This window comes from Megalops cyprinoides, chromosome 11 (genome assembly GCF_013368585.1).
Source record: "Megalops cyprinoides isolate fMegCyp1 chromosome 11, fMegCyp1.pri, whole genome shotgun sequence".
Taxonomy (NCBI): Eukaryota; Metazoa; Chordata; class Actinopteri; order Elopiformes; family Megalopidae; genus Megalops; species Megalops cyprinoides.
In genome coordinates, this window is record NC_050593.1 from 14,627,826 (window position 1) to 14,771,565 (window position 143,740).

Here is a 143,740-nt window from a genome sequence, read left to right on the forward strand (position 1 = left end):
TCAACATTAAGATCATTTATATCTAAGGATTATTTGTCAGTCAAGAGGCCTTCAGGAAAATATCTAAGGCAAAAAAAAAACATTTTAAGTAAGCTACATTTGAATAAATAAACCATACGTAATCTATTAATTACAGCCAATGCTCTGGATAAAATAACAAGGCACTCAGGAAAACAGGAAGATTGTTATCATGGCACCTTTTCACCTCCAATTAAAAACAATTGTCAATTAACTGATCCTCAGCAGAATGTTTACACTAATCAAATGCTTTTAATTAACTCCAAATGGTACCGAATGCATAATTTACAAAACAAATTAGTTGCTGTAGCTCTTTTAAAGATGAAGACTTAATGACCAGAATGATAACAACTAGTACAGTTCTACAGAACCCTTCTCCTTATTTATTATGTTAACCATGAAATTATGAGGCTTCTCTGTTATTTGTTGCAAAACCATGATAACACATGGCTAAAGAAGAATAATATGATTTATAATTAGGTTCACGGTTGTAAAAGTATTCTCTATCTCTCTCTCTCTGTCTCTCCCTCCCCCTCTTGGTATGGTGTGTGTATGTAAGCCTATATATATTTGCATGTGCATATGCAGTTTAGCGATCCTACAAGTCATGCACAGAGAGACATAATGTAGAGCTTCTTTGAAATGTCACACAAAAATGTTGGTCAGAAACTTACTAAAAATCAATAACAGAACCAGAGGAAATGTGTCCAGAAGTTTGTTCACTGCTGTACCTCTCATAGAGATTGTGTGGAACTAATACAGTTTTAATTGCATAAAAAAGGTCTTGATTTAGGCAGTATGTCACTGATTAAGCATATTTCTCCTTTCTCTTTGGTGACCTTTCGCTTTCAGTATCCTGTCCAAATCACCCCCTGCCAAATGGCCATCCAACCAGCTAATCTTTGGAAACCCCTGGTCCTGAGACACTACATACAGGAAGAAGGAACCATTACTTGCCATCACCTGGCCTCAGGGGAAAACATTATGAACTGGTGCATGGATCACTGACATGCTTCCTTTGTGCTTAAGTACTAGCTTTAGTGGTAAAAAGTTATTACTTGTTTAAATCTTTTCCCTTTGATGCAGGCAGCAAAAAGAGAGGCAGACATACAGACACACTGAGCCAACTGCAATACCCTCAGGGCAAGTGTTAGGGTAAGGGTAATGATATTTTCAGTCTTTGGTATGTAGCGTATGTAGAACCTATGATGGAATTCAGTGCTTGTCATACAACCCTCAGTCACTAAACATGTCAGATGAGGATTATTGATAACTAAATTTGCATTTTACAGTTGTATGTTTCCCTATTTAAAAACACAGTATTGCCAGTTGAAGTCATTGGTCTCTGAGTTATGGTGATGGGGTCTAGATTTCTCTGACAGCAGCTCTTTGCTGTTCGTGAGTTACCCCAATATGCTGTTTGGGCCCATAAGTGTGTCTCTAGCTCCCTTATGTCTCTGCCTTATTATGTGTTTCTCTAACAGGGTGCTGGTAGTGCCCAGGCTAATATCCAGCAGCTCACTGATCCAAGACAACTGACTGTCCTATCCTGACAGGGTTGCTCCTCTCAGACATGATCCCTGTCTGTAGTGGACAGTGGTGGAACAAACTCCCCACAGTGGTCCAACAGAGAGAGAAGAGCCACCTCTTCAGACTGGTTCCACCTCAATCCCCACCCCCTAACACATGCTACTTGTATTACTTGCTGTTTATTTTACATGTAGTATCTCAATGTGTTTTGGATTCTGTGTTCACAGAATCACACTTCCTGGGCTGGAAGTGTTGTTAGCGTGGTCTGACACTGTTGCTCATTCACCTTGAATGGATACACTTCTGTTCGTTTGTGCTGGAAGTCATTCTCAATAAGAGTGTCTGCTAAATGAATGTAATGTAACGAATTGTAATATTCAAGGAAAATGGAAGTCATTCTCAATAAGAGTGTCTGCTAAATGAATGTAATGTAACTAAATGTAATATTCAAGGAAGATGCATCGCAACGGAGAGGGAAAAGGTCATGCAAATACGCTTGAAGTTTTATTTTGAAATAATTTTATCACAATGTTTTTATGACTTAAATAATATTCATTTGCTCCATACCAACAATTATTATGACCAGCCTCTTTTAATATGCATTTCATTCCAGCCAATAAATATAGGTCTCACATGCAAATTACTTAAGTTTACATAAGTCAAAATAAGGCAAATTTTGATTTCTTATAATTCCCTCACTAAGATAAATATCCTAAATTTTGTCTGTAGTCCAAATATATTGAATCTAGTTGAATGTACATACAGTTTTTAGCATGTAAAAATTAAAAATAAATTTTGTCATGAAGCAGCATGTTGCATAAAATTACCACTAGGTGGTATTAACTCTTTTCTGCACAAAAAGACTATTTTCAAGGTCTTCCATTTTAATCCAAAATATGAACAAATATACAGTTTTAAAGGAGTAGAGAGTTCATCACAATTAGGAGTGGGATAAGCTTTGGGGAAAATGAACAACAACGTAGTCCCTGAAACACAATTTGTTTTCTTTCAGAAAAAAAAAAAATCAAATCCATCAAAATGAGCAAGTTGAAAAGTGATTGCTTTGGTATGATTAAAATATTTAAACACATAACTGCGTATTTACAAGTCATGTTTGGTTTCTTTTGTAAAAATTTAATATGGCTTTTTGTCATGTTTTCAAAAACGAACTGGCCACTAGAGGGCATGACCTGACAATACATGAAAAATGTTATTATAGTCTCAAAATGTCTTAAAAAAAAAAAAAAAAAACTTTGGAATAATGACAGACTGCCAAAACAATTCATACGTGAAGCTAGCCTTTTTACGTATTTCACATCTTTAGTTTTGATACTGATGAAAAAATAATAAATGAATGAATGATGTTCATATACAGTCGTTGTTTTGATTAAAATGCATATTTTTGCTGCTAAATCAAGGCAGTCTTGGTTGTTGTTGTGGCTGCTCTTGCTTCCTTGTTGTTACTTCATATTACCAACATGCATGTACCAGCTTCTGTGTTTGTGAAGCAAGATTTAATATCAAAAAACAAAACTCTATACGGGAACAAAATACAGTGTGCATGGTCTGAAAGGCAGAGATTGTGACAGTGACCAGATTCTCTTGGGAGGTGAGAAAATCATCACAGGAACATGGAGAAAAAGGAAGGGAAGTGCTGGTGGGAAAGGATTTGTCGGAAAGTATGCTGCCAGTCATACCTTTTCTGAAGACCTGAGAAGCATCTGTTACTACAGTATTTCAACACAGAAGAACAGGAGTTCATAAAAATTATTTCCCATTGGCTACATGCCTGCGAAAGGCTGTCTGATCATTCACTCTGTAAATGTGGAAACACCTTAGAATAGGGGGGGGGGGGGGGGGGGGGGGGGGGGGGGGGAGTTAGTAGCCAGTTAAAATTCAAATTATTTGTTTTTGTCTTTCTTTTTGTAAGACACCAGTCACCTCAGCTCTCTGAAGAAAGCTTGGTTTAACTGCCACTGTACAGTAGGTGGCCTCACTCCTTCAAGAAGCAGGTAATTTAGGTGGCATTAACTCTGGATTGGTAACTGGGTTGGTAGCTGTCTTGGACCAAAGTTGGAGACCACTACTGTAGATTATATAAATAGCTCAACTCTCTCTCATACAGTGTCTTAATTACATCTTGAAGGGGAATGGCTGGAGAATACTTTCACTGACTATAAGATAGATGCAAGATTTTTAGTCCAAAGAATGAGAGGTCAAGCCTGTTCTGTAGATATTGGAAGCTACTTCAAAACAAAACCTGTGTTAAGGAAGTGTGATATTGTTTCTGAAAAACTTCGTTTTTGTTTTGTTTGTTTTCATTTTTTTAGCAGGCCTTAATTTCCATTTTGGTGTCTATAAACATATTTTCTGTAGTTTTCTGTAGCGTGATTCATTCCTCGCTGTGTAGGGGGGAAAGTGTTGTGGGGGGGACACTTTTGAACCCTGCCCCATTTTCTCTGGGCTTTTTAATGCTTTTCATCCACATATAGAACTGGAGGTACGCAGTGTACCCAGCTCCATGAGATGAAAGGCACTGTCTCTCCTGGAATGGCCTTTCATATTGTGAAAGGTGTTCCTGTTTCAGATAGCGCTGACATTAAGCTGAGAGGGAACATAAATGGACGGGCCTTCTCGACTTTTACATCAAAAGCCCACAATCCATCTCTCCAGCTTAATCTCTCTTGTCTGCAGAGACCCCCGTATACCTATTCAGCTCCTAGGATTAACACCTCTCTTTCAAAAGTATGTACAAAGACAATGCCTTCAGCTATACTTGTATAATAATTCAGCTCTTTTTCATCCTCATTTTATCCTTTCTACACAGGATTTAAAATCGTATTCTTTTGTCGCCTGGCGTAAGTATTCCCTGAGAGGTAAATGTGTAGACTGTATTAAGATGAGAGTTGTTTTACAAAGAGGAATCAGTAAAGGAAGGGTGTTCTTTGGTATAGCAATAACAGGCTTCATAGCTAAGGAGACTAGGTTTGCAAATCATTGCTTTAAATTTTGCGACTGCCTGAAGCAATGTTTTATAATGAAATGCACAGGTTCATTACAGTGAGGTTGGAAAGTTCAGAAAAAGCCCATAAAGAACTAAGCTTTTTTGGGGATCTACCCAAAGAGTGAGTGAATCAAAGGTCATGTATTTTTCTATCTACCAAGCTACGACATGCACATACATCCCTCAGCTCAGGAAGGATTCTTTCCAATATAAAGCCCCACAATCGATTTGTAAAACACAGGCAAACGCCCTTTGCATCTGCCTGTCTATTTTGAGCCTGTTTAAGAATCATCCCTGTATATCCGTACATTTCAAAAGAGCACATTGTTCTTAGTCGTAGGATTAAAGTGTCAAGAAATTCCCAAGCACATGTCGATGGGTCCTATTTTTACATGCGAATGGCATGCCATATTCCAAGGAACGTTATGTTTGGGCTGACACGACTTGCGGGGTCGCGTTTCACAGAGGAATGTAAAATAGCGATAAGAGCACCAGGTCACCGCTGCCTAGGGGGCTGTTGTTTCAGTTGCGCAGGGATAGAGCCATCTGCCGTGACACGCTGTCCGCTGCTGGGAGAGACGGCACCTTCTGACACGTGTGTGCAGTCATCCAACTCCTCTCTTTCCATACCGACGCCCAAACTCCTTGGGTCTCACTCTCACAGTTATATCTAAAATAAAATGTATAGACAATTCCATGTCATTCTATTCCCTGCATACAACATCAATATCACAGGCAGGTTGCTAGAATATGCACAGTATCAGATTAATACTATACTGCATATACTGTAAATAGATGGATAAATAGATCTTTTATTCACCGCTAAAAGATAATTTGTTTTGCACCGGAGTAATGCACAAGTAAAACATAGGTAATCAAAGTTACTACAGGACTCTTCACATGACACAGCAATACAGTACATATTACAGAGTAAAGGATAGTCGCTAATGTCACAGTCAGGAGTGTATGTCAGGGCATTTGGGTTGGAGTGGGTATACATTAATTAACATTATACATGTAAAACACAGGTACAGAGACATCTGACATTTAAAAAGAACACTTCAAACAATACACTCCATATGAAAATTCTGAATGAAATTGGGAAAGGGAAATTAAAGTTGCAAGTTAAAAGTTAAAGTTAGAAAAATACAGTTCGTTATTTAATACTTCACGATTTAATTATCAGACCTCTGCTTGGACGAACATGGTCATCCCTGATCTTCGATAGTTAATTAACAAGCCTGTAATTAATCAGGACTAAGAGGCGGGAACACATGTCACCCTGTTGTGTGGAAAGGAAATGCTGTGTGCCGATGTCCTGATGGAAAGCGTACCCACAGTACCAGCGCAACGAAAGGATGATCTGTTTGTTTCACCTGGAGCGTCAATGAGCTTTTGCTGCCATCTGTGAACCCCTCTGTGTGGCGTGACATTTTACCATTTTGCAAATTTAACACCACCTTAGGGAGATATTTGTACCCTTCTTTTGGATGCTGTTTCAGAGAATATAGTTATATCCAGGTATCCAGAAAAGGAATAGAGGACATGTAATGGGTAGATAGATAGGTGGGCACATAGGTAGATCGAGACAGAAGTTTTGTTTATGAAACTCTAATTCACTCATACAGTTTCATGACACAGTTAATAATAAAGTTTATTAAAAACTTAATTGATGTAACTTTATGACAAATAAAAGGCAGTGGTGTGATTATTAACAATTAAAGTAGAATTCAGTTGCAAATAGATAAATGTTAAAAGTTTTTCCTGACCTTTACTGAAGTAGGAATCCACACTGAAGACCTTTGTATGAAGTGCTTTTTATTCATAATTATTTCCTATGTCTATAACAAATTTCATAGCAATGGAAGTTTCATACACAACCTAAAATGCACGTTCTATCTCTCTCCATGTGTATTGAACAGCATCATGGTGCATGTTGGGAACTACATATAGCACTATTTGAAAGGGTCACTGTTCATTTTAAGTGAATGTTTATGATATATTTGCATCCACCCAAAAATATAAAAGGCTGGATTAGTCCAGGACGGTCATCACAAACTTTGATGTCTTATCATGAGATGTAACAATACTGACATGCTGCAAGGATTCTTCAAGTGGAGATGGGCAATGTAACATATAACATTCAGTTGTGAGAGCATGAAAAGAAAAGTAGTGAAAGGTAGATATCTTTGCCTTAATATGTTTTGTCTATTTCATTTTTACATCCTTCTTTGAACTACACGGACAGGATTGAGCTAAAAATACATTTTTGCGGTTTGGTGTTGCTTAAGACAGGCAGTAGTCTAAGTGTGTACTCTGCTAGCATCTGGGGAATGGAAACCTGAAAGGCAGTTAGAAAACAATTTGTGCAAAACTTGCAACTTCCATAGTGATGGTCAAATCTTGCTTATTTGGCACAGGCCTCATGGTGTAATTTTGCAAGTGATTGTCTCTGTAACTAAACACACTGTTGAGAGAAGACTGATGCTCAGTCTACACCAGTGACTTGACTGTCCCTCACGCACCAAGCACTGCCAAGTTCCTTTCAGTCCTCTCAGACAGAGGAGTGTCCACCCACTGTCAGATGCCCCCCCAACCCCAACCATCCTGATCATCTTACACATGGAGCTCATCTCACACCATTTCTGCGTGAAACCTGATTGAATGAGTTTTTACTACGAAGGGACAAGAGTGGGGACAATGAATGGGAGTGGTTATTTTGAGGGGGGCTGTAGATGTGTGCCGGCTGACAATCAGCTGGCTGCCAGACAAGTTATTTTATCTGTTTCTCCAAGATAGCTACCGACCAAGATATTCATTCTAAGAATGTTGCACAGGTCGTCTGGTGTTCGCAAAAGGATTAAGCATTTGCAGGTGCAGCCCTGACCTGTGTCCTAACTTCACCAGCGCAGATGAAGTACATGAACAAAGCGTATGCTGAAAATCCACAGAGGAGAGCCACAGCCTTAGCCCACCTCCTCTGCCTCAGCTGCTGCACCTCTACTGCTCCTTTATGATATAATAGCAGGGATGAACAGCAGCAATGCATATGAACCTTGCTGTAATCTCTTTACAAGAGATAGGAGAGAGAGAGAGAGAGAGCGAACGAGAGAGAGAGAGAGAGAGAGAGAGAGAGAGAGAGCGAGCGAGAGAGAGAGAGAGAGAGAGAGTGAGCGAGAGAGAGAGAGAGAGAGAGAGCTCTAATTCAGTATTTAGCAGGAGTCTTCCTTTCAGAAACACGAGCACTGTGGCTCCTGATGAAATGAATCAGAGGGATCCGAAAGCCCTGCCAAGGGGTGATGATCTCATCCGTTTGTGGTGGTGGTTTTGTGTGTGTGTGTGTGGGGGGGGGTGCGCATTCTGTATAATTCATCAGGTGTATTACATCACTGCCAACCAATCCATTGCTCTCACCAGAGCTCAGCCATGTGTCCTGTCATCCCGATGTCCCGAAAGCAGTAAACCTAGCCAGTGCCGCAGAAGAGAGAGATGCGCGCATGAATCAAAGCCTTTCTTTCTTTTAAAAAACTCCAACACACCGCCGCCGGTGCATTACACTGCTCTCAGGGATTATTCCCCCTTTGTCGTATGGATTTGGCATATTTTTTTGTCAGCTGCATTTCACTACACTGTTGCATTCAGACATTAGCATAAAGTGAAAGAATGCATTCTCATAGGCACACATTGTCAACCTCGATATTCATGCAAGTGGAGCTGAAGGCATTCTAACACCTCTCTTTTGAGTTACTTGCTCCAGTTAATTAAAAGTGTGAAGCCCCCCTCTCGGAATTTTGCATGGTCAAACAGTATATTTAATATCGTACAAGACAGACAATGAAGAAAATAAGAAAAATATACTTCGAGTAACTTTATGAACTCAGCCAGTCTTCAAACCGTGTTGGCTTTGTAACGGGTACAGTTAAGCTGAGAATGAGCTCTAGGCACAATTCAAGTTGCGAGCTTTGAAGAAGCCACAGGGGAGACTCAGAGAGGGGTCAACCCAATTTGAATCAACCCAGACCTGAATCCTGCTTAATGCCCATCAAACACAGTGGCTCAGCACCCTGGGTCTGCCCACAGGAGCTGGATGGAGCCAAGACACCAGGAGCATTAAGCTTTGGTGGAAAAAAAAACTTTCTGAATAGGTGCCAGCAGCTGTCCTGCAACACAGTATTGACCTGTCTCCAGACAGGATAGCCATCCGCAAGTCTCCTAACACATCTTCACATCGGATCAACACTCTCTTCTGCTGACAGTAATCCTGTTAACCACTGAATATGCGAATGCTGTCTATCTATCCATCCCTGAGCAAGCTGGCTAGGCCACATGAAAACCTGATGCCACACTGTGTGCACAGCAGCTGTAATAATAACACAGGCTGCTGCGCTACACCACTCCTAACTGTCACTGCTTTAGCATGCTAACTGGCTACCTAGCTAGCCAGCCTCAACAATCGGCACCCACGGCGTCTGATTTCCCAAGGGGCCAAACTCAAGGTTTATCAGTGAGCCACAGGTCATCATGCAAAGTAGGAAGCGGGAAGCTGGAAGATCTCCTCGTATCTGAGCAAGCAGAGGACACCTGTTTGTTTTGTCCTGGCAAAAATGTACACTTTAACAAGGCTTATAAATTGGACTCTGTCAAGGTCACATGCATCCCAAGGAGATTCTTTGATCAGTGTAGGAAGTGACAGACAAAAAGCACATGGCTTCCTAACCTTGGCCTTGCTGCATGTGTATGTATGTGTGCGCACGCGTGTGTGTGTGTGTGTGTGTGTGTGTGCGTGTGCAGGTGATTGTGTGCATGCGTGTGTGTGCATGTGTGTATGCATGTTAATGTGAGCAAGTGTGTGTGCGCGTGTGCATGTGCGTGCTCTTGTGTGTGTGTGCGCGCGTGTGTGTGTGATTGTGTTTGTGTATGTGTGTGTGTGTGTGTGTGTGTGTGTGCTTAAGTGAGTGTGGATATGAAATTCTGGGACGCTCCCCGGAGTAATGTGCCCAGCTGTGATAATCACACGCACAGAATACGCCAAGACGCACTGCAGGCACGCAGCGGTTAATGTAGCAGTGCCGGCGATATGCTGGAATCAGTACACACACGCGCGCGGCGTGTGAGAGTGCTTAACGAGATCAAGCGAAAAAGATGGGAGTGAACCCATCGACTCCAGCACGGGCATGGTTAATGAAATCACGCAGGAGAGAGCTCCATGAATCACTTGAGTGGAGAGAGCGAATGACTAATGTCTCAGTGGCAGAAGGAGTGGTGAAATGAGTTCTTCTGGAATGAGACGTGAATGAGGTGAGGCAGGGCAGAGTGGTGCTGTATGTTACGTATGTATAATGCATAGGCTTAAACAAGGGCCTGTACAGACTGACAAGGCTTTGACCCAACTATATATAACCAACACTTTTATCTATGAGTTTTAAATGTCTAGTTTTAGTATTGGTGATGCAAATATGAAACTTACGTGGTTATCACTTTGTTATTGATGACAAACATTATTTGTTTGTCATCAATACCACAGTGATAACATTATTTAAACATAATTTTATTCCTCTGTTTTATTATTAGTAGCATGTATAATATGAGTAGTGTCCTACATAATATATGTGCATAAGAAAGTCTTTGAAACTTTTCCCATGGTTGAGTCAATAAAACATATTTATTTACACTTTATTTGTCTAGTATTAAATACATATCCTTCATAAGGCATGGACAAGTATAGGGGCAGTATTAAAAAAACAGAAATAGTACCTTCAGCCTGTCAACAGATGCCTTTTTCATAATTCATTGACATAATTTACAGCTGCATGTTTCTGATTCTAAAGAGAAGGCTGAAACATACACAGACCCTAAAATAAATTACTGTAGAGTCCGAAATGTCGTCACCTGCAAAAACAGCCCGTTACATATTGAACACAGGATCTTAAAATGAACTGCCAGTCACCCCCAGTATTCTCTGATAGCAATGTAATAAATGACGGCCGCGGGCTGTCTTCATTACTGCAGTAATTCCAGCCCTCCGAACCCAAGGTTACCCGAGGTCACCTCCCTCCCCCCATCTCCTGTACCTCCTGCATGATCAGAATTCTCTGCCCTTTAAGAAAGAACATTGTGTACATTGCATCTTGAAATAGAGCTCACTCTGCATAATACACACACCAGGGGCGCCCCAGACAGCCACATTCATTAGGAGAAAAAATGTATTTGCACCCGTATGTGGCGACCACAATTCATAAACCTGGCTGGTCCCACAGGGCCCGTGGCAGTGGTGACAGACCAGGCAGGCCAGTGTCAGAGAGACAGACAGAGGGCAGAGGGAATAGCTGCCATGCAGTGATGTAAGCTGGCAGGGGCCCAACCAAGATACTTCTGATGATGTGTGGCGCCTGCCTGACTTCTGGCTGGGGGAGAGGGGGGGGGGGGCTGGGGGGTGCAGCACAAGGGGCAATGGGGGGTGGGGGGGGTTGGGCCGTTGCCTGTTGAAAATAGCCCCTGTCCCGCGGAGGTCGCTTACTCCAGGGTAGCTCATCAGTATCTGTGATCCCGATGGTAATCTCTCCGGCCAGCAGGAGGAATGCTGGGGCTATTTCTGTGTCCAGCTACAAGCGCAGGGCGAGGGGGGAAGGGGGTGAAGAACAGAAAGATAAGCCTGTCCTTGACCGCCCCCAACTCCCCAACACACACTGTCTTTATGAATAACTGGCTTTTTCCATTATCTTGAACATATTATTATCGATGGTCCATGGCATTTGAAAAGGACATGTAAAAAGTGTAAATAAAGGAGGATGGTTTGTGGGGTCTGAATGCATCAGTGTTGTTTTACTCCTGTGAGTCACATTGTTTTTACCGTCAGTGACCGATTGCATTTCCTCCGATGAAGTCTGATTAAATCCTTTATGGCAGTGTTGGAGAAACTTGGCCTGAGACACACAAACAATTGTCAGAGCCTCTGAATTTACTCTAAGGTCACACTCTGTCTCCTCCAGCACATTCGTGGTGGCTTTGAGCCTCCTTTGGCAAAACTGTCACTGCATCTCAGTCCTTTACCTCTGAACAGAAATTTATTTTACCCACAATGCTGTGCAGCTACTGTTGATGACAAACAGACATTGGAATGCTAAAATTAATCATTGTACACTTCCTGTTCAGATTCTAATACAGTGCAACAAACAGTTCTACTTCCTTAAGTGTCCCCTGTGGTTATGCAGCCTCAGGGCAGATTGCCTCTGTTAGGGACCCTCGCAACAGAATTAATGAGTGGTAGGCCTATCACATGACTTCAAGTGTACTACACTACTGAATATTTGTCCCAACTCACAGAAAGTAAGACTGGATACAAATTAAGACTGAGCTGAAGGTCACATGCTGACCTTTAAATCGTTCTGGCATTATTAAATGAAGTCTAGGGGTTCTCAAAACTGTTCACTTGCCTAATTAGTGGAAATGTCAACACGACCAACATTCAGAGCAAACTTACTGACTGTATAATATAGACTGGATATGTGATACATTTCACAAGAAAGGAACCATATACATGCCTTACGGCTCAGAAAGAGTGGGTAAAAATGTAAAAACACGGCAACAAGTAGTAATTATCAGTAACAAGAAAGATAATTTCCTTCTGATTACTGGGTAAGGTGGACTGTAGTTACTGTGAATTTACTTCAAATAAAGTCTAATCAGCAGATTTTTACCACATAGCTTGTGTTGTCCATTATTTCGTTCCAGTGTTATTACGAGGTAAGATGTTGTGTTGTTATCCATCTACACCAAACAACCATGACTGCAGTTTGTTTCCCAGGCAAGTGGTTACACACTCCATCTCATCTGGTGATAAGACTGGAATGACCCAGTGGACAGTACAAGCTATGTCATAAAAAGTTTATGAGACAGTTATCTGAAGTATTCAAAACCTACAAGTAAATTTAATGATAATGTTTTAATTCTATGATGAATTAAATACATATGGTTGACAAAGACAAATCACAGCAGAAAATTTAAATTAAAAGCAGGGTTTAATTAAAAATCATTTTGAAACAAATAAAGCATTGACACATTTCAAAAATTCAAGAATTACATACATATGGAAAAAAAGAAAAAAAGAAATCATCCCCATACAATACTGTATGACAGATGCTATTTTTGCACTTAAATACATTAGTGAAGAATGCAATGTTTGAACTCACCCAACTTTAGTACTTGTCATTTATGCATTTTAGCTTGTGACCTCTGCAATTACATCCGCTGAACCAATGTAGGAGCACAGCACATTGGTCTTGGATGTTTTTCTTTTTATTGGTAATATAACTGAAATATGAACTGATTAATTTCCACATCTATCTCTCTATCCACATCATCTCTCTGACTTTCCTAAAGCTTGTGTGAGGGAATGCACTCTCTCTGACTCTCCTACAGCTTGTGTGAGGGAATGCACTCTCTCTGACTCTCCTAAAGTTTGTGTGAGGGAATGCACTCTCTCTGACTCTCCTACAGCTTGTGTGAGTGAATGCACTCTCTCTGACTCTCCTACAGCTTGTGTGAGGGAATGCACTCTCTCTGACTCTCCTAAAGTTTGTGTGAGGGAATGCACTCTCTCTGACTCTCCTACAGCTTGTGTGAGGGAATGCACTCTCTCTGACTCTCCTAAAGTTTGTGTGAGGGAATGTACTTTCTCTGACTCTCCTACAGCTTGTGCAAGGAAATGCAGTTTCTAATAATCTCCTACAGCTTGTGTAGGGAAGCGTGCTCTCTCAGACTCTTTGACAGCTTGTGGTCAGTTGACCTCTCTCATGGCTGTGTCCCACGGTGGCTGTCCTGTGTGGGTGCAGAGATAGCCGCGCCCCCCCGCTGCGAGTGTCACAGTTGTCAGCCCCTCCCCAGGGGGGAATGCTGCGCTGCCAGCAGGGGAGGGACCCTGACCGGCTGTCCTGCTGGGCACCGCAGGGGGAGCTCTTTCAGAAGCCTCCCTGGGCTCACAGGATCACCAGGATACCGCTGGGCATGTCCTGCATCCTGCACCTGTGTGTCAGGCACAGTAAGGACCCAGGGATATGGTATATGCTTATCATTGGCTGAAGGGAAAGGTGTAGACTGGCATCAGCAAAGTACATTACATTATTGGCTTTTAGCAGACACCCTTTTCCAGAGCAACTTATATAGGATATAATTTTTTTTTACATTTTACCCATTTGTACAACTGGATATTTACTGAGACGATTCTGGGTAAAGTACCTTGCTCAAGGGTACAACAGCAGTGCCCCAGGCAGCAGGGAATCAAACTGGCAACCTTTCGGTTATGATTTCTACATCTTACCAATATGCTACACAGTTGCCAATTAATGATTTCCAATTGATTTTAGTAACCTGAATATCAGAATCCATATCTATGATCAGTAAGACATTTTTCACACCAGCTTCATCCTGGTCACTCAACCCAGAAACTCTGCCCAAAAGCAGTATTTGTTATGAAGTGTTTATAACACTATCCAAGCTTCCAAAACAAGCTCAAACTAGGTCAGCTTTGATTGAGCGATGAAAGATTTAGACCTTAATTTATTTAGGCATTTATGGACGGCATTGTGGTTGAAAAAGGCCATATCATATCTTTCACAAAGTTCCCCAGCTATTCAAAGCATTCCTTTCGATATGATGATGATGATATAAAATTACAGCCTTTTGAAAATGACTCCTCTGCCCTCAGGTGCCATGTGTGATTGCTGAATCTATCAGACAGTTTTGAACCGCTTGCCTTTCATGTGCACGGTGACATTAAGCCTAAAAATGGGGGCATGCTCACACAATCATTTTAATGAATGCTGCAGACCTGCCCACATTTCAAGATGTGCCCTCCTTGGAGGTGGAGGTGTTCCTAAGACGCTTAACGTTCATAGAAATCTCTGTTTCACGGTGTTAACATTCCTAAATTGAATGAAATGAGAAAAGAGGTGGCAGGAGCAAAGCTAACACTATGCTTCCACAGTTTTTAAACACATTGAAGGCTGTCAGAATAGCAGGTTCCTCTAAAACAGAAAGGCCAGACTCGGCACTCAGAAATGAAAGGTCGTAATGCTTTGTCAGATGCCGTGCCAAGAGTTTTGATTAAAGTGGATCAGCTGATGACATCCAGTAGCACTCCTGAAAGCACACATCATGCACACTTTGTATGTGTAAATACAAAGTGCATAACTGTATTTTAAAACATCATACTGGTACTGGAGCAGCAACCTCTTCTTAGCTTTGTGCTACAGAGCAGTAGGAGAACTTCCCATTTAACACTGTGGGACACTTATGATGTTAAACACTGCTCCACGCTCTACCCTGGCTCCACCCAGCACTTACACACCCTGTACTATAGGACCCTATTGGAAGTTCAGCTATCTTTTGGGATGCGGTCTTAGAACAGGCAGTGCTGGTTGATGCACTGGTATGACTTTGATGTTAACCTGGTGTATCATCTCTTTGATACACATGCCTCCCAAGAGGGCGGAATGTTTACAATACACAGCAAATAAATTGACTAATTTGGCTAATTAAATTGAGCATTGCGTTTTCACCGTTTCTCCAGTTAATTAGCCGACCTTCACTCTGTTGTTGCTGGAGTGTCTTAATGTGCTGTCTTATTATGCTAATTACAATTTAATGTTAATTGTAACATACATCTGGCAGTAGTTTTATGTAATAAGTGCTTTAAATACCCAAACTTTATTAAGACATTTCTTAAATTGCATTTGTTTAGCAAGCACCCTTATCCAGAGTGACTCCGGGAATCAAGACACACCAGGCAATCAAACCAGCAATCCTTTACAAGCTGTTTCTTAGCATAACCATAATTTCTTACAACTGTACCATATTGCCTCCTAAACATGCTGATTCAAACAGCCTTAGGCACTGATGTGGAAGCCGAGCTCACGGATGACTTAAAGTGACACATGTTGTCAAGAATTGTGTTTTTAAGGCGCAAGGAGCCCACATGTACGTTCTTCATGGAACATCTGGCTAGCATGCTCTTCATTAACGTATCAGGTAAAGCACTCTCAGGGGATAGCAACAGAAAGCTTGAGTGAGGGGTTGTCATTTGCGCCCGCCATTAACTGTGATCCATCGCCACAGTACTATTAACTTTTTAAGATCTTACGAAATGTCAGACTGAAAAGTTATTATTCTCTGTATGATTGTAAAGTGTCTCAGAATGCTAATGAGGATTAAACAAAGGTGCATTACCATGAAAGCACTTTTATATCCCAAGTCCTTATGTGTAGATAAACACCTGTGGATTGGTCAAAAGGCATCTCAAAACTGCATTTTGAGATCAGAGACAAGAAAAGAGCATGTGACATGATACTATAGTCAAATCAGCAGACAAGGGGGGCAGTGGACATACAGAGCAGAGATATAAATACAGAGAAGAAGACTGTAAACTACTGTGAAATCATTTTTATAAACAAACTGTCCAGTGATCTGAAGAGGAATTTAGGAACACCCTTCAGAATTACACGAATCTTTGGGGCAGAGAGGACAAAAATGTTAAAAAATATATATTGGAAAAGGAATTGTTTTGCATACAAATATTAAATACAGTAGTACTCTGGGGAATGAATGAAAAATGTACCCTTTCCCCCCTAGGGTCTTAGTGAAAACTGAACCTTCCACACCCCCCATGCCAGTGTGACCACAGTCTGCATGTAATATTCAAAAGAAAATAGTATTCTTCATAGCAAACTTGACAAGAGCAAGTTATGTTCCAAATAGAGAAGTATCATATCAAACAACAAAGCCTCAAGTATTCTGTCAATGTCAAAAATATCAACATCTCCAAAGAGGTTTATCAAATCACTATTTCTTTCGCTAGCTTTCAAGCAAATTTACTGTATGTAAATGTTTTGTGTCAATTTTTAACTCCCCCCCCCCCCCCCCACACACACACACACACACACACACACACACACACACAATCCACCAGATCCTCTCCCTCTAGATCAAGAGACACCACAGCTATAGGCATTGGTAGCTGGTTATGCATCACATGCAGGTACTGTCAGGGTTAGATTTGCGTTCGTGAGTGAGGGCAGGAAGAAGTAGGTGTGCCTCAAGGTCAGTCTTGGGACGCTCCATATTTCAACTGGCAAATCATTTAGTTTTAATTGAATTACATTTCTTCTTTAATAGAATTACACACAGTGCTTGGAAAGAAATAAGTCTATGACAACAAGGTCAGTCCAGTGCATATGGTGTAGACAGGGTCAATGATATGAGAGGATTACACTTGATTGTTTGGATTAAAATGATCCGTTCACTTCTTCTGGTCACATCACATCGATTTTAACATTCTATGAACCTCCTTTAGTTCAAGTAAACTTTTCCTCTACATTAGGAATCTTACAAAGGATTTACAAGGATTTTAATAAAAACAGTTCATTCCTTCAGAGAAAGGAATAGATAAAGAACAGAAAAGATAAAGTAATATATAGATACCTTCCGCTAAGCAAAATTCCATGCAGTGGTCCCAAAGCAGATGGGGTCTCTCACAGAATGATAAATCACAACTCAGCCTCTAGTTAGTGCTGAGGCCGCTAATCTCATTGCTGGAAAAGTAAGAGCTGTACAACATCCGTGGGATCACTTTATATCTCAGGAAAAGCCATTAAATTCATGTGTTTATATATTACAATACTTATTCCTATCTTAGATAATATCAGGTTATCAGAGGTCAAAAAGTGGCTGGTAACTTGTGTCTGTATGGTCAGCAATGCAGCATATGTCAGATATGGCATCTGGCATATAGCACAGGTATTTAAGACCACATATGAGAATATATACAACAGAATACTATATTTGTGTTTGTGAGGAATTTATTTAAATGTAAGGTCCTTTTCTAAATGCCTGTAATTGCTCATGCTTATATTTACTTATGTCTTCGGTGAGTTTCTCAAGGAGCGCTGATTTTGATCTGCAGCGCAAGAAATGCGAAAAGCTGAAAACAATGTTTGAAGCTGCTTCAGTGACACGGCTCTATGCGATTTGGCACGAGCGCGCGGGCTGTTATTGATTTGAGCGTTGCCAGCACAACAACTGCAAATGGACTTGATTGAAAGCACAGGTCTTCTGGAATGATTATTTTGCTGTCAAAATGTAGCGCCTATTCATCAGTAACGAGATCCCTTTTTCCATGGAAACTGGGCTCTTGGCCAGGGGCTGACCTGTAGCTCTTATTTTAGTTTTATCGGAGGCTTCGAGCGCTGATTTTAATGCCTTCCCCTATTTCAAGCAATACATTTTGAAACAATAACTTTTTAAAAGCAATTAAGCAAGAAGGCTTTTGAATACAACCAGTTGTAGGATGAATCTATGCAGACTCTTATACAAAACATCGTTATTGTCCAAAAGTAAAAGTCAAAAATAATGAAAATATATTCACCATAAAAAATCCACGAAATATCCCAGAAACACACATGGAAAATAACATACAGTGGCAGATATGAGTTGGTGGCTCGTACTGTACATCTTGTTTGCTAATACATGCTGATGCATTATCCATGAGACCAGAAGTTGTGTTGTGATTGCATAGCACTTGGTGCTTGATTTCCATTTCTCCTTTCGTTCCCAGTGAATCATAGCTGAAATGTAAAATAGTCTTGCCATGAAGACGCATGGAGGCTGTTTGTTTGTGGGTAGCAGAGCAAGCAGTGTGACACACATTCTGAAGTCAGGAAACCTGTCAGGCCTTGAATAAGCCCCAAATACCCCCCCCCCCACACACACACACACACACACACACACACACACTCCAACCACAGACACACACACAGCACAGGAATATTAAACGAGCTGAATACAGCTGACTATTTGCATTTTCGCCAACAAGCTGCCTTTGTGGTCACCACAAATAATGGTGGTTTATCACCATGCCATTCCAGGTTGATTCAATGCCGCTTCCAACACCTTAAATGAATGTGTGGACTAGCTGTTATGTGTATGATAAAGCGATTGTAAATAAAAAATTAAATGTATCAGGTCAGCATTACTGGTTTATCAGCGGTTCTGTTCGGTCTACTCATTAAATGCTGCATTTTACAAATGCCAACAAAATAACATGAGCAGTGAGGCTGTCTTTCAAACAGCCATGGGATGGGAGAAAGAAATCTTCAGTGGGATTTAATGTTGTGGTATTATAACACCAGCAGAGGGCGCAAGGAATGGCAGGACGGAGGCGTTTTCAGTACAAAAGGAACCTTTGCAGACTCTGCTGCTCGAACATATGACCCTGACACTAAGAGAAAATAGCATGCTCTGACTGGATGGGATTACATTACAGAGCAGATGAACTCACTTAATACCCCGCAGCTACTCAAAACTTGCAGTTTACACAAAAAAATTCAGTGTTTTAACTGTGGAAAAAAGTACATCATTAAACAACACACAAACCACAGCGCAGGGCTAGATGTTTCTGTTGACCACGTAGAAGTATAAGACTCTATATTGTATCATGCTGCTTGCATAAAATATTTGTTTTGCTGAGCAACTGAAGGGGTTTGATAGGTGGCAAACGGGTGACTTCATGTTTTATTTAAGCTCCTCCCACAACTGCTAGGGTTACAATAGATCGCCCTTCTGGCCTCAGAGGGCCAGCTGGAATCGATAACGTCCATGAGTGCCGCTGTACTGCAGATCCAGGACGCTGCTGGAAAAAGTGACCTTGTCGGCCACAGCCAATGAGCTCCAGATTGCTAGGAAAAAGTTCAAATCCCAACACATATGGCCATGCACACTCAGTGCTGCTACGTCTCCAGGGCAAAAAATATTAAGAATATTCGGTCAAGAGAGCCAAATGCTGTCATAGTCTACATCATTCCCTGTGTGGGGCAGCATTAGCACATATTGACATGTTTTGCCTTTAGGTTACGAGACCTTGAACTTCGTAGGACTGATAGTGTGGATCTTCACTCCTGCACGCCCACCTAAAACAGCAGGAGTGTTATAATCCAGAACGTGATTAGTCTGTGTTGTGGGATTCACACTGGTCAGGAACAAGAGTCACACCCCATCTTACAAAGCTGCCAAATCCATTCATTTCCTCCCAGTTCTAGATTCCCAGAGAAAAGGCCGTCAGAATGAAAGGCGTGTTTTGCCGCTTGCTCTTGGCTCGGCGCACGGTGCGCTCAGCTTGCTCCACATTTAGTAAGTGCTAATATACCCCCCACAGTTTTTGGGAAATATGACTGGAGCCAAGCCTTGCTTCGCTGCCTGCACTCTCAGCAGCGTTTTGGACTCCTGCCCTGTAGGTTCTACACATGGCATTAGTCAGCAGCGTCCATTCAAGTACGGGGCCAGATCAGACCTGTTAGAGTGCAAAAAAACACTGCGCTGACAGGGAAAGGGGGCCATCCGAAATTGCAGGGCTTTCTGCTCACTGTAAGCAGGCATCCCTAAAAACACATTCTGAAAATGACCTGCCACATACATGAACTACAGATTAAATGTAGAGAATAATAATCATATAGAAGGAAATTATAATTAAAAGGCAAAATTTGAAAAATAGGTGCAGTTAACTATATATCTGAAAGCATGCTCTGTTCATAAGTCAGCAATATCATCTTCAGCACTGAATATGACTCCTCAGGAGGTCTACAGCACAGTGTCACATGTTATCTTAAGGGCTTGTTTATACTGTTATGAAACATGTGCAACTGCAACTATCAATCTATCAGTTAAGAATGACTTTAAAAATAAGTTCATAAACAATTTGCAGACAGTAAACAGATAATAAGATTTTCACTTTGATTGTTATGCCACTTTCGTAAGGAAGTGACTGAATTGTATTTGACTACAAATATCTAAACATCACATTTAGACCCTGAAATTAAATGACAGGAAATGCAAACACCCAAGACATAGACATTTAACATAATGTTATCTAAATAGTTTTACATCCTAACATATGAAGTTCATTATCCTTTTACCTCCCATTGATCTATTTGCCAATCACTAATAAAGAGTAACAGTTAATAGGCTGAAATGTATCAACCATTTTCCAACAGAATTAACAGGACCTTGAAATAAAGCATGACTCATTGCTGTAAATATGTATATACAATTTAAATGAAAAGCTCTTTCCACATGAACTGCAGAGTACTCCAAATGAGCAAGGGAATATTTAAGATTAGAGCTGACATGGACACCCAAAAAGCCTCCATCTAGCATCAAAGGCCCAAACTATCAAAAAAAGACTCACTTTTAAGGAGAAGGAGGAGTGGGAGGGGCTAGCATTGTGGGAGGAGCTCTGTGCTGGTGGCAGGCTGGCAGGGTGGATGGCCCGGTCTATCTGCACCAGCTCTGTGGCTGGCTGTCACCCTGTATTGATACAGGCACAGAGCAGATTATGAGATTACGCAGGGTCCACTGCACATGGGCTCCTTCCCATTGCCCACAGGGCTGATGCCACATGTGGAGGGTTAATGTTCTGCCAACAAGACCCGGTGCCAGGGGCTTTGGAGTGCAAACAGATTACACTCTTATCTTTTATAGCTGGGTTTGCATGTGCCAGGGAGTTCAACTTTTGCCAAGTAGTTTCCGTCAAATTAACAAATTATGAATAGCATCTTGCAAGCAGCAAAGTACACAGTAAAACCAGCCAGTGAATATATGTTTTTACATTTTTTTATTTAGATTGTGGGTTTTATTGTTGCCATACATGCTTATCTGCAAAGCAGACTCCTGGATTCCTAAAGTGCATATACGAAACAGTATTGAATTTGTGTGTAGAAACGTATATCAGTGTTACTCTCATACGTGACAGGAAGGCACAAGATAATGGCTTATATGGGGCAGACTGACCTGTCACAGGCAGCCCTGGGTGTGTCAGGAAGTGTACCTGTGTCCTCTGCCCTGATAGCTGACTATATACCTTAAACAGAGCACATATATGATAGCACAGGAGAGATTAGTGAGTGAGATGGCTTGCTCACTCCTAACAGCCATGTAGTGAATGTCGAAGAACACTCTGTTGTATATTTTATGCATATATCAGTGATTGGGGATCAGCTGAATCCTACAGGCCAAGCAGTGACAGAGTCAAGGGGGAGAAAGCATTTGTGTGTATGTGTGTGTGTGTTTGCATGTGTGTGCTTGTGTGTGTGTGCGTGTGTGGGTGTGTGTGTGTGTGTGTGTGTCAGGGTTTTTCCATTATCCAGTAATCCAACCGGTTTTTGCCTGGTAAAATTTATTAAAAAAAACGATAAATTAAAAACTTGCCAGTCAAAATGTCCGGTAATAATGCTTATACAAAACGTAGCTATAACGAAGGCTATCCCTAAACAGGACATTTGTGTTTTAAGTGCTTATTTATGAGTTCAGCGAGCTGTACCCCAACTGGGCTACAGTGCTTAAAATTGCCTGTGTTCTGCCCGTGTCAAGCATGCCGGCAGAGAGGGCCTTCTCTCTGCAGAATCAAATTAAGACGGCGCTGCGAAGTCGTCTGGAGGAGGAGAGAGTGACGCAGCTTATGCGCATTGCAAGCTGCAAAGACACATCGGACACGTTTGATTTCAAGTCGGCAGCAGAGGACTTTGCCGAAGTAAAAAAAAAGGAGAAAATAAAATGTTACCTGGTAGCCTACAGGCTACATTTGATGTCATGTAGGCCTAGCCATTTTTTTTAAACAGGCTACAGATGGTACAGGTTACAGATGTTTCGTAATACCCTACATTTTAGTGGCTAATATTTAAGGTTTTGCTCAATCATAACTGTTTGTTTTGCTTAATCGTTACTGTTCATCAAATAGTCAAACTATTGAGGTTGATTTGAGGTCAACCTAGGTGTACATTATATTTCCATAACATAGACTGTTATTGAAACGTGACCGGTAAGTTTCAAATTCATCCAGTAAAATAAATTCTTTCTGGACACCAGACCGGCAAGAAAAAATCCTAGCGGAAACCCTGGTGTGTATGTGTGTGTGTGTGCAAGGGTCAGTTAGTGTACATATGCAAGCATAATGTGTGTGAGTCTTGCAGTGCAGGTAAAAGGCCAGGTTAGAGCTGTGGAATGGAAGAAATAAGGGTTAGGTAATGGGAAAGGTTTGGGCATCATGATAGCTGTGCTGCTTTGCTTTGAAATATATATTAAGTTCCTTTATAGCTATCTGATCTCATGGTAATGTACGCTTTTTACACATTTTAACAATGAAAAGGAAAAAATTGCAGCAAACTTAAAAGGGGAATATAGAATACATTTGTATATTAAATAAAGTATGTTGGTTTTTTTTTTTACCATGTAATTTCCAAATTGTCAAAAGGCCGAGGAGCCCTTTAATGGTGGCTCACCTTATATGATCTCTGCATCTGTTTCATGTGTATATCGGATTAGAGGGGCATTATTCACTTGATAGAAATGGATTGAATGACAAGCACAAAAGGCTTGTTTTACTTTGATGTCATTGCAGGAGTCACGCTTCAAAAGAAGAGTTAAAACGAGAGGCAGATTGAAAAGGCAGCACATGGAAACCTCAGACAAGCCACCCACATGAGTCCTTGCAGGACAAACCCAAGAAATCGATCACAGGAGGCCTTGTCACCATGGAGAGAAAATGTCACAACGACAGCCAGGTAGCTCCCCAAATATTTATAAAACAGAAAATAAGCTGGTCTGCATTTTCAAACTCCACTCACAGTCAACTGCAATGTCTACCACGTTGGTGATTAAACCACTCTGCCCGGCCCAGCATTTCTGAGCTGACCACTGTGAGACTTGACCAATGAGAGGTCCTTCAGGATCTTTGGTCAAGCTACAGCCTCAAAAAAGCTTACAGAAACCAACAGAAAAATAAAATTCACCCATTTCAGTGAAACAGCTATATACCAAAATGAACAGCTTCATACCAAATACACAGTGAGGATTATATCTAGAAATAGTGCAATGGTTATCATACGATCCACATGTTTCTATTTAAGCATTAAATGAGTAATAATCATGTAATAAATATGTTTGCATCTTTACAAAAAGGATGCTAAAATTTAAAATGTAAGCTTTATTGGTAACATAACAAAATAAAGTAGTATAAGCAAAAATTGCCTTTTAGTTCATGCCACCCTTTCAGCTCAGAGAAATAGGGGAGGATCCCTTAGAATCAGATGAAAGCTATCCAGTCTTATTTGGAAAGCAAATCACATACTGAAGCCCCTACAGTGATTAATGCCGGCCATTACCTGCAGGTAAAACAAGCAGGGAGGACCTTTTCAAAAAGGAGAGTCAAACAGTTTACAAGACACAAGAAATGTAAGACTCATGTCACATAATAGAGTATAACAGAATAACAATATAAATGTTATAATTTATAATATAAAATATTAACTACAACAATGGACATTTGATGTTTGAAAAGTAATCTCTAATGCATTACAGGTACTAAATGCACATTTTTATCAGATTCAATACATGAATTCAGTTAATTCCATGAAAAAAGTACAAAGGAATGAAAATTATTGACAAATGTCAAGATCAAATATAATAAAAACAAGGATTGTGCATCTCAGGCTAAATGAATAATGTTTTAATGACATAAAACTTGTTCTAAAACAACATTTGCCTTATTCGCAACACGCAGGCTCCAACAGAGCAGACCGATAAGAAAGAATTCAAACTGCAAAGAGACAGAAAGCAACAGCTTGCTCTGTGTAATTGCCACTTGGTGCGATTAACAGCTCTGGGAAAAAAAAAACACTGCAAACTCACAAGTCCATTTCCTGATTATTTTCATGATCATAAGCAATACTCATGCTTTTGTGTTTTCAGACACTGTGCAATGGACTATATATTGTATAACTGTAAAATTTAAGGTGTTCGTAAGCTGTGCCCTGTTTGTGTTACATTTAATATCACATTCAACATAGTGCAATGAAATTGTGATGCGATAAAGAAACCTCTATGTTTAATGCTATCATCTATGGCTGCAAAGATTTCAGTAGAGATTTCTTCCCTCTTGTCCTTCAGCTTTTAATAAACATCAGGATAATGGATTGCTTATCAAAGTGAATTTCTTATGACGTGGACTATGATGCGGGCATGTAGTAAATGCTGATCCAATGAAGCAAATGGTGACTCAGTTCATTTCCATTTCAAGAACACCAAAGAAAGGGTACAGCTGAACAGTATACCAGGCCCAAGATTCCAACATCACTCATTTCCTTTCAGAATCTGAGAATTCCAGATATTATTCATTAGACAATTCTCTTATATTCTGCAGTAATTTAGTTTGTCCCCTTGAGCGTACTATAATCATAGCCCCGATGTGTCTCTTCCATATAAAACTGTCTAAATTGATTCTTTTGTATGAATGGTTCATGGTCTCCGTGTTCCTTCTGTCCCTTAAATCCAGAAGACCTCACAGTTGACACAGAAGAGATTTAGAGAAGGTCGGCTGTACTTTAAACCTTAGAGTGTTTCAGTTATATTGTGGCTCCATCTTCTAATAACAACTTCATGGAAATAACTTGATTCCCTGGGTTCCCTTGGACTCAAGGTTAAAGAATCCCTGAGGCCATACATATTGCTTCTATTTCCACTCCAAGAATTTAAGCGTCACCATTACTCTAACAGCAGTTACAAGTTAACAGCTTATTGTCTTAACCAAATTCACGCACAGGCCTCAACAGCAGAATGTTTGAAATCTTAAATGGCATTTAAAAGGTTTGACACTTGACATTTAAATTGATAGCTCTCCTACTAGATCATTGAATCTCTGATTTGGTACTAAAAATGTACCTCTGCGCTTTCACCTCAGACCGATAGATTGAAATGAGCTGTTGAATTGAATATTAAAGCCATTTAAAAGTATATTTCTACTGTTTAAAGTGTAGATGGAAAGAAAGACCTAAATAATTCATGGAATTCATGGTACATCCAGACCTATTTACTTATCACATTCCCTGACCTTATTCTCAGTAGTTTTCACAGTGCTGTGGTTCTACAAGATATCTCTCTCTCTCTCTCTCTCTCTCTCTCCCCCTGCCAGTAACAGTGCGTGTCCTTGCCTGGGGGGAGTGGCAGTAAATTCCTAGCGCTGCTCTTCAGGTCATTTACATTATATAATGCTCTTCCCTGGGACGACACTTGAAGAGAACGGTGTTTGAGAGCGATGGTTTATTTTTTGCTTTACTGACGGCCGCTGTAAAATTATGCTGAGACTATTGATGTTCATGCACTCGGCTATGAAACTCGATACCCACCGTGTGAAATTCCCCTAAAAAAGTGTCCAGACAGGAAAGGGGCCCTTTGCGATCATCTGATCCTGTCTAATTCTTCACCCCAGAAAAAGATCCTGCCCTGGCGGTCTGCCCTGTAACCCAGGAGCTATGTGTGATTTTCTCCGCCGTTGCATGCGCTCACCACAGTAATATGTCTGCCGCGCTCAGAATAGTTTTATTGCGACGTCCACTCGCTTCCACATTTAACACCTGGTTCCTATTCTGAGAGCAAACGGGAATGTTCCCTGGCTACCGGTTTCGATTAAGTATAGTGCGGACCACTGTGCAAACCAAACCGGATTTTGTTTACTGACTGCTGAGGTCTTCCTTATTGAAGTTTGCGGGGGGACTTGTCTGGCCAGAGATTGTCTGTGCGCATTTGTTTGGAGCCCACACCCATGCTGTGCGCAACAACAAATGTTATGTGCCATTTCTGCCTGATTCTCAGATTCTCTGAACAGATGCACAGCATATGCATGTGAACATCTCTCTTTATTTTAAAAATTCAATTAGTCTTGAAACAGTTATTCTTTAACGTCAGATATTTTCAAGTGTATTATCCAGCATTTTTATTTCACTAACCCATGGAAGTTTCCTAAAAGGCCATCATGATTGCATTTTAAAAGAACAAAAAAAAAAAATCAATAATTGTAATTCAGCTCTAGTGATACATGGACATATGATCGTTCAGTCAACCAAACAAGGTGCAACAATTATAAAAGAAAACCATACAGTCAGCATACTGTTGTCCTTTAGTGGGTAATGTTCCTCCAGCATTAAAGACATCTTTAGCATTTATGAACATTTACTTAATTTGATTTTGAATGCATTTGGATATCTAAAGACCTTCTGTGGGTACCGGGGGTTTGAATTTAATTTGCAATGACAGTAGCATGTACAGTAGGAGAGATGTAATGAATGCTTACATAAAGCTCTTTCTGCAAATACTGTGTAACCCTGATACTCTTGACCAGTTGGCTTCCCTGTGCATTAGAACCTTTTTATGTTTCCAAAGTTACCCTGTGATTCATGCCTGGGGGCTCCATTACATTCTCTCAGCAGTATATGTTGTGGATTTATTCCACGCTGAAATTACAGATGCAGGTGTTTCTACTGATCATCATTAAGCCTGGTAACAAACTGCGTGTCTTCTGCCCTTACTTAGATTACAACGAGAGTTATGGGGCACAAGAGCTTCCTTTTTGGGAGTAAAATAACAATGCATCCTGGTAAATAAATAGCGAAGGTAGCGGACGTTCAGGATGTCTGGGGTCTGGGGAAGCCATTTCCTGAACACATTAGCGGGCTGAAGGATTCCTTCTCAACATTTCCTGAGTGGATGCTTAGCAGCAGCATACATCATCCTGCGTCGCCTCTCTCTGTCCATCACTGTCAGGGCCAGGTCCTGTGGGGGCTGTTTGAAACGACATGAAAGCGATGTGCCGCAGTTCACAAACATATAAACGGCTTTGCAAAATGCATCAATTACAATAATACTGTGCTGTATTTGCACGTTGACTTACTCATGAGTGATTCTGTAGGAAATGCATATATCATTTGCAAATACTTTAAACAGAAGCTAGATATACTACTGCTACTAATAGTAATAATAATCTTGTTGAGTTTTTTGTAAGCCTTTTTCAAGAAAATTAACCCTTTTTGAGATAAATGAATACACAATTGAATAAAAAAATGCAACTAAGTAAGAGACATACAGCACAGTACACTTTACTGACAGAATGGGGGTTGGGGGTTGTTATTCCATGCTTCTGCTCTCTCCAGGTGATAAATATGCTAATTCGTCAGGCATCTACAAGGCACCTTTAGTGACTCTCTGGGAAAACAAATTGCATGGAAAGGAATTGTTTGGAAGAGCCAAGTGCTTATAAATTGGCTCTCTCAGGGACATCTAATTACACTCTATCCATAGGGTTTTGTTTCAAATACCTATTCACTTGTTGAAGGAAACTTACATTTAAGTTGAAACTCCAGCAAAGCCCATATGTTATGATAATTGTTGGTAAAGGACGGATGACGGATTGTATTTCAGAGGCTGTTACGTTCATCTTTTTACAGTTTTAAACCTATACCTGTAATAACAGAAGGAGTGATGGAGCTGTCTGTAGCGAGACAGGGAGTTTGTTCCACCACTGGGGAGCAATGGAGAAGAACCGTTGCCTTGCAAAGAGAGAACCCCCTGCTCTGTCTGTGCGAGGAGTAAGACGTCCAGTTGCTGCTGAGCATAGGGGCCGGACAGGTGTGTAGGGCTGGATGAGGTCTTGGAGATAGGTAGGGGCTGTCCTGTTGACTGCAGAGAAGGCGAGGGTCAGCGTTTTGAATCTGATCCTGGCTGCAACAGGAAGCCAGTGGAGGGATGAGGTGTGGGTCCGGTCACAAACACAGTCTACCAATTGGACCTGGCACCGCACTGCTAAAGCAGGGAGCATTTGGGACCCCCCAGCTCCCCGAGGGAAGTAGCAGGGGCAGACTCTCTGCCTCAGCACATCCCGGTCACATGCGAAGCCTCCCACCAGAAACCCGAAGAGGTTGTTTATGGGAGAGCTGTGCCAGAGGCGCTCACGAGAGGATCTCTTTAGGAGGAAATTTCACCCTTCGGGAGAGGGAAGCAGGACTGCAGCGAAGACTGCGCTTGTTGAGAATAACCGTGTTACATTCTGCGACAGCATCTCAGATGTAGCCCATTATCGAATGACTTTGATTTATCTGCTTACCAGATGGCATTGTTTTGGGATTGACGTGCACTGCTTTCTGAAATGATTTACAGAGAGGAGTATGAGTATAATTTGCCACAAAACAACATGATAAACGTAGCTTAAGGAAAATGTATGGGAAATAAACTGCTTTGTTTACTAAAGAACATTAAATATTGAACTGAATCAGGAGAGTATGTTTCACACAGTCAGACCTAATAACTTTAAGGATCTGTATCTGATGTTAGGTAGAACATATCACATACCAGACACAGGCCAACATACAACACATTCTTTCGACTTGCTCAGTCTTCTTACAGGTAGTTCTAGGTAGCAGACCTAATTTAGTGGTTCTGATCTGTACATTCCAGGGGTTCTATAATACATTTTTGTGAAGGAGGTTCAGTATGGGCCCGTGTCCTCAGCTGAAAATTGTTATAAATGGTTGCATTCCACTCATTGTTAGTGTAATAAAAGATGTGATCAATTTGTCTCAAAGTATACAGATAAGTAATTCCAGAAACAGTCATGGTGTCTCCTGGGACAATGGTAATGGGTCATGTTTATTTTACTAGCAGGCACAATTGTTTGTCTGAATGAATTCTCACTCAGTCAAAGCTTATACTTGAACTCAGCTGATGTGAGAAAGTGTTTTCAGCAGCTATCCTTTGTGAAATGTGTCGTCTCATGTTGCTTTCCAATTCATTGGATTATTCTGGGTAAGTATTGACAGCTTTTTTCCAGAAGCTCTGACCCACCTGCACATTAACAAGTGAGCTGACATCAGAGGGCAAGATAAATAGATGAAAGGCAAGGCAATTCCAGAATAGGAAAAAACTCACTTTGTTATTTAAAACGAGAGACACCAAACTCTGTAAACGGGACACAATGTCAAAATTTGCAAGGACAGGCAATTTATTCACTCTTGACCATTCCTGCAAAAATAAATAAACGGAACCTCCTCACAGTACACTCTGTGACCTCATACTGCAATATTTATGATTATCAGTACACACATGCTGAGTGGGAGTCCATTGAACAAGACCCCTATTCATCAATAGGGAATGTCTTTGATCAGATGCTCAAAGACATCTTGTATTTCACTCTCAGAATGGCACAAGTGTCAAGAATAAGTGAATTCTTGAGATACTCTACAGCAGGCCTTGGATTCCCACTATTTTAGGGGAAAAAAGGAGTGCTCTGTTGTCTGCTCCTCATCTGAAAGATAGCATGGTGGACAGTACACTACCAATGTTTTTTCATGAACATTGAGCTTTAAAAAACTTTTTACCTGGGCTTTAAAGATGAATCTTACCAATGTTTAAGACAATCTCCGGGTTTAAGAGTCAAACATGCCACCGAGGCATACTATTACATTTTTAAAAATAAATAAATCGTATATACACTTCACAAGCCAATGACAGAAGACCTGATTAAATTCTCGTTCAGTTGTTCGGAATTCAGGTTACAACATTACAGGCGCAACTTCAAATTTCTCTCAGATTTAAAAATACAGTCAATATCAAGTTCTATGATTTTTCTTCTGATAGCTTGTAACTTCAAAAGAATATTCCCATGCTGCAGGCCACCTCAACTAATATCATATAATATCACTAATATCAATATTTTGACTTATGAATGTCAAATTAGACTGCTGGAAGTGAAAGCCATGACATCCCATGGTGTGCAGGCAAAACAAAGCTCTGTATGTTGCGACAAAAAAATAATCACACGCAATGTAAAATATCTCACGCAAACAGTATCTTGTTCAAAGTCAGTCGTCACAACACACAAGATGTATGTACCACACATGACAGTTCTTCAGATGCTGCTGTTGAGCCAGCGCAGTTATGCGGCACACAGCTAGAGTGAGCCGGCTGTACATGTCAGGGCAGACGCAAAAGTTGTGCTGTACCCTGTGAAGATTTGTTGTATTTTCAAGGGCATTGTTGCATGAGCAAGCAACACTGTCCTTGACAACCAGGAACACCTATAAATCTAATAGAAGGCCTATTAACACAATATGTAACCTTTCTGAAGCTATACAATGTTGTTTTTTTTAGGCCAACTGTATTTCCTTGAAGCAACTGGGAGCCTGGCTGGCCATTTTAATAATTTGATGATGTGTTGAACAGATTCATAGTCAGCTAAAGATAAATCTCAGATAAATCTAGAGAAGGCATGTAACTCAACATAACACAATGTCTGTAATAAGCTGTTGCCAATGGGCCATCAGGAGTATGAAGCACAATGCACGAGTGGCTGTGTTTGAACTGATATAAATATCATTAACCCAAGAGACTGCAGTCATCCATCACCATGCTGGAGACAGTATTAATCATCAGATGTTTCTTTAATAATTCTCCCTCTGTTTAATATTGTAAGCTAATGTAATATTTCACTGCCTTTCATTTTTATGCTTCATTTTAAGCTTCATTATTGTAACAATTTAGCACTGTCTAAAAAAACTCAATTAATGGACTTAGGAGCTGAAAGGACAATCATTTGATTTTAGCTGATAAAATGTCCTTGCTTGTGCCTTTTAAAGAATTTCTTTAAAGGAAATTGGGTTCCATGGCACTGACAAGTAGTTTGACTACAATAACAGAATATCTGATCATCTTCTGTGCAGTTAAAGACACTTCATTAGCTCTGAAAAATAAAGACGTAAGATATAAAAAACCCTATGACATTACTTGCAAGGCTTGTGTTTCTTTTAGACCCAGTCCCACAATCAGATATAAATTTTTAGCTGGATTAAACATTATGTTATGGATACAGCACTGCTTACCACAATACAGTTAGAGTCTAGTTAAGGTCATAAGACAGTCAACTCAGACATATAAATTCCCTTTATTTTTGTACTGCCTTCAAAATGGCCTCTCTTGATTAATTCTGAGGTAGCTTTTTACCCAAAAGATTTAAATGTCCTAAAAATTTGTTCAGCAAAGCCCTTTCTTGTCTCTCTCTTTGTTGTGGAAATACTACTTGTGAGTATCCCTCCTTTACCATAATTTGTAAACATTAATATGTTTAGATATTGGTACATGGCACAATGTGTTGCATTGCAGATGCTATTGATAAGTCATGCAGTAGAATTTTCAGTCAAGCATCAAAGAAGAAGAAGACGAAGAATAGTTATAAATAGCTCCAGTTAATAGCGAGACATTAACTGTAAGATGTTGAACATGAGACAAATTTACTTTAGAGATGTTTCATTTACTGTACTATCAGGATATGTGTACAAACTGTTGTATGAGAAGGTAGCATTAAGTGAACCTTTGTTAGGAACTTTAATGCCACAGCTATAATAGGGCAATTAAAATAGGTGCAGGTGGGAGATATGTTAAATTGTTTTGTGTTAATTGGAAAAACTCCCAACAAACAATAGTAATCTATCCATTAAACACAGCCTTTCATAGGTCACTGAACTACCCATGTATGATGGTATGATTACCCTGACTATAGTATCATGACTATACTTCTCATTACATGTACAATCTGTCTTCCCTAGCTGGTGCTATGGGGTCCTGTGAGTGTTACCCTTTCTTCTGTTTATTGTTTTCATTCCTCTTAGCTGTGTGAAGACCCAGGTAAATGCAGTTCATGATCCCCTGGGGGGGGGGATGAAAACTAAAACCACATGAACTCCCTGACACTGAGGTGAAGGGATGGCCAGTATGTTTCAAAACAGGGCCAATATCTCCACACATAACCAACTGAAACCATAAAGGTCATCAAGTTTCCGGCTTCCACACTAAAGCTCCACATCCTTTTAGTAGTTTAGTATGTGCGTTCTCACTTTCATCTTGCGTATGAAGTTTTCTGCGCTGTTCAGCTGAACCAAAAATAACTATTTGGGTTATGAGAAGAGATTCTTTTACTTTTGAAATATGTGCCAAATACATAACAGTATGGGTAGATTTGATTGCAGCTAAGCAGCTCTTGACACAGCGGTGCTGCTCACTCGCCGAGTGGGAGAGTGGAAGGCTCCCCCAGTGAAACAGTGCCTTTGTTTTACCTCTAAATGGTGAAAAAGCAGCAGTAAGGGGAAAGAGCAAAGCAGCCCCAGCCTCTGAACAGCGCTCGTTCTCTTGTTATTTAACCAGTAAAATGCATACGCTGTATGATTTAAGTGCAGCGCTGAAAGAAAGCTGGTTATTTTGACTGTCCGTGGACAAAAGCCAGATATCGACGTGGGTCCGTATTTCCTTGATACATTTTCAAAATTGTGTGTGTGTCTGCTATTCGTGTCCAGCGATGCTTGGACTCACAGGTGTCACAAGGACATCAAATTTATATGTGAGGAGTCGTGTTCCACTCTTCCTGACAAGCCGTGCTCAGGTGAGAAGAACGCCATGGACGTAGCTGCTTTCTCGTGAGATCAGGCTGCTCAGTTCAGCATGTGTCATACGTGCAGTCTCTGTCTGACACGCATGCTGATCTGGAATATTTCAGCAGAGTTCAGCTGGGTTCACGGATAAAACATATTAAAAATTTACATGGAAATTTTAACTTGTGTACCTCTACAAGAACTACATCAGTGTCAGTCAGTTGTCAGTGATCACATGACAAAGGAAGGGTCCCATGTCTGTGCTGTGAATATCTAAGACTGTCCGTTTATGCTCAAAAATTGAAGTTGCCTTTAAAAATAGATAGATTAGATAGAAAACTATATTCACAAAAAGTTTTTGTCAAGCATCACCACATACTGTTTACACACAATACATTCAATGGACTATTCACTGTGTCCTAAGAATATGAGAACATCCTGATGGGGGTTTTCTTGCATGTCTAACTCAGAGACACATGTCATGTGTTTCTGTGTGTGCTTGTGCGGATGTGTATGTGCTCTCAGCCTGGCTAAGTGCTCAATGTCAGGATTAATTCAGGTTTCCATTTGTTCAAACTGTGTGTTCTAATCCAGTGTCGTAATGTTAAAATACTCAAGCTAGTCAGATATCTGTCCCACTGAATCGAAGGAGGATACATTTGTCCGCCATACTGTGCATTTTAGTGAAGTATGTAGCAATTCTTCCTCAATCCAATTCGTCCATCCCTCTTTGAGGGCGGCAGTGCGCAAGACCAGTTAGACCATTAGACACCCCACTTAGTGACTCTTGGTGGTCTACAGCCAAGGTGTTGGATTTCAAAGGCTGGAAGGCGGCGAGAAGATTTGTGGTTCCCTAAAAAACGCTGGCTGCCTGGCGCCTCTCAGCCGATCAAAAGACAGCCGAGCGCTGGCATCCTCACCAATTACAGTAAAAGTGACGGGGCGATTCAAAAAAGATGAATTAGAGCACGCCCTGATGAGCGTGCCACATATTTCCTCCCTTTGAGCAGCGCAGTAATTTACAGTGTGTCTCAGCCCACCATCTAATGAATATTTTAGATGTAATCTATGAATATAATTTGTGCATTCATTTTTTTTTTTTTTTTGGTCTTGCAGGATTTAATGACACCGAGCTGAAAGAGCGTGCGGCCCTTTGTTATATTCCTTCTTTGGGCGTGCGAATGAATGCAGGGTGTAATCATTCCTCGCTGGCTGGGGTGATGTGAGGTACCGGCGTTACACGAGGGCTCTCAATTCTGACTGGCGCAACGAGTGACAATTGTTCTCCAATTGCACAAGCACCTTAAATGAATGCATTCTGGATCTGGGAAAATCAGAGCAGCGGCACATCATTTCCAGACTCTGCAGGGAACTGTGAATGGGTTCAGGTGCCTTAGAAGTTGAGAGGTTTGAGATTAGACCAGTGCGGTGTGTCATTTGATGTGTCCAGCAGGGAACACTGAAAGGCTGACATTTACTTGATTGGATACTCGTGATATATATCTGTAATGCAACCTACTAATCACAAACCTTTAAAAAAAAAACAATAATGAGAATAAACATGCAATTCACAGGAACACAGATTCTCTTGATCTGGAAACTAGGTCACCCCACCCCAACAATGCGCGTTCAAGCTCTGCACGTCAACAGCAGCGTTACAAAACTGATTCCATTATATCTGCATGGGTACCCCTGGGATTCCGTGATGTATGCATGCAGGATGCTGCCAGAGAGGTTGTGCGTTTGTCATGGCTCGCTGTGCGTGAGTCGAGCCGGCGGTTCCCTTACCGCTTGCCAGGTTCCCAGCTACGCTGGGCCCTCTTGTACCTCGTACTCTCCCCGCTTTTGAATGAGCGGTGCGTGCGACCTGTTTCATAAGATGCATCTCATCATACGCACAGAATGTTTGGCCCTTCTGAAAGGCGGTTGTCTTAAAAAAAAAAAAAAATCAATTGCCGCCAAGATGCATTCATCAGCACAAAGGCATGTTTGCTAAATGGATCTGCCTTCTGCTCCATCATTCAGCGCAATGGCACGGGTCCTTGGGTAGAAACATTTGATCATCACTTCGATCAATACGATGTCCAACCGAATGCTTCTGTTCCACTGAGCGCACGCCTCAGAGGTGTCTCTGGGCAGCCAAACTGACCTGACTACTTTTCAGAGGAGATTTATGCGCTTTGTATCCATGAGAAAACAAGAAGACGTTTGTACCAGTTTGTCATTTGTGTGAAATCTTTGGAAAAATGGGAGAGAAACAATACACTGTTTGGTACATGAAATTTCCTAAAAATAGCCTGCATGTCCCCATGATGTTTCCCAAAGACAGAATGCATGCATTTCCTTTGTTGTGTTGATATTGAGGATCAAATGCATGCCATTGATTTCATGAGCATATAAAATTACAGTGGGCCATAAAAAGGATGCCCTTCAATGTTTTGTACTGTTCTGTTCCTGTGGATCCATAAACACAGTCCTTTGCACACAACAGCATCATTGCCCACATGTATATGTTTTCAGAGTAAAACTGAAGTTTCCAGAACCATTATGCCGTATTTTCTAGGAAGTGAGCAGATTAAAGCATTAAAACTTTTTCTTACAATCGGGGCAAGGGTCAGTATTATGACCCACTACTGCATGCTTGAGTTTAACTTTTTTGGCCTCTTCATTACATTTTTCCCTACACAAAGGAGGTTGAGGAAATATAAATTCAGCTTTTCTGGACATGAACAGTTGCGTTTCACCTGCACGTACAGCGGTGTATCTGCTTACACTACATGATGAAGTGTAAAGTGTAAACCAACGCATCACATAAACATGTAAAATACAATACAATACCACATGTAAAACCAGTAACTGACTAAAATTTGCTGTAATCAGTCCAGTTTTAAGAAGACAGCTAGCCATATTGCAAGTTGTGGAAAAACATATGTAATTATGCAACTTCTCATTTGCTGTCCCCCGACACACTCCACTCTTCTTTTACGCTAACATGTTGGAGAGCTTTGTGTTTTTCATACATTTTGCTCTTCAATTCCAATACAATAAAACAGGACATACTTACTGAGGTTTACTTCTAAAGCACTACACCAACTGTGTTGTTCTCCAGAACAGACAGGGGTGCATGCCAATGGCTGAATAATGGACAAATTCAGTTTTTCCAAAAAAGTGGACTGTGTCGGCCACATCAGCTAAAGACATTGCTCATTTACCTAAACCAGTACAACACTCTTCACGTGGCAGCACAATTATTGCAAGACAAATCCAAAAACCCCAAATGGTCAGGGATGTTACATCATTGAAAGAATGTAATTTTTGAATGATTAATCACAGCCTAAAATGGCTGCCGTGAGTCAGACGTATAATCGATGGAGACTGTACTCCCATGCAAGGCAATATGTTGCTCCCACATGCTGTGACTGAAAGATTTCATTTGTAGAAGTGTCTTTCAGCTCTGATAGGAACACATGATCCATTCGCACTCAGTAGGAGCATTAGATTATACACCCACTCCTTATTCCTCGACCTTAAACAGAGTAAGCGGCCTTTTGCATGGTCTCCTTTGCCAGTTCCTCCAAGGGACATTCCGATTCCACAGATTGTGCCGTTTCCCAGAAAAAGCGGGTGCCAGTGGCTGACGTAACTGACTGTGAAACGTAAGCTGAGCCAACAACAAATGCACTTCTTTGTATGATTCTGTGGCGCAATTCTAAAGAGAAATCAAACCAGAGGTGTCTTTTTTGGTGCTCTTCTTACTGGGGTGGGGGAGGGGGTTGTATCAGATTAATCTTTTGCGGCCCTTTTTAATTGTCTGACCTTGCCTTAGTTTTGGAGTAATTTTCTACACGCTAGGTCTGTTTGCTATTTTGGGAGCGCGCCCGCTCTCGGGGGGCTCTCTCCCCTTGCCATGTTTGGTTTTGACATTGTTGGACACTAATGTGATCACTCCTCAAGCTGAGGCTCAGAGCTAGATTTCTGCATTCCTCCCTTGGTGCTCACTTGTGGGTCATTAATGACATCATTAGCTTTCGACAAACTGAATCCACAGCATGCCATTCACATCCAGAGCTGACCAAGTGAAGCTCTTTTTGAATTCTTGTGATGCTCTTTTCGAAAGACTTTGAGTTTAAGGTAACCAGACGTTAAAGAATGATGTCATGGATAATGGACAGAAATAGTAAAATTCTAATTGTTGGCAGAATGGTATGCACTTGCTGCTTGTCTTACCAGACACAATTCCATATGCCACTCCCTTGAAGCCACCAGTCATATACTGTATATTGTATGCAAGCCTCAATACAGTAAGTGAAAACATGCAAAATTACCCAACAGGTAAGGGTTAGAACAATTTTGATAATTTTGTAACTTAAACAAATGTGCAGGTTTAAGAAACAAAAGCTTTAAGAATTCATCTCAGGTGACCAAAATGATGAAAAACAATGTGTGACAGGTTCCTCAACATTAAAAGTTACTGTGAACTATGGTCAGGAAGGATGTCAGTGATGACTCTGTTTCTTGGCCAAGGAGCATCTGCATTCTTCTGTTTCATAGAGCTGGCTTGGAGAGCACGAAGATTCAGTACAGTTTCTGCCCTAGGCAGAGCCTTCAGGTCGCGGCCTGTCTACAGCCAACATAGGAAAAACCCATCTCTCCGGCCCATATTTGTGCTCCTGATGCTGGGTCAGGACTTGCTGGGATCCACAGTGGTATTGACTGAGAGGCAGATCCCAGTGATAGTCGGGGCGAATGCCAAAGAGATATAAAAAAAAGTGAATAGACACCCCTGCTCCTGCATGCGGTAGCTAATTGAAAAATGTCTGTTGGACTGACTCTCTTTACTGAGAGATTTTTTGATTATGTTGTTTAGAGGAAATGGAAATCTTTTAAAAAATTTGGGCAATTGAAAATAAATGGAAATTTAGGAATGCGTTTGATTCCATGTTGGCAAATTAGGTTACCCCCACTAACTGCGCATAATGGCTGCATCTTTTTACCAGATACCTCCACAGCGTACAGCAGAGCAGGAGAGCCAGGGCAAGCTTTTTCTCCCTCGCTGTAAAGCACACTCACACACTGCTTAACCATGGAGACGGCAGAGAGAAAGAGAGAGAGGGAGGGAGTGACATTGGCGAGGACCCCAACTGGCAAGCGGAGAGCAGCAGAACGGAGCGACGATAAAGGAGCGAAAGGAGAAGTGAGAAAGCTGTAGGACGGGCCATCCTTCGTGGGAGGCGAGTCTCTCAAAGAGCCGTCTCTTCAGAAAGCGCGCCAGGCGGCGGAGAAAGTGTACCCAGCCGTCCTGGCTGGAGTGGCAGTGTACATCTGCAGGGCTTCAGCCGCAGACAAAACAACCCTGTCAGCCCCGGGAACAGATGGCAGACTCCGCTGCCACACTTTGCAGCACAGGGGCCCGGGACAGGGGCTAAACGGCAGTGACCCCTCACTCCCACATTGTTTGTTGGTTTGTCCAGTTTATAGGAATGGTTGCCTTTTCCTCAGCTGGCCCCCGTGACTGCGGAGGCCGGCGAGGGAAGGTCAGATGAAATGAGCCGAATCCAGAGATGGGGAGATCGCCAGGCTGGCGCCACTTATCAGGCCAGGATCGCTGACTGCCCAGGAGTTTCCTGAACAAGCCCACATAGCAGGGCTTGGAAAACACACAGGAACTGCTCTAGAGGAGATAGGGGGTGGATTTGGAGGTGGAGGTGGGGAGGGGGGGCTGTTCTGGAATGCCTTTCCTTACTGCACACCACTAAATCACAAGGTTGAGAGGGTGTGTAAGGACCCTTTTTCTCATGCATGATTTCATCAGCCAGGCTGCCTCATTAAAATGCACTGAGAATGGTTTCTGTTGCCCTGAATGGACACAGTAATCTTGTAATGACTCAGATGGTTAGATGCTCACATGGGGTATGGATCATAAAATTTCACATGCTTTATAGCGGCTTTGCCCAACATTTGTCACTGAGCTCATGTATAAATGATCTGACGACCATGTTCGGGTTCAAGATTGATGCACAGCTTGTTAAAGCTGCGGTTTATACTACCCAAATGAAAATCATATGTTGTGGCTATGAATATTGTGAATTATGTACTGTAATGTCAGATGACATTAGTTATTGGGCCCAGTGACCCCAACACTCTCTCAGTGTTCAGTGGTCAAGGGTAAGTCAAAACAGGGCTGGCACAACTAAAAACACAAAAAACTAGCATAGGTGGCACTGCAAAGTAACAGTGGGCTGGAGGTGACCATGCCGGCCAATCAGCAGCAGTATTTCATGAGCTGGAAGTGCTACTGTGTGCAGGCCAATCAGAATGAAGCCACATTATCTTTACAAGTGTGTTTTCCCTCACATGGTGGAACAAAAGGCATTCTACCTGCAAAGGATACCAGCAACAGTGAGATCAGTGATATACAAAAGAGAAGAAAGAATAAGCCATTTAAAGTGTTGGCATGTACAAGCAGATCCTTTCCTACATTTGTTTGTACTTTACATTTATTTTTTGGTTGGACGCCCCCTGTCAAATTTTTGGGGTACATACTGAGCCAGGCTTTCAGCCAGGTCTCAGCTGGCAGAAGCCCATGCACAAATCCACCTACTGTGCCATGTCCAAAATGTGCCACTGTGCCCTGAATATTCACAACTACGCCCAAAATTGTTTGACCACCACTCCTCACCCGCCCACACTGGGCAAATGGTAAGCACGAACCAGATGAGAACTGCAAAGTTGGCCCTGTTACCATTTTTGCAACTATTTTTCAAACAAAACCAACTGCTCTGGATATGTTTGATAACTGGACTGCATTTTTATGCTCTTAAAATCAGGTCCATCTTATTTTGCCATCTTTGTTATTATTTCACCCATGTGTTTAAATTTACTTTCTGTGTGCTCTTTCATAAAATGTTAGCTCCCATATATGTGGCTGTTCATGAAATAGTTATATATATAATAGAAATATAATATATAATAGAAATTTTAGGAGAGGCAAATCCTATAGGATAGGAAGTTTCAATTCGGCTGAAAAAACGAATCACTGTAACAAGCATTTTGGTTATTAATGACAGGATTTTGATGAAACAGCACTCTTTCGGGACTCTTCAGTTGCTTGTTCTTGATCCATTAAATGAAACGAAAGAGAGAAATCTGTGTAATTGTGTTCCATGCTGAATGGGGCAGTGGAAATTTGTCACTAATGAGTAGAATAAAAAGAAAATGTGCCTCAGATCCAAGCTTTTAAAAAGGAGGTGTCCACCATTCACTGATGTTCTTGCTTTCAAAAGTAAAAAAAAAAAACATACTTTAGTACATTTGTGTATTAAACTGTCTCACTTGTATTTTTCTCCATCCATTACTAGAGCTTTTGGTAACTGTGATATAGGCATTCACCACTGTTCATCTCATTTTTGTTATTGTTGAAACTAGTAATGGTTTGGAGCCTTTCCAATCACTGCTGTTTTTTCCATTCAAACACCTGGCAGGAGTAAAGTTAAGAAGTAAAACCCTTGATTTAAAATGTGCATTCCATTTTGACTCATCTGCATGGTTGAGCTAAATGTGGATCTCTCTGCACCACTTGGAGCTAAAAACAAGATGCATGTTTTACTTCTTCCGAAAGTTTCGGAGACATCAATTCACTTCGTGGCACCGCTGTTTTGGAGACAGCAATCCGATAACTTTCGCATCCCATTGTGTTTTAAGGTCAGTCGTATTAGCATGTATTGCAGCATCGGGCTGCTCCCTCCTGGGTTTCCATTAAACTATGTGACAAAAATTGAATTTCCCCCCACGGTCCTCGAGGCTTTATGGAGTGAAAGGATGTCTTTTTCCACCCTGCCATGCCTGCCGTGCGTTCTGCTGGTCGAGACCAGGTCATTTCAGTGCGCCACACCGCTGATCTCACAGTTACACATCCTCATTCCACCGCTGTCATTCAAATCAAATGTGGCTCCCTGACTCCAAGCCAAGACTTATTTGTCACCCAGTCCCAAAGACAAACAGAAGGAGCAAAAATAGGGCCCTCCAACCTAATGAGAAAGACGAAAAACGGGCCCTGCCGATGGGTTATATAACTACCTTCGAAATATACTGTAAAATAATACTAGACGGCGCTAATGAAAACAGGGATTGACCAGAACGTTTCGCCCATTTATCTTTTTCACGCTCTTTTTTTTTTCTTCCTTTTTTGACAGGTCTCGGACTGCAGTGTGGGAGCCCAGAACGAGCTCCCTTGTTGGGTGTAATACATCATGTTTACAGTGCGAGACAGCTCCCCACCCTCTGCCCGGCCTGCCCCCGGATTAGCCTGAAAATAATGCGCTCGCCGCCTCCAAAGCAGCGCGGGCTCTTTGGAATAAAGGGACGGGGAAGGGCCGATAATTCCGCTTTAGTGTGGAAACATGCAAATGCTGACACCGGCTGGTCCCGCGCGCTTTCAGAACTCATTAAAATGTATCAGGCCGGTTCAGGGAGTCTGAACGGGAGAGTGAATAGCCTCTACCCCCATGGAGAGAGAAGAGGAGGAGTCAGGAACACTGCTGTCAGCGGGGCCTCTCCCTGAATGCTTAACAGCAGCTGGCAATGAGCTCATTGTATATGGAAGTTTTCTTTACAAAAAGGAAAAAAAAATCTGCATTGCAAATTATTTACATAATTTGAAACTTTTGAGCGTGTATACATCTCAAAGATTAATCTGGGCAGGGGGCTGAACAGCTGTAAGCCACTTTCTCATTCATTCCAGTTCCAGACAATTCTGAGGGACAACCGTCAAGCCAGCAGCAAGGCCACTCGCATTTGGCTTTCACGCTGTATCTTAACATAGCGGACAGAAGCCAGACTTTGGTTTCCATTGAGGATACACAACACTTCAGTAATCTGGAAAGCAACACTGGAGGAGGAAAACAGAACAAAAGAATCAGCTCAGCTAAAAGAAATGCATGCACGTCCACTTTGATTTAAGCCATTACTGACGTTACATACAAATGCAAAGCAAAGAGTGTTTGCTGTGCTCCACCACCAGTTGAGGAAGGAAGCAAATGCTGATGCAACCAGCAAAGGAAGTACTTTTATGTCCTTTGTGGGTGTTGCAAGTCTCGACCATGCCACGGTCTCTAGCAGGACACATTAGGGTACCCACTCCAGCCATCCTTTCACTTTCATCCTTGTGTTCTGTGTTGGAACTCACCTTTCACCACTCAGAGCATGACTGATCGATTTGGAAGGTAGAGGACAAAAATTAATACTAAAAATTTCAGCCCCAAAAAAATCCACCATCTTGCTGCAACAATGGACCTAAAAGCTGGTGTCTGACTCAGCAGCAATGTAAGAGAGGTTGAATTAGCCTGTCTTACTTTCTGTAAGACTGATAACTCTACCAATACCTCGGCACCCCTTTAGCCTGTCTCAGCAGGCATAAAATTCACCCCTCTAACCAGTGTGTATCCCCTCCACATTTCTGCACACTGTCTGTGCCCTCAGATAAACATGTGATGAACACTGTTATTACTTTTGTCAAAGCTGTTTTCAGTGTGGGCAACTTTAAGTGCTAAAATACTTCTCAGCTCTAATCATTATAACTCTGGTGCACTTTGGCTGCTAAGAGCTTCACTGCTGGATGGTTGTTTTCAGACACATCATCTCTAGCGTTGTGGTGACAGGCATTCTGGTCTGGCCTTTGCATTGGGTGATATTTGCGTTTCTAATTACGATCTAACCGTGAAATTATTTGACCGCAGTGTCATGTTTAAAGCAGGTTGACCATCTAGTTAAAGCTAATCTGATATTATCATCAAATTAGCCTCATAAAAACGAATCGCTGCAAAGTCAGACGGTGTGTGTTTCAAGGGAACGGATCCTGAACATAGAGTCATCAACGTACAGTAACACTGTCATTCCTCACTGACAAAAGGGAAAGCACGAGGACCTTATTCCTGGAGTAGGGATCAGATGCTGTTGAGTGGATCCCTGGGGATGCTTGTACTGGAGCTGTTACGAAACGTGACATGAGCCACCCTTGGAATCACCAGTAAGCCTCCTCTCAACACCGACTGCCCCTGAGCTGGAACTGGGGTGTTTAGGACTCTACTGACAGGCTGACGCCAGCAGGGAAGCATTTCTGCGTGACACCACAGCAAAAGAGACGGGAAGGTGCACCATCTCAGAGGCTTGGTCAGAAACAGAGGTCAGTGGTATGTGTGACAAGTTCATGACCTCTGGTCTGTCGATAATGTAGCACCCAAAATATAATCTAAATTTCTTCACGGATGGGAACAGAAAATGGCTAGAAGGGCAGTGAAGCATCCTCTTCAACTTAAAATATTTAAAAATACACATAATCCTTGAAATGCAAATAAGGCCTCAGGTTCTAAATTGAAGACTTATCCATTAAGGACAAACTCTGAGGAGTCAGCACAATAACACATTTAAGTAAAGTCTCATTAGAAAACATAACCATCTACAGCATTGCATGGTATTTTTCCAAATGTGTCATGAGATCCTCTGAGTAAAGTTCTCTCTGGCTTTGTATGACCAGCAAAATTGTAACTATGCTGTCTGTGGATATAGAGGATCCACTAGTGATATATAGTGATTTTCCACTTGTAGCAAACTCTCAAAGCTTCTGAATTGTGGGATATATTCTGATACCATTAATATGGCCAGTTCCTGAGTCCTTAAAATAAGATGCAATTTAAATTGAGTTATAGATAGTAAAATATAAACAAAATATAATATAAAAAACATCATCATAGCAGAGAATATTATAACATAATATTTTACTAAATATTTACACATGATACATATAAGTGACATATAAGTGACAAAATAATGTAATTTTGATAATGAATAAATCAAATAAGTGTATTAACACTCATAATTTCAACACATGACAATTTATTACACATACCGTACAATATCAGTTAATGTTAGTGGTTGATTATGTAATCAGACCTGTCATTAACTGAAACCCAAAGGCACTCCTAGAAGAGCTGGGCACACCCACACCCTAATGATGAAATGTTTCCTTTTATTTCCACATTGTCACATTGAGTAACCGAGCATGTTACATGAGGAATCCCTCCCATGGACAAATTAACAAAACACTGTGGCTGAAATTATAACAACAAAATCAAAACACAGATTTCATGCACTGGTAATTAAATCGATCATTTAATAATTCAGAAGTCTGAGACAAATGTATAAAACAAATCTTGATAGATAGTAATAAGCAAATAATCACAAGATAGACAATAATAAATTGTGATAAAATAGTTACATAATCTTACCAGAATAATCTAATAGATTAGCTATGTCAAGCTATTAAAACAGCAATGACTTGAATTGATTAACATTTATAAACAAGTAATTGATTTTAAGATGATATGCTTTGTTAAAATTTTAATTGAAATGAAGAATGACTAAGATGGAATAAGGTTGCTTATGGCTATATATGACAGACAGTGGCCACAGTGAGCACTGGAGACAGAATGCAACTAAGACGGGCTGTACAGCCACATACACTTTAGGTATGAAACAAGCATTTAAGAGGTGGCCATGCTAAGGCCTAGATGCACTCAGCCTGAGCGAAGTATTTTAAGAAACAGATGTATTACCAGGTGAATTCTGCAATGAATTCCTTCAGCAGCACTAAGGGGAAAAGCACAGAAAGAATTGGTTGGGAAGAGATTCAAGGTGGGAAGGAAGTAACAAGCAAGCTGACCACTTACCTCCAGAGATCTATAAATAGCTTGCTATAAATATCCCCCTGTCACAACTTGGATCTGAAAAGGCTTCCAGAACTGCCACGCACAGGGTAAATTGACTAGCAAATATAGCACATGAGCACAGTAATAATTGGAAATAACTCGGTGTAGCAGCCGGACGCTTGCACTGTCTCACATGGGACCGGTAGTATTGATCTGAAGTTTCGGGACTGACGCATTAGAGCCTGCTGCCAGCCATTGACTCAGCACTGTAGTTACTGTATGCGTGCCAGTAGTTTAACAGCAAATAGACCCACAGAATTGTTGAGTGCAGTCATTGACAACTGAAGAGCAGTGCCATTCTCTGCATGGCTAGAGTTTCCACTCGGGTCTGGTTTTCTGTGCTGTTCTGTGCTGCTTCAGATGGCAATGGTTTCTGCAGAGTGGCAGGTTAAAAAAGGCTTTGGAACAGAGACATCCAGCATTTCTACACATACTGTGGCTGCTTTCTAAGTGGTTTTGCATGTTAGTTGACCTCGGCATCATATTTTTACATTCGTATGTTTCATCAAAACTCCCTCCCATAAGAACAAAGGCCACATGTGGGACTATGTGGGAGTTTAGATATTTTTTTGTTTCTTTGTTTATTAATTGTTTGTTAATGAGGGTAAAAACTGATATGCTAACACACTGCTATGTATGTCAGAGCAACAGGCAATGAGCCAAACTATGGTCTTCAAATGTCTGATGGATGAATAGCAAGGCTTGCTTGTAAAGTCATACACTTGTTGATAATACAGTCTGAGACTGTGATTTTACTTCTGGGTCAATAAAGAAATTAACCCATCTGCTAATTTCTTTAAAAGCAATCTAACAATGGTAATTTTTTTAGCCCCTGTCTTGGCAGTAATTGACAATGTTTCCAGTGTTGTCGAGCATGACATCAATTTTGGATTCAAATCTGCCTCTAGAGGACAACATCTGAAATTTTTGTTAGTGTTAGTATTGAACAATTCATTAGGAGGTGTGCTTGATGGACCACATGCCATCAGATATGTCCATCATGGTCTACGTCAAGCAATGATGGGGGAAAAAATAGAAATTATTAAGTTTTAAGTATTCAAAAATAAGTGCTATTCCTCATACACAACTAAGTAGACCTCATATGAGAGGGTTCACAGTCTCCGCATGTTTTAGGTTTCCCTCTGTAGTGGAGCAAGCGGGAGGGCAGAGGGTGCGGCTGCACTGGGCCCACGGTTCTTCCAGTTACAAAGGGGCCCACCTTGGGCCCAATCTGCCTGACTGAACACGCATTTTTGTTGTTTAGTTGAATATGTTGAATAAAGTTTGTTTGTGTGTCTTGATTGTGGCAAAAAATAAAAAGTCAGACCGAGGGCGTAATGCTTTCGACCAATGCCTATGTGTCTCGTTGCAATATTTATTTTGAATGAGCAGAGACACAATAGAGTTACAGAAAACTTTATTCACTGTCCAGTGACTGTCTGTGTAAGTGTACAAACAAAAAAATTACACCTTCTGTTCGAGGCCCAAAGGCGATCGCTGGCTGTCTTCTTTTATTTCCCATCGCCGTCACTGCTTATGGAGCCGGGGCAGGCTATTTAAAAATGGTCTCATGCCCCACTGGAAGCAGAGAGGAGCATGGCATCACTGCAGGTAGCATCCTCCCAGGGTGAGAAACTTAGCTAGGGGCTAATCGAAACCATTAGGCCCTCTGTTTCAGTCCCAAAGCACCGGCTACTTTTTATTTCCCATCACCGTCTCTGCTGACGGAGCCGAGACACAATAGAAAACTTAATTCACTGTCCAGTATCCTTGTGTAAGTGTACAAACAGAAAAATTATGCCCTCTGTTCAAGTCCCAAAGTAGGAACTAGGCGATGGCCGGCTGTGTTTTATTTCCCATTGCCGTCACTGCTGACGGAGCCGCCATATTTAAAAATGGTTCCACGCAATGAGGTGAGCTGAAATGGCACACCTCATTGTAATCCACATTTCTCTCCGTTCTGCCCTTCTGACTCCGTAAGCTTCCCCTTGGATCTGTCTTGCATCTCCATACAGCCTATAATAGGCTGTATAAGGGCCCACTACAGGTCGTTGCCCCCTCTGCAATGAGCCATCGGCTCCGCGCCTGGTTTCCCTGTTTTTTTACGACACTGTGTATTGTATCAGTAAATGGGCTCATAAACCTTACATGCCATCGCAAGATTATCTCAAATGCTCAGGTGTGAACAGAGGGGTGTGTCTGATTTGCCCTTTCCAGTCCTGCCTCTGCAAAATTTGCCTTCCTTTGACCTTGTCACCCAGATGCAAATCAGACAAGCCAACAGGGCCATGACTGAACAGGCATTTTGGACTGAAATCAAGCTGTTGTTCCCCAGTGCATGTTCAGTCAGCCCTTATTGGTATTGAATTCCACTGATGGTTCATTGATATATCCCGTGAAATTGCGTATAATTAGATTTCAATCGTAACACTGTTCAAACCCTGTAAAGGATAGGTTTGATATCTTATGGGCTTGTCATTGTCTGGCTCACACCAATGCGCTTCATTATATAAGTATCATTTGCTGGCTTATATATGTGTGTTGGAAGTCTGTTATCCTTGTTGGCATTGAATTCCACTGGAGATTCATTGATATGTCCCGCAAAATTGCATCTAATTAGATCTCAGTCGTAACACTGTTAAAACCCTGTAAAGGATAGGCTAGGTATCAGATGGGCTTTTGAGGAGAAAACCTTTAGAGAAGTTTCTTTTACAGCCCCACAGTAGCTGGTGATCGATGGGCCGAGATTAAAGAGGCCCCGGTGCTGGCTTTGCTCAAAAACAAGGAGCTTGCCAGAATTAGTTGTCAGCATGTCAGGGCTTCCACGGGGGAGATACGGTATCTGAGTTCAGGCGAGGACATGCAGGGTGTGCAGTGCCAGGGGGGAAAGCAGTCATTGGGGCTGCATCCACATGGCTTGGGTTTCAGCTGTAGCGCTGTCCACAAAGCACCATTCATCCAGGCCTGCAGAGGCACTGGTTTCCTCCGTGGAGGACACGGCATCGGAATTCTGTTCAGCCCCACCCACCGTATGGGTGCACATAGATGCTAGAAGCCAGCTCATCCATCACTGTATGATTTTGTAGGACATGTACATATCGTTCTTTGGCTTCTGAGAATAACTATTCTGCTACCCATTTTTATTGTAGCGATATGGACAGGATAGGTATATTGGGAAAGATGAGAGAGCCTAGATGAATGTTGACCTAATGCTATCGTCTGTTCTCGAGCTTTAATTAGATTGGTACAAAAATGATGGAAATGTTCAGGAGCTTGCTATTTTTTTCTCAAATGCTTAATGTTCACTCCTTCTGAATAGGATCCACAAACAAAACACATGAATATTTAATTTTTGGACATCTTCTGTGCAATAGTAGTTATATTATCAACCCAGTATGACTGCAAACTGCTTCCAGCACCGTCAGCCTCCTCCTCCAGAAAAAAGGAAGCAAATCAATGGTTCTGGGGATTCTGTGGCCTCTTTATTTTCATGGTCTACTTGTAAAGCCTGCCAAAGATTGTTCCAAGGTCCACAATGTTCCCTTGATTTTTTCTGTCAAATCAACATATGATCATGATCACCCTGAGATGTGGTAGAGGTATACAATATGTTATGTATAACGGAAAAAACTACAAAAATGCTTAAATTAAAGGATATCATTCCTTTAACTCACTTTGGAAGCATTACACAAAACGTGTATGTTTATATGCTTTTTTTAAAGTACACACTTTTTATTTATTTCCAGGTAGCTTGATTGATGTCTTATTGTGGTTGTTATTTGGCAAAGAACACCAGTGCAATACAGGATGGCAAATTGCCTTGAAATCTTTTACAACAGCCTCCAAAAATGTTTTTCTGACTCCAGCAGTAGGAGCATATCCATGCAATTTGGTTATAATGCTATTTTATACATATTCACAACAACCTATTTTATTTGCTTGCATTCCTATAAAGATTGTGTTTTACACCCTGTGAAGGATACCTTGTCCTAAATTTGCTAAAATGTGTGTGGATAATGTTGCAGTTATTTGCTTTTTTCACAGCAAAAATCAGTCATTTATATAGCATGTGCTTGGGCAAGACTTTCAACACAAACAGTTTCTCTAGTCCACACAAGCGGTTCCTCATAAATCTGCCAGCATGTCAAATTTATTACTTTTTTGAATAGTCAGACGATAAACTCTCACAGCAGTTTAACCGAAACCCTTTCTCTTACAAAGCCTGCTGTAAATTTGAATAAGCTCCTTGGTGTTCTAGTGTATTTAAAAAGGGGTTCCAGAGCTGCTGTCTTGGCCCATTGAGCGTTGCTCCCCGCAGGGTTGTCCAAATTCTACCTCTAATATTAGGCGCTTGGCTAAAACAGGCTCATCCCTCAGAGCACCCTCTTGACAGATTCATTCCCTCTTTTTCAGACGTTTGAGTTCACTTGAAGAGATCAGCACTCGTGTGTCTCCACACTGGAGTGCAAATACTCATCATCTTAAGAAGATTAATGAGGCCCACTAAAAAGCTGCCTTGATGAATGCACAATGATAGAACAGGCAGTTGTCATTCGGCTGCAATGTAATGTAAGCTTGGCTTTTAAAAGCCCGCTTCACTGGACAACAGGTTTAACCCTTGCTGGTTTTGATCACTTTCTGATGCCGTGGGCAATGCGGCGGGCAGTGCCCAGTTTTGGTGAGTCTGCTCCTCCATGCCGGAGCCACACGTGACCGTGCAGATAAGGTAAGCTCCCTTGTGCAGCGCGCTAAGCGCTAGCTAGCTAGCATCATCATTGCGATGCCTGAATCGGTAATGCTCCCTAAGGAGATTTAATGTCTGATAGTTTCCTAATGGGATTTGGTGGAAGGCAAATCTCAGAGCCAGGAGGCCATGTTCCTTGTCTTGGCAGAGGGGGAGAAGGAGGGTGGGGTTTACTCCTGTCTCAGTCAACAGCCACCTTCTTTCTGAACCTACAAAAGGAGAGAACATCTCCTATCTTCTATCTTTCACTTCCATCCAACACAGGCAGTCCTCCATCAGCTACTACATGCCAAAAGTTAGGTTTTTGTTGGGACCTGAAATTAGTACTGTTCATGGCAATGGTACATTTATTCCCGTTACCTAGACAGATCAGAGGACTGAGGCCCTACTTGATTTTACAAAAGCAGATTCTCAGCGTTGGTTTAATGTGGCTTCATAGAAAAATTACCAAAGTGAGCTGGAAGGTCAATGCATCTGCCTAAGCCTTGAATCCAGAAACATCAATCTGTTTTTCAGATATATGGTTGAAGTGGCAACCAAGCAGTTCTTGACATTTAACATGCACTTGTAGATGAAAGACCCATTTACAGAGAAATTTATTATAAATGCAGCAAAATACAGCAGCCTAATGAATGTCACCTTTTTTATTTAAAACCAATAGATTCAATGTTCCGTGGTACCCCACTCAGAAAAAGGGTATTTGGGTATAATTTTATTGCCTGAGATGTCAAAAGTCAGAAGTGTAAAATAAAAGTTTAACTATGACCAAAGGCAGGAAATTGAGTTTGTTGCTGTTTGTGTGTGCTTCTGAATCTGTTCTGTGAGTTGTTTTATGCTCAAGTAACCATCAACAGTTGAGAGTTCACAAATATGCTGTACAACAATTGCAGGAAGAAGTACTTTTACGAATATTAATTCTCTGTATAGTAACAAAAATGGAATTGTTTGCAAGATTGCATGAAGGCAGATTATCTCTGTACTGGTGTTTTGTGTGCACATGAATGTTTGTGTGAACTCATGAATGTTTATGTGCATGCATTTATGTATGTCTATATAGGTAGCCCTTATCTTGTTTATTTTTCTTTTATTGCACTGTACTACTCTCAGGCAAGTTGTATATAGATAACATGTCGTATTTATATAGCTGTATTGTTTCTTTACAGTATGTCAAAACAAGGAAAAATTCTTCACAAAAATTAATGCTGATTGTCTATTGTCATGATAATTAGAAGGCTGTAGTTGTATAGTGGTGACGTTAGTTAAAAACTTGGTGTTGAGATACACCCATGTAATGGTCTTTCAGCGCCTCTCTTGAAAGTTTCAGTAAGAGTGTTATTTGTCAGTCTTGTTTTCTTCCATAAACGTATAATGAAAGCAATGAGAATCCATGCATCTGAGGCCCACAAGCCTCTCTGTCACCCCCAGAAAGACGTTGCACCATCTGTGTTTTGGACATGAAAGCAGATACCCGGCCATGAGCACCCAGCTGTCCTCTCTCTCTTGTGGGAATTGTGGGAGATTGACTGAATGTGCTGGCTCTTCCTTGTCACTCTAGTTTAGGCCAGTCAATTAAGAGATGTCAAGGTCCACATATAAAAACCTGACCTCTGTCCTCTCCTTCTGCTGCCTCTACTTTGGATGTGGTTTGGTAAGGTCTTTCATTCTTACTTATATTTATATTTATTATATTTTATATTTAATGGACCACAATAATAATGCACTAGACTATCACTGCACACTCTTGAACAGTAATTCCGGTTATAGCTGCAGGCCTGAAGGCAGAGGTAGAAGGTATCTTTCTATGGCACTTATATGAGTGGGCATCTGATTATTAGCTCCATGTCCCTGCATATGCACAGTCAAATCCTACTACCACACAGCAGGGCTGGGGGCCTCTGCAGGTGAACCAGAATCTGTGTTCCATTTGAGCAGGTCACAGGTGTCTCAGTGTAAGCAGAGGCCCACCCAGGCAGGGAGCTGAGGTTTACAGATGCAAGACAAGATCCCTGAATAGTCCAGTCTCAGCACATTCTGGTTATCTCAGGAGAATGAAAATATTTCCTGATCACGGCCTTCCTGATTTTCTAACCTTCATTGAAATATGATCAGTATATCCCATCTTCGGCCCTGCACAGCTACTGGAGAATGCTACAATCCTTTCACTCCAGTACATAGAGTGGAACTATAGATACTTCAAGCATTTAAGCATAAGTCTTTAGATCAAAATGTCTTTTAATGCAGGTTTCCCATTATCTTAATCAGGTGTGTACAAACTTTTGACTTGTACTGTAAGTATAATTTTCATAAAAGTGTCAAAAACAGCAGAAGGAAGTCAGAAGGAAACAAAATACTTGCAGGCTGATCACTATTCCACACAGGGCTGAGCACACACCACAAGGAGGAGACCGAGTGATGGAGAGCATCAGGCCTGACTTTGGATGAACTGGAGGAGACCACCGGGAGTCGAGCTGATGGCCCCAGGGAGTAGATGGTTCTGGTGCTGATTGTTGTATCACTGTTAATTATTGCCTCATTATTGAGAATCTGACCTCAGGCTGACAGGATGCTCGAGTAGGTGAAAACATCTCCCCCCATTGAAGACGTGAAACTACAGTGTCATCCAGGGAGGAGCAGATGCCTGGGGCTGCTTAATAGGAAATCACAAATTGGTAGGCCTCATTTGGATCTGCCTTTCTTCACAGTTTTGCCCCCAGGCGCTATGTAAAACGGAGTGTTCTTGATGGGAGCTGAGGCCGACAGCTTGCAGCGCTTTCTTGTCCTCGTACCTCCACATCCGATTGCGAAAAAAAAAAACAGAAAGGCATTTTATCGTATTATTTTACGTCGTTGAGTTCTGGGTGCTTCTGACATTAACGTTACAGAAAATCCATGCTGATGCCGAGACCGTCGATATGATGAGGTGTGGGGTGACAACATTGCAGGGGTTGGTGACCTTTTAGAGAGATGATTCTACATAGGTCTTCTTCTCTGCGAGTCGTGATGTCAAAACCACTCGAAATACCAGCTGTCAAAAGTACTTTGTTTTCAAGTTTAGGAGAGCAGTTTGGTGTGCTGTTGAAACAATACTGCGTTTTAAAGCCCAACACTTTTGGCCCATGAACCAGCAAGGTTATGCACTGAACCAGTGTTTTCCTTTGGGAAATGACTGAAGTACGTGTTATTATTATTTTATAAAGGTCAGCTGAAATTCACTTTATTTCTTTACATAGGCCATTTACATATTTCATGAAGGACAGCCTTGAACAAATAATAAATTAATGGCTAAAGACAATTTTCTGGAAAATGAATACCTTTCAACCAATTCTTTGAAACTGTTGGCTGAAAAACCAAAGTGCGTACCGAGTGTCTTGGATCACATTATAATTAAACCTGTCTTCATGCTTGCCAGAAAATCAATACCTCTTAAATGGCTAGGAAACAAGCTGTCCTCTGTTTCAGTCTGGAAGTTCCTGCTCAATTACATTATAACACTTGATAGGGGTATAACCCACATTATGGAGTGAACCACCCAGAAAACATGGTAGAGTACTCTGCACTTGCCTATGGATGAGACAGTCCAAGAAAGTGTTTTTTTGTAATGTGTTGTAATCTACTATTTTAATGACATAATTACGTTTTGTGGCCCGTCTCCTGGTTATTTTCATGTGAAAAGTGGCTAAATATCACTAAATGATAAAATAAATTAAATATAGTTATCATGTTTAAAATATTTTACAAAGGCTTCAGCTTTTTTCCAAAGTCCTTGTCCCGGCGTAAATATTTATGAGGGTAAAGGTATGCTTAGTGGATGTGCACCTAACAAGTGTCGGAGAAGAGTTCTTATGGCCAAGGGTTACAATGATAAAACTAAAGGGTACAGTACAGTATATCTGGACACTGAATTCCTCCAATAAGCAACACATGAGGGAAGAAACTGTGTGGCAGTGTTGCTTTTCTCAGCCCTATTTACCTGCCAGCCCCTATTCCAGACAAAGGTAATAACACAGCAGGGGCTGGGTGAACCCTGGCCACTACAGGGGAAAGAGCGTGCTCCACATTAGACCTTACCTAGGTTCAGGCCTCTGCTGTCAGGTCGCCTGAGGATAGGCCTCTCACTTTGGAAGCACTTTTGACAGATTCTACAGCTTTCTGAAGGTGTTTTATTACCTGGGGTTGTCAGAAGCAGTCTCAACACGACAGCTGCGTTAGCACTCAAAGCCTGTCAGCCGCGTGTTTCACATGAGAAGGGATGAGTCCTCTGTACAGCCTTCAATCACATTGGCGTCTCCAGCCCCACTCTGGAAAATGTGCCGGCTGCTTTTATATATACAGCCGAGATCGGAGAGGATCGGCGAAACAGCATCTTTCTCGAACGTCAATTCTCAGTGTTTGTGACAGCTGAGAAGGTCGTTCTTTACACAGCGCTGCGTAGAAAATAACAGAAAACAATAAGCAAGACATTTATTGTGCTGCAGCATTTGTCAGACTCTAGACTGGTCTGACAGATTGCTGTATTGCTCAAGACAAAGTGATAAGCACTAAGGCAACATGATGGCACAGGTCTCAGTTCTGTTCAGCACAAACATAGATCTCTTCATTATTAAGCTCCAGTTCCAATGAAAGGTTATCTTGTAGCATTTAAACCCCCAAACTTAACTTGGCAAGAGAGACATACAAATCTTTAATTCAACTTACTTACTCAGATATATTTCTTAAAAGGCAAAGGATTTAGAGCTCCACTGATTTGACTCTTTAGTTCTTTTCTGGTATGTGCTTCATTTACCCAATATTCTCTGGGCTATGAGCTAATGCACATATGTGTAGCTTTGGGCCTAATTTATAGGTCTTGGTTCAGCTGTTCACATTATTTAGGATTTGGATTTCTTTTGCATAGCATTAGACATGTAATCTAGGTATGCATATATGGGTACAGCTCTGTCTAATATTTGGTGTTAGGCCAATACTGTATGCTCTACATGTGCTGAGATCAAAATGAAACCACATTCTTGCAAGCGAACACACGGAGCATTTTGTTTGCTAGCACATTAACTGAAATAACTGCATTTCAAGCCAGTGATAAGCAGTACATCAACCAATCAAAATGATATCTGAGATCAACATCTTACTTATGACAATGAATTATTCTCATACCCTTGGCTCACTCCAGGACCAGCAGCTACAGTCAGAAACATTGTCTTTAAAGTAGTCAAATTCAGCCGGACATAAAGGTTTACATTACAAAGTGGGCATGGGCAAACAGGCTGTGGCATTTCCATGTTTGGCATTATGTTCTTGACCCTGTCCACTGATTGGATCCCGGTTTTCACACATACTTCACTGTTCTGCCTGCAGGGATATATTCACTCTGTGCTGAAAAAAGGAAAAAGGATTCTATGCTGAATGTCTTGGGAGATCCATTTATGTACGTGAAGTAGAAACATAAAGGCAGATGGACCAAATTGGCCCTTGTTGTGTAAATGCAGTGAGAGTGACGAGGAACAGCATGTACTGTTTCTTTTTTAATAAATATCTCCAGATCTCCTGGAGATGAGCAGTCTCAGTCAGCACACTGGGAAACAAAGTAGCTCATGCATTCAGTTTAATTTGTATGATTTATTACCATTATGCAAAATACAGAAGTTGTAGTCCAGCATTTCTAGCTCAAATGTACAAATATGTGCCATACTAAATATCTTCAATCAGATGAAAATGTATTAACGGTATTATTAATTTTACTTCAACAGTATATGCAAATTAATATGAAAGCTTAATATCTGTCTTTCTCTCTCTTTCTATATATAAATATATATGTGTGTGTGTGTTTGTGTATAGTGTGTGTGTGTGTGTGTGTGTGTATACTATATGTATTATAGATATTTGCAAATAAAAGGGGTAAATGTACTGCATGCAAAGGATATTGAAATATATACCCTTAAGGTCTGCTTCACCAAAAGCATGAGTAATCCCACAGAACCTGATATCATGGGGCTTCCCATTTCAGGTTGAGAATGGAGTCCTTCCTCGGGCAATACAGGTGCAAGATAAATCAACCCTGGCAATAAATTAAACACTTCTGAATTGGTCTCAGTGTCTAAAAGCACACATGTTAGAGAGCCTAGCGCACTGAAGCCAGTGTTATGGCCATTCGAGTGGGAGACATGAGTGCCATTTTTTTGTTGGGTCTTATCTCTACGAGTAACATTGAAAACAGGGCATGCTCAATGATGTCATTGGTGCACTTACAGATCTCAGAGATTAGAAAGCAGCAGTGAGCAGCGCTCACTCCCATTTCACACTCATAATCCTCTGTCACCTCTTGTCCTTTTGACACTAAAGCAGTGATCATACTCTTAGGGCGCTCAAGTCCAATTAGTGTCTGCGTTCTGTTCTGACAGGGAATGAGGACACTCATCTGCCTCTGTTTAAAGCCACTGACCGCACCTGGAACATGCGTGCTCATGACTCTCTCCCCAGCATTTAACATGTTCATAACATTGACACAGCGTTACAGAAATGTTGTGTGCTTGCTCTTTGTGGTCAGTTTGATATGTCTGTGTTAGTTTGAATTAAAAGTAAAAGTTTTACAATTTGACAAGAGGGCATAAACCTATTTATATATATGGTCACCATCATCATAAGCATCTTAGATAATGATCCTGTCTGCCGTTGTCTGTTCTTTTTGGTGTTCTGCACGGCCTTATGCATGCAAAGTGTTTACTCTTTTTACTATTCACATTGAAGAAGACAGTATTTCTCAGTATCATTCATTTTTAAACTGCCATTACACATTGAAGCCAGTGGAAGTACATACGTGCTCGAATTGCTGTCCCTTGACAATAATGTAAAATTAAAGAAAAACACTGCCAGGCATGAAACAATTGTCATGGTTATGCATGCATGGGTAATTTCATTTTACCATGGCAGCTCCTGGGGAAATGTTATATATCTGGTGACCTCAGCTGGGTTTTACCAAGAAAACAAAGCGAGGCAGTTTGATTGGTTCTCTGTGAACGAATGCGTACAGCCATGCCAATCCCACCATTAAATTGCTTCAAGAGCAGAATATAATGTGATGTGCTGATTGTTAAGATGGGTGCTTAGTGATAAAGGAGAAATAACACAGACGGAGACAGTAGTGCAGTGTTTAATGGTGAAAAGATATGGGAACAATATGTGCCTGCTGATTTTCTCAGTGTTTAATTTATTTGAGGAAATCAGTTCATGACACAAAACTTTGGAATCATGTTTCTGGCCGCATGGTTTGGTGTGGCATACAAATTATTAATTTCTCCATTTCACTTTATTGCCTCAGAACACTGGCCAGGTCTTGTTGACGTTTTTTAGATCCTTAGGTTATAGATTACAGTATAAGGCGGAACTGTGTAACCAATATGGCCAGCTTAAAAAGAAAAAGAAATTCCAGTACTTACTAATGACTTCTTCAGCTTTACATTTTATCTCTTTCACCCATTTAAGTGTGATTTCAAAGCATGCTGTACAAATAAATGAGCAAACAGGGGCGCTTTATGTTTTTGCTAATTGAGATCTCATCCGTCAACAGTGGCGCCTCACAAAACTTTGTTAGACGTGTGAGGCACACATTACTGTACCAACCTACTGCTTTAGTTGTACCCCATAGCAATGAGGGGACAGGATCGTTTGTAAGCTCACGAACATCACAAAAGACCACATGTTTACTTGCTCAAGGACGAAGTGTGACAGGGGGAGACAACGCGCCTCAACAGATGCATCGCCTGCCTCCTGACATCTGCCATGCAGAGCTTAGGCACTCTTTGAAATCCATCTTGATAATCTTCTGTACTTTTAGAACTTTGATTAAAAGTTAATGAGTGCACCGAGGGTATGTTATGAGCGGAATGCAATGATGCTGAGGAATTTGATGTTTAACCTACAAGCAAATGTTCGGTGCCTCTTGCGTAGGATAGTGGGTCAGCAGGGGGTCCACTGGTGTGTGAGCATTACACCGCATGTGAAATTAACATCGGATGCGTGGCATGCCAGTCTTCACAGTGTGATGTACCAAGGCCTTGGTTTGGGTCATAGAGGTTAGCTATGCGGAGCACTGGCAGGGAGGGTGGAGAGATCAAGAGGGCAGACTCATGCCTACTTCTGAGCTTAAAGCTGAGCAATTCAGTATGAGGTTAGCCAGAGGAGACAGTGTCTTCTCTGCATTGCAGTCCGTATGAAATCATATACATTTGTCCATAGCACCACTTGTGGTAAAAAGCTTGGAGCTGATTTTGAGCAAGCGTATTAAGAGGCAAAAAGGATTTTTTAACGTAATGAACTGAAAATATTAATCTGGCAGTGGGACAGTCCTGAAAAAATATCTTCATTTCAAAGGAGTAACTGTCCACATGCACAATTCAACTGCTTTGCTGTTGCCTCATGAAACTAGGGCCCTCCTGATCTCCACCATCTTTGCTGGCACAAAATACTATTTCCATGAGATTGCTGGTGCCATAGAATTTCTGCTACTGCCGAAAGGTCTAAGCTTGTGATAGAGCACCTGTGTAGGAGAGGAGGAGAACTGCAGTTGCACCATGTGAGATACAGTATAACCTTCTCAGCTGCAGTGAATTCAGCAGAGTGTGATTTTAAGATTGACACATGAGCTTATTCTACAAAGATATGGACTGTTCTTATTTTTAACTCATTTTGCACCCTTTTTATCTGAACTTTTTATGATTGTACTCCTTTAGGCTTGTCAGCACAACAACCGTCATGCTCATAGGAGAGCTAATGAGACACATCTTCTGGTACTCTCACACACCAGCACAAGTATTTCTCACACTACACTTCCCACAGTGCAGTACAGTGAACAGAACGCTAATTGGATGATAGACATTACTACACTGACATCATCAGAGCAACTGGCAGGCGCCTGATGAGTAGCAGTGTGCCAAGAGCGGTATGACAAGAGGAACTTGGCCAACCTTCCCACCCCTATCCATGGTGGAGGAAAGTCAATTTGTTCTGGCATTGTAGGCACCCGGTCAATGTTGGCAGGCTGAACTGGGGCCCAGGGCCCAGCCTGCACTCAAGACAGGTGCTTTACAGACTGAACCCCTCGAGGGCCCCGAAGCGATGTACTGTCGACTGCAGTGAGTTTAGCTGATGTGAAACGTTTTAGCAGTTATGACACACTCACAAATCAGTGTTATTTTAACTGATCCACTGACTCAGAAGGATTCTTCAGGTAAGTATGGTATAATTGGTTAAATCATTTATTTTAAAATAATGCACCTAAAGGGGGAAAAGGTGCAACAATAAATATGTTTCCTGGAAATATTAAAAGTCCATTTAAAATTGAAATCATTGGTAAGTGAGCTGTAGTAGTGAAAAATAATTTGCCCTAACAGGGTTAGCATATTCAGAGGTGGTTTTATTGGATTTATCTGCACTTTTCCTGCAATATTCTTTCAACATTTCAGCTCTAACCCCATACAATGGTATACAAACCCAACAGTGTTGGTTTAATTCCTGACCTCAAGCTCTTTAGTCCCCCATCCACCAGTTTTACTTAGGTTTAACTTGCAAAATTAACATAGAAAAGCCTTAATTTATTTTTGCTCTAGCAGCCTGAGGACATTTTGTAGGTATGACAACATCAGAGCAGCCTAAAAAAAACACACTGACAAATCACTGCTGAAAACAAAGAATTCCAAATGTTTCAGTAATAACAAACCTGGAGCCATGTGCAACCCTATATGTAAGTGGAGAGTGGGGTTCAATATGTAAAGTGCATATGAAGACTTCTGTGCACCATTGTTTTTTTAGAGAGTGCAGGGTTTTCTGCCCATTAACCATTGCCTCATCTGTCAAAATATTCTTGAGACCTGCGCCTCTTAGACACTCTGCTTTTTCAATGGGCCAAGACTCCAGAGTAGTGTTCTGAGCTAACAAATTCATAAGCAAACCAATAATGGACAAGTATTGCTCAATCTCTCCTAATCATCACTTGTATGGTCAGGACCATGGAGTGTCTGCCAAACAAGTGTATTTTCTAGAATTCCTTATGCATTTACAACCAGTGCAACAGTATAAAAAAAGATTCTAATACATATCAATTCTACTTGTGAAATGACTGTGATTCAATTTACATTTGATAAAGAGTCATGTGAGGATTCCAAGATAATAAAAAGCCTTTAAAATGCAAGTATCAACCAATACTGTTGTTCATAAGAGCCATCACATTCAAAATGGCCCACTCCCATTTCAATGATAACTACTATTATGATTAAACTCTTTCCAAACCAAGCATTTATAATCAAGCTCTTAGAGATGGAGAGTGAGGTCTGTGGCCATTAATGAAAGTTGTTCTGTTATGTGTAGATACCTATCTAAAAACATTGTTATCTGATTATTTTTCAATCATTCATTCATTTATTCATTAATTCCATCAGGGAATTATCCCATAAGCCAATTCTATTTTACAAGTCAACCTCGTAGAGTTTCAACACTGATATAGTATTGCTGTTTCTAAGAGAACACATTTTATCAATGATTTTTATAATATTGCTAAGATAATATTGTTAAGATAAACAACAGCTTGACAACAGAATAAAATATCAGCTTCATCAGCACAGTCTGAGCTTTTAATTGATTTAATTTATTTGTCAGTCAGATTTTAATTTGATGGTGCACTCTTAAGTAATGATTGTACCTATTTAGCAAAAAAGTATGCTATGTGTCTATGTTTGTGACATAACCACTTCACCAAATCTTCAAAAACCCTGACAGATCATCCACCCACAATCAGAAGAGGTATGTAAGCAAGTAAGAGTTGTGTAAGAAGTAATGGTTGAAATGTACAGATAGTATTTCTTATACATATGTTGTATAACTAGCTGCATTTCTCTGTTTTTATAAAAGTGTTTCTCTGTGTTTATTTAACCTCTGTAATGGAATATTCACCCTCTAAACTGCCCTTCTCACTTGTCTTGGTTTCCAAAGAGCATGTTATCAATGAACAAATACACTTAAATGCTGGGAGGGGAGGTTCTGAAGGGGTTCTGTGACCTGAATCTTTGTGATGGATTTCATTGTACCATCTTTTCTTTTTTTCATCTTCCTGACAGAACTGTCTTTTCCAATACAGTCATTCTGGGTGGAATTTTTCCAGGGAGTGCAGTGCTCAGCATGTGTGACCCATGTGATTATGGAATTACATTCAGAGTACATAATGGCATCATATGGACTTTGCATGTAAGGAATTAGTACACAGATCAAAATATAAGATGCATCATGGCGAAAGTGATTACATCAAACTAGACAGTGAAGATTAAAGGGTGGATTATGAGGGGGATATTAATGGATCATAAAATGTTTTCAGCAAACAAGACAAGATGATTGTAATGAGGTCAGGTTGCTTCATGTGAGTCACACATCTGACATGGAATCCAATCACATCTCATGGTGAAATTAAAGAACATTGATTATGTTAAATTCTTCCCGTTGTTTTACAGAATAAAAATTCCTGTTCCAGTCTGCTTTTTTATTAGTTGACAGGGGGGACTTTTCACACCCACAACTATTATTTTAACATTTGTATATCTTGTAGAGTACATTTATGTATCTAATGTATGCATGTAAAAAACAACATACCTTTCCATTTTTAATTCATGCAGACTCTACATAATGCAGGTTGATATTCAACACAAGCACACAAATGAAAAGGGAGCTTCACAGGTGGAAATCAGGAATCAGTGCATTTTTCCCTGTTAACTTGTTTTTTTCATTACTATAAACACTTATAAGTGTTTATGTTGATATTGTTCATGTCAGATGATACCAGTATAGAAACAGTTGGTGTTCAGGACCCATTGTGTGCATTGTGTTCTGGTAAATATTTTCACGGCAATCGGAGAAAAGGCCCTGGGAAAGGTTCCCAGCATAACCTCTGAAAGCATTCATTGCATTGACATTTGCTTGTCCTACAAAGTAATTTGGGATCTAGAGCCAAGCACTCAACCTCTGAGTGTTTTATTTCAATTCAGCATACCTAAATATTCAGTGTTGAATGGTTATTTTTTATCATTTACGAGCAACTTTATTTCATCTCAAAATGATTTGCACACGGATTGTAACCTTTTATGAGCTGAATATCACTTTTTGTAAAACCAGGAAAACCTTAGGCCTTGGCTTGATACACATACTTCCAGTCAGACTGGAAAAGCATGCCAAGGGTACGTAGTAGATTTTGAATTAGTTATGAGTGCTCTGGGACTACAATGATGGCAATGAAGAGGTGGTGAACAGTCATTACCAAGAGCTTCTTTTGAAATATGATTCCAAATTAATTTTGAAATGTAAATGATGCTGAACTCAGGTTTCATCAATGAAGCAAATGCATTGAGCAGCTGCTGGGCATATCTCCTATTTTTATCAACGGATAAAATTCCTTTTGAAGTAAGAAGTCCATATCCTACCAATACTATTACAGTACACTACAATACATCCCAGAATGACAAAACTATTGTATTGAAGATTTTATGTTCATCTCTGAGAGGATAATATATTGGAGACATATTGGATTGTTGTGAACTAAAGAAATATAACTTCTTTGGCATCTTTTTCCATATTTCTGCAATCAAACTAAATACGACGCACAAACGAAATATTTCACAGAACATGCAAGAGCCTGGGTTTGTGAGCTACGTTAACGCACTTGGAACAATCTTATAATATCTGCACAGCTGCATCTTTTCCGCAGGCCTACAGCAAGCACAGAATGTTGAATTATTTATGCATCTGCTCAATCAGAAATTACGGTTGGATCTAAACGCCCAGTTAATGTCACCGCTAATCACTCCTTTGCAGAGATTTCTCTTTTGTTGAGTATGTGGTGATAAAGCATGTTAATAATCTTCAGTAGGTGATAGGACGCATAATCTATCAATCACTTTCCATACAAACCGGTTAAGATGTGTTGTTTTTCTCCGCGCTAATAACATAAACTCTGTTGTAACCGTCTTGGACGTAAACAAACGAGATTTACACCAATCCCCGCACCGTGCGAGGAGAAAAGCATCAATTTTTATATCCGCATCAATTCCAAAAACGAGGAGGAATCTTATGCGGGATTGGTTGCTTTTCTCGGCCCTTTGGCTACTGGTGTGGTTTTGCTTAATTTCGATTTGACGTGCCGTGATGTCAGTCAACTACATTTTGCCTTGCAGGACGACTGCTCGCGAAGGGGATGGCCGAGATTGAAGAGGAGAGGAAAAAAACAAAAACAATCAGTGCTTGCCGCCATCTTGGATTCAGTCTATTCACTGAATGAGAGGAAAACGGCAGGAGGAAACAAGTACCGTCGGTCAAGGAGACTCGTGACAGCTGGAGCATTTTTTTGCGAGATACCGTCGAAAAGCCTAAAGGAATCCCTGTTCACGTTAATGGGTGCATTCGGTCTTTATTCTGGTGAAAGGCTTGCGATCTCGAGAGTGAAGTTATTTTGAAAACCTCGATTTAAACTTGCCTCCCAGATCGGGTCCTACCCCATAGCTAGCTTGCTAGCTGCTTCAACCAACATTACACTACAAACCTGGCAAAGGCAAGCACCGCGATTTGCCGTTTCTAGGAAGAACAACAAATACTGATCGCCAGCTAACGTGGTGGAGCTGGCGTTTTCTGCGCTGAGCTATGAAGAAGACATTTCACAAAGGATCGTTATTTGCTGTGTGTTTTTGAACGCGAGCCGCTGAAACCTTTTCGAAATGTGGACCTGACTTCTAAGTTAACATTGGCAAATTGAAGGTTATTTCCCTTTCAACTTTCCTGTGAATCAGTCGCTTTTGATTGGGGAAAAAGTGTTTTATGAATTTAAAACAAGCAGAATATTTGAACCAGCACTGCTTTTTCTAAGTGTAGTTAGATTTGCCATTTCCACCAGTGATTGTATGCAACAAGGCTTAAGCGGGTATAGCCAACGTCAATTGTTTGAATCAATTAGCGTGCTTGCTAGCTAAGAATTTGGTGATCATGCAAATCCTAAAAATGTGACCGCTTTCGGACTTTGCGGTGCCGGTTCTCATTCGCTAGCTAGCTAGCCTACCTCTATATTTCTGCAAATAATCAGCTAGCCAAGGTTAGCTCTCGTTAGCAATCTACTTTGTAAGTAACCATCATAACGACCTATCTAGCTAACTGTAACGTTAGCTAGCTGTTAATCTTGCATTGCTAGCGAGCAAGCAAGTTGGAAAGACGGAATTGCTCGCTAGCGAAAGGCATTACTTGACTGGTTCGTTAAATGTTTTTTCAACAGCAGCAAGGTGATGGGCTCATGTGACACAGAGCTGTAAGCTTGTATTTGGTGGAAGCAACAAGCTGCAATCGCTAGCTAGCTAACTTTAGCTAGCATTATCCATTTCAACTAGCTGGCAAGCTAGTTATCTAGCTACAGTAATAACTGGAAAGCTGGCTTGCATTTGACAAGCGACGCATCCGCTGTGAATTTTCCACGTGGGAATCGTGGGTTAGTTGGCGAGTTGGCTAGCTATTTTAATAGTTAACTAGCCAGTTAGCTAATAGCTAGCCAAGGTTAGCTGCATGTGAAGAAAATGCTTTCGACCAGGCTAGTGACACATGATCCTCGAGTTCAATACAATAACATAGGGGATCCTTAACTGGGCCTTACACCGAGGATTTTGCATTTTCCAAGGTTAGCTTGATAAATCACCTGTCAATACATGTTGCAAGATAGCTAACAATTAGGTTGGCATTTGGTTAAGTTATAAGTCTGTTTTGTTCCCGTTGACGACCATCCTAATGAAATATCTGTGAAATTATTCGGTCGATTTTTACAATAACAAGCGACAAGACACAACGGCTCTGGACTATCATCTCTTGAATTAGAGGTTCCCCACGGATTTTCTCCTGGACTGAAAATGGGAGCAGCCACGAAACTAGCCTTTGCCGTGTTCCTCATATCCTGTTCCTCAGGTGGGTATGTCTCGCTAACGCTACTGTGCGCATGTGTTTGTATGTCTCCATTTGTATATGGCTGTTAGAAATACATCGTGTGTGTCATTGTCTAAGCGGAGGCAATGCAAATGTACCATTTGATTTGCATGGCTGCTGTCCGGCATAATACACCCGTCCAGTCGCCAGTTCCTGACGTTACCCCCTAACGTCCAATGCTGCGGGTTATTTTTCGCTGCACCTCATAACGCGTGGTACCGATTCAATTTATTAGATAGTTTCTGGAAATGGAACAGTTGTGGCCAATGGGGTTTGAATCCCCTAGTGTTCTGTTACCATTGCTAACTAGCTAGCTGTATAAGTTAACATTGACTGCTAGATGAATGGTTGTTTTATGCAAGCCGAATGCATTCTGTACGATGGCCCCCACGGAGAGTCAATAGGTATAGCATGGTAGTTTAAATAAAATTATTACGTGCAGTATACATGCGTGTGTGTAAAAGAGCATTTAGCTTGTTGGATGAATATAACGTTGGCTGTAATACACAGAGCCATGCCAGTTTTACTTGTGATGCCAGATCAATGTAGTGTTGGGTCTGAACATTTTGTACTGGAGTTTCGTATCTTTTTTTGTTGTTTTTTTTTTTCTCCAACTGTTATGAAGGAAATAGTAGGCGTGAACAAAGTGCCTAACGGTACATCCTGCATTAGAGAATTGAACCAAAGAATCTAGTTAGCCATCTTTCTGAATGTGGAGCACTAATGTGTAGCTGCTGCAGTTGCTGTAAACAGTCTGTTTTAAAATCAGATTATCTGATTAAAAGGAGCGTTGGTATTTTGGTAAAACACGTTTGCATGTAATAGCCGGTAGGATGCCAGCGTTCATTACAACTTTACAGTGCAGCGAGCTGGTGTAATTACATGTTTTGTTGCTATGATTAATTCGGCATTTATCCTGCTATACATCGAGCAATCAATTTTGTTAAATGATAAACACGAACGTCAATTTTTGAGCACACGGCAGTTGCACTGAAATGCTTTGTTTTGTAACTTGTCATACTTGTGTGTACCTGACTTGTATTTATGGAATAGGTGAGCGAATCTAAGGTATGACTGCAAAATTAGTACTCTGCATGCTTCTTCAAAGTGTCTTTCGTTTTATTGACGTAGGAGAACGGGTTAGAACATTTTCCGTATTTTGGTAGAGTATCCGTGTAAATGAGGTAGTTTAAAGAGCTAAGGTGTTCAGTATCATTAGGTTTTGAGCCTTCAGGGTACAGGTATCACTCCAACCTGCTGAGTGAAATTAATTTATGCAGTTTCACACATGCGACACTGGTATTTTTTTCTGTTGGTACTTGAACATAGAAGCATGCTGTATATGCTTCTTGAGGTGCAGAGTTCTGTGTGTGATTATTCATGTGGACCACAAAAACAGTGCATACTGAAGGGAAACCAAACAGAAGCAATCATGCTGTTGCCAGACTGAAGCCTTATTTCCTGAACATCGGATGAAATGCACAGTCAGTTGTCCTTTGGTCTAAGATAACTTTGAAACAATCTGCTTGTATTCTGATGGGTATACTGTTCCAAGCATCTTATTTTTACTGGCAGAGAATCCTTGAAACCTAGCTTTGCGCTGACAAATTACAGAGGGGAATATCTTGCAGTAAATATTATTGAGACGTTACAGTCTCCCCAGGGAACTTCCATAGTTTTCAGGGAAGGGGCTGCATGGAATATGCAGGTAAAATGCAGTGGGCAGAGCTGGTTTCATCACATACATGGGGAGGGGGCTTGTAGTAAAAGCACGGCAGAGGATTCAGTTATGCCTCGGACTGAAGCTGGGTGTATGCCCAGAGCAAGGTTAATCACACTTTCACTTATCTCATGGAGCTTAGTGCAAGATTACATTTGCAGAATTTGGGGGGGGGGGGGGGGGGGGGGACAGTTTGTTTCTCTCATGCTTCGCAAAACATTCTAATATTTTCAGCAGGGTTATGCTGTAAAGTCATGGTTTTGATACAGTTGTGCCCCCCAAACCCTCAGGGCTAATTGTCCACGGGAGTTATCATTCGCTTTTGCTGTCAACAGACAGGCACAGAGGCTGAGCAGTGCCAGGCGTGTGTTTTATTTGAGTGCATTAACCCCTTCCTCAGAGCTGCTTTCTTTAAATCTGTGTGTCTAATCAGTGAGAAGTGGCTGCCTGTGCTGGACGTTATGGTGCTCAGAAACAGTGCCCGTCAACAGCCAACAGCAGGGATTAAACGCTTGGATGTCTTCGGTTCCCTTTTCCTCCAGCCAAGTGCACATTTAAGCAGGATGGCGTCTGTCAATACGTGTAAAATCCGAGCCAAGAGGGAAGAGCTGGCCCCTGCATGTCCCAGTCTCGCACCATTTGGAACGAGTCTGTTTCTCAGTGTGTGCCCTGTTAAGTGCCCAACGATTGTGTTCCAGGAACATTGTGGCCACTGACAATGGGTGAAAGACTTGATGCTCACAGCCAGAAAGGAGTCAGTGAAGAGAGGGCATCTGGCTGGTGCAGCGGCCTGCTTGGTGTCACAGAATTCAAATCAAGGTCATGGAATTACTGTGAATTTATCTGCTAGATGCCCATTTGCTCATTAATACATTCTTTCTAGGTAGCCTGTGGTTTTACACTGTGGGCTACATTTTCAGTTTTGTTTTCCCCTTAAGCTACCGCTTGGATTCCTACATGAAACACTGTAAAGCTCTTATAAATTATACAGTAAAGCAGCTGGCGGAATGCCAGCAAGGCAGCCATTTCGCTGCTGGATTGATGTATGGGCCATTGACTTCTTTTATGCATATCAGACTTAGTCTTCTTAATAGCTAACGGGTAGTTTTGCTGACTTAAGTAAAGACAGATCAGGAATAGTGCAGTGTCCTCACTTTAGTGAGCTAGCTGTTGAGCTAATCCTCTATATGTGGCTTTTTTTTAAAAAGCTGCCCTAACAGTTGGTTGGTCAAGGTTATCCTTTGAAAGCCGGGTGATACAAGTAAGGAGTAATAGCATTAGGTGTGCATTTTGCCCTTGTGCTAGGCAATGGATTACCTCTAAGTTGCCATAGAAAATGTTGGCCCAGCTTCCGACTTGCTGTTGAAGAGTTTTTATGGTGAGTTTTCATGTGCCTATTTTAATATTTTCCTTTTGCCGTTGATTATCTATTTGATTTGAGTCTCAGGACTCAGGTCCAGGGCTGTTGATGGAAGCAGTCAATGATACAGCGGGCAGAACAGCTGTAGCCTTTGATTGTCCCTTAGACCTCATGAGAGAACTCGGAGTCAAAAGTGTTCATTAGCTTAAGCCTGACCTCATTTTAAGAAGAAGTGCCTGATCCCCTGCTTTGACCTGGGTGGATGTGCAGACAGGTTTGGCACAGTTATGACAAGATTTCAATCCATTGTTATTTTAGCTGATGATATCCCTTCACAATGCATTTCCATCAACTTTGACTGGCTCTTCAGTGTTTCTGTGTGAAGTATTGGTTAAATAAATAAAGTATGCAGCTAAATAGCAAAACAGCTGTGATTTACTACTGTGATGGTGACGGTGAACAGATTTCCCAGTGATTTCGAGTCCATTTAACATTAAACCCAATGGGGAGTGACAAGTGAAGAAAACATTGTTTGGTATTAAGCAGGGTGAATTAGCCGCGTTCATGTGTTGTATGTAAATTGTGTGATTCACATGTCTGAGTGGCAAAAAGATGCAGTGTGCTAGTGGCTTTAAAGATATAGGCTATGCCATATCCTCATTTAGCCTAGCACTTAGCTTTTACTTTGCTCTGTCACTGAAGAGGTTCATTGCTATGTGCCTTGTTGATTTAGCTGTCCATGAGTTTGAGTTTGTTCCTGCACAGTGATAAGCATAAGTATTGTCAGTACTGTGGAAGCCTGCAGAAATTCAGATGTCCCTTTAAAGGTTAATTGCAATATTTATTTTCATGACAAAGCTGATTGAAGTATTTTAACACCATCTCCTTTTGCATTTTTTTGCACCATGTCTGACAGCATGGGAACAAGTTATTATTGTAACAGTAGCAGTTGAGGTTCAGTAATCTCACTGAAAATAATAAACAGCTGGGACACTGCTGCACCCCAAGCTCGTCAGTGGGGTCCGGGATCATGTTGCGTGACTTGTTTTTTGAGAGCGGCTCTCAGATTACCTGCCTAGCTCCTCTCCGAGTCCCTCACACGATTGTTCGGCTCTCTCCCGGGCAGGCTGGGAGCCCCTGGCGTTCAGGCATTCTCTCACAGATTCGGCGTGAAGCGGCTGCTTTCAGGCCGGCCGGAGTCGCGCCTGTCACACTCCATTGAGAGACGGGACGAGGGGGGCGTGAGTAATGGGAGACCACCGCGGGGCGCCTTCTCTCCCGGGTTTCGCCGGGCCCAGACTGGAGACTGACCTCCGAAAGAGGCCGCGCCCTCAGTCTACCGTTAATGCAAATTTACCATGCTGCATCCTAAACTAGGGGCTCGCTTGGCCTGTTTGCCTTTGGGCAGATGGCACGGGTGAGAACAGTATCTTACTGTTGCACCGTCACCATTAAGCCCAGGAGGACCTAGAAGCAATCATGTAATTACTGGGAATGGAAACGAGTTGGAAAGCCTAATTCGTGTGTTGTTTGTTCTTAAGTGAGATTGGGGGAAAATCGAAGCGGTATGGTTTTCATATTCATGCCTGTAGAGATTTCCTCAAGCTTACCAGGAAGATGCTGCTCAGAGTGTCAGCGCACCCTGACGGAATGTCAATCTGTGCGTTTTGATTAGATCCAGTTTCTGTTTCTATAAAAGGAGGGAGAACACCCACACATCTGGGAGCATTCTGTCACAGCGGCGGCCCGTTTCCTGTCAGTGTGAAAATTCAGGTGAAGATGAGGCAATCTGGGATGGGTTATTCACCGTACATCGAAAATAACTAAGCACAAAATACAACCGTCTGACGAAGGCCTGCATGGCGACACCAGTAACACCTCTAGTGTTGCAACAGCTATCAGAACACTCATGATTTCTTGGAAAAACAAACCCTCAATCTGTAATTATATTGTAATATTTGGTGATGTAAAGCTTGGTTTCTATCAGATTTCTGACAGATTCTTTGCTGTTTTTTTTTGCTCTGTACTCTGTTCACCTCTGTTCTCATATTCCATGCAATTGCATTTGCCCTTAAACCAAAGCATTGAGAACAAGCTGCCAGTGAAACTGAGCTTCTGTGATGCAGGCTTCTACAAGTAAATGTATAGAGGGGGAAAAAAAAAAAGGAATACGGGCTGTCAGTGGGAGCAGGATGCTGTAGCATCAGGGTGTGAGGACTCAGTTCCTCTTCACACATCTCAGTGGAACGCAGAACTCCCACACACTGGATCAAAGCCAACTTCTCCCTGGTTTGACTTTGGGGGTCTGGTTTGTTTAGCTTGTCTGATTGAATAATGATTTTAAACCTCACCCTCTTCTGCAGTTATGTGGTGAAATGAGCTGGAGGTACAGGTGTGAAGTTGTTCCTGCCAGCTTGTGCATGGCATCTTGTGCTGTTCTGCCGATTTCTATTTTCACTACGTTTTTTTCCTCAGCCACGGAAGAAGAGCCTCTGGCTGGCTTTGTCCTGGCCAGGGTTCTGGCTGTGGCACTACTATTTTGGACAGTGGATGGGGTTAGCTTAAACTAGCATTTCCCAGACCTCTCCTGGAGGACCCCTTGTCCTGCGTGTTTTAGATCTCTCCCTGCTCCAGCACAGCCGGTTTAGATGATCAGTTTCAGGAGTTCGTAACGAGTCGATCACTTAAACTATAAGCAAAATGAAACAGGATTTCTTTTTTTCCTTCAATTTTCAAATGCCATGCTGTTGGGGAATTTTCTGAGCAACCTCTGACAGCCAGTTGACACATAAGGCCTTACATGGTGATAGTCACTTTTTGCCTTCTCACACTGCTGGGAAGACATTGATGAAGGAAAGGACAGTTCTTGGGTGTGTTCTCTTGTTCAGCATCACAGCATGCTGCCCAGATTGACCCATTAGGAGCACTGAGATCTTCATCTCTTGCCTGAAGTACGGGTTTGATTTTATGCCCTTAAAATGCCTTAATTCCTTGATGACCTTGTCTTTAAATGGTTGTTTAGAGTAAATAAGAGTTACAAAAAAGAAAAAAAAGTCACATTATTTACTGAGAGACACAGCATCTGTACAGCTGTGCCTCTTAGTAAACGGAAACAGAGATGATTCATGACAGAGTGAAATGGCTTTCCTGTTTCCATCAATCTCTGTGGATCCCCTTTGCATCACCAATATTTTCAAGCTCTCATAACATAAAGCCAGATCCTTTTAAAGACTGAAAATGATATTCTGCAAAATGTCAGTCATATACAGTATATGCTGTGTTCATTAAAACAAGCTGTACTTCCAAGTATAATGAAGTGGCTTTGCACTAAAGCCATGGTGGTCAGCGCCACTCTGAAGAGCTTCTGCAGTGCATGACCACCAGCCTCTGGCTGGATGTAAACTAACCATGTGCTGGGCGCAGGCTTTCATTTGAAGCGGATGGAGCAGGAGTCATGCATTATTGTTTAGGGGTCAGGCTTTGCTCTCATTCTAGATTCTCCTCTCCTTGCTCTCACAACAGGTTACCCACCCAGGTTCTCCACTTATAGTGGAGTTATAGTTATATTCACCTGGCGGTTCATCTGCCTTACTGCAGAATACCCATGGAGGGAGCATGGTCAGCATGCAGGGTCTTCCAGGCCCACAGACAGTGACATCCCCACCCTGGCTTGTGTAAATGGGTGATTTTTTTTGTGGTCAGCAAAACCAGGCTGTGACACAGTGCACATCTCCACCACTAGTTTAGTCTGTAGTGACCCATGCTTTGTTATTTCTTTCACATATCTGCATATAAAATGGCACAAATATGAGAGTGATAAATTCAAAACCAGGAAAAAGTTTGTCTGAAAACTGAAGGAAAGTCCCAAGTGCTGCAAAATGTTGAGTGCATTATGTGTCTCAGGCCACTGCCTCTGAGGCATAATTGTGAAGGGAATGGTGTACCAATGACATGTACATTTGGATGCACATGCAGCAACACTGCCATTTTCTTATATGTAGGGTATTTTTAGTCCTTAGTTAAATACTGTCAGTGTGTGACTTTTGAAACTTTTCTAAATGGCACTGATTGTGCTGCATCCTGGCTGTCCTGTTGGCAGTGTTTCTCCTGTTTGTTGAGAAGCTGGCAGTCACCTTACTATGTGAACTTCAGATGGACCCTTGTAGATCCACCAAGGTGGGCACTGATCAGTTGAGGTGCCCAGGGTGAGTTTTCGGACAGAGGAATAGCTGACCTTTGGCAGCACACAAATCCAATTTGCAGAATTAAATTAAGCCCCTGCTCCTTTAAATATGAAGTTGTGGGTTTTGTACCACAAAGCTGAAATCCCCCTCGTGTTTGCCCTGAATTTTAATCAGTGCTTCAGCGGCTACAATTACCGTATTACCCTTAGCCCTCATGCAGCGGGGGCCCTGAATGACTACAGTTAAAATGTGTATTATCTTATTACTTGAGGTAATCCAAACACATTAATATGCTGTGTGTCTCATCATGGGTTTCTTACCCAGTGGCTTCACCCAAAGAATGGGAGTACAAAACCCACTTTTCCTGGTGTTATGGTGTTATTTGACTGTGCTGTCTCCTTGTTGACTGGCCTATCCTCTTCTGCTGTACTGATGTAACAACTACTGCATCCTGTGTAGCAAGAGACTGACATAAAGCAAAATTAGGGGGGGTTCTGAGTGGGTCAGTCTTCAAGGGAATTGTCTTGAGTGCAGGCTGAGCCCTAACGCCTACGTTAGAAATCTGCCATGTCATCTGCCGACTGAGACAAGGAGCCACAGCAGGGAGCAAAGGTTGGTCAGGGCTTCCCCGTCTCACCGTCGTCAGGCACCCCCGTGATTCATCAGGTCCTTGCTGGTTGCTCGCATTACATCAGTGGAATGTGCCTAGCCTTTAATTAGTGCCTCATTGATTATTTTCTTTTTTTCTCATTGTGTTTTTTTTAAAAGGCATAACACAGTTTGGAAAATATATATAATATAAATATATATAATACTATGAAGCTGATATTTGCAGAGGTGTTAATGTCAGCCTTTTATCGGAGCAAAAGAAGTATTCCCATGGATTCAAATGCAGTTTAAACTTAACCAGGAAATGATTAAATATGGAGGGCACTGTATACATGATTATGTGTAGTTATATGTTTGAAAGGGAAGAGTGACCATTTGCGTTGGAAAGTACTGTTCTGGCGAAACATGATTGGCTTCCTTCCACCAGGGTAAGGTGTCTGTCATTGGGCAGCGTTCGTTTGTCTCAACACTGGCACTCTAGTAACTCTTGTTGTTGGGATGACGACAGTGGAGATCGGTCTGTCCTATCTCTTTTTGCTCTGCTGCGGTGCAGTGTCAACTTGCATAGTGGAAAAATAGCAGTGGTCTGTGTGCAATTTCTTGTGAGGGTTCTGTGAAGAGTCTGCTCTTGTATGATGTCCCATTCTGAATTGCGCAGTAAAAGGGAAAAACGCATAAAACAAAAAGTGACATCAGTAATAAGGTGTCCGGGGCATGGATTGACCAAGTTGACACCCTAAATATGGCCACTATTGTGTAGCCCTCCTTTGGGTCATAAGATGTGTATACTGTGCTCCCATCCAGCAGTTTTTCCACTTACAACCCAAACCCAGTGCAGAAATGCCTGCTTCACAATCACAAACATTTTGTGTGAAAGTGCCTGTGTGCACATCCAGGAGCAAAATCAGTGCCCACAGTAGATGAACTAGACCCCAGGAGATGGTGAGGGTTGGGCTCCAGTTGCATGAAGCAGTGTTTGCTCTGAATATTCTGCGGGGCTCCAAAGACATAAGTGCAGTGGTAAGAGCAGAGTCCTTCTCCTGCTGGATGCACTGCAATGAAGGACACCAGATCTGTCTCAACGGGAGTAGTCTCTTTCTGATCTGGCTAGTGTGACTTTGAAATCGAACAGTAACGGCCACTCTCTTAAAATGCCAAGCAGCATTGTGGACCCCCCTTAGTGCTACGGTGTTTGCTCTCTTCACTGTGCATTTCACATTTTAAAGGATATGTGGTTAGAATGGCTGTTTGACCTACATAAGACTGGTGCCAGGGTCCTCAGCGCACTCCTTCCTGGTCCACATCGTCACTGTTGAATACATCAGTTAGACCAACTCCTGTTGGTATCTATGGTGACTCTCAGGTCCTGGATTCATACTGCTGTGCGTAACTGATGGAGAGTTATAGGAAAATGAACTCTGAAGTTTTCGGTTTTGTTTTTTATTTTGGTCAGGAACCATTACAACTTTAAATAGTAGCTTGTTCAATACACTTGAGCTGAGTGCTAACCGCTCATTTTCATTGCAGCCCGTAGGCAGGGTATAGTAACAGAATAATCAGAACATTGGACACACACTGGCATAGTTAGCTGAATTGTTCACGAGATTATTGGTTGTATGCAGAAAACATATTGTGCAAAGTCAAGGACGAAAAGATTTGCTTTTAATTCAAATGATTTCACAACCATATAGTGTATGTTGTGTGTTCGTGTTTTTTTTTTTCGTGCTTGTACCTTCGTCTTCTGCACATTTTGTTCTCAACAGCAATCTGCAAACTGGAGGTGAAAAGGTATCTTGGGACTCCAAGCACACTCTGTTCTCTGTAGCTCCACCATTCTGCTGCTCTGGAGTTATTCCAGGACTCTCTTTAGAAACTGTTACCCCACAACTTTTTGTAAATTAATTTTGTAAACTGTCCATCAAGTAAACTGTTTATCAGGTCTGTAATCATTTCAAGGCAGCTTACCTCCATGTAAACGGTAAATATGGGTTGTGTTTACAGATGGGTGGTGACAGATGGTTGTCCCTTCTGAACCAAGGCTTTAGGCTGTAAGACTGATGGCATTGCGCTCTTGTTATTGAAGTCCCAGAAAGACACTAACCTTTAACCCAGTGCAAACATTCCTCTGAAGAACTGTGCTGTGGGATTCTCCACTCTGGTCATCTTTATTCATTTGCCTTCCAAATGGGCTTTAAGAGTTTACCTAGTTGGCTTTTGCAACAGGAAGGCATTTCCTTTTGTGGTTGGCAGAGCAGGGTCTATAGATTCTTTGCAGTTTGTTTTTGGTGAAGACAAACTAGATTGTGCGCTGAGCGGCAGCGGAAATTAGTAAGTAAATGGCTTGGCACAGCGCATTTCGCTGCAGGCGTACGAGTGGAAGGAAGCGAGACAAAGGATTTCTCCCTACCTGTTTCTCGTTTTTTTCCTGCCTGTGAGTCGGGGAAAAAGTCATGTCTGTCAGTCTCTGTTCTTGCACACTGTCACACTTTGTAGGTTTGACTTAAATTGTGTCACACTGTGTAAATTTTGTACCCCACGTTTTTTCCTTTTTCTCCCGAGTCACACAGCGACAGCTTTGTTGCCTAAACAGAAACTACCAACACGCTGTCAGGTGCGGAGAATATAAGAACAAAATTAAGCGCGCTGCGCATTTGAATAATTTAGTAGTTCTTGTGTGGATGTACAAATGCCATGAGCGAGCGTGTTGAGGAGCATTAAGCTGCAAATAATAACATGGGTGTGCAGTTGTCCGTCCGCTGGCGCTCCGATTGGTCTGGCTTCATCAATCAGTTGTGTTTTTTACGTTAGCATGAGCCGCTGTCATAAACCACAAAGGCTTAATAGATTTCAGCACGAGTTTCCTAGCGCTTAGGGGCCCTGCAGAAAGGGCCTAAGTGTGATTAATGTGCCTTGCAGATGTTATTTTATATGCTTCAGAGCTTTCCTGAAACAGACTACAGTCTAGACACACTGGCTGCGCTACGCTCCCACTTTGATCCTTGATTAAAACTGGTTGTTGTACATTTATCATGTTCTCGTTTTAAGTCTCCCAAGACTTTTTCACTTTGTCTCTCTTTTTTTTTTTTTTTTTGCTTGCACCTAAGGTTTTTTTTCCCCCCTCTGTCATTGTTTTTCTTTTCCTCTAAGCTCTGAAGGGAAGGTCTGTAGGGGAGATATCAGCTGTGTGTGTGTGTGTGTGTGTCAGTGACTGGCAGGGTTAATTTGTTTCCATTACTGTACATAAATTGTTAGAGAGGGACCTATTACGCAAAACAGATAAGGTATGAAAAGACAGAGCCTAATGGTCCTACTGGAATTGGATAAAAGTATATCATGGAGGATGGGTCAAAGGGGAGGCGTTTCTGCTTTCCATTACAGTGAGAATTGATTTTTTTTTTTTTTCTAGTTGATTTTAATTAAGTGGCGACTGACCAGCCCAAATGAGACTGCGTAAGGGAGGATTCTCATGGAAAGTCATGTTAAGTGTGATTTTTGCTCACCTGGGACAGCTACCGTTGCATGCAGAACGGCCAAAGGTGGCTTCCCTTTCCCTGATTTCACTGCATTTTCTTTTTTCCTCTCATTTTTTAACTGTTCTTCCTCCTTTACTAATAAAATATATTTAAATAAAGCTAACATTGGGTTACCATATTGGCAGCTCTAATATAGGGTATGAGATTTTCCTAGATATTTATTGAATAAATAAAAAATGTGAGAACTGGCTAGCTAATTAACATTCTAGATGCCAAACTTGCAAAACATACAACTCTGATTTCCAACAACACTAGCTTAGGTTTGCTACCTTATAATACTGTTAAGAAAATAAAACTAGCTGACTTCCTAGGTACTGCATCTGGGTAGCAACTCAGAAATCAATTCAAACTTCACTTCAGGACACACTGACACATGGTGCAAAGATATACAAGCATATTAGACATGTTCCTCCTTTAGCAACCACTTTTCCTGCACACTGTTTACAAGTTGAGTGTCCACCCTTTACAAGAAACCTGTGAGCATTTTTGAGGTATCCAAAATGTATCCAGATGTCCAAGGGAACCTTTCATTGAGAGGATAAAGAACTGGGAAGCCTCTGCCATTTTTAAGCAGGTGCAACAGCTGAACTATTGACATGGGCTCATAAACTGGATTGTTTGTATTCTCAATTAATAGACTTCTTGCTTCACTCTGAAATGTCAGTGGAGCAGAAATGCTAGACTAGATATTTTGCTAACGCACAATTTTTAACAGACACATTTTCAACAAAATGCCATTGACACAGCATGGAGGAAGCAACCACATAGCATAGTGGTTTGATAATACCATGATATATAGTGAAACTTGTATATCATGACATCCCTACCTCAAGCGCATGGATTCATTTATACTGACTGTTATGTATCCGCTCACTAGCAATAAAATAGGCAATAAGGCATTTAAAAAAACAAAAAGGTTTGCAGCAGCTTTTCTGTAGGACGTATTTTTGTAGCAGTAACTGTTGCGCACTTTAGATCACAACATGAAAATTTGTCAACAGCGCTTTACTGTGGATCTGAAAGAAGAGATAATGAATTGCTTTATGCTCAAGGTTAAACTCAGGTACGCCTGTCTAAGTGTCAAGTTTGAAATGTTCAAGATTTTTCTTGCAGCTGACAAGGTGACATCATTTTCCTGTCTCAAATGTGTTATTTTAGTTGGTTGGCTCTCTCTGGCTGTGCAGTCACATCAAGATATAAATAGACACCAAACTTATAAATGTAGCTAACTTCTACTATCTGTATTTAACGGAGTAATACTGTTGAAAAAAATAGGTTGCTACATGCAACATTGGTTGAAACTCACATGGAAGAAAGTTGTTAGTCGCACTCTCCTCCAGAATGACAGTCCTGTAGGTGTACTCCATCTAGTCACCAAGCAAGAACAAAGAAAGTGACTGGTTGTCGAATTGTCTAAAAAATTACTATCAATCTCCTGTTAAAATGTGCATTTCTAAAGCTGGCAAAATTATTTTTATAATTATAATATTTGTTAATTAATTATTTTCTAATTGAATTGGAACAATAACCAGTTTCACTGGCAGTGAAATCATTTCAGGGACAAGTTTGATAGAAGATTTGTAAACACTTATGAATATGTGTTAGTGTGCTGCAGCCTTGTCTAAATATTTGTATTTATGCTGATTAAATATGGAAAGAAACCAAAGCAGACGAAAACAGACTTGAGACGAAAACAATTACTAGGATGGTGTTCCTTGTCAAAAATAAGGGCCATCTGATAAAGATGAGTTCATTTTTTGACAGCTATTAAGCTAATACATTTGTGCAAGTTTGCTGCTTTCTAGGGTCCAGGAGAAAGCCTGGACTATCCATTACCTCTTGCTCATTACATTCCCATCCAGTCATGTCGTTACAAGGCATAACCTTGACAACAGTCGGTCTGCTGTTGAAATGCAAGAGGAATTCTGCGTTTTGCATCATGAGCTGTTTTACTCTGTATGTGAGTCACATTTGTTTCAGAATGGGGGGAAAAAAATCTTCTTACTAGTAGTTGCTTCTTAAATTTGCATTGTGCATTCAGAACCTTGAGGTCTTTCCAGTTCTTTGTAAAATAAAAGAATTTACATATTTCCTTTATACTCCTATGCTTGCAGTCTGTTTCAGAGTATTGGATCGCCAGAACTGCAGTCTAACACACTTTGTTTCCTCACTGGTAACAAGGCAGTAGCTGCAAATGAAGCACGTGCTTGAACTAGATACGATGACGACTGCATCAATAGGCCAGTTTCTGAAGTGAGCTGGGCTTCCCTGTGGTCAGGCAGTCTCCCACTGGTTACATCAGCAAAAACACCATGACCCTTCACTCCAGCACCTCTGTGTGAAGTGGATGTTTGTGAGAATGGGCTCTTTCTGTGGGGCGTTATTTTCCATGCACACATTATCTTCCTTTGATAAAGTGCAAGCAGTGGTGGGGCACAGGGCAGTGCTCATCAGTTGGTCTGGCTTTCTGTGTGTGTTACCGTCCAGAGTGCATTTGTTACATCTTCAGCTTCTAATCGATGCTCATACCCACGGTTTGATACAATTCTTTACGAGCTCAGAAACGAATAGGAAGGCGTAAATGGATTTCCACAAAGGGAATTATCATAACTGACATGTTTTTGTTAAACTTGACATTCTTTTTTTCAGAAGCACTGATTGAATTTCTGTTCAGGGGCCTAAAACTGCAGTGTTATGTGTTGGGAGCTGCGTATTATGGTGTTGTGTGTGATATGTGAGAAATGTACAAGGGCAGTTTTTGAGCTGCTCATCTTTTGAAGTAACTTTTGAAGGAGTCACTGGAATGTAGCATTTGGTTTTGTGGCTCAGGGGTGTTCCCATGTAATACTGCACACAGCATTTATTTTTCCATAAGTTAGACTATTTCCTAGCCAGCACATCCAAGTGGAAGCCATCAGATGCTGTCATCTGTACCTTTGTAAGGCTCTGTACTAAAAGTGGTATATGTAGTCATAAATTTGAGCCGTTTGCACTGATGTGCTTTGCTGCCTCAAGCAGACAGTCAGTCATTTAAATGAAGCCGTGCCAGTTCTGTTTGGAATCTTGTTCATCACGTTTTTCCTTTCAGATCGCACCTAACTCTCTGTCCTCCGTGTCCAGCGTAATGAGGCGTTTAAAAAAAGGCCCTTCCTGTAGAATAAGCTAAGAATGTACACTATGTGCGGACCGATGGGAGCCAATTAGAATGCAGTCCTGTGGAATGCAGAGCAGGCCCGGAGTACAGTAGACGGTTCATTCGAGGCTTTGCAAACTCAGCTTGCACATAAGTGGCCGGCGATCAGCCGCGTAATTGAACCGGAGACTGATAGGCTGCTGAACATTCCAGCGCGGATTAAGGGATTGGATTCTGTTGCTGAGTTGGGTTATTTTAATGCACAAATGGAGCAACCTTTGTGACTAGCCATTTTTTCTCACCATCTCAGATGCGGTTACTAAAGCTGGTTCCTTCCTCCGGTTGTGCTTGACATCAGCTGACTGCTCTTTACAGTAGTGGCTGTGGTTTATCTCTGTACGGGTCCCTGCTATGTACCATTGGACTGGACCTGTGTGTTGAGACTTTGAATCCTAGATGGGAGCGCCCTTGTTTTGCTTTTGAGCAGATACTGTAATAAATAGGCCTGGGGGAAAAAAAGGGTAAAAAAAAAGCCGCTATATATGTGGGTTCCGGAATGTAAGATTTTAAGCCTTTTAAGTAACTGTGGCTAAGAGTGTCTGACGTGCAGATTGTTGAAATACTCACCACTCAGTGTAATTGTTTGCTCACCAATGTGGTCACGTATGAGTTAAATATAAGTGACAAACCTAAGCCCTGTTCTCATGGTCTCAAAGCTGTCTTTATTCATTTGTGAATGTGAATTTGCCTTTACTGGTGATTCCAGTGATCTGAGTACTTGAGTCATCGACAGGAATGTGCTGAAAGACATTGAGCTGCTTGTACAGGCCCTGGAAAAAAACAGCCTTGCTGCTACTTCTGAAATTCGTTACCTTTGAACACTTCCATTGTTGCCTTTTGTGCATGTATCTGTCCTATGTGCTGTGAACTGAAGCTGTAATTTGAGAAAGCGACAAGTGGGCAGAAAGGGAATCAGCGTTTCAAATGCAACCTTTTATTGCCTTAATGTACAGTCCTGTTGCCTGAAGGTCTGAAAAAATGATTGCTTACAGTGCATACTCTGCATACCATAGTAATTATTGCTGGCTCTAACATAACGAACTCACAAAAATCCAATTCAGGGAAATGTGCTGGTTACATTCCAGGCGTGTGTTGGTGGTGGTGGGCACACTGAAGCCCTTTTATATCCTGGACAGTCGCGCCGAATATTGGCTCCACCCTCAGAATGCAACCGGGCTGTATGGGTTCAGGAAGCCGCCACCAGCTTTCTCCCAGGTGGAGATTATTCAGATCTTATTTTCTATGCTACACCTCCCAGATGCGGCACGGTTTTGGAAGGCACCTCCCTCCCTTCCAACAGCACATCCTCACTGTAATGTGATTACACAGAGCAGAAAGCAATAGCTCTGACTGAGATGGCACTAATACATCAGAGCATGTTAAGCTCTGAAAATGTGTGTGAGAGAGTACTGTTATGCAGCCTGGTGTTATCAGCTAAGCAGTGAGCGCCGGCCGAGTGGTAACCCGACACTACAGGAGTCAGAACAGGTCTCGCTTAGCCCTGTATAACGGACACAGTGTTTCTGACCCTGCTCCATGAAAAGGATGCCGAAAATGACCAAAGCCTGATCGACACTGAATGTGCTATAAATATGCAGTATCATTTTGATATGTTGAACATTCATCTCTCTTTATTCATCCATGGTTTTTAGAAAAAAAAAAAGTGCTCTTTTTGTTTGTGGATTAATTTTCCTGGCAATTTGATTGATTATTTATGCCTTACAGTGATACGTTTGAGTGACTTAGGCTGTTGCGTAATAACTGCATGACCTCGTTAGTCAGAGAGGTGATAGGATGTTGGTATTCAAGTGATTTAACGGGGTGAAACTGAAGATATGAGGTCCTGAACAAACCACTATGATGATGGCTCAAAGAGATTCTTCTGACAAGCAAGCTGTATTGGTACAGCTGACTTGTTCTTGATGTTTACCAGACACTCAGTAGGTTAAAAAGTCACCTGATGGCTCATGCCCACTCACCTCTCTGACTAATGAAGTGTAGTGCTTATGTAACTAACAGCCACTCTAGCGCAATCATGGTCTTGAATAATCAGTTAATCCTATTCATGGGGAAAAAATTCAATCAATATCCACTGTGTATTCATTACTTTCCTCTAACCTGCATGTATAAACAGTGATGCTCCTTTTGATATTCAGTATATTTTTTGGAATGTGGAAGAGTTAAGCTGCTGCTGGATTAGCGGAAGGGTTTTAAATGTAGCATGTGAAATGTTGATTCCAGTCTCCAGTGAAACCCCCCACTGGTTTGCTGGGGATGTAGGATAGTCCTCCCACCTTTCCAATCATGGCCTCAAAAGTTTATCTGCCACAATGTGACAGCCCTACATGTTGAATAAAGGAGGATGAACCTATGTGACACACTGTAGCAACAGCAGTTTCAAAAGCAGGAGTGAGAATACATTCATACAGCACCAACAGCCTGTTTAATGATTGTGTAATTAAGACTAGCATGCGCTGTGGGGCTCTGAGCTGGCGTGACAGTATTTTGCTTTGTACTAAGTTTCAGGGCCAGCTCTGACGCTGACATCACCTGCTGCAGTTTGACGTACGCTTAGAAAAACAGCTGAGCTAAATTGCCCTGATTGCAGCGTTTGACTGACCGAGCAAAACGCAGTGCCCACACGGGTCCATCTGTAGGGGGAAGCTGTCCCCCCACTCCAGTTAGCAGGCTTCCTGGACGCTGGAGGCCTCTCCATTTAAGCCCAAGGCCCTGGGTTGAGGGGTCTGTGGAACACTTGAGTGCTGCTGCCATTCTTTCTCTTTTCTTAGTTCTTGAAATCGCCGGAAATGCAGTTTTCAGTGGGTTTGTCACCGCGGGCCCGGCCGGTCCAAATAATAACAACGAGTGAAGGAATGGACAAAGAAGAGCGGAGCAGATTGAGTCTCTAATAACGGCCAGTAAGTTCATGGTGTGTAGGCTCTTTCATACAGCCTGTACTCACAGTCATTTGCTATGACTCTGGTGCTGGTCAAACGTAGGTTTTCTGGGTCTGACGTTAAGCCTGAATGAATAATACCAATTCACTCTCTAGCCCTGTCTCAAGGAAGTGGATTTCCAAAAGAATTGTGTAGCACAGTCTGGGATGAAAGTAGTTCCCTTTCTTTATTTTGGGTGGTGATATTACTTTTACAGCCTACCACGGAGGACAGCATGTCACTGTGGTTCTGCTGGTCCAGGGTTACTGTCATGATTCTGTGCAAAAAAAGAGGTGTGTTATTTAGAAAGTCATTTACATGTTCATGCTGGAGTAGCTCCAGATACCAGCCTTTTGTAAGACTGATGGAACGAGCTTGTGGAGCGGTGAAGTGACTGATTCTTACTGACTTCCCCTTCATTTAACCCTGGCTTCCGCAGAATGAGATGAATTTAAAAAAAAAAAAAAAAAAAAAGACAGTGTTGCTGCCAGGGCAGGGGACTGTCCTGGGACGTCACACTCACAACACACGCGGTCACGAACTCAATGCCCCCAGTGACCGAGGGCAACTTTATCACAGGCCTCTCTGCTTTTGTAATATTTACAAAAGTAGCACGTGTATTAATGTTAGCAGCAGGAATAGCGATGATCTAAACAGGTCCTTTCGGTGTGGTGAACTGTATGTGTTGCTTTAGACAGAGGTCTGTACCACCTTAATTATCACTATCCTGTCACTCAGGGAACCTTTCGACAAAGTTGAACTCCAGTACCAGAGCCATATGTTATGTGTTTTCTACATGCTTGTCTTCCCTGCTGGAGAACAGGTGGCACCAGGAGCACTGACCTGTGCTTTCTTCCAAAGAGGGTCGCATACTTCAGCTTCTGGTTATAATAGAGCCACCGGCTTTTCCAGAATTCAGGGAAACTTTGAACAGGGTCCTCAGTCTTTATTGTTGGGGTCAGTGTATGGCATTAATAAGCAAAGTCCAGCACCTTCCGGCAGGCAGCTCCTTTCGCACGGTTGTGACGGAAATTCTGGCACATTCTTTGTAATCCTGATAATAGCAACTTGTGTTTCTAAGTGCTTTTGCCAGAACTAATCCCTGGATTTATCCTTACTGACGGCAATTAACAAATTAATTCCCAAAAATAATTTCTTCAGCAAACACATCCACAGCCTCCAGAACACCATTGTTTTTAATGAAGTGTTCTGTTTGTGCACAAGAAAACCTGTACATTCTACATAAAAGGATTCAGGTTTTGTGAAAGCGTATTCATTAGGTAATAATAAACGTGTCAGCTTGCCTTGAAATCATGCACATTAGGTTGAAATACTGATTGAAGTAAACATTTAGCCTGTAAAGCTTTTTACAGTGTTGCCTGCTGTGTGTTTTCTGTTTAGCCTATGAGGCTTCATAAAGTATTGCTCCCTGTATGTTGTCCATTTTACCTACAGGGCTTGTGACAGTATTTTTCATTTTGTCATCTATGTAATCTGTAAGGCTCTGTACAGTATTGGTGACTCCATATTGTCCATCTGTAGTTTGGGCCAGTGAAGTGTTGTGGCGTTTTGACTCCCAAACGTATGATTACCCTGCCCTCGCAGGTAGAGTGGCAGAGTTAATGGCTGAGACTCTATGGGCCCAGGCCAGACTCTGTGGAGTCCATGTAATTGTCCTGTCAGCCTCGGCAGTGCACTGCACTTGCGTGAGCAGGGAGGTCACCTGCTGGCTAATACACTGTTTACTCCAATTAAAGCGCTCCTGCTCTCTCTGAGGGGTACCTTTACTGCATTCTGCTTCTGAATATGTCTGCGGAGTTTCTTTCTTACAAAAATCACCAGCACCGCCTCAAGTCAAGACTTCATTTTGTTATCTTCATTATGGGCGAAATGGCTGTAGAGGGGTGTTTCCATGTAATGTGAAGCCTTTGCAGGACTTTTTGAACTTGAACATGGATTTTACTTGTGAGGAATGCAGCACAGACCACATTTCATTTGTGTCTTGATAATGTCTCTCACTATGGATAGCACACTGATAGGCTTCTCGTTGTGAAGGTGTTACATAGTGTTTTTTTTTTTTTTTTTTTTTTACTGTCAGACCCTTATAAAAAGTGTGGGAAACCACTTTAATATGAGTGGTGAACAAGACTGCTATCTGTACAGCCAGAATGGATGTAGCAGTTCAAAATGTGTACTTTTGGCTGTGAATAGTTCAGTACTATTCTGGTACTGAACTTGTATAAAATGTTTTTTTAGCTGAAGGCCAGTGCTGTGTAGGCCTCTGTGGTTTGGCTCCACAGTACTGACCAGCAGAGGGATGTGGTACTTTGAGGCTTTGTGCAGGTGGCACAGGGCAGCAGGTGTGGTTTCACTTCCTCCAGCACACAGTGGATGGGAGTATTAGAGCTCTAAACTATTGCTCTGTATTCGTGTAAGATCTACATTCTGTTCTTAGAGTTCACGAGCTGAATGAGAGGTAGCAATTTCATCCCTGTATATCTAAACGCTTGCGGTCATACCCAGAGATCTAGCATGAGGGATATGTTTATTTCCGTAAATACCACCTCGTAGTGTTGTGCTGGCTAACCACAAAACCATCTCTGATTGTTAGGCTTTCCTCCGAACGCTGTCCCCAGGCTATATTCTGCATTCTAAACCAAACGGCTCTTACAGGATTAGACTCATTCTCAAGGACAGAATTTCAAACCAAATCGCTCGCTGGTGAAAGCACAGCACATTTCTATTCAGCGGGAACTGGGACATGCATGTTTTAAACGGGGGTCTTCGGGTTGGAACGCGATGCTGGCTTGAGTTACGCAGTTCTAGTGCTGAGCTACAAAAGGTTAAAGTTCAGATGGATTTTTGTTGCCATCTGTTTGACGGCTGGTTGTAGCCATTCCAAAAATATCGGTGGAGGAAGTTTTTTGCTCTCAAACAATTGCCAACTTTCCTGCTGCAACTGCTGACAGAAGTTTTTGATTATGAAACATTGACAGACTTTGATGCCCTCATGCACTGATTCACTGAATTGTTCGCCCAGCGATTCTAAAACTACAAATCGACACACCTCACTGCTCACGTTGAATAATTGTTGCAAGTTGCTTTTTGGGGTGAATGGTCATTCCCCATAAGGTTTTCATTCAGGCATTCATTGTTCTTTCAAGGAGCTTTCTTTTAAGCTGCGCTACAGCCGCTCTGTATTTGTGAGGAGTGTGTGCCTGTTGTGTGCAGTGCCTCACCACTGCTTTTCACTCAGGAAGGTGGACTGACTGGAGGTGCAGGATTTCAAGACAGATGAAGGATGGTTAGATCTTCAAAGGACCTAAGACTGCTATCGCTGTTTGTTTAGCTCTGTCATGCCAGTGCCGGCTCTGCAGTTCCACCTGGAATGAACGAGAGAGATCAGATATTGTGAAACACAGGGAATTGTATTTGATATTACTGTGCATTAATCTGGAATTGTGGGGGCTTGGTCTATAGCAGCACCCTGCTGTGACCCCCATGTGACCAGTACTGAAAGTTCTAATTGAACCGTAACGGGAGCCAGCCTGGGGTTCCCACGTGAATAGACTCAAGCGATCTCATGCTCCACTTGCAGTTTTGCCGTGCCGCAGCCATTCATGTGTCTAAAGCCTTGCTCAACAACTACAGTGGCAGTAGAATTTGAAACCACTTGTAATTAATCTTAACCACTAGTCTGTGTCACTGACGTTTTTGAAAGGTGCAGCACATGGACTGCCACTAGCTTCTCTGGGAAGATTGGGGAAGCACTCCACAGCAGAGTAAGCCTAACTCAGCCTGCCGCTAGGAAAGGGAGAGAGGGAGAGAGGGAGAGGGGAGGTACAAGCACTAACCCAGCACATGCAATCTGTGGAAAGCTCACTGCCAGAGCTGGGGGCCTTGTGTCAGGAGGTAAGAATCAGGTCCACATGCTGGGGAGCACGACAGGAACCGGATGGCAGACTGGGTTGAAGCACAGAGTACAGCCTCAGTTCAGGGAGTAGCCAGTACTGTCCTGTATTTTGGTCGAAGAGATCTAGTGAGAAGGGTATAATTATGTGCTTGCCTGCAATAGAGACACGAAGTACATTCAAACACTATGCCAGAGCTCAGAAACACTTTAGATAGGTACTTCTGGAGGAACATTTTCCTCTCCGGTTTATGCTGTTGTTCTTGTAGGGTGTAGTGCTGTCCGTGTCTTTGACATGCACATGGGGAGTTGTGTATTTATCAATGCAAAAGTACAGAGCACTGTGTGAAAGGTTGCTCCTCTGGTCTGGGATGGCTCCAGTCAAGGCTGAACTGTCTCAGGATTCCTATGGTCTGACTGCAGCACAGGGCAGTGGCCTGTCAGTCTACGGCCTTACTGAAAGAGGCCCTGATGTCAGGCCACCCCAGGGAGCAGCGAGACGGCACCAGAAATGGAGCCGAACGGCAGTGCTGCCAGCTTCGAGCACCACACGCGTGGGGTAACAGCCCCAGACAGGTGCTCCTGTCCTGAGGCAGAGCCATTCATATGAATTGCCCACAAACCAGCATCTCAGAGTTCCAGAGCACCGTGTACTGAGGAGCGACTCCCATCACCTTACAAAGTGCACCCTCGACTCCGCTGTTTGTGAATTTCATCTGTTTATTGGGTTTTACTGTTGAGTCTTGCTGGGTACTTAAGAAATTGACCGAATGGAAGGGGCACTGCCTTGCTTTTTCTGCTCAGTGGGAGCTGTCTTTATGAGCCATAAAACACGTCACGCTCTTTTACATGGCCTAACAATATCTCGCCTCCAGTGGTTCCTCTTTGTGTTGACTTGTCTCACTCTCTTCCTTGCCGTCTGAAATTTGTGTGCGAGATAAACTGATACCCATCTGAAGTCTTAACACCCCGGCCCCTGATGTTGCTGTCTTATCCGAAGCCCTCTCTCCAAAAGTCACGCTGAGAATGTCAGCAGGCTCCACCGGCTGACTGTTTTCCTGCGCTCTGCAGGACAGAGGCTCTGTAGTATTACCTGCAGAGCCTTTGGGCTCCCCTCTCTCCTCCCCGCTGGCCCTGGCCCTCTCTGTCACCCACCCCTGCCCCCTGCAGAAGCCCGACGCTGATACTCCTCGCTGCCCCACTTAATTGCAGGGCCGCAGTCATCCGCTCCGCCGGAGCATGATGGGAAATATTTTCTATTGATGATTACTGCTGGACCCTGTCCTGCGCGCGGTGGCTCCGACGTGTGACGGTCTCGCCGCGGCGGAACGGCTTCCGGGCCGGCGGCCAGCGGACAGCGTGCTTGCCTCAGGAGCGTGTGACGGCCTCACCGCGGCGGAACGGCTTCTGGGCCGACGGCCAGCGGGCGGCGTGCGTGTCTGAGAGCGTGCGAGAGGCCCGGGGCGGCAGTGCCGTGCAGTACGCTGAGGTCCCCCGTTTGGCACGAAGGTCCACGGCACGCAGTGGGAAGGAGGGGGGAGGGGCTTCAGAGCTGACCCAGGGTAACTGGGTGCTGTGGCACTGTGTTTGTATCCGCGAGGAGATTTCTCTCTCTCTGTCTCTCTCTCGCTGCCACATGTTAGTGATTACAGCCCTGCCCTCTCGCTCTGGGCTCCTGCCAGATGATGCTCGCTACTTTTGACCTTTTTTTTTTTTTTTTTTTTAGTTGAGCCTGACGGAATGTGAGACCTGGTGTAAAATGCATGAGATCGCTAAAATTAGGCCTTCGCGAGCTTGGCCTCGACAATCACCCTGTTCAGCGTGCTGGAATATGTGTGTACGCACGCGTGTGTGTGTGTGTGTGTGTGTGTGTGTGTACAGACATGCGTGTGTGCATTTTTATCTGGATTTACTGCAGAATTGTACACAGTTTGCTACAGTATTTTCTTATATGATTTTCAGTCACTTATACAGTCTGCTATAATTTATGAATTTATGATATGAATGAACATGGAGAGCAGTGTGTGCTTTTCCCTGTCCATTTTGTTTCTCTTGCTACAAGTGTATGAAGTGGTGTTTTTAGATTCAGTTAACCAGTAGCTATTAATCAGTACATTGGCACTGTCCTTCTATTTAAATTGCCGTATTAATTTCCTGGTTTTATGTGCATCCAGAGTAGTCTGTGTTTAGTCATAATAATCTAAACAGCCCTCTCCACCCAACAGTAAAGAGCCCTTTGATTAATTGTGTGAGGCATTTTGGCAGCGTCGAAGCTTGCAGGGATGCTAATAACGCGCGCTTGTAAACCTGACTGACAGGAACGCTCCGTCTCTCCCCCCCCCCCCTCGCGTGTAGGCGCGATCTTGGGTCGCTCGGAAACACAGGAATGTGTCTACTACAACGTCAGCTGGGAGAAGGACCGCACCAACCGCAGCGGCATCGAGCCCTGCTTCGGCGAGAAGGACAAGCGGCGGCACTGCTTCGCCACCTGGAAGAACATCTCCGGCTCCATCGAGATCGTCAAGCAGGGCTGCTGGCTCGATGACGTCAACTGCTACGACAGGTAACACACCTTCCCCGCCTGCGCACTCGGACATCTCGTAGCCGTTCTCTGTGGGTGACAAACTCTCGATTAGCGCAAGGATGGATCGAAATATTTCCTTAAAAACTTAGAAAAGCGCACTGAAAGTTAAACAATAAAAAATTATTGACCATGTGTTACACGTTGATTGTGTTTTCAATGCATTGAAATTCCCAGTTGATTGGCTCTCTCGATTGGCGGTGGACATCAGTTTGTTTTCAAAGGAAGAACTAATTTACACTACAGTGTCGATGACAATAAATGTGATGTATAGAAAAACGTAAAAGATTGTTTCGGGGAATTGCTAAAAGAAAGGCGTCGTTTTAACGAAATCTTGTTTTTAATTGTTCAGTTTTTTTTGAAAGGATTTACAACTCGACTCGCGATTTTTTTACTCAATGGTAAAAAAAAAAAAAAAGTCATACGATTATGTGGTTGTATTTTTGCTATTTTTCCTCTCTGTCAGATTGTGCAACTGCTTGCAGTGACACATCTTCCGTTATCTGATCAGGTGCATTGATGTGCCAGGTTAAAGAGCCCAGCGATTCCATTGTGTGAAAACAAGCGACGTTGAAAGCGCTTCTCGGTTACAGTGCCGGGCTTGCCTTTGCACGCAGGCGGACCTGTTTACCTCCCTGTCTCTACTACCTGCATGGATTTCTGCTGAGCAGCTGCAGAGCATGCCAGCACAGGATTATGCTTCCACACTCGCACGGTTATTATTAGGCTTTTGCAAGCTGGAAATATAAACCAGATAGAGGCACTTTCCTCTTCCCTCCGGTTTTGCAGCATGGGGGGGGATATCGTTGGCTTTACTTTTATGTGTTTATACGTTTGTCAACGTCTGATTTTGCTTAAATAAGGGAGCTTTTTCGTCACCGCGCTAGTCAGCACGGCAGAGAATATGTGACGGCGGAAATGCGGAAGGGCTGCCTGGGGGGGGGGGGGGGGGGGGGTGCTAGGGAGGTTTGGGATGGGGTTATGGTTCAGGGATGTGGGGTGTGTTTTAGGGATGTTTGGGACAGGGGTGTGTTTTAGGGATGTTTGGGACGGGGGTGTGTGTTAGGGATGTTTGGGACAGGGGAGTGTTTTAGGGGGGTTTGGTGTGACGGTGGCATCTCTGTCTTCTTCGCAGTAGCGAGTGTGTGGAGAAGAAGGAGGACCCAGACGTGTTCTTCTGCTGCTGTGAAGGGAACATGTGTAACGAGAAGTTCTTCTACAGCCCCGACACACAGCTGGTTCAGAGTAAGTACCTCTCCGGAGAGAAGCACGGAAACACCACACATCACATTCTCATCTCCTCCCACAGTCCGGGTGCCCAACCTTTATTTAACTCTCCTTTATTTTATCAGACATGATTCAGAACAAGCCGGGCATTGTCAGAGTACTGACTAATAAAACGCTGGAGTCAAATCTTGACTGGATATTGGGGACAAGTGTGATGCATTATGTATGCCCAATTTTCCGCTGCCTGCTGTCAGTTCTGTCTCTGGAATTAGGCCTATTTGCATAATATTCTTGATATTGCCAAAATGGTTGATTAGGCTTTCCCCGATTCTTAGCCCTGGCCTGTTTAACAAACTCAAGAATGTTTCAATGCCTCCTGTGAGGGTGATTTTGGAAGCGGTTCATGGTTAAATAAGTAAATAGTTCAGGGTATTTCGCTAGAGGAAGCACAAAAAAAAAAAATCACCACTCTGCTTTGCCTTTCCCACAGTTCTTTTCAGGCAGAAGCCGCTTTTTCAGTGTTCTTTCCATTACGTATCTGCGTTGAAGGGAAGAGCGGAGTGAGTGTGGATCTGAAATGTCAGCCTTGATTTAGGCCTATTACTCTTACTGCAGGTGTAGAGATGTGCCAATTCTGAGCCGTGTTTGCTCAACAATCGCTCAAATGCAGTTTGCAGCGCCAGGGACCGCATCCCTCGGCCCCGGTAAAATATGTTTGCCTTTGCTTTTCTCCCAGAGCTTGCCTCAACATGCACCATTAGCCTTTAAACATTACACAGTGATCGTTACCCAGAAAGAGAGCCATTTAAGCACCGCTACAATGCTTTTAGTACTTGTCTACCGCAAGCACTGAAAGCATTCTGCTGCACACGCCTTTGTAAATGTTACCAGTCGAAAGTTTGGACACACCTAATTACGATAATGGGAAACATGCATTCGAAGACATTTTGATGTTAAGACTTGTGCGTAAATGCTTGAAATTTGTTGCTTGGGCATCAGTGTCACTATTTGTATTTGTCTGTGTATGAATTTCTTTCCAATTTTTTTTTTTTAAATACTTTTTGGATTTGTTTTGATTTGTTTAACACTTTCTCTAAGTCACTGCATAACTCCATTTGTGTTGTTTCATAGTTTTGATGTCTTTACTATTATAAGATGTGTAAAATAGAAAAAATTAAGAAAAACCATTAAATGAGTAGGTGTGTCCAAACTTCTGACTGGTACTGTATTTCAGGGAAATGTGGCCATCCGTGGTTCGTTAGATCAAATTCCGAATTGTCTTGATTGGTTTGACAAGTACAACCCGAGTCGCTGAGGCCGGGTTGTCTAACGCGGCTGCAAATGGTACGACCTCCCTGAGCCGCTGTGTGGCTGTTTGAGCTGATCTGTTGAACAGCTGTCGCCTCTCGGGCCTCACTGCATCCTGTGGCTTGCAGGAGCTCTTGCGAGGGCAGAGTGTGTGGTTGCCTTAGTCATAAGCGCTTGAGCTTGTGGCTAACCGCACCCGGTCTCCTCTGATTTCAACTCTCACATCCAGTCATAAGACAAGTTTTCAAACCGCTAACCGCCCGAGTCTGACCTAATTTCACACGCTCATTCATACTGAGGCAGCAGGCGGAGTGTAGCTGCTAGGCTCTACTGGCCAGACCTGAGGACGTGTCGGCAGTTCATATTTTAGTTTGGACACTGACGCTCCGTCCTTGACTTCACCCTAATAATGTTACAGAATGTTTCATGGCTTCAGCTGTAGGTTTGGGCGTTGCCATTTACTTGTGGGCTGTAATTAAAACTGAGTTGTAAAAATGTGATAGAATATGTAATATCTCCCTGAATAAGGGCACCCTGTCTGCAAGCACAGCGCGTTTCCCTCCCTACGGGTCACAAACGTGTACTCCGTGTACGGCGCGGTGGGCGCAAGCATGTGTTAAACATTAGCTGCCATGTTAGCTGTGGAAGCGTTCGCGAGCGCTGCAAATGGTGGGTATAAGCGGTGAGGCGAACGGCGCGTCTCTGCCGAGCACAGTGGCTCACGGTGAAGTGTTGAGGGGGTGTTCTTTCACTAGCACCTGTCCTACATTCTGCCAACCTATGCTTCGTATCACCCGTACATCTCTATTCAGCGTAATTAAACCAGTGCACAAAAGCAGAGGGAAAAAAAAAAAATAGATGCCGTTTTGGGCATCAGTGTTTAAAATTCCTGCTCCGCTCAGGTGAAGCGAGGGAGTCCCTGGAGGCTGTGCACAAGATCTGATTTCTTCCCTCCTCTAACGCTCTCATGAATACATCTGCAGAAATTACTCGTTACCTCTGGAATGCCAAGGATAAAAAACGAGGGGGAGAAAAAACCTCCAGGAACAGTGAGGAATGGAGTGAGTGTGTCTGTGCTGTAGCCTTGCAGCAGGTTGGGGGGGCGGGGCGGGGTGGCATGGCGTGACCCTGGACGGAACAGCGGCACGCTCCGGGCCGTATGGCTTGCGTGGTACGGGCCGTATGCAGGGGATTTGCGTGTCGCTATATAGCTGGGGCTAATCCTAATTCTGACCTGGCCTTATCCCCGGTGAACTGACCCGGAGCACCAGAAGGGGGGTCGTCACGCTCGCTGGCCGCTTTAACCCCCCGCGGGCCTCGCTTCTGAGGGGAGGTCACGGGACGGTCCTTGCATGACCGCGAGCTCTTTATAGCCCGAGCGGCCATCGCAGTCAGCCGACGTGGTCGCGCTGTCTCCAGGGGGACGTCATTCCGGTCCTTCCGTGACCGCCCGGTGGTTTAAGTCCTTTCGGTGAGAGCGTGCAGCCTTCAGCCGGCTGAGGCGAAGGCCCCGAACCCAACCCCCCTCCCCCCCTCCTGGAGAGCGTCAATGTCCCATTCCCGAAGAGGGAAGGTGCAGTAATAAAAGGCTTTCAAGCGCTGCGCGGATCAAATGCTTACGGCGGATCAAGCGTCGCTGTCAAACGCCCGTGTGGAGCGCTGCCAAATGATAGAGGAGATTCCATCCCACTGCTGCACTGACTGTACCTCGCCGTGTTACTCACCAGCAGAAGTGCTACCTTTAGGAAGCAGTGCATGAAACAGCCTATTTGCTAATGTTCTGCCATAGACTGAACTCGCTGTTTGTTGAAGTGAATTGAAGATGCCACTTGAGCACCGTTCGTGGGTAAAGAGAAAAATGCTTATAAAGACATTTTAAATGTTCAGAAGAAGTTGAAAACGTTTAAAAGTTAGCAATGTGGAATGCAGGCTTGTCCTTTTTTAGGTTTTTTTTTTTTTTTGCTATGTCCAGTTGTTCTTTGGAGTTTGAACTTGATCAACACAATGCCAGAAAGTGAGCTGTGATACGTCGCTGTACGTGTGTACACATGTCTCTGTGTTGATATATGCAGGGCTGTGGGTGAGTGAGCTGGTGCAGGCGGTAACATTCAGTCCAGGACATTTGGCAGTTCCCCAAAAAGGGCAGAAAATATGAAAAGTAAAAAATCAATGACTTAACTGCCTATTTACAAATCTAGCCAGCCCAAGAGGCAGGGCGAAAAGAGGCGTCTATTTGCACAGGCAGATTGACTCGCAAGGCGCAAATGGCATTTGTACAAGAGCTAGCAAGAAGTTAGCAGGACCAACTTTCCCGCTTATGAGAGAAACCACCTTTTCCAGAACACATCACTGTAAAACCTTGATACTTGCAGTGCTAAGTAATAAGGGTACATTTGGAGCAGTGTAGTAGTTGATACACATATACGTTGATATACATGTATGATATACATACATATACACTCCCATACAGGGTTAATGTTTTATCTTCAAAACAGCTAGAGTTACACCCAGTTTCTCTCTCTCTCTCTATCTCTCTCTCTCTCTATCTCTCTCTCCCTCCTTCTAGCAACCTCGAACCCATTTCCACAGAAGCCCCAGCTGTTCAACACGCTGCTATACTCCCTGGTGCCCATCATGGGCATTGCTGCTATCGTGCTCTTCTCCTTCTGGATGTACCGGCATCACAAGCTGGCCTACCCGCCCGTCCTGGTGCCCACCCAAGTAAGTGCGATGCTGTCGTCACATTCGGCCGAGGACGTACACACTGTACTGTGAAACAGCATAAAGGCGGCACACAGACCCAGTGGAGGCTAGCCTTCTGTTATCCCCGACGCTGTTCGATACCCACTATTTTCCCCAGCAGTACCCTTGGTGTTACCTCTGTGATATTATGCTGGTGCTGGTGGTCTTAAGTGCCACTTGTGTTCTGACCCATTTTCTAGCAATTTAGTGTCAGTTTCTGCATGAAGTGACTGGAACATGCCTGCTGTTCCGCCTAAAGGCAGAAATTCTTTTGATTAGATCTGGCTTAATAAGCTGGTGTTGGCATCTGTCTGTCATACTGCATATATCTGAAGGCAGATCTTCAACACTGTAATCAGGTTACGTTCCAGCAAGAAATGAATATGAAAGGAATAGTAAGGCCCAGATTTGTGACCCATTCAGACATTTGAGCCATTTAAAGAGAGCTAGACACACAACACAACACCGTGAACATGACCCTCTCACCTGGAAACATACAGAGAGAGTGCTTAGCCGTGCGAAGTGTACACTTCACAGTGCAAAGAGAGTGCTAAACAGCACAGCATGATTAGTAGAGCATAGCGTGTACTTAGCAATGCGGTGTGTTTACCGGAGCATACAGTGTGCTTAGTAGCGCACAAAGTCTGCTTTGCAGCGCAAAGTATGCTAAAATAGCGCAGTGTGCTTAGTGGTGCATAGAGCTTGCCTAGCGGGGCGGTGTGCTTTGTAGTGTACAGAGGGCCCGGCTAAATTGTAACACAGGAACAGCTTCCCACTAATGCTGGGAAATGCGAGCAGGCTTATTCACAGATACTATTTGTCTGCGGCGGTTTCATGAAGGTTGGCCTGCGTGTATAACTAGACATACAGCTTTGTCTTGACATGGCTTGTAAGTAACAGCCAGTATAGTGTAGGTATAGTTGAGTACAAGTTTCCTTCATTTGCTAAAGATAGACTGTCATCACTTTCTTTTACTTAGATTTTTTTTTAATTGTTTTGTTTCAAAATCTAACAAGCTTTCAGGGTTGAGAATGTTCAACAATAGTGCTGAGCACTTTTTCACCTGGTCAATGGAAACGCTGAGTGGGTCTTTTTCCATTTCCCTGCTTGTTAGCACATTTATACTAATGCACACAATGCACAGTAATGTTGGGGGGATGGTTTAGTTGTTTCACCTGCAACAATTTTGAAACTCTTTGGAGAGAGCTTTGGTTAATTAACATCAGTTTTAGAATAGATTATATTCCATTTTCTTGTCTTGATCATTGACTCTTGTTAAGCGAATCCCAAATAATGCAGGCAATGCATCACCTTGTACTGATATCAGTGATACCAGAAGTTGGAGCATTCCTGTCATCTGGAGGGTCCAGCTCCATTCCCCTGAACACACACACACACACACACACACACACACACACGTTTTTGTGTACCCCAGGCTCTCGCCCAGCACAAGCCGCCTCCTCCAAACCAGGATCTAACCTTACCCCTCCCACGCTCTCTGCTGTACCCCAGGGTCTCACCCGCCCCCCCACACACGCGCTCCCCTGCCAGGTCGGTGGGGTGCAGTGTGTGAGTGCTCATTCATGTGTGCTGCAGGCCCGGGGAAGCGTCAGAGGCTGGAAGGGAAAGGCAGGGCGCGCGTAAACAGATGAATAATGCAGGCGCTCTCCTGCACACTTTTAGCTATGCAGCTATAAAAAGGCAGTTTGGAGGCAGGGCCAGGGAACATCAATGTTTAATCAATAATGCATCTGCTTTGAACAGAAGTGCTGATTGCCTTCAAGCGGACGACCTTTGACATTGGAGCTCTCCCTGTTTGACTCTTAATTTCCGTGTCATGGCAAATTTGTTCTAAGCTGGCATGAAATGATGAACCACTATTTACTAGTATGTTTTTTTTCTCCAGCTCTTTTTTCCCTTCGGAGTTCATTTTCTTTGTTTTTTTTATGTTGTGTATGTAATCCATTTATATCACGTAGCTATTCTTGCCCTCTAGAACAGCATAATCAGTAGAATGAATAGTACATAATTTCATAAATGCTGTTCAAATTCATTTTGCTCTTTTTAGATTTGTCATTTCCATACTGTAATTCAAGGGGTATTGTATTCGATACACATGCATATATTTAAGTCTAAATATATACAGATCCATAAAGCAGACAAACATTATCGGCATGTGAAATGGTGTGCATATTTTATTTTGCTCTTTTTAGATAGATTTGTCCATTTCCATACTGTATTTCAATGGGTATTGTATTTGATATGCACGCACATATAAGTATAAATACATACAGATCCATAAAGCAGATGAACCTTATTGGCATGTGAAATGGAGTGCATAGTACATTGAGATGTGATGGGGGTGAGTCCAGGTCAGCTGTCCCAGCCTTTCCCATGCGCATGAGTGCTGTTTTTACGGCAGGCTCGTTCACTCAGCCGCACACACCCATCAGCACCTTAAAAATGCAGCAGGGGGGAGGGTCTGCAGGGGCCCCCACAGCACTAAATATGTAATACCGTCACCCCCGCACCCCACCCTGCCTTAAACAGTGCGTAGCATCAGCTTTTCCATTATATTATATTCCATTTACAAATAAGGCACCATCAGCAGCAGGTTGTATAACCTTTACCATGACAGAGATGTAATGCGTGGCCCTGACATCACACTCTTTGCGTTGGAGTGGGAGTCGTGTTAAAGCGTGTCCCCCGAACGCCACCCCGGTGTGATTTATTGAACCGGTGTGCATGTTTAGCACATTTCGGGAGCACCACCCCAACGTGATTTATTGAATCGGTGTATGCATTCGGCTTTCTTCTGGAACGCCACACCGCTGTGATTCATCACGGTTTTGCATCGGACACACTTGTGGAACCCCTTGCGCGCAGTGGTTCCCGCACGTTCCCGTTAATTGGAGCGCAAGCGGCGAGCGGCGCGGGCGGAAACGGGGCCGCGCTTCCTGCAGGCCGCGGCTGCCGCGTGTGCGTGCCGCCGCGGGGCTGTTAAACGCCCCGGCCGGGTCCCGGCGCAGTGCGCGCATTACCGCTGCCGGTGATTAATCCTCATTAAGTCGCAGGAGAGCTCGCCCACACCGGAGCGTTGTGCTCACTCATTCGCTAAAGAAGAGGCGTTGCGGGTAAAGGAAAAAAAAAACAATTCGCAGGCCGTGTTTTCAGACTGCGCAGAATAACATCGTACGTCAAATAGACAGCGGTGCTGTCGCAGAAACTTGAAATGCATCATTCCTCTATTAGTCCTGTTTGGCTGATGCCTCTCCTGTATTGCAGTCAGATGGTCTGGGGTGTGAAATACTTGTGTGATACAGATGTCAGACTCTGAGGTCATGGCAGCGGGAGATCCCCAGATCGCGGGTGTGTTCTGCTCTGGAGCTGTGGTGCTGGGGTCAGCCATCGGGAGCTGGCGTGGCAGGGCTCTCTGCTGCTAAAACAAAGCACAGCATGTGTCAGCAAGCACAGCGCCAGCAAAGCTGCTCTGACTGCGGTCCTGCTACACCGGCGCTGTGATGCAGCCCAGGCCTGCGAGCCCTCTGGCAGTGCCGATTCTGCTGCAGGTTGTCCCTCTACACCAGCGCTGTGATACAGTAGCCGTGCTGATTCTGCTGCAGATTGTCCCTCTACACCTGCGCTGTGATACAGTAGCCGTGCCGATTCTGCTGCAGGTTGTCCCTCTACACCTGCGCTGTGATACAGTAGCCGTGCCGATTCTGCTGCAGGTTGTCCCTCTACACCAGCGCTTTGATACAGTAGCCGTGCCGATTCTGCTGCAGATTGTCCCTCTACACCAGCGCTGTGATAGAGTAGCCGTGCTGATTCTGCTGCAGGTTGTCCCTCTACACCTGCGCTGTGATACAGTAGCCATGCTGATTCTGCTGCAGGTTGTCCCTCTACACCAGCGCTGTGATACAGTAGCCGTGCTGATTCTGCTGCAGATTGTCCCTCTACACCAGCGCTTTGATACAGTAGCCGTGCTGATTCTGCTGCAGATTGTCCCTCTACACCAGCACTGTGATACAGTAGCCGTGCCGATTCTGCTGCAGATCGTCCCGCCACACCAGTGCTGTCGATGCGGTGCGTGTGAATCTGCAGGCAGGTCCACTCTCCCGAACACCGCGCCTCCCGTGCAGTGCGATGCAAAGCAGGCAGGGGGTAGGAGCTGAGCCCATTCATTATGCATCTGCTTTTTAAAGGCAGCCCTTGTTAGAGATGCTGAGCTGAGGAGCATTTCCCCAGACTGCGTGCGGAGCGAAAGGTGGACAGCCTTTTAAAGGGACGGCGCCGGTACCTACGCTTGTCTTGGAATGGGATCTAAAGGCTCCTCTCGCATTCCCGCAGCAGCGCCTGCAGTTAGGGTAGCACGCTGCCTGTTTTCCAGGTTTCCTGATGAGGAGGGCCAGTGAGTCAGCCCGTAATCCGGGTTTAATTGACAGGATTGCATAAAGCAGGGGGAGTATCAGAAATGGCACAAGGATACACACTTGATTGTTTTTTTTTTTTTTTTTTTTTTTACAACATCCTGAGGATACAGATACAGTCATGTCTGAGTTGTGAATGCCAGAGCTTTATCTGACTTTCCATCTACTGCTCACTTACTCTGGAAAAGACAATCATCACCTCAGTCAGCTCCTATGGGACGATCTGATGAGTCCGGGCAAACTCACAGACCAACAAAAAGGGAACGTTTTGTGCTTGTTGCTGTGATCCAATGTGCGAATCTTACACGCGTGCCAGGTAGCGGCGAAGAATAGGGCTGATTAGCGATGAAGAATAGAGCGGTCTCTCCGTACGTCTCCTTCGTCCTGTGTGTCACAGCTAAGTGTTCCCTACCCTTTCTTCGAGTCTTACCACAAGGTCCCCCCTTGCTGTGCGCTTTCACACCGAGGCCCGCCCGTTTCATCAGGCGCTGATCCGAGGTCAGGGAAGCTGGTATCGATCCAGCCTCTGACTGCGCTGACAGCTGCTCTCAGATCAGAGGCGGGGGAGGGAGAAGGTGGGGGGTTGGGGGGGCGTGAACACTTCCCTGCCCGTCTCGTCAGACCGCCGCTGCAGCCACGTCACAGTGCTCGCTCTCACCCTCACCGGAAGCAGTAATATCTCTCCGCCTCTTTCTTTCCTTCACTAGCACGCCTTTCATATAATGATAGAGGTAAGAGAAGTTTCACTTACTCAAACCCCCCCTTCCCATTTTGATTTCTGAATGGTCATACCCTTGGTGCATTTTTAAATGCTGCCCCCCCCCCCCCCCTTCCTGTATATTACCACACTCAGGAAGATTTCAGTTTTGTTCATTTGCTTTTTATTGCATGGGTGTTCTCATCCCTCCCCCAAATGGACTGCAAACCCAGAGACTTAATCTGCGTGCATGCACCGTCATGCCTGCGCATCTCTCAGCATGGATGTCTGCTTGTGATGGTCGTGTCTCTGCACTGCTCTCTGCCCGCGGATATAATGAGTTGGGGGAAACCCAGCTTGCCGCGCCCCCGGAAGGCCCGGCTTCAGCTCGGTGGCTCCAGGCAGACTAGTGGAGTGGGTGAAGGAGTGGATCGCCATGTGAACTCGTGGCTCCACGGACTCGTCAGTAGTGTAATAGGTGTGACAGAAACTGGCATTGAAAGCCTTTATGTGCTTCCGTAAGGTGAAAAGGGTCAGCGGGAGGCCCTGCCTTACACTGTCCATTTAGCAAGTGCGCTGCGCATATGTAGGGTGGCAGTGTAGCATAGCAGGGCTTGTAACCAAAAGGCGGTAGGTTCGAAGATACCGCTGTTGTGCCCTTGGGCAAGGTACTTAACCTCCAATTGCCTCAGTAAATATCCAGCTGTAAAATGGATAACCATGTAAAAAAAAAACTGTAACCTATGTAATTCTGCTAAAGGCCAATAATGCAATAACGTAACGTAGTGACATGCATCTTCCAGCCATGTCACCAGTCTAGGGACTCTGGGGCAGAAGGAGCTGTTGGAGGAAGGGAAAGAGGAGGAGGCTTCCTGCAATTTTTCCCCCTGTTTTCATTTTCCCACATCTGCTGACAAAGTGTAATTCAAGCGTCCCGCCGGTTCCCATGGTTACAGATGGGATTCAGTGACACTGAATGACAGATGGGGTTGGGAACAAAGCTGGCAAACACGGAAAGCTTAAGCACGTACCCCCCCCCCCCCCCCCCCCCCGACCCCACCCACCGAGACAGTCCGCCACACCCTCAGCTTTTTCCCCACCAAGACAGCCCCTCCTCCGTCACCCCACTGAATTGTGGGGAAACTGCTTATTCAGGTCCCCTCCCCCAATGCGCTGCTGGCCTTGGATATTTTTCACAAGAAACTGGCTGATCTTTCAGATATGAGTAACGCGTCGGTTTTTGCCTTCAGACCCATAATAGAATTACAACACAGTAGAGTAAATCTTTAATGCCCCGACGGGCAATTTACTTTGCAGCATGTCAGCTTAAATCCGCTAAATCAATTCACATAGACAATTACATAGAATTTACACAGAAATCACATAGCCATTTCATAGTAAAATTACAGATCCACCCCCCCCATGGAATCCCTTCAGCTCATGGCTTAAGCTGTGTCCTGATTTAAAATGCTGATTGCAGTTAGGCATCTGCCTCTGAGGTAACTGGAGAACGCTGGTTAGATGCACTCCAGCTGCTGCATATTATAGCACAGTCTCAGCATCCAGCTCGGTTTATTTTTGATTTTGATAGAGGCTACTCTACTATGACGAAGGCTATAACCGAATGAGTAAATGACCTATTAAAGAGAACCATGTTTTATCCACCTTAAAATGTTTCCTGAGTGGGGGGGGGAAAGGTATCAGATCCAAGTTTGTTGTCAGCAGTTGTCTTGGGTTAACAGTTGTCCAACACACACAACAGTGGTGAAAGAACACACCCTTGTGCTTGGGCCAATCACTATTGGGTACAGAAAGCTTTGGAGTCTGGATTGTAAATAACCCTTAGTCTGATCACCTGCATCCCACTTCCACACACAGAGATGAATAACCTGTGCTTCACACCATGCCAGTGTTTGCATCTTAATATGCGCATATAAGCATTAGAAATTGCCCAGAAACAACCGTCTTGTTTTACACTCTGAGAACGCACTGTAACTTTATATCATATTCTAATACAGTAACATCCGTGTGTTAGTAGTACAGGACACTTCCACAAAAAGAATAAAGAAATTCAGAGTGTTTAATTTAGTTTTTGTGACTCTGCATTGGTTTAATAATTGCATTGGTTTAATAAACTTCACAAAACAAAATTGTAAGCGTGTAGCATTGTCTGCTTATGGCCCTGACCCTGAGCAATGTCATGGCTGCTGTGTAAGCTGGCCCACTCCATCTCCTACACCTGCTCTGCTCTTTCCTTTCTTCTTGCTGTCGTACCGTCCGGTTATGTCCATCTTTTTGTGCTCTCTCACTCCGGGAGCGCACACGTGGAAACCTGCGTGCTAGCTGACTTTGCCGTTTGTTTTGGGCCTGCTCCATACCACCTTAGATGTGTCTCTCTTGATGTCTTACACTTGGTTCATTAATATCTTTTCTGTTGAATGGTTGTATTCTTTTCTGAATGGAGAGTGGCATAGACTTCTGGATTTAATTATCGTGGATTTGATTGAACACTCCTTTTATACAGCAGTCTAATGCACTTGTACGTTCTGAAATCTGAATGTTAAAGAGTGAAAGAGAAAGGCATTTTGAGAAGGGCACTGAAATACGGGAGCATTACAGATGTGGGCCAAGAAGGATGCAGGGCTCTGGTGTAGCAAAGCCTAGCAGATGTCCCATGCAGAAGAGACAAGGCAGGCACACACACACACACACACACACACACACACACACACACACACACACACACACACACACACACACACACACACACACACACACACACACAGAAACATACCCGTGCACCAGGAGAGAGGTCATATTCATACTGTTACAGTCCCTCACTCTGTCTCTCACGTGTCATTTTTGCGTTCCTGAACACGTTTCATTTTCGCTTATCTCCTTAGTTTCCTTGAAAATGGCATTCTCTCAGTGCGAACCAGAAAGACGATCAAACACGGAGGTGCGAAAATCGTTCCGGCATGCCGCGTCCAAACCGGCGCAAACCGACGGTTGCCAGGCGCGTTCGGTGCCGGCAGCGCCAGCCTCGCCTTCAGCTCACTCGCGCCGCGGCATTCCGGGTTTCAGCGCGCCGTTCCCGCGCGGAACGCCAGCTGGGCACTTTGAGGAGCTGCGAGACGCAGACGCGGCACACCCTCGCAGCGGAGCGGCGCACGGCTGCCACGGGGCAGCGCTCCCAGCGCTTTCGCGCATGCCGTTCGAGTTCTAACCCGTCACGTTCTGATCTGTCGCTTCGCTGCGGGAAAAGGAAAAGGTGTGACGAATTTGTTTGGTTTGTCGCTGGTGAAATGTATGTATGTCTGCCGGCGTCTGGATACGTGACGCAGTTCCAGTAAGTTTATACATTGTCAACAATAGTTCCCAACATGAAAGAATGCTGCCTAGAATCCTATACGTTGTCAGCTCTCCTTTTTTTATTTATTTATTTTTTTTGAAATCCCAAAATAGAGGAATTGCAGTGACATTAGCCCAGTATTAATGCAGTGACATTAGGCCCGTAGTAGCTGTCCCTGTCCCCAGCTGATTAACACTGAAAGGCATGTGCAGGACACTCCCTCCAGCCTTCATGGTGAAATATGCTGTGCACTCCTCTGCTGCATCTCTGGACGCGAGTTTCTCATTCCTTCTCAGTGTGGCTGCAAAGGGCATTACCCTGAAACCCCCTCAGATAACGGCTCATAGACTTTCCATTGCTTGTTTAATGTCTGTGGAGTCTGGTGGACGCACCTTGCCACTGTTGCACGGGTCTGTCTTAGAGAGTATCATTGCATCAGCGTTCCTTTCTCCTTCATCCTGTCATTGTCATCCGGGAAACTGCATGGTAAAGGTTGTGCTGGAACCACCAGTGCTGTTTGTAAAGCTGTGTGCGGTTGACCCCAATTGAGAAGCTATCCAGTAGCTATGCGGGGGGGGGGGGGGGGGGGGGGGGTCCATAGCAGTTTGAAAGGTCTGTTTACAGTAAATAGAGTGAAATGCTTGAACTGAGACCTCCTTTGGAGTAAACTCGGTAACAGAAATGGATCAGTTGAATGGCAGTGCAGAGCTTCTAGGGCTTTATGATGGGATTCCCATACAGCCCAAACCCTGGTTTCTGATCAAGCCACACCTCTGTGTCCTGGAGAGGGTGAGCAGCCCGCTGGATCGGGCTTTGTTGACACTTGAAGTTTTTTTTTTTTTTGCTATGGTTTTTCTTCCACTCAGATCAAGTATATCTTACGATGTGATTTCAGGTGTTCCCAGAGGACATTTTCTGAAATATTTGGAATGCGATTAGTGAAGCAGTCTGTGACAGTTTGTTTGTGTTGAAATAACATTTGATGGATTGATGGATGGATTGATTGATTGGTTGATTGATTGGTGCTGTTTTCTTTGCCTTCAAGGATCCAGGCCCAACACCTCCCTCTCCCATCCTCGGGCAGAAGCCGCTGCAGTTGCTGGAGATAAAAGCCAGGGGGCGCTTTGGTTGCGTGTGGAAGGCACAGCTACTCAATGACTACGTGGCTGTCAAGATTTTCCCTATTCAGGTATCTGCCATATATCCCCTGTTACTTTTCAGGACGGTGACAGACCACATAAAAGAGTACAACGATGTAATGGAGAAGACTGGAAGCATTTCTGATCAAATTCTGTGTAAATCTGCTATTAAATAATGTCTGAGGGGATAGAATGGTTTAGACAGTTAGAGAGGCAAAACAATACTGTGCTTGCTTGCAGAATAATGCTGCCTGTTGTGTAATGATCAACATTAAAACTAATCCAATAAGTGCTGGTCACCCAAAGGCTCAAGGGATTTTTTGTCCCTCTGAGAAAGGTTACATGTCATTATTGTAAACATCATAAAACTGTCACCGCACAAAGGAGGAGTGAGAAAGTGAGAACTTTTTATCACCTTCTTTTTCATGTTTCTCCTGTTGTTTCTGGGCCTTTTACTGACATGTCTGTCACAGCACATGAGGCTACTCTGTCTTTATATGGCCAGACACTCGACTTTAACCTCCCAGCACTGAAGTTACCACAGGACAGCCTGCATCACTGCAAATACAGGCTTCTTTGCATGAATTTGAGAGGTGTCTACTCCATCCACCAGCAGTGCTGTAAACCATGATTAGATTATTTTCATTTAGCAGACACTTTTATCTGGCTTGCATATCTCACAGTTTTTTATCCATTTATAAAACTGGATATTTACTGAGGCAGTTGTGGGTTAAGTACCTAGCCTAAGGGTACAGCAGCAGTGCCCCATTGGGGAATTGAACCAGCAACCTTTCGGTTACAAGTCTTTCTCCTTACCACTACGCCACACTACAGCACGCCCATGTTCACTCAGCAGGGCATGGTGCAGTTTTACATTTACATTTATTCATTTAGCAGACGCTTTTATCCAAAGCGACTTACATAGGTTACAGTTCTTTACAATGTTATCCATTTATACAGCTGGATATTTTACTGAGGCAATTGTGGGTTAAGTACCTTGCCCAAGGGTACAGCAGCAGTGTCCTAGCGGGGATCGAACCGGCAACCTTTCGGTTACAAGTCCTGCTCCTTAACCACTATGCTACACTGCCACCCAGTTCAGCCCTGTTCTTCCTCTTCCGCTCAGACTTGTTGGCTTCTTGGTTCAAAAGCCAACGATTCGATCAAAACAGTCCAAAGCAGCAAATGTGACTGAGCCTGTCTCAGCCGGCTGTAGGCGTTTTTAACAGGAGAAGCAGGAAGTTGCAGGACGTGGTCGCGCTGTTTGAAATCGTGTCCTACACTGTGAAGCTGTGGTGTTGCAGGTCAGCGGGGCCGCGTCCTCTCCTTCCGTGTGTGCTCATGGTGTTTCTCTCACACACGCCCTGTCCCCAGGATAAACAGTCCTGGCAGAACGAGTACGAGATCTACAGCTTGAGCGGGATGAAGCACGAGAACATCCTGCACTTCATCGGCGCTGAGAAGAGGGGCACCAACATGGACGTAGAGCTGTGGCTTATCACTGCTTACCACGAGAAGGTAACCACTGCGGCCCTGCTAGCAGGCCAAGGTTGACTTCTGAGTCCTCTACCTGAGACTTATTAATGTAAAACATTCCACAAGAAAATACCTGTCTCTTTGCACATAATATATAGGAAATGCCTTTTCTCCACAAGGACACTACTGTCAGAAGGTAATTACTCTTTGGTCACACAATCACCTTCCTTTGGAAGTCAGCTGAGGTCTTTTCCTAATGGAATTCTTGTAGTGAAATGCTTTTCAGAGCACAAAGTGTTTGTGTAGCAGGAAACGCACTGTACTGAAAATGTCTATGCAGCCCAACTGGAGAATACTTGCTAGGTGTGCCCTCCAGTGGTTAAAAGGCTCAACTACAAGTAGTATAGTGGTTGAAAATAGAATGGGTCAGAGTGACTTGTAGGGATTATTTGGTGCTGGTTTTAGCTCTGTGTTAGTAAAGGTGAATCTCTTCCAGGGTTCTCTGACTGATTACCTGAAGGCCAACGTGGTGTCTTGGAACGAGCTGTGCCACATCGCCCAGACGATGGCCAGAGGCCTGGCCTACCTCCACGAGGACATCCCCGGCCTGAAGGACGGCCACAAGCCCGCCATCGCCCACAGGTGAGCGCCCGCCGGCCGCTCCGTGACTCGCGTGTCCTCTGCCACGCGTCCTGGCGGTCCGTCCACTCCCAGACGTCTGTCATTCCGCGTCTGGCTTCCGCCGCGGGCTGCATTATTTATGGCCGTCTCCGGGGAGAAGCATTTTCCCTAAGAGCTGCGGGGCCCACCTCTCGGCTAATGTCATCTGACAGCACGCTTCATTATGAATGATAAATGATGTTCACCTCCCCGCTTCATCCCCGCAGTCGAGTAATGTATTCCTCCCATCCTCGAGAGCGCGTCTCCCCTGGAATATGCAGATGCAGTTACGGTGTCCTACTTCGCCCGTCCTCCCTCCCCTCCCTCTCTCCCTCCTCTCTCTCATTCACGTGTCACTCTCGCCCCTCCGCACGGCAGGGACATCAAGAGCAAGAATGTGCTGCTGAAGAGCAACCTGACGGCCTGCATCGCTGACTTCGGCCTGGCTCTGAAGTTCGAGGCGGGGAAGTCTGCCGGCGACACACACGGGCAGGTGAGCCCACCACAACACAACTGTATCTACACAAGAGTAATTACCTCACATTACCTCACACTGTTGTCTTTTAGCAGACGCTCGTATCCACAGAGACTTACATAGGTTACAGTTCTGTCCATTTATATAGCAGGATATTTACTGAGGCAATCCTGGGTCAAGTACTTTGCCCAAGGCTAGAGCAGCAGTGCCCCAGAGGGGAATCAAAGCAGCACCCTTTGGTTTGGAGCCCTGCTACTTACCATTATGCTACACTGCTGCCCGTTTGGAGAATGGTCAAGAGGATTCAACACTCACACTGCTGTACTATGTAGTGTATAGTGATGTAAGAAAGGAGGAGTGGGAAATAAACCTCTACATTTTGTTGGAATTTTGTCTGAAACCCCACAAAACAAAGCAGTTTATAGGTCACTCCACCTTTTTAATGTTTTCGGGGGCTTATGCACTGTTACAGCAAGCAGCAGGAAAAGGTGCTTGCCCGAATCTATGGTTGAGCCCTAGAGCAGACCGTGGCAGCGGTACCTTGTGGAGTACAGGGGATTGAACAGATGCTGCGTGTGTGGAAGTGACTGTTGGTGGCCTGAGCCTGATGAACCCAGGAGAGACACAGACATGTGGGAGGCAGCAAATACACTGTACTGAAAATGAGCTGAGCAGAGCCTGGTGTTAGCTGATCAGCAGGAGACTCGGGACTCGACTGTACGAGTACATACCTGATATCGGTGAATCCCTCTGGCGCTTGCAGGTGGGCACCCGCCGGTACATGGCTCCGGAGGTCCTGGAGGGGGCCATCAACTTCCAGCGCGACGCCTTCCTGAGGATAGACATGTACGCCGTGGGGCTGGTGCTGTGGGAGCTGGCGGCCCGCTGCACTGCGGCCGACGGTAAGACCGGCCAAACCCAGCGGCACACAGACGCTTCCGCTGTCCTGTCCGGGGCTACAGCAAGGGGGAAAGCAACCTTGACTACCACACTTCTAGTGCATAAAAGGATGTACAATACCAGTCAAAAGTTTGGACATGACTTTTATTCTTTACTATTACTCTGAATTGTGGAAAATGGTAAAAATAAAGACATCAAAACTATGAAATAACACAAATTATGCAGTGACCAAAAAAGTGTTAAACAAAACTATCTTATATTTCAGACTCTTCAAAGTAGCCAAAAAAATTTATAAATTAAAGGAAATAGATTCACACACAGGCTCAACTTCACTGTTTATATTTGTCTAAGTATTAAATTTCAAGCATTTGAGCATAAGTTGTTAGATCAAAATGTCTTTGAATGCATGTTTCCCATTATTTTATTCAGGTGTGTCCAAACCTTTGACTGGTACTCTATGTATTCATACAGTGTTGTGGGAGCTTTTTCAGATGATTGGCAAAGCAATGTGGCTGTAGTCCTCCATTGGTCCACCAGGGGTCCTTCTGATCACAGGAATACAGCCAACAGTACAACCCCATACAGCCGGCCAGCAACAGCAGGATATAATTATCAGTTCACCTGCAGAGCTGTGCCTCAGGCCAATACTTATTAATGGTCTCGGACCATGCTGATAAGTTAATGGAACAGGCGCGATTCCTCTGTTCCGTAATGAGTGTGGATCCTACTGGATCTTGACTTGTTCACCTGTATCAGGTACATGGTGGCCCTCTGATTTCTAAGAAAGGTCAGTGACGGCGATCTTGATGCGAACTGATGGCGCATCTAATGAAGCAGGTATCACACAGAGCTGAATGTGATGCCCACGAAAAGAGCCTGAAAGACAGTGCGTCCCCACACTCGGGCCCCCAGGTTCTAGATTCACACCTCTGCTGCGGGTTTAAAAAAACGGGCTCTCCGCTCCAGCAGGTGTGCAGCAGGCCCAGTAGGAGATGCTGCATCATTTGCGGTATACGTGTGCATCACTGCGGGCTGTGAGCGCACTGAACCCCACAGCAGGGGTTCACTACATGCCCCTCTGTTCCCAGGCCCCGTGGATGAGCATATGCTGCCTTTTGAGGAAGAGGTGGGCCAGCACCCATCCCTGGAAGACATGCAGGAGGTGGTCGTCCACAAGAAGCTGCGGCCGACGCTGAGGGAGTGCTGGCAGAAACACGCAGTGAGTACTGAGAGAGTGCAGGCGGAAACACAGTCAGTACTGAGGGAGTGCAGGCGGAAACACAGTCAGTACTGAGAGAGTGCAGGCAGAAACACACGGTCAGTACTGAGGGAGTGCAGGCAGAAACACACGGTCAGTACTGAGAGAGTGCAGGCAGAAACACACGGTCAGTACTGAGAGAGTGCAGGCAGAAACACACGGTCAGTACTGAGAGAGTGCATACAGAAACAGTCAGTACTGAGAGAGTGCAGGCAGAAACACACGGTCAGTACTGAGAGAGTGCAGGCAGAAACACACGGTCAGTACTGAGAGAGTGCAGGCAGAAACACACGGTCAGTACTGAGAGAGTGCGTACAGAAACACACGGTCAGTACTGAGGGAGTGCATACAGAAACACACGGTCAGTACTGAGAGAGTGCAGGCAGAAACACACGGTCAGTACTGAGAGAGTGCAGGCAGAAACACACGGTCAGTACTGAGAGAGTGCGTACAGAAACACACGGTCAGTACTGAGAGAGTGCAGGCAGAAACACACGGTCAGTACTGAGAGAGTGCAGGCAGAAACACACGGTCAGTACTGAGGGAGTGCAGGCGGAAACACACGGTCAGTACTGAGAGAGTGCAGGCAGAAACACACGGTCAGTACTGAGGGAGTGCAGGCGGAAACACACGGTCAGTACTGAGAGAGTGCATACAGAAACAGTCAGTACTGAGAGAGTGCAGGCAGAAGCACACGGTCAGTACTGAGAGAGTGCATACAGAAACACACGGTCAGTATTGAGAGTGCAGGCAGAAACACACGGTCAGTACTGAGAGAGTGCAGGCAGAAACACACGGTCAGTACTGAGAGAGTGCAGGCAGAAACACACGGTCAGTACTGAGGGAGTGCAGGCAGAAACACACGGTCAGTACTGAGAGAGTGCAGGCAGAAACACACGGTCAGTACTGAGGGAGTGCAGGCAGAAACACACGATCAGTACTGAGGGAGTGCATACAGAAACACACGGTCAGTACTGAGAGAGTGCAGGCAGAAACACACGGTCAGTACGGAGAGAGTGCGTACAGAAACACACGGTCAGTACTGAGGGAGTGCATACAGAAACACACAGTCAGTATTGAGAGAGTGCAGGCAGAAACACAGTCAGTACTGAGAGAGTGCAGGCAGAAACACAGTCAGTACTGAGAGAGTGCAGGCAGAAACACATGGTCAGTACGGAGAGAGTGCGTACAGAAACACATGGTTAGGTATTTAGGGAACTGGTCAGATTTGACCTCTGATGTCCATATTTGTGCAGGTTACTGTACGTTGCACTGTGGATGTACTGTTGTGAGGAAAGCAATGCTCTGAGAATCTTTGTAAATGATACTGTATTTGTGGCCACAGTCATCCCACTGTCTAGACAGTAACCACAGTATCTGTCTGGAATCAGTGTTGAGTTTTTTTCCCCTCATTTGAGGGTCAGGATGGGTTTTTTAAAAAGCTGTTTTTACTGCTTTTCAGCATGGTGATGTCCTCCATTCCTCTCTTTAAGTACAGGTTTTTTCTTCATCTAACTGTCAGCAGACATAAGTAAGCCAAAAGAGTGTCATATTACTGTGCGGTAATGAATCAGGGTGCAGTTACAATCCACGCTCAGAGGAGAAGCTTGCTAAAGTCTAATCTCTCAGGTATTTTCACTGAACAATCAGGAAGGAGTGACTTTATCATTTAAAAAAAAGTGTCACTGTATCACCAAAGTTAAGTTTTACATTCTTCAAAATGTTTTGGTAGGTGCTAAAATGAATTTCTATTATTATTGAGTAAGGCTCCAAGGATGTTTTAATGATCTCGTAACGAGCTCGTGTTTTAATGAACCCTCAGACAAACAGATAGATGAAGATAAACTTCAAATTTCTTATAATAATGCTATCCATTACAGACAAAATTATTGGTAATTCAGTTGAATGCATTTATTGATGTATCAAAAAGCGAGGGTCATATTTCACCACTTTTTAAACCACTTTTCCTTATTAGTAGCTCATTCTGTAGCTAATGGGGTGTAAATTGGGCTGTCACGTATCAGAAACTAAATGCCCAACCGCAGGTCAAATGGGTACTGGGGTTGTTTTGCAGTTAAAGGTAATAATGCTCAGGGTGTGCAGTGAGGTTTTCGCTGTTGTGGTATGTGGGTTTGACTGAAACGCGGGGCGTGAGAGTTCTGTAGCAGTGATGGGAAGGGGGAGCGTGAGGCCTGGAGATGCAGTGTAAGCGTAACCGCTGTGCACCTCCCCCCCCGCAGGGCCTGGCCATGCTGTGCGAGACCATCGAGGAGTGCTGGGATCACGAGGCGGAGGCGCGGCTCTCCGCTGGCTGCGTGGAGGAGCGCGTCATCCAGATGCAGCGGCAGACCAACGTCATCGCCCCCGAGGAGATCGTCACCGTCGTCACCATGGTGACCAATGTGGACTTCCCGCCCAAAGAGTCCAGCTTATGATGGCCGTGGCGGTGACGCGGGGGGGGGGTGGGGGCCGCTCGGCGCCCCAGCGGAGGGGGTAAAAAAAAAAAATAATTAAAAAAGAAACGAAAAAACAAAAACGAACGCGGTGACCGACGGGAGCTTGTCTCCGGAGCTGCTGAGCCGGACCCAGCCGGATCCAGCCGGATCCATCCGGATCCTCCCGGAGGCACGTTGCGCTGTTTGTGTACAGAGGACATGGCTGCCCACGTTCAGGAATATCTGCACCCAGACTTGGTTTCTGCCAACTACATTTAGTTACATGTGTGCCTGAAGACATACACCTGGCTCCAGCGGTAAGCCAGAGAGACGATACTTACGTCATTCAAATCAGGATCCTTCACAGGAAGACACTAAAAGTAGAAACATTGTCTGCTTGGCAACAGGTCATTGTCATTTGAATCAGACTTTGGGCAGGTATTTTTCTTTTGTATTGAAGACAAAAAAGGACTTCCTCTAATGGACTTCTGCTAGTTTTTCTAAGAAAGAAGAAAAAAAAAATAATAAAAAAAGACTGAGACCCCACACAGTTCATTTCATTTCAGTATAAAAAGGGCAACTTGTTTTTAAATGCAATGTTGTTTTTGTGTTTATATAACTGACTATTGTAATGCCAATAAGAAACGGCTTCTGAATGTGTAGTGTTCTGCTGCTGTACATATATCAATGAGAAAAAAAACATGGTAATCAAGGTTCTTTGTTGGGATTCACTTCCAAGCATTACTTTAAATAACCATAAACCTCCCTCAACAAGGTATACCTCAGTTCCACCTCTGACGAATAACAAGTTTTCTTTAACGCTAAAAACAATCCAAAATGATCGGATGACATCTGTTTGGTATTGATGCATTTTAAATAAGAAAAAAAAAGAAAAAAAAACAGATGACAACAGCATTTATAACGGAGTATGCCAAGAGATGATGGCCATTTATACACCGGAGTTTCTGCCTTGTTTATTTTTTTTTCCTTTAAATGTTTTGTGTATTATTGTTTTTGCCCTGCTGTTTTTAAAAGTAATTGTTCTTTAATTGTTTAATTATTATTTTTGTTTATAATTTTTTTTCCTTTAAAAATATAGTGAGAAAGAAACCCTAAAAATTTGGACTTCAGAAACATTTTAAAGCACTTCCCTATTTAGGTTTGCTGTGTCTATGGAATATTTAAGGATATACGCATGCCTTTTTTAATTTATTTTTTTTTTAATGCCCCTCTGTGAGTTACGAGTCTGGTATCTGAGGCTGAAACCTGTTGATTCCGTTTGATGGACACGTGTTTTCCTCTCTCTCTCTCTCTCTCTCTCTCTCTCTCTCTCTCTCTCTCTCTGTATGTTGCTCTCTCTGCTGTACCCGTATCAGTGTATCCACACACCTCAGGAAGCTTCCTTTCTAGAAACCCCTCTCTCTGCTTTGAGCCACAAGTGACTTCTCTCCCTCTCTCATCCTGGTGCCATTATTTACAGCAAAATCCTCAACACGGATGGAGTGGTGTTGTGTTAGGCCCTGTGGAATAGGACACAAGCCACAGACTGCGTCAGCCTCTGGCAGGTGGGGAAAAAAAAGGATGGCAGAGTATTGGTAGCTATAAATGAACACACTGTAGCCATGTGGTCAGAGCTGAGCGTAACTCGATTGCAGCGATTGGCCGAAGCATTGTCCTGGAAGTCAGCTGGTGCAGGAGTTATGCTAACCTTTGTATTCGCTCTCCTCTTGGACATGTCCTGTGTTGTCTTTTTAAAAACAGGAGCTGCAACAACGTTCAGGGATACAGTACTATGCTTTACTAAATTAATTATATGCAATCAGTGGAGGTACAGTAACGTTGCCTCGGCGCGGGCAACTTTTACACAACTGTAGCATTTTTAAAACGTGTTTTATTTATTTACAGACTATCGAGGGGCCAGAGCGTTAACTCAAAGGGGCAGGTGCCAACTTCACTGTACGCTGTACAGGAATGCTCCTCTACGGCTCCCAAGAGGCCTCCCCCTCTGGTGTCGACCTGGTGCTCCTGCCCCAGTAAGAGGTGGGGGGGAGGGGGGGGGGGGGGGTGGCCAACCTCAGCTCAGATCATTTTTTTCACTACTGTAAAGACCTTTCCACACCGGACCTTCGCAGCTTTCTGCACCTCTCATTTCACGAGCAGATCTCCGTCTAGCGTGTGGGAGGTGGGGGAACGTGGAATGGCAAAACTAGTCACCAGTCTCCGAGCAGGGAGGGGAGGGACCGGCACATATGCAATCTTGTTGTGTGCACCTGCCACCCGCATCCTTCACTGTTTTTTGTCCTTGTGCTAAAGAAAAATGAATGTAGCCATGTGAAACCGGAACCCCCCCGCCCAGGAGGGGGTTGCTTGTATTGTTTGGGTGTCATTTGTCTCCCCCAAACCCCCCCCCCCCCCCCTTTCTTTTTTTTTTTTTTTTTTTGGAAATACGAAAGACGTCTCAGTCGACACCAGTCCTCACCTATTGCTGTACAGATGTTTCCACCTACAGAGCTCAGATCCCTTCTTGTTACTGTGTTTCAGGTCTGCGCTTTTATTCTCCAAGGAATACTTTTATTCTTTTTTCCCGTTAATAAAAAAGCCAAATCCCTCCTCTGATCATTGGCTGCAGACTTCATGGAAATGCACAGTATGTAAATATGAATGTCGTTTTTAGATTGTGAATTTAGCATGAGGTTGTTTTGCCATTTTATATCACAAAGCAAAAAAAAAAATCCTTCATAAAGTAATTATTCCAAAATAAGATTTTATTGTTATTTTGTATATCTATATTTTTAATTGTACTAATTTATGTCAAGGCCCAAAGTCCACCTATCCTTTTCCATTAAGACACTACAAATGACACCCTGGATTGACACATTGTTTACCTCAGACATCTCAGCTAATGCGTAACCTTCTCACCGTATCGCTGAGGCATTGTAACAACAACGTAACATTGGTACAATGGTTCAGCAGCATGGTGAGAACGTTTAATGGGATTTGACCAGCAGTGTTTTCTACAAAGCAGTTTCAGTTAAAGTGACACACATTACCTCTCGATTATGCCAGAAAGCTAATACTGCTAAACCGTGTTAGCTTGGATTCTCTCTAGCTACCGATGTTCTGTGTGTCTTGGGCACAGACAACTGTACTACTGTCAAACTTGCCATTTTTTTTATTGTTTTGCAAGTATTTAACAGTTTCAGAGGCCTGGTTGGAAGTGATTGTTAAATATTGTACAGATAAATTGTATGCTATTCCCCCCTAAAATAAAGTATAGTGACTGCTCTGCTTGGTCTCTACGATTCACTGTTTAAGAGCTAATAGAATGCCCTGGTTGTCACATTTTGGTTTGTTATGTAGTTAGCTGTATAACTGCTATGTTTGTGACACTGATGTGCGTAGGCACACTTGGAATTGTGACTTGTGTGCTGCTTAACACAACTATAAAGGAAGTAAAATACTGAAATTATCATGTTAGATAATGAGCCCAAGAGAATATTTTTCCAATTGAATTTGAATAGACTGCATTGTCAGTGAGCGTATATTTCTCATTCATTATATACCCTTATCCTGGGTAACTTAATGAATATGACAAGAAATGGCAAATATATGCAAACGTCTGTAAAATATGTAATTGGCCTGCTATTCAAAAATGTACAGAATTATGTAATCATACAACCACAAAGTAGAACTTACCACGGTAATAAACAGATAAAGATTATTCCTCTCATCCCCAAGATGGATCACCACATTGAAGTTATCAACTAACAAGTGACTTGATGTGGTGCTTCCTGCAGGTGTAAATACGCACCATTTTTGAAACTGTAATTCTAAAGTCCACTAGATGGCGGTAGCTTTCTGCTGTTTTTTTTTCCCCTCAGTTGTCACAATACTGCAAGTTCTTGTGCTGTGTAGTGGCTTCACATATGTAAAAGAATATTACTCTGGGTAGCTTCAGCACTGTTTAGATATTTATTTATTATATGACAACCTACTCTTTATCATATTACCTACACAGTATTTTGCATATTATCATTCAGACGTATAACTAAAAAAATAGTTATATTGTTTGGATTTACTTGGAAGTTAATATTGGGTGGAAAAAGTGAAAAAATCTAAAATGTGACCTTTTAAACTACCCATTATAAATATGACATTTTCAGACATTGTACAGCTGTAGTTGTATGTCACTGAGTATATACATTCACAGTTACTTGGGGGGTGAAATTGTCCAGCTAATAATGTTTCATTGAGAGGACTGATCTTGGGTGATGGTCATAACCTGTGGTGTCCACCTCTACTACGAATGTTAATGTAAACCCATCTCATGCTATAATGGGCCAGTATATATTCAATCGGTAGCTTGGTTTGTGGCTGGTATCCTTGCAGATTTTCTTTTTTCCCATTTGAAAGTATGGTGGCTAGTCACCTCAAATGTTCTCAAGGTGGTATTCTTTTAATGGCAATATACATTTACTGTAATTACAATTTTTTTTCCCTGTAGTTGTTCAGAGATTTTTTTAGATATTATGTGACTGTAATAGTCTGAAATAAAGAAAATTAGATAACTTTTGATGACATTTTTTTTTTCTTGGTGTTCTTGATAGCATCTCGGGATTTTCCATCTGAACTGGCAGGCTTCTATGGCCCCGGGGACGCTCAGGTCTACTCTAGGAAATGATCATGGATCTACTGGGGATTATTTTTACTCAGGCTGCCGGTTGCCTCTGAGATGGTTGCCAGGTCATATCCCTCTTATATTAGAATCTCAAAGTTTCAATGACTTTGGGCCGAATGCAATAGATATGCAGATATGGTCTTAATGTTACAATTGTTGAATGGTCATATTATGAAGCGCAACTATATAAATCACACATAAAGCCTACTTAATAATGGCTTAACAGCTGCAGTAAGCATTCATAATAAATTGTGCATGATACTTTATCACATCATGACATGTTACGCAGAAATGAATCCAACCCTGCACTGCACATCCAAGAGTATTAAATGCAAATGCGCACACTTTAAATTGGTGTGAACTTCTAAACAGCAGTGAAGATTCAATGGGAAATTAATTAGATGCCACTGCAAAAGTGTTCAATTGGAAAAAGCATTTTTTACTGCACTAGAGGATCACATGCCTTTGAAAGTTAACACATTTGCTCATAGGAAAGCAGAAACAGAGCCATGTTTGACGTTCGTATGGAATTGTGGGCATTGTTGTAGGAGGGCCATGATCTGGCCGCAGTCCAGCATAAGCCTCACCAGTTGGTGCTCCATCTGTCTTTTCAATAGACCCATCCATAGGCCTGATCAGATCCCACTCATACAAGTGCTCAGAGGTCTGAAACAGGTCAGTACAAGTATGCACACTCTGAAAATGTACCAAGTAACTCACATTTTCACACCCGTGTATCTCATTTACTACAGCTACTGTACAGTGTGGAGATTGTTCACCCTTGTGGAAGGCAAATGTGCTGCTCCATGAGCTGAGCTGAGGTTACAAGTGTGAAGACAAATTTGGACAACTTTCCAGAGAGAAGTGAAATATCCTCATTTCCCATTCCTATTCCTGCATTAAGTCTTGAGCTCTGGCACAAATTACCCTCTCCTTACTGTAAAGCAAACAAAAACTGCAATGCCATTATGATCCACTAGATGGAAGCAAAACATTTTCGTGGACCTTCAGGCCACAGCAGTGAATGGACATGAGGCATAACACAGCTTTTTCCTCCCTTGTCCTGAAGCAATTTGTTGACTCATCTTCTTAACAATTGGTTTCTCAGAACTGTGGGCTGACTGAGATTTTCCTTCTGTAAATCCCTTGAATTGTGAAGGATAAGTTAGGTACTGTAGTAAAATGGGAAAATTAAAGAAATACTGCAAGAAGTATGCCATAGTGCCATTCTTGATATGCAATGAAATAGTATTTAAAAAAAAAAAACAGGTGCAGTTTCTTACTAATCAAGCCACACACAATGAACATGTTGACTGTCTTTGTTCCAATATCACAAGCACAGTGCAGTTCTAAAATTGACTATGAACAGCAGAGCTTGTCCTAACAAGCACACACATACAGATGGACAAAAAGGCATGTTACTGGCTAGCACAGTTTTCCCAGTTAAAGTAACTGGGAAAACACTACATTGGAATGTTGCGTATGAGGCCACACAAATGCAGATGACTGGGATCTTGGTAAGTCATTTGGGGCACCTGCTCTTAACAGCAGTGAAAACCTGTTGGGGAAATAGCTGTTTTCTGGCATTATGCCAAAAGGTGCCCTCACCCCGGTCTACTGTAATTAACTTACATAAATCACATAATTAAATAATGACCATGGAATTTTAAATCTATAATATGCACAGGCAGGCCAGGCTAAGCTAAAGCTAAACCAAAGCTGTCAGGACTTGTGATGCATTTTTGTGTCAGTGGAGCACATGAAGTTTCTACACTTTCTTCAGGTGACATATGTCTTCTAACCCAAGTGAATATCATCTGGAAAGCCCTTCATTTTCTCCTTTAAAAACATTAACTCTACAACAAAACTGAACTCTTTCTGTATGTAAATTGTGCTTCCACCATAAGGAAACAATATTTCACAAATTAGCAGTCCCCTCATAGATAAACATCAGGCCAAACAGCTCTGATGAACAGAAGACCTGAAATGAATCCTGGGTGACATCTTAAACACCTCTGCTGGAGTGGAATGCTGTTTGCCAGGAGCATGTGCAAAGGTTTCACATCTTTGCTACAGGATGCTACTGTACAGTATCTTCCACTGACTTATCCTCGCCTAAAGTCAGCAAGAAAGGAGAACAGTTGTGAAATGTCTCACCCAAAATCAAAAATAGATGCGAGGTGCAATAAATCATCATTAGATTCACAGCAATTCAAGGCCCCATCCTGACGCACAGCGGAAAACACGTTAACAATTATAATTATTTTAACAAACCTCAACAATTATGAATATGATTTACATACAATTACAGAGCTTGTTCAATGATCACAGAACATAATCTCTCTAATGTGAATGTTCAGTGATACATCTCCGTTAATAACTTAAAACAGAAGCTACAGCATTTTAGTGATACACATCACGTGTTATGTGTTATTAATGTTTAATGCAGCTGTTATGCCAGCTACAATGTGACCAGAAATTTTAAGATTTTAGAATTTCATTCTTGCCACTTCAACCATCAGTGCTTGTGAGAGGGCACATGGTCTGACTCTATTGACAAAATATTAATCAATAGCTAAAACATGGAACATTTGCTGCCAGCCTGTAATTTGGCAGGTGTTATACTTGTAATATCCCAATACAGCTAGCTACCTACGTGTGCTCCAACAATTTGGAGTGGAACTGCTTGGGGGGGGGAGCTGCTGCTGGGGTTAGTGTAACCGAAGCCTTGTCTTAGAAGTAAGCTGGCTGGACAGCTAGTACACGTGCTCCCATGCTAATGTGGGCTCCTAGCAAGACGGATAAACAAGAAGCATTGTCTCCATCAATGTGTATATTAATCAGAGCTTATCTGCTCCAGTGTCTTCTTATGTCTTGTGTCTTGACAACTATATGGAAAACAGTTACACTCACCAGCTTCCTCCATCATTTGGTTAAGTATCATTAACCATTAAATTACTTTAAATGTTACCATTAAACATAATCATTCTAGCAAGGTCAATATGCATGTGTTTTGCTATTGAAGTTCTTCTTGAAGTCCCAACACCCATTGATAAGGCAAATGTTTCTCGTTTCTCCACATTGGCAGCTATGTGGAGTGATGGCTAGAACTTACAGAGCTGCACTTTTGACCAGACGGTGTCCTTCTCTCGATATCTTGGAAAAACCGCATAACCTTCAGTGTTTAGTTGTAGGACAAAGCATGCAGTATAATCTGTGCAGTTTTGGCCCCAAATCACTGTTGTGACCACTACCTCCACACATCTAATTATACTTAACACAATATGGGTGGGAATGAGCCCACAAACACGCATGACTCCACAAAAGAGCTGCGAGATATGGATTTTCCATTGTAGTAAACGCAGGAGGAGCTCTGGTGCAGGTCCATCTGAGCTCTGAAGGTACCGAGCCCAGCTGTCCCATCTGTCCCTTATGTTGACAATGTTACACTCTAGATGGAGGGTGACCAGCAAAGACGTATGTAATAACACACCAATGGCACTGTTTGTTTAATGGAAAAATAGAATCTGAAGGAGTGAGAAAACATACTGAGACAGTTTTTATAGAGTTCTGGCCACAACACCTTATCTTTCCAAATGGCAGTTATCGGTCATTCTCACAGTTTTTTTTTTCCTCATGTATTTTGAGTTTAATATTGAAATTAGTTGGCAACACTGTGGAGCCATATCTGAAGGCACACCTAAAGACTTAACAGATCCTGAGGGCATACAGTGACAGTGTTTCTGTTTTCCTGCAGAGACTACCTGCACATAAAAATTAATAAGCAACATTCATAAAACAGAGGATATTTCTATGCAGAGTATTAGAATATTCATTTCAAGAGATTGGACTGGATACAGTCAATTACACATTAACAGCCCAGAACTTTTTATGGTTTATTGGAACATTTGGCTTATGTGGATTGTAAATATTCCATATCTAAACAAAGCGTAAAGTAATGCTGGAGTCTGAATGCAATTGTTGCGCTGACAGGTTTTCTTTTTTTATATCCGAGGGTGTCATTTATCATTTGTGAGTAAGCCCTCATGAACCACATCATTAGCAAAACACTGCTGCATTCCCTGCACAACATTCCCTGGTTTGAGCCAATCATTTCTTGCTCCCTACAGCAAAACACATTCGTTGGTTTAAATTAGCCATGATGGTTGCAGCTCAGTGGTCAAATGAGAACTAAATCACCTGCCACAGGTCAGCATTAACATCCAGCTATGGGAGCATGCAAAATGACAGCCGAGACTGACCTTATTGGATATTATCAAAGGGGATTTCAAAAAAAAAAACTATTCTATGTGCTAAATTTCTCCCATTTCAATGGTGACATAAAATCAACTAAGCAAGATTCAAAATGGAATATGACAAAAAAAAAAATACAGATGATATTGTAAGATATTAATGTTATACAATCTGTTTCCTTGTTTCAGCATATTACAGCATATCAGGGAAATTTTCACTACCACTAAACCTATAATCCGGTGAATTATTCAAAAGTGACCAGTGAAGCAACCATTGCCCAAATCCACTTCAAACATCTTCTTGGTCCTCAATCAAGCCACTTCTGGCAGGTATGGTTCCACCTCAGAAATTCAATCAATCAGCCCCATTGTCATCTAAATCTCTTTTCACATTTACTCCAAGATTCTCAAGTAACTTTACAGTGAGGGAGCAACACATCTCATTCCTCACAACATATTTGCTGGATCATGGCACTCCAGAGGCAGTACATTAGCTTAGCACATGCTCTTACCAAGAATGACTTATATAGCCTGCCATTTTTACAAGTGCTGGATATTAACCGTGGCAATTTCTGTTAAATCAGTACCTTGCTCAAGGGTACAACACCAGTCCTCCACTTGGGAACTGAACCTGAAACCTTTTAGTTATGAACCCTGCTTCTTACCACTACCACACACTACACTAGCATTAAAGCAGTGATTATTGTGCATTTCCCCAAACAAAGTTACAGAGGCAGGCTACACAGGGAGCAACAGATGAAGTTGGGTGGGTGTGTAACAGTAGCGCACATTCGTAACATTGTCTTCCTGGCTCCCATGGGTCCCTCTCATCTCAAACAGCTGTTCTCCCCAGCAGCTCCGGCAGGTGTCCCACAGTGTCAGTAACACTACCCAGAGTCCCTCTGCCTCAAGCCTGCAGTCAACCTGACGCCCTCTAGCACCGGGCGGTGCCAGTGGCAACAGGTGCGGTGTCCAAAGCAGGCCTTAGCCTTGAAAACCTTCCTGCTTAACAAATGGAGCCAACTGACACTGCCATTGACTGAATCCGTCTCTGGATGCTGATATTTTCAGTACCCGCAGCTGATATCACTGCTATTGTTTTGAAAATATATTTTTCCTTAATAAAGTTACATATTTAATGTGTGGAAAGGCCAAATCAAAATATATATTGTTAATGGTAGTCTTCAAATATATGATGATCGCATTTCCATTTCCCTCATGAATTGTTTTCAGAGATCAATATTAAACATATACATTTGCACACATTTTAAGTGTGATGAGCATGCTTTTGCTTTTGGGCAAAAGTCCATGTTTGAAAGAGGTACAATTAAAAACGACTGTGTGCATTGTTAACATCCTGATACTCGAATACCCAAGTGCAATCAGTCGTAACATCATCTAACCTTATCCTGCCAAATGGCTCAACCTAAATGGGACTAGCCTTGGTACTTGTCTGGGAGATGTACTGGGTAAACCATTTCACTGCTTGAAGTTGTGTGTTGTTGGTGAACCAGTAGGTGGCAGTCTTCCCCTGGACCATATAGAAAAACGTATTGAAGGGGTATTCTGCTGTGGCTGAGACTGTCCTTTAGGAGTGATGTTAAACTAAGGTCCTGACTTATTGCAATTTCATGGCTGTGCCGACCTGGCCTTGTAGCAATTCGTCAATTTAAATGGCTGAATAAACCCCTCCTCTTAATCTCAGCTGTGTGTTGAGTATGCTGGCAAAGGCGGTTGTGCGACATGCAGGACGGCGCTACACGTGTAGTGGTTGATGTGAGTCGCTCACCTGGAGCACTGGCATCCCTGAAGCGGATGGCATGCGTTATATACTTCATAAATTCATAAGACTAGCATGATTTTGTTATCTAAAATTCAACATATTAAGGACGGCACTTTATTACAGAGGAAACTTAAATGAACAACCTTGTGTATATTCCAACCAACTCTGGTGTCACAGGTAGCCGCTGGTGACAACATCCCAGGGCTGGAGAAATACTTTCCCGTGAGATGATGGCTGTGGGACTCAACCAAGCGGTTTTACACACAATTAACGTCCTCGAATCGCAGTCAAAATGACTTGGCTACCTTAGCAATCAACATGACAAGCCAGCTAAATAACTTCTCCAGTTTGATGCTTTGGTAGGATGTACAAAAGCTGCTTCCATCTGCGGTTCACACCTGCTCTATACTGTATAACATTAGCTAGCTAAACAGCAACCTAGCTAACTGCCTAGTTAAACAATCAAACATACCTGAGGGTACTATCCATAATGTTAAAATGAGCAGAGCACGCTTCGGCCAGCACAGGGCCAGCTATGACGCTGTGAAATGCTCACTTTAAAATCAGAATTTATTGTGTGGCCTTTCCCCTTCAAGATTTGTGAAGCTGCAGTTAGCTACGTTAGCTAGCTTGCTACCTGTCAAAGAGAAGATCGTTAGTCTGAATAGCCTTACATCGGGGTTAAGAAAACAGTTTCTGCCTTCAGCAGCTGACCCTGAATTAGAATAAACATTTTACAGTAAACGGTTGGAGTTCGGATTTGGGGTGGGTTAACCTGATCTTAGATCTGCTGTCAAGGGCAGAAAGTGAGCGGAGCCTTGCGTTGCCTCTGAACTCTCAACCCAAAACAGACGTGAGGGAAGTTCCTTCTGTTTCAACCCTTGTTTCCTGTCATTTCGAGATGCATACTGGGACACCCCCCTCCTCCTCCAGGCTCCAAGGCTGCGGCGCAGGCGCAATGGAGAGCTCCATCTTTCTATCCCAACAAGCCCAGAGAGAGAGCTAGCAGCAGCAGTTGATGGGGTAGCTTTTTATTTTTATTTTTAAAGGGGCAGAACCTCATTTTAATCAATTTAAGTCTGCTGTTCTGCCATCCGTAGTCTTTCAGCAACTCACTCGGGACGGAAAAATGGGGGGAACGGGTCTCAAGTTATCATATTAAGGAGAAGAATCCAGAAAGCCCCTCTTTTCTCTGTCTCCCTGCTCCTTCTCAGCAACACAACCCCTCTGCTCTCCTCTCCCTGTGTCTCTGCTTTGGCCCTGGTTCGAGACATATCTGAGGAAAGGGACCTCAGTTCAAATAGAATAAAAACTTCGTTATTTTTGGTCTTCCGCGACGTGATTTACTCTGTTTCAATGGAAGGATATCAAAGGTAGGTCTGCGCTATTAGTTTTCTTTATTTTATTATTCTGATTTTTTTTCCTCTTACCACAGCTTGTCTTGGAAAGCTGGCTAGCTAGCTTTAGCCAGCTAGCTAGCATTCTCAAAAGGCATATTCATATGTTCTGGTGTCGGGGTTCGCAAGCGAGCTCGCTGTTTTGCAATGCAGGAGCAACAAAACGGTTTATTTAGTGTTTAGCTGGCTAGCTAACTATGGAATGATGTGCATGGTTATGGACAAATATAGCCTGCTCGCTGGGTGTACGTAGCTACCCAGCTAGCTGGCCACATAGCTAGCAGAGGTAGCTAGATGGAGATCCAGCTATAGCTAACGTTACGTAGCTGTATTAGCTTTACGTAAATATAAATCGCAAACGTAACGTTAGCTGTCTACTCCGTCGGCTAGCTATATAGTACTCAACGCACTTGACACTTGGCTTGCTAGCTAGGCTATCTAAATGCAATTTAGCTACCTAGCTAGCAAACATTAGGCAGTTAGCAAGGTGGTAGAAGTTGAGTGACGACTGTAGCAAGCAGTCTTGTCAGTTTGACTTCTCAAAATACTAAATGAAATAAGATGGCTAGTAATTGTACCAAACCGTCATTTCGCTAACCAGTTACAGTGTTGCAATGAAAATATGCCAAGCTAATATGTGGCGTAGGACGGTCTGTCTAAAAACCATTTCACGTTGGTGCGTATCTGACCGGCCTCCCAGACCCAGACAACTGTTTCGCAGTTTGGATTTCTTCTTTCGGAGTCATTGAATGCCATCACAGTTCGTAACGTTAGCCATGGCGAGTTAATATCTAAAGGAGTGGTAGCACACTGTGTTAAAACACGTCTGCCCTGGTCCAGGTGCATCTGAGCCACACAACTCTGGTTAAGCAATTAATTTTCTGGAGACTTGATTTTCCTGCGCTCCCTTTCACTGCCTATCACTGTGGCGAGATTATTGCCCTCCACCAGTTCAGTGTGTAACTTGGATAGGGGTTTCAAGCTGCGGAATAGATGAGCACAAGCGCCGTATTGCACATTTTCACCCATGCAGTTCGTGATTTAGCGCAAATTGTCGCTGTATGCCTATAGTGCGTATTTTGATCACATCTGAAGAGAAGTCTTACTGAAAACCCTGTACCATCTTAAGGGTATGCGGTGCTTTTTATGTGTAACCACCATCATTGGGCGTTTTTTTTATCTGGTAGTTAGCTGCATGAATCAGTATACTGTATAAGCGTACAGCCCGTACGTGGCGACTGGGTAGCTCTTGAAATCCGGCGGATTTGGTGACCTCATGCGTTCTGTGTCTGTGAAATGACACCAACAATGAATACGTGGTTGTGGCATTGGTTCACAGGTGGTTGTTGGCTTCTTTTATGCGGCTTTCGGTTTGACACAAGCTGCAGTCTTGATCTGTGATTGTTCTTCACTTAGTCTGCCAGTGAAATCCCAACATGACCTTCATCACCAATATGTCACAGGCCACAGGCCTCTAAGTTGCATAATATTATAAGTGTTGGAAAGGTCTCTCAGAAATTGCGACTGAGAGAATGGCAGCTACACTGTCATGCAGAATGAGGCCATCAATATATTGGGCTAGTTTTTGATGTAAAATGTTTTCAGGGATTGCTTGCAGAAAGTGGTTAAGGACACTCAGTTTTTTTTTCAGTTTTGCTTATAATATTTGCCTTTAAAGAAATTTTCTTGCTGTTGGTATTATGGACATTTCTCAGTTGGGCTGGGATTTATTGTTGTGACTTTTGTCTGGATTGCTTTTACGAATTCTCGTTGGCACACAGGATATTATTTTACTTCAAGATTAACAGTGAATGCTTTGGTATACAACGTGTATTGCAAGTGGCTCTGCCTTTTAGTGTCCCTTTGTCATCCATCACATTTCATGATAGTCTTAACAAGCTGACTAAAAATGGCAATGTCCTGTACTCCTGCGGAAATACCATGATATGAACATATTAAAGTCAAGGCACCTAATGGTGTAAGATCTCAACAACTGCAGTTAATTGAGACTTATTCATTGGCATGTTGCGTGATGTAAAGTGAACTTTCGCTAGATGATTTATTTTTACAGTATTTCTCTAGAGCTGCGATTGGAAAGGACTGGGATATGAAAAGTAAACTGTATAATATTAGGAGTCTGTCCAGGAGGAGTTGCAGATCCTGCACAGCAAAGGCCAACTGAAAGTATGGTATGAAAAAAGTCCGAGAGGACGTGTAGTTTAATCAGACCCGGTATAGTTTCATTTGGGTGCCTGGAGATTATCCCAGCAATTTGCCTATCATATAGTTTTCTGAATGAATAGCATATTTGCATTTTGTGTTAACATTCTGTAAAGTTGCCCTAATGCTCTGAAAATTGTTTGGGATAATCCACCTTCCATAGTAATACCATAATAATAGTAGTTATTATAGCAAAATAATGATATATATAGTAATCATATAACCAAGAATAATCTTAATAGTAGTTTCCTGTTATTAAACATTACTTTCACTACTGCAAACTTGTATGTATTTTGATATCTTTGTGGCTCAGAAAATTTTGTTTTCTGAGACACTAAGAAGGTGAGGGGCCTGAGGGGTTTGGCCTGGCTCGGCTCTATACTAGCTCTACGATACTGCTATTCAGCATGGCTGTTTTCCTGCTAGTCACCGATGCTAAGCTACGATTTCTATCCAGTGATATTGCTGATTGCTGCAGAAGACAGGTGCTGTGTGTTTCACTGTGGTTTTATCCAATGTAATAACCCTGTTTACTAAAGCAAAACACCCACACTTTGGGGACACGGTCAGTGTAGCTGCCCTAGCTGTAATCAATGCGTGTGAGAAATGGTAATTCCTTGACATGAAATATAGCCCAGGCAGCCGAACACAGCGGAGGGCCCATCCCCCACGTGTCAATCCGAGGCATCCAGACACTTTAAGGACACAAACTGCAAATGAGTCCAGGGTCAAAAGGCGTCCCCAGCAGGTCTCCAGTTAAATGTGCCAGGGGAGAATGCCACGCCGCCACCAGCGATGGATACGTGGGCATCCTGTGTCAGAATTCTTTATTAACAGGAATGAGGAAAATGTGTTGGTTGTTTAGTTTCTGTTCTTCCAGTGAGCTGTACTAGAGAGCAGGTTTAACACAACACATTTTTTCATCCTTCTTGTAACAGGCCATGCATACATCAGATGTCCTTTCATGTATCATTCCATCTTCACTTGTGTATGCTAGTAACTACAACATCTCAACTGAGGAGCGGGCCCAGAATGGACCTGTTGGTAGCATAGTAGAGCGTTTTTAATGTTTAAATGTGTTATTTACATTGGAATGTAGCTTACAATGATAGTGTGAATTTAAAGACTGTTATTTGTTATCTTTTCCCCCGCAAACTGTCTACAGACCGAAACGTTGAAGGGCAGTATGGACGAGCATTCATAAAAGCGGTCTGTGAAATTGGCATGTCTGGATATTGGATTCTTTTGAAAATTTTTTTCAGCCTCTCTTGAAATTCAGCCTTCCAGCAATGTTGTTTGTGGAGGTTTTTCTTCCCGCAACAGTCGTTTGTCACATGGTGCTTCTGCACTTCCACAGTTCATTTATGGATGCATAGTAACTACTCTGTTGATCCATGCATGAGACAGGAGAGAGAGAAATTGACTCGTCCTCCCAGTGAGGTTAAAGGTGGGTTGGGCTGGGCGTGTTACCAAGATAGGTTGGTGCATCATATTGCATCAAAGAAAGCACATGTTGACATGTCAGCACAACATGGTGCATGGACACATAGGGAGATTACAGGCCGTTAACTGTTTGTGGGATGAGCCTATGTCTATAATGGTATAAAATTTCTGTGCACTCATCAGATATTCCGGTATGGTTTTCCCTTCATGCTTACAAAATTCAGAATGAAAACCCCACTATTGCTGTTCATTAAGGTCATTTTTTTCTTCAGCGTGTCTTGCTATAGTACAGATATACGTCTGTCATAAAGAACCCTCCAAGTTAAGAATCGCAACCCCAATAAACTGTGCAGTCAAATGGACTTCCAGCTTAAACCTATTTGCAGGAGGTGAGGGATGTGGAGTTTTTACGTTTCCGCTCCTCCGTACGCATATTTGCATAAGCATTCACGAAAACGAAGATGCTTGGCTGGTGTGAAAGCGATTTGTTTTAATCTGGTTAAAAGGTTTTGGTTATCCGCCCCCTTTTACCTCTGCTGGCAGGGGTTGCCGCGTACGGCGCGAGCCAGGGCTCCTTCTGCCTCCGCAAGGTGGATCAGACTGCGCTCACGTGGCCAGGTCAATGGCAGCACGGACACAGGATTCAAGCCCTGCATCATCTTTTTCTTACACTGTTGGGAGTCTTTGCGCCTATGCCATATGAACTTGGTTCATAGGGCACTTGGAATGATTTGTGTTTGCCGTTGTGGTTTGTTTTTTCATCACCGCTTTGGTAGATTCCCGTCCTGTTTTTCATCAGCATCTCTGAAGCATCCAGTTAAGAAGGAGAAAGTATTTGTTTTCTATGTCAGTAGTGGCCTTACAGTATATGCTTTAGTTTAATGGCCATTATTGTAATGTCAAGGAAAAGAATCCAGGCTATTCTTGGGGACTATGGTTCCTCCAGTTGTGCATTCTAAGCTCCTTCTGTGGTGTTTTTTTTTTTTTTTTTTTTTTTGATTTTGATTTTGAATTTTGATTTCCAAGATCTCTTGGAAGTTCAAACTAGGAGTCATCATAGTAATAAACCATGTAATCAGGTCTGCATTAATTTCCTAAATCTTGCATCCATGCAGATGATTATTTTAGTTAAAGCTGACGGCATTAAAGCTGCATTGTCTAGATCTTAGAGCACTTGTCCATGTCTGCATATAGGTGAGTTCACCCATGGGCTGGTTTCACAGAACAGACATCCTGTTAGCCTATCTAATGTGTGTGTGGGAATCCCAAATTCTTGTGGGATCAGTTCTGCCAGTATTCTACAGGTCAGTCTGCAATCATTTTACACCTGGAGCACTAGGTAAATTGATGTCCTAATCCAAATAAATATTTAACTCAAATACAATCCAGAGTTTAGCTAGGTTTCCATTCTGCTAACCTCGAAGCGTGAGAGTTCTTCATTGACCTAGAGCAGTGCAAAGTAGTAGACTGTGCATTGTGAATGGCATGAAACCACAAGGTGGGTCAAAGGTCAAAGCATCATTGTTTTTAAGTTTGAGACCATACCTGATGATACTGGATGTGGTCATATTTAAAAGTAACATATGATATATTCAGTATATAGTTAGTAACATCATGACTATGATGCTACTGCTGGAAGGTTGGGGCTGTGGTTAGGTTAAAATCACAGCTATTGGACAACAAACAGAGGAGCTCGCTACCTAGCTGGCTAATTTGGCAATGCCATGCCACGTAGTGGAAGAAAATAGGCAGTTTTCAAAACCATTATGTGCTTTGAATATTTTGTTAAAGCATGCATTCAACCTTTGCTTTGATCTTTTGAGGGTTTGGCCAAGTTAGCTGGTCATCTATCTAGCTTGTATCATACATACAGAGACTTCTCAAGATGCTGTAGTGTATGATAGCTACCATTTGGTGCTTCATAGATGTCTAACAGTCATTTACTAGCCGGCTACATGGAGAAAGGTCCAGCTACTCATTTTTTAATGCCCTCATGAATCGGTTGCTCTGTACTTTGATGGTACTTTGATCTTGCTACTCTGTGACTTGTGCTCATTTCCCCATGTCTAGCCTTTTGTATTTCATCAGGATTTGTAATTGTTATTGATGGGTTGAATTGTTATGCAAAATATAGGCCTATAATAGCAGTAATAGAATGATGCAATGCATTATTTTCAGTCTACATTTGTGTTTGAAAACCATTCTAAATAAATGCAAAGAAAGAACTAGATTATAAAGTTGAGCGAGAAGTTTGTGCCGCAGACATGTGAGTCCCTTGGAGCCAGTCGGATGTATGACATTGAAAATAATGGCTGTACAAATTTTATGAAAGTTTATGAATAGACATTGCAGTATGTGCCTAGCCTGAAATTGCCATTTGTTATTGTAAATGTTTACAGTGTTCTTTCTAGTGTAATAAATCTAATATTTAATCCTAATATTGCTAAATACGAAATGTCATCTATATATATTTGAGAAGTGAACTGCCATAAAAGGTGGCATACCTGACTAAGCTGCTCACAGTGTACAGGTGTGACAGCTTGGTTACCGATTTCATTTTCCTCTCTTGTGAAGCCCCCCCCACACCCCAGGTTTCTCCTCTGAGATTGGCTGGCGACGCGCTGAAGCCTTCTGAAAACCGGCACACGGCCTCACCGGCGTGCTTCACAGCTGCGGCACGCTCAGATCGACACACATGATGGAGCATGTGCAAACACTTACTCTGATGCTTCCCCTTACTTCAGTTTGCTGTCACGCCGGGCTTTATATTCGCCGGCTGAGAGCAAACTTTGCGGCGGTTACGTGTGTAGGGTATTCAGTTGATTAGCCTGCCCCATTTTGAAAACATAGGGATGGCCTCGTTCACCCTATGTTTTATATCTGCTTAAAACGGCCTGTGAAAGGAATACAGCTGGCATCTTTTGGGCTCCTTTTAAACTCGCTCCCAGCACTCCGGTTGCAGTGGAGAGGAGGGTTTAAAAGACTTTTGAGACCGCTTTTCTTCAGTCTCCGGCCTGGCCACTTTTACCTGCGCGGACTACTAATGTGCCGTCCATTGTTTGTTGGCTGAATTAACCTGGCATGATCCAGCAATCTAATTAGACATTGCAGTGTGTTTTAGGGTTAGAATACAACAGTTTGAGGGCCCTCACAGATATTAGTTAGTGTCCAGTTCTTTTGGCTGAAGTTAGAAGTGCTCAGTTGTTCTTTCTCCAGAGAGTGGCCACTTGTGCAAGGCGAAGTATAAAATTCCTATGCAGAAGATCATTCTGTTGCCAGTTTTACAGCCCTCCTGCTTCTTTACATTCAGAGTCGATGTGGACAGTAAGGGAAAGTAGTCTTGTGAGAACTGAAAGTAAGGCAAAAAAAAAAAATGTGTAGGTTGGACTTAGGAATGCAAATGATGTTTCAGTAGTCATTTAAACTGTTTGGAATGTTAAAACATATTTGGACACTCATTAGCAGTAAGACGTTTGACCTTAAAACATTATTTGCACGTAACGTAATTTTTCGCCCCCTTTTTTTGTTTGCAAATACAGCGATAGTTTATCAACAACATGACAGTGAAAATGTTGTCGCATTGCAGACTTGCTGGAATAATGAGAAAATGAAAGGGAATAGAAAAATGGCCCGATCACAGTAAGGCTCCTCTGTTTCTCTATCGTAACAGTCGAAGGTTTCTGTTGACCTGGACCTTGCCAAGACAAAATTTAAAGCAAAAAAGCGCTATTAGGTCAGACGTAGCTGACTTCCGCTGTCTTTGATCATGTCTAGTGATGTGCAGGTCAGCTGTATTTAACCCAGGACTGCCCCAAACCTGCGTGACCCGATTTAAGGAGTCTCAAATTATCACTCAAGCCCAACACTACATAACACACTTTTAAAAATAAAGTATACCTCATTCATGATTGGACTACCAATTCAATTTATTTTCAATGATCAAACTGCACAGGGATCTATCCATAATAAGAAATCCTGTATAAGAAATCTGTCGAACAGCTCTTTCAGCTGATTATAAGTGATAGCTAGTTAGCAAGTCAGCACATTAGCTAAGCCTACACAAGAATTTCTTTGCAGCAGTAAGAAAAGCTAGCTCGATATGACACTTGTTGAAAAACTATTCCGCCAGTTTAAATCCAGTTGGTTATTTGTCTGTTCTTAACAACCCCCATCCCCCATCAGGATACTAACAACTTAGTGACTCTTGAGATACGCTTGTAACACCTTTGAGCTTGTAAACTGTTGTTACAAAGTTTGTTCTGCTCATGAATCATTACATCTTACAAGTGATGTGTGTTAAGTGTTAGATTTTAACTTGGAAGCAAATACTCAGATACTTGTTCGCATCCCTGGTTTGTTAACAATAATTATTGTTTGGACATGTAAAGAAAAGGGTATCATGACAATTACTAGATCATGAGAATGACATTGCTTGCTTTATTCTTTTATTATTTATTTTATGAAGGCTGTTTTGCCCTTGTGCAGTTGGTTTTTTTTTTTTCTCGTTCCTAATGGCTGCTTTTGACGTGCATTACCCATGCTGCTCGAGTGCATTAATTATCCGTCAGTGTCTGCATTATTTTCCCAATTCAATCATGTGAGTACTCACAGGACGAGTGATGTAAACAATGTGTCATTAAAAACTGAGCTGCCATTTTTGTCATTACTAAGCCTGATTCATGATCCAGAAAATAAAATGCCTGATTGAGAGGTGGTATGTGAACAGCAGGGGAATTAAAAAAGGATGTCTTGACTTGACACTGAATTACATGAAGGAAAGTTAGATGATAGATAGCTAGTTAAAACTAGCTAGCAAAAGGCACAGTCTGCCACTCCCAAGCGTACTTTTTCAACAGAAAGTCATGCTAGCTAGCTCCAGACGTTTGGCTAGCTAGTTGCTGTACTTCAGGATTCTGTGCCTTACAGTTGATATGTGTAAATAGTTATTTACTGGTTATTAGTGTGTGGTGTATTTTCAGAAATGGCTAAATGCAAATCATGGTTGTGGACAATGTAAAATAAAGTCAATTTCATTTTCTTTTAAGACCCCAGAGTCTGTCATCCTCTCCAACACCTCACTAATGGCTTGTTTCTAGATGCAGGGACAAAAAAATATCTGGTCTTATTTGCGCACGTAATGATGTTTCTCAGACATCAGCACCAAGACCCAATTAAAGTTATTATTTAATGTGCCCATAAGGAAATATTGTAATCAAATTGTGAGTTGGTAACTAGGCATTCATTTAATTACATCCATGTATTGCTGTTTTGGTAGATTAAAATAATGCACTTTTAACCATATATAGATATAAACCAGTCAATGCATCCAAATATTGTATGGTTACATACTGTTAGAAGCAAATGACATAGAGCTTTCCATCCACCAAATTTGGTTAGCTAATGTTAATGTTAGTGGAGCATTATGAAACTTTGATATTGTTGCCAAATGCATGTTAACGCATGTTAATTATGGAGACTTTAATATAGAAAAGCCTAGGCTTTTCAATAGGCCCATACATTATTTAGTGGAAACACCTTAATTTGTTAAGTAAGTACAATTTCTCATCCATCAGTCTTTTATAACCACTTAGGCCTCTTCTGCTAAAGCAGAAGCATGATGATGGAATTTGCGTTAACTTAAAGCGTCAACAGTTTTGAAAATATCAGTAAATATCAAGCAAGCTATGTTTGTCTCTGGCAAAAATAAAAATTTAACAGTTTGTAGTATATCTACAGTGCCTGTCTCAGTAATATTTCCTGTCTTTTAGTTTCCTGTATTTTATTTCTAACTCTTAATTTTACTTTGTTGCAGTGTATATTGTAATCAGGTTTAGTAATTCTACCATTGTCCGAGTCCACAGTCATAGTTTATAATCTACTACGGAGGGCTGCAGGACCATAAAACCCATCGGTTATTTATTGACAGTCAGGAATATTGAGTTCACATGGCACAGTCTGCATTCACAAATTATTCCGTGCTGCCTTCATTTCATTTATGGCGAGGGTTAATTTGTAAAAGATCAATTATTAAGGAATTGAGGAAATAAGATATTGGCCTATGTTGTCACATTGACCAGTGTAGGTAGATTAAGACTCTCAATAAAATGAGCATGTCAAGTAAATGAAGTGAACCATGGTGTGTGTGTGTGTGTGTGTGTGTGTGTGTGTGTGTGTGTGTGTCTATGTATATATATGTATATAATTTTGCCCTCCTACTGGTTCATTCCCAACAGATGTTTTTTTCTTCCTGATCTTAATACGTAAAGGGACTTACTAAATTCCAAGTCAGCTGGCACAAAACAAAGTAACAGTTAATACTGATTCAGGCTGGGTGACATTTCCACCTCACTGTGAGCTTCAGCCTTTTATTGATGTTTTGATATCGCTTCACTGTGGAGTGGGAGACCAGGGTGCGCTTTACACCTCTGGCAAATAAGCCCCTCACCTTCCCAAAAACCCCTACTGACCCTGTATCTTACAGTGTCAGTTTTTCTGTGTAATGCTGTTTATGTGTGGGATGCACATACAAAAAATGCTTAAATGGAAGACAATCCATGTTATGTATACTTTTGTAACTTTTATTACTCAGATATCATTTTAATGATATTGCATAGATCCATCGTAGTAATGATGAGCATGCAGAGGAGCTAATATTCTCACATGTACTCATATTAGTGGTGTGATACTCGTAATTGTAATTGTGCGGATCGAAAAAGGGGAAACACACACTCAAATAATAACAGTGCTGTGAACGGTGAGGTTTTGATCTCCTACTTGACCAGTTATGCAAGGATTTAGATTCATTTTGACACCCTATCCCTGAGAGTCCTATTGATTTTCAGGTGACAGGGTCAAGGTCACGGAGGCTTCAGATAGGATTTTCAATTTCTGCTCTCTAACTAACCTGATAGGCTTTATGATTGCAATCTCATTATGTCATTGATCATTTCGTGCATGAAACTTGCCAGAGATGGTTGCCCCACTGACTGAAACCTAAAGGTACTCAGTTTAAATTGTCATTCATCAATGTTGTGAGGACTTCTGGTAAAATGGCACAATCTCAACTGTATCTCTGTTACTGAATCTTCACGTATGGTACTTGGAGTACTTGTATGTTGAGATTGTTCTATTAACCCAGTTTGTCATATTCTTCAAATTATGTCTGTAAATACTGACAGCAAAGCACATTTAATTGAAATCATTTTCCTTTAGTAGAAGAAGTAGTAATGAGTTCTGTGGTGCATATAAACCGTGTTTAGTTCAGAAATGATGGATATGTGCTACCTCCATTGTAATCAGAACTTTTCTTGCTCTCTGTCTGCCTGCTACCCTTTGCAGTGGTTTTTAGGCCCACTTTGAGGCTCATCTTATTTCCCCTTAGGATTCTTCCTATTGCATGCCTTAAGATAGGCACCACAGCTGGAATACAGGAGCCTATATAAGTGGCCAGTCTTAAGTGGGCCCCTGCAGAGAGTTTTGGGAATGGTTGCTGGAGGCATCACAGAGCTACCGTCAACCTCATCTTCCTCTGAGCCCTCCTAATGTACATTATTTGAGTTATTGTGAAGCCTTTTTATTCATGAAAAATCATTACCCTAAGAGCTTCTTCTGGCCATGAATAACAATTTCAAAAGCCATTTAATTATTTCAGTTGGGCAGACATAGGTGGTGCTCAACTTGTACGTTAAAAAAAAAAGGATGCATTTAGATGGCATCTGGTCTCGTGTGTTTGAAGATTTAACATACATCCTGGGCGTGTCGTTGTTTACTCACACACACACACACACACACACACACACACACACACACACACACACACACACACACACACACACACACACACACACACACACACACACACGCACACAAAGACCTGCAGCAAGCCAGGTAAAATGCAAAATGAATGATCCACAGACAGCTTTTGCGTTGGCTACATTTTTTAATGTGAAACGGGTGCAGTCCAACACAGAAGAGTGACAGGCCAGGCCCAAACTAGGGAACAACTGCATGTGAATGTCCAGTTGGATGGTTGAATATAGACCATAGGTAGATTCTCTGGGGTGGAGTACACTGTAGTGCAGGGGTGGCCACAACCCTCTCCTGGAGAGCCACATGTCCTGCATGCTTTAGATCTCTCCCTGCTCCAACACAGCTGATTCAAATGATCAGTTTGTTATTCAGCAGCTTCAGGAGTTCATAACGAGTTGATCATTTGAATCAGCTGTACTGGAGCAGGGAGAGATCTAAAACATGCAGGACATGTGGCTCTCCGGGAGAGGGTTGGCCACCCCTGCTGTAGTGATACATAAATATTTTAGATGGAATTCTTGGGATTTTGGTTATTTGTCAATGTTTAAACTAGTAATGGTTAAAAAGGGAAAAAAAAATCCAGCTCTAACAAGCAAAAAATCCAAAAGCAACAATGACATGACATCACTGGAACTTTGACCACCAGTAACTTTATACCATTTAGTCCTGTGTTTAGTCCTATGTACAGTGTACAGAAGTCATGCATCCGTTCCAGTCAGTGGGGCTGCCCCTCGTCTCCAAAACCAATGCACTTACTTTTGATTCCTGATCTGATCTGTGGGAGTAGCTCAGTTTTAAGGGGGCAGCAGCATTTTTATGGGGAGCAAACATGTACTTGGTTGATGTGGGGAGTGAATCTGTTGTACCAGAATCTTTACATGCTCATAGATAAAGTAAAGCTACTTTATTAGCCAGCTTCTGTAGCAAGCCCAGTGCTGTGTAATCATAGGCTGAGCACAAACTGACACCATTGATTACTTTAGGTAGCAATGATGATAATGACTTGAATTTCTATAGTGCCTTGATCTCAGTGCTTTTCAGTGGAGGGGGTAATTCACCTCAGCAACTGGATTATTTGTTGGAACATCAGAGACCTCACTTTTTCAGTAAGTGTCATGGATCTTTAATGAGCAGTAAGGGCCTTGATTCAACATCCTGAAGACATACGAAAGGCAGCTTCTCCTACAGCAAAGCATCCCTGTAAAGCAGATTGTTGTGAGGTATGGACAACCTGTATAAATAGGCCTAATACTCTGATATCACCACAGTCTGACATCACCCCGGATTTCATGTCGTTCTTCTCCACACAGCGCATGCGGAAGCAGTGATGTCACATTCTGCAGATGTGCTTTTGTGCCTTTGCTTAGTCACGTTGCATTTTTTTGTATTTGGATGACATGGTAGCACTGAATTACTAATGTTGACCATTTTAATGGCTCAATAAATATCTGTTTAAACCGTTGATGATACGAGGAAATACTACTGAAGGAATGGAGAATCGTTTCAATCCAGTGAACATGTTCTTCTTAAGCACCGATTTGTCTTTTTCAAAACCCACATCTGTGTGAACCCCTGCTTCAGTTTGTTGAATGTTATTAGCGATTTGTCCATGCCTAAATTTATGGGGCTAAGATGAGCGTGTAACCAATTGATCTCTGTGTGCAGGGGAAAAGGAACCCTTATTCCTGCTGTTTTGTGCACACACACAGCTCAGCATTAGTCATCAGCAACAGGAAATGCTCTCCGAGCATGATTCACACTCTGTGAGAATGTACTGTATGTAATATAATATCAGAGTGCTGCCGATGCAGCTCTCTCTCTCTCGCCGCTGTTATAGATTGGCTGTCTTACGGACAACAAAGGAAGAACCTCGCCGACCAGAAGTCACGTGACGCCCGCAAAGACCATTAAACAGGGCTGCCACAGACGGCAGTGTTTTTCCAGACCACCTGCCTGGCTGGCGACGGAACGGCCGCCCTCGTGGCGTTGAAAATCCACCTTAAAGTGAGCGATGAGGGGAGTTGCATCGGCAGCCATAACGTGAATGTGCAGGGGTGTGTGTTGGGGAAAACAGGTGGGCCTTGGCCGAAGCTTGGCTGTGGCGTCGCGGGCCCCTTCAGGAAGCGGGTTCGTTCTGGGAAGAAGGGGCCGCGTTTTCATACGGTAAAACCCGGACCCTTATCACCGGCCTGAGCGTGTAGGTATTTACCCCTCTCCCCAGGGACTGCCGCTCACGCCATTGTGCTCCCTGCTTATGTCACTCCGAATACCGCAATATAGCTTGCTCACAGACACCACGGCGGAAGGATATTTCATATATCTCCCGTGCAAGTGCCCCAGCCATACGTTATGATGAGATCACTGGTGGCAGCAGAATGATAATATCCCCCCCTGCATTTTTATTAGTTTTCTGTCTGCACAGCAAGCTTTGGTTAAGGCCGGGATCTCAAAAGCATGAATATGATGATTTTTTTTTTTTTTTTTTTGCTTTTTATTTTACTCTAGTTTTAAACAGGCGTGCCTCTGTCCTATCATTAAAACGTTCTCCGGCTTCCTCTCTCTCTCTCTCTCTCTCTCGCATCTGAACAGAAAGCCCAGCCCTTCTCTGTCATGTTGCGTCATGGAGACTAATACTGAAAACTCTGGTAAAATCCACAGCGAGCATCAGCCTTAAAGACTCGTCAAGCTGAGAGTTACAAGACGCATTTCAACCCTTAAAGGATCGCTGGAACTGAGGCACCAAATGCCGAACAGCTGTGCGATTTCAAACATCAAGAAAGGCCAATATTCTCATTCTGTGTTAGTGGTGCATGCGGGAGTCATTTTTGTCTTATTGTTCACCTAATTAGTAGATAATATAGGCTGTTTTTTACAGGTCACCGTCGCAGTTTCGGAATACCTGCAACATGTACGCTAAATGTGTTTCCCTTTAATGGTAATTTAAGTCTTCATCAAGGTTGTGCATATATAAAAATGTATAAGTATATGTTGTTATTAGGGGGCCGAGCACCACAGTTAAGTTTTTTTGTTGCATAAACATTAATAGATATGTACATAATTACTCGAAAGAGCAGCTATGATTTCCTCGTTTTTTGAAGAATTTGCGTTGAACGTTGGCAGGTTTATATAGGTCTACAAGTCTCAGTTGGCCAATACGCCGTTAGTTTGGCTCATAGATGTGTTGTATGTGCATTTTTTCCTTCATAACAAACATACCCCACACACTAAGCTAAGAGTTCTGAAATTGAATGACTGATGTCTAAATATGTTAACCATTGGGCTGGTTTTATCAGTATTTAGAATGAATACAATGTGTTTGAAATCAGTCTTTTCATGGTGCTGTCTGTTCATGGTTGTTTCTTACACAGTAACATCTACTTGTAGGCCAAATTATACACCACAAGCACAAAGCTCATAGGGTCATTTCATGAGAAAAGAGGCCCTCTCAGATTTTCTTGGAAGCTAGCGTATAGATTGCCAATATATAGATTGGTACAAAGGCAACATTTCTAATTGTTCGCCTGAAGTTGTCGTGAAAATCTTGGAAAGCTCTTGGTGTCCTATGATACATTTGAGACTGCAAAGAACTGATAAATGCATTTTTTTTTTTAGTTTATAAGGAAAGCACACGCTCAAGGCACCGTAGTCTGTCACACTCTTACATAAAATTACTAGTGGCCTCGCTGTGAAACCTCAAAGGCCAACAATGTAACAGGGCACCAAAATGACTGTGTCTTGTGAAGAGTTACAATGTCTTGAAGGATACCTGGATAGACACAAAAATAGCAAAAAATGAGTACTTCAGTTAATGTCACAGAGTATTCATCGTATGATTTAGAAATGTTGCCTGTCTTCTTCACATCACTGTGTATGTTCCAGCTTTCAAGAATATACGAGAGAGTCACGCTGAAGATGGGGCTGATACGCATGGCTTTATTTGCACCCTTTGATTAGACATTGGAACTTAAAGTCAAATTTATGAATGTACAGTGTCGTCTTTTTTTTTTTTGTTTTTAGTTCGCTCTATTACAAGGTAAATAGAGAGGCTCATTCAGATAATAAGGAGATTTCCGCTAATGCTAATTAAGTCTAGGTAATGCTGAGGTAGCACTGGCCCTCCACTGATGGATTGCAGGGGCTGGTTTCAAGGTTCAGACTTTTTGAATATGCGCTGTTTGTGTGTGGGATAAAGAAGACTGTTGCATGCAGAAAGCGCAAGACCAAGAGGGAAAGCACTTCTGATCTTTTGAGTCATAGTTCTAGCCCAGTATGTCTTCATACTGAGTTGAAATTGTGATTTTATGTGTGTGGGTATTGGGATGGAGAAGAAAGGAATGATGCCAAAGCGTTGATCGTGTAATGCGGAGTGAAGCTTAGGGGGCAGTTGTGTTGTTTTTTTGTTCTCTCAGACGCTCCTTTCCTGGGTGATTTTAAGTAAACCTTTTCTTAAGATAATTCTTTGAATTCCAGTGTGTGTCAGGTACATGTGGTGTTACCACACGTCTATAGCTCCATACTGTATCTCTCAACCCAGTTTTAGCATCCTCTGTATGTTCCTGTGTAAAGTTCCTAATGAAGCTTGTGTTTTCATGCTGTAGTGTAAAGGGAGGTAGGGTTGCCCAGGGCTGCAAGCTTGTTCTGTGTTTTTCTGTATGCTGTTCGGCGCGTTCGTTATAGATGTATGGCCCACATAAAGAGAAGTGTCTTCCTCATTAAAGTGCGTGTGCGTGTGCATGTATATACACCCTTTCTATTGACTCGCTGCTGTTGCTCATTAGTCTCGTCTCCCCGTGACAACTTCTGCATTTTCCCGGGAACACGGGGTGCACTGAACGCGATCCTTCGGTACAGTCACACGCTGGCAGCAAGTTTGTTTCACGCTACGAGTCCCACAGTGCACCACAGTGAAGTGGGCGCCAGTTGGAGAACAGGCACATCTCCGGTGATGTCATAAGTGGCATTCAGGGGAATGAAGTGTTGTGGGATGCCTGAGAATGGCAAGATGAGGCAGCCCTGCTGACATAACCATCTATACCCCGGCAGAATGAAGCCAGTTAGTGCTACCGCTGTGGGCTCCTTGTCACCGATGGCTAATGACACGTCTGGGCTGGAACCCACGCCATAGGGCAGAGCCGAAGGAAGCAAGCGCCTTACCTTACTGAGCTAATCGGAAGCCCGTTGTTGTATGTTTTACCTATGCTGGCATTTGCCTTCAGTTGAGGCCACTGAACTACTTTACATTGTAGATATATTTGACCTTTTTTCTTTTTCTTTTTTGTAAATCATTCTTGTTGTCTGTGTGTTTCCAGGTAGAAAATCATGAGAAGAGCGCAGCAAGCCACTGTTTGTCCTGGAGAGCTGAAACTGAAGAAGCGAAGGCGATGAGCGTCTCGGCGGGCTTAACAGAGGGACGCGCTAACTCGGCTTTATCTGATTAGAAATGAGCATTCTCCGAGCCAGTCATCAGCAGCTCCGCACCCTGTGCTGCTGTTGCGGGCTGTAGGAGGAACGCTGTCCAAGACATTAAACCCCAGAAGGACTGAGTCTCATCTATGTAGGCCCCCGCCCGCGACGCCCGCCCCCGATCCGCTTCACCCACCCCCCCCGCCCCCCCTCCCCTCCGCTGACAGAGACAAGGATGGGAAGCCCCCCCCGGCGTTTAGACGGACGGCGATGAAGGATTGCAGAGACCCGGTTCGCGAGTGAGCCCGTCTCCCGGCGACACCCCCCCCCCCGGCCCATGTGCTTCGAGCGTCCCGTTCTGACAGTGAAGCTGAAGCGCAGGGACCTCCCCCACCCCGCCCGCCCTCCCCCCTATCGGAAGGACAGGATGATGCGTAGTCCGAGGGCACCGATGGCCGTGTGATCTCAGCTGAGGCATCGCGCGCAAAACCACAACTATGAACGGAGGAAAAGACTGCGAGGGAGGGGAGAGGGAGGGGCCTCCTCCGGCAGCTCAGGTGCCCATAGGCTGGCAGCGTAAGGCGGACCCCGGAGGAGTGGTCTATATAAGGTAAGAACCGTCCTGCCTGCCGTTTTACATGTAAGACCTTTGTGCTGGAATGAAATTCATTGCTGAAAGCAGAGTAATGGAGTGGATGCAGTGCTTTGGATGCTCTCTCTGTTTCCCACCTTGACACCATGCTGTAACATTCAGCCATCCCCTGTAAGCCTCCTGTTCCCTCATTACTTGTCCTAAGTACTATTATTGATGATGTGTGACCAGTTTGGTCTGAGAGGGGATCAAATCCACTGCTTTGCCAAAGCTCACGGGACAAGTTTACAAAAAGAGATGCAGTTAGGTCGCTGCCATAGGCTTGTGCCAGTTCCAAGTGTTTGTACCATAATATCGGGGCCAAAACTACCGCAGTTCTCGGTATTACCAGGGTTTTGGTATCGCTGGTCATGCTAATTATTTCTTCAACTACAATAAAAGTACAAACAAATCACAATCCCAACTGTTTCAAAGTATTAATTTGTATTAAAGTTTGAATATATCAAAGGGTAGCCTTAACAGAAATGTGTTTGATTTATTAGGCTGAATGCTGCTGACATTTATTGTGGAAAATAAATCATGAAATGAGCTGAACAGGCAGTTGAACTCACAGTGGGGGAAAATACAAAAAAACAAACAAAAAAACAACTAAGGTTGCTTTGGCAGCTAATGTTTGCTCGGGCTACTTGGTTTTCCTGGTGAGAAACGCCAACATCTCCGCTGTAGCCGGTTTCAGGAGAGACTGCTGCAACGTGTGAATGCTCTCTGCTGAAGACACGCTCATAGCATGCACACGCGTGTTCTTGGCAATTTTTCCCATGGGAGGGAGTCGACTGGTTAAGTCGCACCGCCCGAGAGGATCCTCTTATCCGCGGATGACACCCTCTTGGAGGTGCTTGGAAATCTCCAAAGCAGTCTGCCAGAGAAAAAAACCGAAGTGGAGGTGCCCCGGCACGACCCTACGCTAAGCATGTCCCTCGTACAGGGGACTCTCTAAATCTTATGTTATAGGTGCCTAAGTCTGACCAGTGATACAAGTGTGGTCCATGTGGAAGTCTGACCTGCAGACTTTGCAGTCAGGGTCAACATCCTGGCAAGAGGCAGTGGGCTTGACACTGCCACGTTACAGATGCGTACTGCACATCATCCTTAACCTCACTCAGCACTCCCTAAATTATTCAGCTTTATTTCTCGCCCCTTTCATTTCACAGGAGAATAGCATTATTAACAGCTTTTAGAACCTTAAAAAGCATCTCTTTCAGTATGCAGAATTTCTAACTTGCTTCCATCCCACTCCTTATGGTCTCATCAGATATGGCAGATTTTTATGTCTTTTTTTGTTGTGCTCATCGCTTCAGTTTATTGTTTTTATGTTGTTTGGTTTACTTTATAATGAACTTGATGTTGTGAACCCCAGAAAGAGTAAGCTGCATCTCAGCTAATGTGCATCTGGGGATCCGGGCGCATTTTTATTCGGTTCGTCGGAACGTCTGAACTATTTTTAATAGGGATCCCTTTCCTTCCCGGGTTTATTTTCATTTCAAACAAGGCTTCTGTTCTGTGCATCTGTCTATTACCTGCCTAGCGTGGCCACATGAAGAGCCTGACCTTTTACTGGGCAGGAGAAAATCCCTGCTAAGCATTTTTTGCGCAGGGGTTGTAGTAATGAAAGGAAGTCTGCTGGAAAAGCATTTCGGTCCTGGGACGGGTCAGGCAGAACGCTTTCCAGGGTGTCGGATCTTCCTCATGTAATGGACGTCCCTTTGTAATGGGCTGATCCCGGCCGTGGAGGTGCGGCCTTGAGGCTTCATTCCAAAGCTATGTCGGCGGTATTAAGAGAAAATGGCATTTTGAGAAAAGCAGTAAAGCTTCTGAGTGTGCCCCTTTCTCGGCACTGTAACTCCTGCGCTGTGCATCTTCTGTCATGGTGTCACACAGAGAATTATATCCAAGAAAGGCCACCCAAGTCATACTGCATAACTGCTTCACATCATACGTGTTGCTGCTGGGCCTTTTAAGGAGTTATTATTACAATACTGTACAATACATTTTTCATTTTTGTCATTTAGCAGACACTCTTATCCAGAGTTCTTCCGTAGGTTACAGTTTTTACATGTTATCCGTTTATACAGCTGGATATTTACTGAGGCAATTCTGGGTTAAATGCCTTGTAGCGTACAGCTGCAGTGCCCCAGCGGGGAATCAAACCGGCAACCTTTCGGTTAAGAGCGCTGTTCCTGACCACGCTACACTGCCACCCCCGTAGTGTATGGAGGTGGCTGTTCATTAGTCATGGTGCTCTCGTCCCGTTCCCGGGGTAATGTTTTCCATTTACTTCCCCCAGTCCCAGTGGGTCTGTGCTGTCCTGCCTGGAGCAGGTAAAGACCTACCTGCTGACAGATGGGACCTGTAAGTGTGGCCTGGAGTGTCCCCTTATCCTCCCCAAGGTGAGTGAATACCTGCCCGTGTGTATTTCTGTGTGACCGCATGTGCATATGAGGCATCCGTTTTCCTTTGCATCCGTTTTCCTTTTCCTTTGCAGCCGTATCTGGCTAAGCAGCTAAACATATCCACTGCTGAAGAAAATATAAGGCAGGCAAGAAATAGGAATTAAAAATGAAACGGTGTTAATTTTATTCTGACTGTGCACTTCAGTGAATAGTTCCCTAAGCAGATTTTTCAGGTGAGAAGTGTCTGCTTGATTTAAGAAGAAGGTAAGTTCATAATAAGTATTCTACTTTTCTGTTTCTTTAAAAACACAAGGATTATCTCTCTTAAGCAGCCACCTTCTCTGTTCTGTTCCTCACTAAGCCTTATTTATTTATTTTCTTTGTCTTGCTTTGTACGTCCGTGGAAGTGAGTAGGTCCTTGCATTAATAAGCAAGGTCAAAGAGAAAGAAGCATTCAAATGCAAATGTGTGATTTCTGAGAGGCGTGAGCGCCGAGCGTGCCGTCGAAACTGGCTGAGCAGAGACCTGTGCTTTCTCAGGTGTTTAATTTCGATCCTGGGGCCGCCGTCAAGCAGAGGACGGCAGAGGACGTGAAGGCCGATGAAGATGTCACCAAGCTCTGCAACCACAAGCGGAAGATCATCGCTGTGGCCACGCTGCACAAGAGCATGGAATCGCCGCATCCTTCTCTGGTTCTGACCAGCCCAGGGGGTGGCACAAGTACGTACAGTGTATAACTCGGGGCGGGGGCCAATTGAGAGAAGGCAAACGAGTGTCTGGATCTACCGGTCCAATCGACGGCAGTGTAAATGTTTTCACACACATGGATGGAGTAGTTAGGGTTGGATAAGAGAATTGGCTGGATAGCTATATTATTTTTTGAGAATTCTTAAAAAGAACTACATGGTTTTACGTATGTTGTATTCCTGAATTTGCTTTGAAGTACTTCTGTAAAATATTTTTGGAAACGGTTTAGCTAAACTCGACTGATACCGACGCACGGTTCTATTGATATAGGAGTGGTGCAGTGTCATTATTCTCGCGTTTCGATTACATTCCAGGTGCAACACCAATGGTTCCCACACATTCAGCAACTCCACGAGCAATAAGGAATAAATCTCACGAGGGACTGGCCAACTCTGTGGCCTCGGACTGTAAGAACCCTTTCAGGATGATGATGGCGGGCCAGCGGCACTACCCGCCGGAGCTGAGCGCGGCCGCGCAGCAGCAGGAGCTGTACGCCGGCTACCCGAGGCTGCGGCCG

At 42.9% G+C, this 143,740-nt stretch overlaps 2 protein-coding genes across 3 annotated transcripts in view; both read left to right on the plus strand.

The window, feature by feature from the left end:
* Positions 1-62,645: 62,645 nt before the first annotated feature.
* Positions 62,646-111,465, plus strand: LOC118785500 (activin receptor type-2A). 2 transcript variants are annotated; one of them, XM_036540193.1, is made up of 12 exons: positions 62,646-64,305; positions 88,124-88,331; positions 89,485-89,594; positions 93,451-93,605; positions 98,764-98,787; positions 103,151-103,294; positions 104,619-104,762; positions 105,217-105,362; positions 105,759-105,873; positions 106,619-106,757; positions 107,844-107,974; positions 110,254-111,465. In XM_036540193.1, exons 1-12 carry the CDS (start codon positions 64,251-64,253, stop codon positions 110,446-110,448), a joined length of 1,566 nt encoding a protein of 521 aa, XP_036396086.1. In that variant the 5' UTR covers positions 62,646-64,250; the 3' UTR covers positions 110,449-111,465. The 2 variants fall into 2 exon arrangements, with proteins under 2 accessions (XP_036396086.1, XP_036396087.1); XM_036540194.1 differs by lacking the exon at positions 98,764-98,787.
* Positions 111,466-139,931: 28,466 nt separating this feature from the next.
* The window catches only part of LOC118786294 (methyl-CpG-binding domain protein 5-like), a 22,822-nt gene continuing 19,013 nt past the window's right edge, over positions 139,932-143,740 (plus strand). Inside the window, exons 1-4 of the mRNA XM_036541427.1 lie at positions 139,932-140,044; positions 142,371-142,473; positions 143,016-143,196; positions 143,538-143,740. The exon at positions 143,538-143,740 is cut by the window's right edge and continues 1,996 nt beyond it. Coding sequence (XP_036397320.1) covers positions 139,932-140,044; positions 142,371-142,473; positions 143,016-143,196; positions 143,538-143,740 — 600 coding nt within the window. The remainder of the gene's footprint in view (positions 140,045-142,370; positions 142,474-143,015; positions 143,197-143,537) is intronic.

What these genes read in the sequence shown, in the direction of transcription:
- LOC118785500 (XM_036540193.1), top strand. Translation starts at nt 64,251, where the DNA reads ATGGGAGCAGCCACGAAACTAGCCTTTGCCGTGTTCCTCATATCCTGT. An exon ending in CCGTCCTGGTGCCCACCCAA is followed by an intron (nt 93,606 to 98,763) that starts GTAAGTGCGATG and finishes TTCCTTCACTAG; the next exon opens with CACGCCTTTCATATAATGAT. An exon ending in CCGGCGACACACACGGGCAG is followed by an intron (nt 105,874 to 106,618) that starts GTGAGCCCACCA and finishes TGGCGCTTGCAG; the next exon opens with GTGGGCACCCGCCGGTACAT.